The sequence below is a fragment of the Wyeomyia smithii genome, chromosome 3, assembly GCF_029784165.1.
Source record: "Wyeomyia smithii strain HCP4-BCI-WySm-NY-G18 chromosome 3, ASM2978416v1, whole genome shotgun sequence".
Classification (NCBI taxonomy): domain Eukaryota; kingdom Metazoa; phylum Arthropoda; class Insecta; order Diptera; family Culicidae; genus Wyeomyia; species Wyeomyia smithii.
The window spans coordinates 99,984,578-100,100,976 of record NC_073696.1 but is presented as its reverse complement, the minus strand read 5'-3'; the positions used below and the strand labels follow the sequence as shown (position 1 = coordinate 100,100,976).

At 39.1% G+C, this 116,399-nt stretch overlaps 1 protein-coding gene and 1 long non-coding RNA gene across 2 annotated transcripts; both read left to right on the top strand.

Moving 5' to 3' along the window:
* The first annotated feature begins 1,817 nt into the window (after positions 1-1,817).
* Positions 1,818-85,509, top strand: LOC129727077 (cyclin-dependent kinase 5 activator 1). The gene is made up of 4 exons (XM_055684494.1): positions 1,818-3,817; positions 58,907-59,044; positions 80,293-80,498; positions 80,732-85,509. Exons 1-4 carry the CDS (start codon positions 2,870-2,872, stop codon positions 80,883-80,885), a joined length of 1,446 nt encoding a protein of 481 aa, XP_055540469.1. The 5' UTR covers positions 1,818-2,869; the 3' UTR covers positions 80,886-85,509.
* A 10,180-nt stretch (positions 85,510-95,689) lies between these two features.
* Positions 95,690-114,187, top strand: LOC129732614 (uncharacterized). The gene is made up of 3 exons (XR_008729298.1): positions 95,690-96,274; positions 113,172-113,391; positions 113,901-114,187. It is a non-coding gene; the product is annotated as an uncharacterized LOC129732614 (long non-coding RNA).
* Positions 114,188-116,399: the final 2,212 nt, after the last annotated feature.

The following is a 116,399-nucleotide window of genomic DNA, read 5'->3' as shown; positions in this document are numbered from 1 at the left end:
GCAATCTTCGTTAGGGTGGCCAGTTGAACTAAAGGGCAAAGTTTTCGACTTCAGTGTAGACCCCGCACTCGTTGGATGTGCGCTGTCGATGAGGATGCCCGCGAAATAGGCGTTAGAGGCAACTGGAGAATTACAGCACAAGACCGAGTGTTCGGGGATGAAATGACGATCGGAGTCATACGAGCGGCTTGTAATATTCTTCAAAAAGCGTTTGCGGGCTGCAATCAAATCCAAAGGCGAATGATTTGAACTGAACTAATTCTGTTGTAACTTTACTACTTTACCATGCTAATAAAAAGAATCAAAGAAGAAATATTCATCTTACTTTTATGGCATAAATGAAGTGTATCACTTTCACGGGGACACCCTGTATACCGCCACGGACATGTTTGAGAGCGCATGGTAGATTGCACCAACTCCAACGACTTCGCGATTCTATAACCTGATCACGCCAGATTTCCGAAATGAATTTCCAAAATAATTTTCTCACCAAACTTTTCAGTAATGCAAGAGGACACTTTCCAAAACAAATTTCTGTCAAAACACTCCAAATCCAGTAGCAGCCCTGCAGGAACATGAACAGAGTTTTTTCAGATAAGAAATTAATCGTATCTTCTCGCCTGCTAATAATCTCATTCATTTCAACAAAAAGATGAGGATTCACGTCTATGGACGCTCTTTTTAATTCACGTTTCTTAACAAAAATTAGCGACCCTGCTCTTTAACCTTCCTAGAATTTTTTTCTGCTTGACTTTTACTTCAAACAAGACCAACGAATCCAACAAATCAGTGTTACTGTTACGCTCAAAGTCAGACATGCAAGAAACTGTTACGGTCTAAGTTTGACATGCAAAAAACAGAAAGACCGATAAACGAAACTTTTCCTTTCGTCAATTTTTATCATAGAAAACGGAAAGAATAGTTAACGAAATCATCCAAATGCCAGTTATCTATATACAGCACAAAACCTTTTCTAATAGTGCCCCCATTAAGTAGACTTGCAAAAGCTTTAATTATTACTTCGTTTTATTCAATAAATTGGTCGTTTGATTATCGGCACGGAACTGGGACTGTGAAAACTTTCAACAAAAATACTCCTAGTACAAGTTTATAATAACAATCATCCAGTTGATAAGAACCGATAGATTTAACTGTGCTTAGTTAAAAAAAATTAAATCCTACAAGAATGTTCAAATTCCTCCCGATCGCTAACCGAATCCGAAAGCAACGCAACCCAAAGAAGGGAAGAACCATTCGAGCAAATAGCGTTACTCGAACTCACTGCCGATGTCACGTTTCTCTGCGTCTTCGTAGCAAACAGAGCAGGCGGGTGAAATCGAACCACCCATCGAGTTGCAAGGGTGTGACGAACGCCACCCCCTGCACAGTGGGCTAATGTATAGCGTCAGCAGCGCCAGTACGCTGGTGGGTGGTTCTTTTTGGCTAGGGAGCCGCATCGCGCGTTCGCATCGGTGCGATTGTTTTCGTCTACGGGATCCTTTCTCTCCAGAACAAGTGCACACGTTCGGTTCCGTGTGTTTGTGTTTTACTGATGACGGTCCTGGCAAGTGGCGCTTGTGCGCCGTCGCACAGGGAATCGATTTGATGTGCTTCGTTCGGAAGGCTGTGGTTGGTAAGGAAAACAGGCTCTCGTTGTCGGGAAAACGCTTGCTTTTCTTTCAGGCTTTGCCAAATGACGATAACGTTGATGATGATGGTAAGGTGAAACGGTCCCGTTGTATGTGTGCTTTTCCTTGTGAGCACGCGTGTGTGTACGTGTGCTCTGCGGTTCGTTCACACAGGACAGGTTGTGCTGAGTCGAAGTTCGTTTTGCCAACAGAATCGTCATTTATATCAGAACCAGTGTGCGAGAGACTCGGTCCTCCATATTCGCGTTTTGATATAATATCAAAAAAAAAGTAAATTGGTGCAGAGATTCCTGAACTTTTCTTAGTGTAGTTTGATATGCGAGGAGCATTTCGGATTTACCTGTTCTTCGAATCAGTGAATCTTGTTTTGCATCTGGAAAGGACAGTGTGAAAGAATCTTTTCGATACTTGAAAAGTGTAGTAAGAGTGAAATGAAAATTCCGCCCCATAAAGGAGTATGACGTGACCCCGATCCTTGCCGCACACGATGATTCATATCGGGAAAGTTACGGCTATCGATTGGAAGATTTGATTGTTGTATTTTATTTAAGTCGGACCAAGAAAAAGAAAATCTTCCTAGGAAGCTTCTTTTATGCCATTTTCCATGGGCATACTTTGAGGCGTGAAAAGAAAATCAGGTAGTGCGTGATTGAAAACTGCCTATGTGTCCGCGTGTGTGTGCGTTTCATTGTTAGTGCGGATCCAAACTGGGAAGAACAACCTAGCTCTGTATGTGTGGAGAGATTGGCTTGAAAAAATTTATGTTCAGCAATTTGCGTCCCACGGCAGCCAATCGTCCTTTTTTTATCGCGTGTGTTTGCCACACCGAAAGTTTACTCGCTCCGGGATTAGTACTCCTTTGAGTGGTCAGCATAAGTGTGACACTAACTCGATTGTCGGTAGGATAACTTCCGCTGCTAGTAAAGAAGAAGAAAGTGTAGTGAATTTTCAATTAGAGGAAAATTGCCTGCAGGAATGGTGTTGTGACACAATTGAAAAGCGGGGGTGATATGAAGGAGTACTAACACAAATATACAAAGAATATGCGTTTGGAGTAAGAAAAATAGATTTTCGTTGTTACATAAAACCCACTGTACGAAAAGTGGACCGGGCTTGAGTTGCGTTACAAAACTTACTTCGCTTGTTGTTGGGTTGATCTTTTGCTGAAAATTTCTTCAACTTTAACGCTGGTATCGACAGAAGAGCTACAATTCGTCACAATGGGTACGGTGTTGAGTTTCAGTCCCCGGGAGCGTCGGCCCATTTATTCCACGCATCATCACAGCGCTGGGACTTTGTCGTCGTCTAATTCAGCTGATTTTCCGCTGAACAACTACTCGTACGAGCAGCTGAATAATGTGAAGAATCGTGAAAACACGAAACCGCCGAATCTGATCCAAACGGTGCCTAACAACAATGCCATTAACAATAATAACTTGAATCTTAGTGGTAAGGACGATGGGAAGAACAATAATTCGAACAATGCTGGAACATTGATGCTGCTGCAGCAAACACATCAGAGCAGCATCACCGGAAATAGTAACATCAACAGCATCAACAACAACATCAACAGCAACAACAATAGCAACAGCATACAGGAGCGCAACAATAATAACAATAACACAGACAGCTCTCGAATCCTCTCAGAGAAGAATGCTCTGGAGAAAAATCTCAAGAAGCATTCGCTGTTCATCAATGCACTTTCATGGAAGCGACTGGCTGCATCCCATGGCAAGAAGAAGCTTGACAACCAGAAGAACAAGTCAGCGAACCTGGCGACGGCCACATTCCGCACTCCACTGACGGACACGGTCCACCCGATGGTGGACAAGAACAAGAACCTCCAGCAGTCGCAATCGTTCACGCAGCCCATCAATGGTGCGCACCAGCAACTGCAGCCGATTCAGGTGTCCGGACAGCAGGGTCAACAGCATCAAACGGTCTACTTCACCCCCGGCGGACCGAAGGCACTGCTAGCGTTGGACCTGGTGCGGGCCAACAATACCAATCCACTGTCGCAACCGGATAAGCTAGCACCGAAACTGCCGCTGCAGTTACCACTGCCGTTGCAACCGATCCTTAGCCAGCAGCAGGCTCATCAGCAGCAGTCACAGCTTCCACAGCAGTTGCAGCACCACGGACATGGGCCGCGGAAAACCGTCATTCAGGTAAGTGCTGGTGCCTTGTTTCCTCAGTGTAATTTGCATGACAGGTGCAGTATTCAAGTGTCAAAGCAGATGAAACATTCAGAGGAGTTGCTTCCGACGAACTGTCGATAACAATACGTCCTAATTGGGAATCCTGTCTCCGGTGCAATTACACGCTCGCTTCGCATAAATATGCGGAAATTATGTAAAATTCGTGAGGAGTTTCATTTTTCCCCCTAATAATTTGATACTTGAACAATGGGTCGTTAGTAACGTAGAGCTACGAAACTCACTGTCCGAGATGAGAAAGTCGTCGAGAATTTTGTGCAGAGTTTCGAACATAAAACTTTGTTTCATTTGTTTGAGGTTTTTAATAACCTTTTGTGTTAAGTTCATCCTCTGAATGCCTTGTTGAATTAAAAAAATGGTTTCCTGGACCCCTAAAGCACAGTTTTCAACTGTGAAAATGATTACCATAAATTAAAAAATCACATATATTAGCGATGGTATCGAACAGTGTTAGTTTATCTGTACTAAATTAACGTGATGTTCATTTAATTCCTGGCACAAACGGTTTCGAATACATGAAAACACTCAACACTTAATAGAAGCATAATTTCAATTCAGTTAATCTTCATTACTGTCATTGTATTGTATCTCCACTTGAAAGTCAAAATAGGGAGATGAATTTTTCCATCTCATGAATTTATTATTTTCGGTGACAATTCCCTTCAGCAATATAATATTAAGTGCCGGATGTTCGCTTTTTAGTCTGGTTTTCCACTTTTCTAGTTTAAGCTCATAACGGAGCAATCATATTTCGTATCGCTATGAGGATTAGAGGAAACGGAGATATTTTGGAACGTTTAATGAGAATATTGAACGCTGATATTTCATTTTGATTTGTTTGAGCAAACAAAATATTGTTAGCTTTAGTTATGGACAAAATTGAGTGAGTAACATTTTGCGATAACGGTAAATATTTTATATCATCCATATAACTACCTCCTCTATTCCTCATCGTTTTGCAATAGATCATTGCACACAAAAGAAAACAAAAGAAAGGGTTTGTTCACAAGATGTAAGATTTTTCTCCTTTAACCGTTCGTAATAGGAGTGAAAATAAATGATAAGAGTATGAAAAAGATCGGACAACTCTCCACCTATGCGAATTCGTTACCACCAGGCAGTTAGAAGCGCCAAGCTGAAAAAAACGGTCTACCGGGTACGTAAACCCGTATGAAGAACACCTCAATTTGGACGACAGCCTGTCTTCGGTGACGGCAGGCCATATCATGGACTATTTTTTTTTTCACATATAACGTGGACTATTTGGTCAGTCAAGTCTTCATAGAAACTGGTGAAGCACTCACTGGATTTAAAATGTAGAGAACAAAAATATTTACACCACCAACGAAAGTTTTCCTCCAGCTGGAGGACATTGAACCAAAGTTTTCTTCGTTTAGCACTTAGATTGTTTAGGTACCGGTTGTGGAAATTGAGTGGAAAGTTAAAGTAACTGTAATCTTTTGGTTTATTATTGGAAACGCCATTTTTACAACACACTTCCGCATTTTCACTCGAGTCGAAAATTTTACATGTAAACAAACCCGCGACAACTGTCAAATCTCTTTCGTCTTTTTTGTCACCGTGCAATGATCTATAATGTCGAATCCGTTTTTACGGCAGGACTATACCGTCCCGGACTACACTTCGCAGCTGAAAAAAAACACTTTCCGAGCAGTTGCAATGGTGTGCGTAATAGAGATGGTCGGGTACGGGTATTTTTACCCGATACCCGTACCCGACGAGTTCGGGTCGGGTTTCGGGTAACGCAAAAAAATATTTTTCGGGTTCGGGTCGGGTACGGGTAATTTGAAAAATTCTCAACTGGTCGGGTTCGGGTCGGGTACGGGTAATTCGATTTTCGTGCATTGTGAGAATTTAATTATTAACTTTTCAAGCCTAGGTGTTTTAGCATAGTGTTGGTCTGGGAGGGAGAAACGGATACGAGGCTATGGGAAAGTCAAATGAATCAGAATGAGTTGTCAATTTAAACCAGGAGAAAAAAGCATCTTTCAGTAGCAGGTATTGTAATAACTTGAAGGTATCGCCTTACTTGATAAAATATTCAACGCAAGCATTTTTTTGTATTCAGTGTGATTACCCAAAATATTTTGGTTTATTTCTACGTAAAATAATAAATTTCATAAACTTTCAGTAATAATCCTGTCAGCGTATTTCGATTATTAAACTTGCGCTTTCTGGATTTACGGTGCAAGCAGGCTTTCTTTTGAAATTTGAGGAATTGCTTAACCAACTTCTGTTTTATGTAGCGACAATTTTGTAGTTGCACCGGCAACGTCATCACTGTGAAAAGATGATTGCATTTTACTTGACCGTGGACTTATTCGAAAAATACTAATCATGATAACATCCATACACGCAATAAAATTATTAATATTATATGGAACATAATATTTCTGTCCTTTGGTAAGCTACGAGTTTTGAAAGTTTGCCGATTTTTAAGGCATTTTTGTGGTTAAAACGTGTAACATGTGGAACACCTGCTCCGTAATTATTACTCGGGTATCAAAAAAATTGTCGTCTGGTAACCATTTCGAACTATACACTTCATCACGGTTGAATGTTGATTTTCGTTTCACAAAATAGTGAGGTATAAAATTGTAAAATTATTGCAACTCTGCGCAAGTCTGCGAAATCGTGTCAAATAAATGTGTGAACAAAAAAAAAGTCTGCGTAAATATATAACTTAAGTTTGAATGGAGTTTAGGAGTGTTTTTAAAAGTTAAAACTAGAACTGAACTGTTTGAAGGTCTAACTGAGAATGATTTTATTGTCAATTCCGAATAACTTGCCCTGGCTTTGTCCCTAAAACTGCTGATCTCGCACTTACTATCGATGAGCCGTTGGTGACGTTGTCCGCGCCGATTCCGATGATCGATGTTGCCGTGCGTCCGTTGCTACCTGGCACCGGTATTGCTGACTTCGATGTTTCCGTGCAAGTGCCTATGCGTTGAACTGGGACGGGCCTGTTGTCGACTGTTAGAGTTTCGGTGGTGTCGAACTTAACTTATATAAACTAAAAAATCTGAAGAAACTGACTAGAAAAATCTGTGTTTTACAGACAAATTTGCACATTTAGTATTCCTGATCTGCCGCTCATAGCAAGTCCGTCCCATTTGCGTTTTGCTGGTGACGAGAAAACAGCAATTGAAAATCGTAACGCTTTAGGTGAAATTTTGCACTCAAATGCTTTTTCAATCAAGACCATCAACAGGATTTAGTACTGCGATGACAATCTAACACTTTTGCATCACAAAACTTGCATAAAAACCGAAATTTGATTAAGGTGAAACCTTATTGAATCCAAAAATGGCCATTTTTGAATTCAATGAGATTTCATCTTGATATTTGTTGAAAATCATAAGCTGGGACTCACATGCGATTACTTTTACGGTACGTAGCCAGAATGATAGCAAGTCAGTCCCATAGCCAGCTACGACCGGTGATGAAAAACAAACTACTGCAAATCGATGGCGGTGCTATAGCTTGCGTATGGAATGAAACTATTGCTAGTCAATTCATAAATGACCTTCTCTCGTGCTTCATTAAACAATGATTTTGTGAGAAGCATAACACAATGTACCAACTGCGCCGCTCAAAATAAAATTTGATTTTGTTTTTACATTTGATACTACTGATAAATTCAAAATCAGTTAGGTGTAGGAACTTGTTCTAAATTTTCCTGAGAGCGGTCACACGTTCGTGACAGCGGACAGCTTTCACGTAGCAGTGGAAGCAAATATGGAAGAACACCTATAGCTTAGGAAAATGTTTGCTCCGTTAAAAAACAGCTAAGTAGCGTACTGAGTTATTTGATATGACTGACAAATTCTTCAAAACGAAATTCACGACAATAACTGGACAATTCTCAACAATGTATTCACATGAAATGCGGAGAAAATACGAAAAGTAATACTTACTAAAGAATGCTTTAACTAACAATACAGTGACACACCTAAAGCGTTCACTGTCAACAAACAACAGCTGAAAGAAGCTACTGGGGGAAACTTCGTCTTGAAGAAAACATTGTACTACCAGCTAGAGCCACACGATGTAGAACGCGTAAAATTCAATCAAACCTTCTATCGAGTATCACTTGGTACATCCAATTCTGAACCTGAAGACCATAAGTTGTGGTAAATACACATTTTTCATAATCATTATTGGCTGTGGGGTTAAATTGCGAAGATTTTTTCAATGGGACCGACTTGCGATCACTTTTGCTATGGGACAAACCGACTTGCTATTTTTTCATAGTTTCTCAGAACGAAGTATTCAAAAATATTTGTTTTATCGAATGTAGATATAAAAAGGAATTGATTCCATAAATAAACTCAAAATTGATAAAAAGGCAATTGGGACGAACTTGCCATGAGCGGCAGTGATGTTAGGTACTAAAAACGTAGTTCGAGTCATGCTCGGGTTACAGCAGGAAGATAGTTACACGCTATCAAAAAACGACAAATGTCCGTTTCATCTGTTTCGACCGATTTTTAGTGTAATATTCGTTTCTTCCTCCCAGGTCTTGGTTTGCACTATGATCAGGGATGCAGCATGTACAGAAATATCTGTGTTATACCGAATTTTAGATTCCAGGTTGCTACGATGTGCACATAAAACTCGTTGTTTATTTTAAACTCTACCAGACATGCATTTCTCATCATTCTTCGTGTTGTTCTAGTAGGGTAAATTAACATATAGTGGATCCCTTCCTTATAGTGGACCACCCGTCAGATTAATTCATTGTATGTGAAAACTCGAGTGATTTTCAGAAAACTTCCATCTGGAAACATCTTGTCCAGCCAGTCTGCATCACAAACACAAATTAATAAAATAAAGGGGCCCATATAGGTTAATTTATCCTGATCTTCTAGTTGTTTCGATCTGGTTCATTATAAAGTTATCATGAATCTTTCAAAAAAATCTTTTGAATTTTTATTGATCTCTCGAAAACAAAATAAAAAATTCCAGTATTTTATATGAATCATACGTATACATACAAAATTAATAATTTAAATCCTTGATCAATTTTATTATGAGGTAACTAACACGAAAAATGGAACCAAAATTCTCCGTACACAGTTATGAATAGATATTTTGCTGCGTGACAATATTTATGGTCAAATTTTTCAACATCAGACGAGCGGACGTTCTCAGTGACAGGTGCTACGCTGGATTCAAGGAGAACCAATATGTCGCCTGGAACTCTGGGCTCATTAACATTCGTTCACATAAACTATCGGTTTTAGCCTAACTCCGGCCATCATCTCGAGAAACCACATATGACAATCAGTGCATAAAATGTGCGAGGTAACCAGGTATTTTGAAAAAAAAAGATAAAAAAAATCCAGGACGGGTCGGGTACCGGCAATTTCGGGGTATTTTTCTTTCGGGTACGGGTCGGGTACGGGTAGTTTTTTTTTTTTTTATTCTCGCTTATTTTCCGTCGGTCTAGTTCCGCCACTGTTGTGGCCAATCACCGACGCCCAGGGAGGCGACTCCACACCCAGGACCCTAACTCACGACCCGTTTACTAACGGACCGGCGCCAACGGCTTTACTTCCTCATGCGATGGAAGGCGTGATTCCAGAGATTTTTCGCCTCAGAAAATCTCCCGGTGTCGGCTAGGATTGAATCTAGACCTGTTGGGTTGGTTGTGAGTGAATCACGCCACCTCACAACCATCGACACCTATGTCGGCGGTGGGATTCGAACCCAGGCGTCGAGCGTGGTTGGCGGAGACGTTACGGTACGGGTAGTTGGAAAAAAAAATTTTTCGGGTTCGGGTCGGGTACGGGTATTTCAAACAAACCCGACTTCGGGTTCGGGTCGGGTACGGGTTTGAAAATTCTCGATAAGTCGGGTACGGGTCGGGTACGGGTAACAAATTTCCCATACCCGATCATCTCTAGTGCGTAATACCAGAGGTAGTTGTCAGTTTGTTTTGTTTTGGTCATTATCGCCATTGTCTTTTTGTCGCGTATGTGCTACTGTACGGATTCGGATGACGATGATTCCAAAAGCTTAAAAATTTCCTCCATTTCGCAAATGTTTTGACACAATAAAATCCAACCTGATGTTTGACACGCGAAGAACGATAATCAAAGCATACCAATTTTGACCTATTTTTTTTTATTTTGACACGTGTGAATGTGTTGGTGTCTTCAAAACTGCACTCTGTTTCTTTTGCGGACTGTCCGGGACAGAAAAATGGTAGTCCGGGATAGTCCGGAAAATGAATAAAAACAGTGATAGGACAAAGTGTAGTCCACGGGGTAGCTACACCTCTAAAACGAAAATGAAATAAGGTAGTTCACCACTTCTCCCCTTTTTAAGAGTTGGGGGAATACCATACACATGAAATATGAATTTAAATAACTCGAGAGCTAATCAAGCAAATAGAGCCAAATTTGGTATGGATTTGTAGGTACGATAAATGTTTCTATGATGGTTTGACACCTTTTCCTCCTCTGGAAGGAGGGAGGAGGTTCCATACAATTTCAACCAATTTCTTCAGGAATCAGCTTAAAACCACTGCACAAAAGTCCAGATCATCGATTTAGCGGTATTTAATTTTTTGTGCAAAGACAGCTGTTGTAAGGTTTGTAATGTATTTGCAAAATATTTTGTGTTTGGAAAGGCGCTTCTTTTTAGAAAATAAAAATTAGGGCGGCTCCATTTTTAGCAAAAATAGAAAAACTAACTTTTTTGCTGATAAAGATACGGTTCTTTTTAGTTCAGAGGAGTTGTAGAACCACTTATTCTAAACAACTTTGCCGAAGAAAGCTAGTCTCTATCTTACATACTTTTCGCGGTATGATAAATTTAATATAGCAAGTTAGGGTGGCACTGAAAAAGTGAAAAATCTAGTTTTTTCGATGTAACTTTTTTATTTTTGATTCTATCAAAACTTGGTCTTCAAACAATTTTTAGGTCTTTTTGAGGTTCATATTTTCTCTGAATACTTGAAAGCGCTATCTCATTCACAAGAAAATTTATAAGGTTTTTCCCTTTCAGAATACGCCCTTTTCAAATGTTTGTATCTAGTTAAAGAGCAAACACAAACTAAAACTATTGATTGTGTTTGAAAGGTCGTACTTTTCTGTATATAATATCTAAAATCTGAAGGGTGGATATTTTTCTATCTCAAATAAATCCAACTTGAACTTTGCGTTTTTAGTTGGATTTCGCGATACATGTCACATGCATGCTACTATTTTTTTTAGTTTTTTTTAGTTTTTTTTGTATTTGATCGGTATATATCACTAAACCCAAACGTAAGATCATAAAAAATAAGGTTTTTTCAAACAGTTTGATGATTCATGGAAGCCTTTTCATAAAAAAAAAAACATTTATATTCTACATGTGTTTTAGCATGGAGTGCATTGCTTCAGCACTAAAAGTATTGCATTATATGCAAGCTTTAACTCTGCTACGTTTACCAAAAAAGGTTTTTTACACACGAAACGTCCAAATGACAACCCAGGAAATTAGCAAAATCATCTCGGAAAATAAAAAACTTCACCCTACTTTTATCGACAGCATTTAAGTTACATCGAAAATGGCTTCCTACATAAAGGAGACAAAAGTGGGGAACTATTTCACTAAAATAAATTCACAAGCTTTTTATACACGTCATCTTTAAGGAAGACCATTGAGAAGCGATCGTGACGTTGACGATCCTGAAAAATACAAATTTAGGATGTCACCCTCGTACACCTACATTCGCTGCATGCATCTCTTGGCGAAAGTAAGCTATCGTTTAACTATGGCTAAACCATTGTGTTGAGTACCGACAACCCGGTTTCTAAAGCACGAGAAATCGCCATTCGGAATGCGTTGAAAGCGAATCAGTGAGCTTCTATATGATGGTGAGAAAAACAGAATTTAACTCGCAGATTTGTCAATATATATGAATTAGTATCAGAGATCACAAGCCTCAATGAACAAATATTTAAGAGTTTCTACGTAATCCTAACGTTAATCAACAATAAAATGGGAGTATGAAATATATACTGAGGAAATCGAACATACGCTATGATGATGATCATATTTTTTTCTAAACCTCTGTGAAACTGATAGATCTCGTTCTTTTTCACATTCTCGTAAAATTACATAGGTACGCTTCTATCAATTGGACAGTGCAACGACGAGGCACAGGAAGCACGAAACAAATTCAAATTCAAACCGTTTACGCCAGAAGAAATCAGAAAACACATTGCATTTAGTGCTGAAGCAATGCACGCCATGCTGAAAACACAACACAAACAGAACATAAAAATATACTGTTGAGTGTTGCAAACTTCTATGAAAACGGCTCTCATGAGTCATAAAACTAAATAAATTACTTATTTATTATGATCTTACGTTTGGGTTTAGTGATATATACCGATCAAATACAAAAAAACTAAAATATCTAAAAAAAATAGTAGCATGCATGCATGAAATCCAACCAAAAACGCAAAGTTCAAGTTGGATTTATTTGAGATAGAAAAATATCCACCCTCTAGATTTTAGCTATTATATACAGAAAAGTACGACCCTTCAAACGCAATCAATAGTTTTAGTTTGTGTTTGCTCTTTAACTAGATACAAACATTTGGAAAAAGCGTATTTTGAAAGGGAAAAACCTTATAACTTTTCATGTGAATGAGATAGCGCTTTCAAGTATTCAGAGAAAATATGAACCTTAAAAAGACCTAAAAATTGTTTGAAGACCAAGTTTTGATAGAATCAAAAATAAGAAAATTACATCGAAAAAACTAGATTTTTCAGTGACACCCTAACTTGCTATATTAAATTCATCATACCACGAAAAGTATGGAAATTAGAGACAAGCTTTCTTTGTCAAAGTTGTTTATAATGAATGGATCTACAACTCCTCTGAACTAAAAAGAACCGTAATTTTATCAGAAAAAAAGTTAGTTTTGCTATTTCTGCTAAAATCGGAGCCACCCTAATTTTTATTTTCTAAAAAGAAGCGCCTTTTTAAACACAAAGTATCTTTCAGATATACTGTTAACCTAACAACAGCTGTTTTTGCACAAAAAATTAAATACCGCTAAATCGACGATCTGGACCACTGTGCATTGGGCTGATGCACAAAAACCAAAAATCGACCCCAGATGCCATTTTCTACCCCCAAGGTCAATTTTTTTATTTCAAAAAGAACCGTTTTTAAAAAGCAGTTAAATCCCTGCGAATAAACCCAGTGGCGTAAACAAGGGGGGAGGTTAGGGTTCACCCCCTCCCCCAACCATAGCATTTGAACTCTACGCGTAAAACACTCTACTGCAACGCAACCCGGATTGAAGATGAGTGATGTGAGTGCGCCACTACTATTTTTCCAACGCGTTTTGTACCTTGATAGTAATTGATTTAGGTTACTCTATGTCTCTTAACCTACCTCTTTCTTCAATGCCCTCGGAATTAACATTTTTTTATCAAAATGGGTGTTTTCGGAAGCAGAATGGTGCCAAGAGGTCGACTTTAGGCAAAACACTAAATGGTGACTTTCGGTTCTGGAAAACAGTCTAAAACGACCAATGTATAACGAGTAACTTAAATATTTTAAGGCAAATTCAAGCGCAAGGATATTTTAATTCCGATAAAACCAATTTATTTATTTATTTATTTATTCGTACAAATACATTCATCTGACAAAGATAAGTCTTAATGAATAATAAAAAAAAAACAGCAAAAACTTCACAATCTTCTATGAGCACCAAGTAGCCGTTGACGGAACGTATTCATTGGTAAGTCGAAGTCAAAAAACTCGAAAACATTATTAAAACGGTGGCAAATAACACGAATTGGATCATGGCAACCATATAGGCGATTCCGTGGTTCCATATATAAGAAACTCCTTTGGCGCAGCGGTCTTTCAGGGGTGTATATGTTTAGTTGAGCCAATATAGCTGGACAGTCGATGTAGCCAGTCAGTAGTTTAGCAGCGAACACAGCTTGGGCTATTTGACGGCGAACCTCAAGTGGTTGAATACCAAGAAGACGACAACGGTCCTGTGGTAACAAGCGAGAAGCGTCGTTTATAAAGATAGCGAAGAGTAGCGGGCCCAAGTTACTACCTTGAGGAACTCCTGAGACGTTTGAAAAACACCTCGAAATAGCTGAACCTAATTTCACCATACACTTCGACTAGTCAAGTAAGATTTGAACCAGCGTACGGATTCTAATTGGACACCGAGTCGTTCAAGTTTACTAAGCAGTATCTCGTGGTCTACCCGATCAAACGCTGCTTTCAGATCCAGGTAAATTGCATCGGTTTGTAAGCTAGATTCCATGCTTAGCAAACAGCGAGAAACAAACTACATAAGATGAGTGGCTACAGATCGTCGAGGGAAAAACCCGTGCTGGTCGGCGTCAATATAGTGTTTAGAGCTGGCAAACAAAGCGACATTTATAATAATCTCAAACAACTTTGAGCAAGCATACAGAGATGTGATCCCTCGGTAATTGGAAATGTCACGTTTGTTTCCTTTTTTGTAGACGGGAAAAAGATATGAAAATTTCCATCGGTCAGGGAATGTACACTGCTGCACGGACAAATTCAGGAGCATCGCGATCGGAGTACTAAGGACTTCTCCACATCGTTTCAAAACCGCCGAAGGGTTATCATCCGGACCAACAGCGTATGAACTTTTTAGCTTATTCAAGGCAGCGACTACATCATCTGGACTGATGTGGGTGATCTGAATGATAATACATCGCGTGGTACTACATTACTGGCTTCACGAACTTGTTCGGGGGACGCCACCGATTCGTTAAAAATTTGCTGAAATTGCTCGGCAAACAGGTTGCATTTTTCATTTTCATTGTTAGCTACATTGTTGCCCAGGAACATAGAAGTAGGCAAACCCCTTTCCTTGCGTTTTGTATTCACAAATGACCAGAATTGTTTCGGGTGTACGCGAAGATTGCTTTGTATGCGCCTTACATACCTATTATACAAATAGTGGTTGTAGTTTCGATATTGACAGCTGGCAGTGGTGAACTGATTTCTGTTATAAGCAGAGCGGTAACAACAATATTTCCGCAGCGCAGCTGACCGCAATTGCTTAAGCGTGCGTAGTCGTGGATTCGACCATGGTGGCTTTCGTGGCGGTTCAAAGAATGGCACTGTTTGGGCGAACACACTTTCCAGCGTACTACTGAAAGAATTAACTGCATTGTCGATACTAATGGATGGTTCCAATACAGCATTACAATTTATCTCCGCAAGAGCTGCAGTAAGTGTGGCGTAGTCAGCACGTCGAAAATTCAAAGCCCTAAGTTCCGAAGGCTCGTCGTACACTATTGTCGAGGAGAGGTTTAACGAAAGAACGATAGCAGGATGAACAGCTTCAAGCTCGACCAGCGGCTCGTGTGCAGCAGATACAGAACAAATTGGCAAAGTTTCATCATTTACCCATACAAGATCCAGCAAACGTTTGTTATCAATCAAAATATTGTTAACTTGTGTCAGACCATGCCAGCAGAGTCCATCGAGAAGAGAACAGCAATAAGCGGGCATATTAGAATGCAGCGTGTCCACTGAAGGGTGACAATTGTCCGAGATAAACCAACGCAAACCAGATTGGTTGTAGTCTCCAAAAAGTAAAGCAGGAGTTTTAAGTTTCAAGCGGGATAGTACCATGCCTATCGAGTCAATGTGCTGTTGAATCACCTGAGAATCGGACTTTCGATCAGGGGGTATGTATACGACACCAATACTAACGTCACTATTTGCCGTTTCCACTATCACCCACAACTGCTCGACAGTGTTGAAAATAGGTGCAGGATCGATGCGACAATTCAACTCCACTGAAACAGCTATTAAGACACCTCCGCCTCGCGTCTTTTGGCTGTTCAGATGAGATCGGTCGTTCCGGAAAACTGTGTAGCGATTCCCAAAAAGTTGCGCTGAGAAGATACGGTCATCGAGCCATGTTTCGGTAAGCACAATTAAATCATAATCTCCTTCAGAAACTGCTAGGAAAAATGAGTCGATTTTAGTGCGCAGCCCACGCACATTGTGGTAATAGATCCGCATACCAGCTACACGAGGAACAGATTCATGGACCAACGTACTGGAACGTGAAAAAGCATGAGGAACCGGAAGCTCAGATGTACAGTTATACTTGCCTGGCGATGCAGGCTGGAAGACCCCGTCTCCGTCACCGAACACAGGACCGGGACAATGTCGAGGATGAAAATCAGTAGGCAGCGCGACTGTGTCGGTCAGATAAGGGGCTTCCATGATGCCTGTTAAAGGGCGTCCCAGGTCCAACAAGTTGATAGTAGCATTTGAAGTGGATGTCAGCAGGTTAGAAACGCAAAGGTTTCCATTGTACGAGTCGCTGGGCGGTTTACTCAAGAACAGGGTTGATATTTGTTGACACTCTTGAGTGAAAGTGAAAACAAGCATCCATAAACGTTATTTTTTTACAATCCTTTCAGAGTTCTCCTTTCCCGCTTTTTGCATGGAAGTGAACTGTCAAAACACCTCATTATATTTCATGCGATGGAAGCAAGACACCAAAATCAGTTTATGAGTTAACGAAGATTGTCAAGGCATCGGTCAGTGTCAGTGAAAAAGTGTTTCGGTGAGGTTTATTTTGGTTGAGTGGACTGTTTGTTTTTCTTTTTCGCTTTGAAGTGAAGATCATTTGGTTGGATTTGTCGTCAAATTTTATTCCGTAACCGTGAACGATGAGCGCGATCTATTTTATCTGAGTATAACAGCACGTTACTAGGACGAAAATCTAGTGTATCTGAAAGAGTGCTGCGATCATTGGAAGTGAAAATTGAAAATGATTGGCTGTAATTTTCGAAGAATTTTACTGGGGAAAATGACTTTTATCAGCACTGCTCAAGAATGAACTGAGCAGTGCTGATGCTGAGTGCGTGTATATTGCCGGTCACTTTCAGTCCGCGCTTCGAGTTTTTTTCAATAAACTCACGAAATAGTATGCCTTCTGGCCATGAGGAAGGCAATAAAGCTTGCTCTTTCAGGGCCGGGGGGAGACCGATTTTATATGATACGAATGTCATTGTTCCGATATCCTTTCCTTTTGGAACTAATCTGACAACATCCGATGGTTTTTCGTTGTCCAGGCAGCGAGCAACAATTTGACATACATCGTCATCAGTTATTAGTGGTTGAAATCCCGAAAGGTACAACCAGAATTTAGGTGGCGGTGCTTCAGGAACGATAAATGGCACTGACAGTCCGCTCAAATCTACTGAATTCGTCCCGCGATCAGCAACTGCAAGACGTACCGGCGTTCCGTTATTTCCTCGACGTCGCTTTACACCTAAGCTAGGCCATTTCGCAGTACTAAGTGGCCTCGGAGTAATATTCGGTTCCGGTTGAGCACGGTCTAATGACAAACAATCCACTTTCTGGCTCAAACGTTCAACGAATTTGTGCAGCTGATAAATTTGTGCTGATATGTCGCTTGTATTAGACGGGGGAGCACTGTTTTGTTTGGTTTTATCAGCCAAACATGAACGAATGCTTCTGCCTTGGAATTCGTCTCTGCACAACAAGCACAAGAACATTGCTTGCCCAGTTGCAAACAATTCCTTGTGAGCGCGATTATTAAATCCACTGCATTTTTGGCTGATGTGGAAATATGTATCACAAAATCCGCAGCGAACTGGTTCCAGATCATTAACAATCAGCTGGCAAGCTCCGCACAGTTTAGTATCCATTGCCGCTATTGTCTATTGTGTTAGCGAAATGAACAGTATACAGCCGGTGGCAGCACGGAAAGCGATATAAAAATTGCAGCAAAATCACTATCACACGTCTCAAAATGTACTAACTTCACTGTCTTTTAGAACGCGGCAGTCTAATGAATGCGTACTACCAAAATTTTGGATAAAACGGTTAAATTTACACTGTAAAACAATTATTTAAACAGAGATAATAACAAACTTCTTCTAGCGTCGATAACACATACATACATCATTACTAACAGTTATACTTTTGTGTTTCAACGTATCCAACATCCGATTCGCTATTTGCAATGACTATAAAAAAAGTTGCAAGTTCAATGCTTGGAAGTATGTGGAATCAATTCAGAATTCCCTGTCTTCAATGTTCAAAAATGGTGGAAAAAAGTTTGCTAGATCAGCTGGTACGATATAGAAATGAAATTGCAAGTAAATAAATCTCAAATTGCCAACATAAATTGCGTACGCCCGAATTGTCAGTTCCTCACATGATAAAATCCTATCCTCCGAATTAACAGTAATGCATCACTAAATCGACGAAAGTGGGTAAGTTTGCTTACTCCTACCATAACGCGCGTCACTTGTCATCACTATTTAACCTTAAAATATTACAAGGACTACAAAACTGTCCAACAACGTTCATAACTTTTTCATCTGTTGATTGCATTGTATATAGTTGCAAAAATAATTATAAACGATATCAGAAAGTAGTGCAGTTTCATTTTAAAGATTATTACAATTAAGCCCAATCTAAGTCGATTTTCGTACAACGACCTTAGTGCATTAAAAACTGAATGTTTTTTCAAGAATGTTACAAAAATTAGTGGAGAATCGTGAATGAAGTTTAGAAAATTCTGAAAAAATCCAGTCTTTCTCTTTTCCAAAATGGTTGAAATATAAAAAAATCAGTTTAAAAATGACCGAGTTAAAAAAAATTTAGCTAAGGTTCAAAGAAGGGGAAAAATTTAACAAATTAGAATTAGAGCTCAAATAGCAAAGCAAAAGCAAAGCCTTGGTGCTACATTCCGATTCGGAACTTGACTCAATCCTTCTGTTTATTTATACACAGACTTCGCAGCCGACTATTTAGTGTACAGGACAATTGCGGGGCTAGCGCTACGATCCTACTGACACTAACAGTCTCTCCCGAGACGAGCCTCGAACCAACGACGACTGGCTTGTTAGGCCAGCATCGTACCACGAGACCATCTGGGAGATGAGCTCAAATAATTCTGGTCAAATTAATACAAACCTGTATATGTTTTGAAAGCTACATCTTTTCTCTTTCGAAAACCGCAAAAAAATCAAATCTGTTGAGTAATGACTGAGTTGGAAAAATTGTATGCGATGAGGTTCAAAACGGTATTTAGCCATAACTTTAAATTTCAGAGGTGTTTGAAAAATTTCTAGTATAAGTGAAAGTTACACTCAACAAGACTACCAACACAGTAATAACAAATCAATCAACTTGGCGTAATCAATTGGCATTGACGGGTGGAAGGCAAGAGTAACTTTTTCGGTCTCCGGTTAACGTAGACATCCGCCTTCGTTAACCCTTTCACAATAAAAGGCCTGAAAACTTTGCGTTAGGGAAAAATATGTACTGAAATTGAATTAAATAATTGATTCATCCGTTCTGCACTATAACCTTTCAAGGTTGCAAAGGCTAAATACATTAACTAGAGTGTCAATGGTTTACCTCCGTGTGAGCACGTTCGTGATTTAAGCCAGATATGAAAAAAAAAAGAAACTGTATTTGAAGAAGATCTTTAACTTCAAAATCTAATGATTGAATCTCGTAATTGTGTACATGGGGATAGCTTTGACGGCCATAGCAAATGTCATTGAAGAGTTCAGAAAAAGTCTTATTTGACGCAAGAGATTTTTTTCCCGAGGGTTCACTTCATGTTGTGATTCTACAATTAGCAAGTTTCACAATCAGATGTCTCTGTGATCTATTTTTCATCAGGCCTTGTGGCGTGGAGATGCTTTATTTGAAGAAGGAAGAAAAACTAAATCTCCTAGCCGATATTTCAGCGATTGCTGCTGCATAAATGACTGTGTAAACGCAGACTGGCTTGTCGCTAGCTAAATGAAACCATTAAAAAAAATTAGGACGAAATGGCGACTGAGTTGTACTGAAAATGGCAAATAGCTCACGTGCTGTTTTAATTGAGTTTTATTCTAGTCATAGAAATTTGAACTTTCTTTCAATTTTGTTGTAGAACTTAAGTTAGAACTTCATTTGATCGATTAATTATTTCGTGCGAAATTACATTTCTCCCTTCATGCCTTACTCACTAAATCGTCACACAATTAACAAATCACCTCTCACTAGTTAAGGTTTATTTTCACACATAAAAAATCCACAATTCGAGGCGAGATGTGATTTATAAAGGCACATTACACAAGCCGTTCATCTGACTAATCCCATCAGCATACGGCACGAGAAACGAATACAGATTGAGTCAAAAACGTGCGGCACCATTCCGGAGTGTACTGGATCCGAACCGGACAAAGCGAACGTCAAGCGCACATGTGCCGCCCAGTGCGCCCTCTAATTAATATCCGGCCGGCTGTCACATGGCACCGAACTTGCGGATGCCATACGAGGCGCGGATTTTATCGATTCTATTTATGGCGCAGCACCTGACCGGCGGGTTTCATGATGTCAACTCGCCGAGAGGGCCTCTTGTATGCTGCTGATAATTGACGACCTTCGCATTGTTTTTTTTGCGAATTATGTATGACTGGGTTGAAATATGTAAAGCATTATTTCAAAAAGCTGTTCGATCTGTTCAGAAAGAAAAATCAAATCTTTCAATAGTCCAAACATCATCAGCGTCTGTTTGCGGTGGTTCACCGTCGAATATGTAAATTAAAATGCACCAGGGGTGAGCAGAAGTACTTGCGCAGTGTCGCCCATGAGATGTAATACATTCTTAACGTGACGGATCCACCGAGCCAAATGTGTTCGAGAATGGGAAACGTACCTACTGTAGAACCACTATCGTCGCGCCGGAAGTATGTCCTTCAGCTGACTGTGCGTCGCTCCGAGTGGAGAAATAATGGACCGTTCCCTGGCAATAATGGTGGAATGATGGAAACGATATACGTATTGGCCGTGACTTTGTTTTCCCATTCTCGGTATTGATGGACGTGAAGATAGTCTACGTTCGGAACATTGCATCGAGATGTATCTTGTGCAAATGTGTCGGATGTGGTTGGAGAATGGAAAACAATGACTTTATCCGAAGTGGAGCATGTCCACATGCTAGCGCTATAAAAGTAGTAAACGGTTCTATATGCCTTTCAATATAAAATGAAAGTTTAGCGATTAAAAACAAGGGGACCTTATTGATGATGATACGAAATAGTCTCGAGAAGACTTTTGTTGGAAGTTTTTATTTTTCTTTACAAGGTGCTGAATATATTTTTTATTGCTTCTTCAGTTTACTACCCTTCTTTAAATAGGTACTAGAAGTGCAAGAATGTTTTTACCAAAACATGAATGTTAAGTTTATAAATTCAATATTTATTCCGGACTTTCCTGAAAACATTCGATTGTATTTGTTTTAACCATTACAGACAAAATTATAGACAAAAAACTGATTTTAAGGAGGGGCGTTTCACAAAAAACTCTATTTGTCGTGTCCAACGTACAGATAGGACATCGCAGTATTCAGCAGTTGTTTTTATTTTAAAATTTTCCACTACTTTGCTGAAGGAAGCAATCTGGTATATTGAAAATTAGAAAAACTAATTTTTTTTTATCTATCTGTTAGGTGGATTGATCAAAAAACTAAATACGCCAGCAGTAAGGCCTTGTTTTATGAAACAATTTTGCTGAAGACATTGAGTACATAAAATCAGTTTTTCACAGTCAAATCTTGAACGATCACGATTTTTCGAGCTTAGACCACTGTGCACTGTGGGATTTTCAAATAAATCTTTCCACCAATTGCTAATGTCTTGAAATATAACCCATTGGAATGTGTTGAAACTAATGTGGAAGTTATTTCATAAAATGGTGGTTGAAAAATGTGCTTTACAATAAGTATTTCGTCGTTTTTATATCACTTTTTTGTACTTAACGACCTTCAAAAGGGCATTACTCAAAAATTTACCGTACGATGATTTTGAAATTTTGACCAGAGATTCTGGACGTCATAACAAATCGAATAAATATATTATAAATATATTATAATAACGGTCTGTGGGAGCACCGTGAACAATTTCCGCTTTAAATTAACTCCAAATGCTGAAACGTGTACCTATATGATTTTGTGATGACCATCACTATTCAACAACTTATCGAAAGCTAGAAACTTATTAGAAACTATAGAAACGTTTCAATTGTATCCCACTCTTTCAAGGTTATTTTGTGCATACAGCTTAAAAAAACTCTCATATAATCCACAATCGAACGACGATACGTCATTTGCCATAGCAAATTGAAAAAAGCTCCATCGCAACTCAATCGATTTTAGGAGTATTATTTTATTCCCCGGGCATTTCGGTTCCACACTTATGGTCGACAGTTTCAACTTTTTCCTTCATTGAGTGTATATTGTTATTCGAATGTACGTACTCATATGTAGTACAAGCACTACTTGTATACCGAGCCTGTACCCCATAACCCATGTAGCACGTACAGCGTATCCTGCTCCATCATCCCTGGGTAACATTCTGACGCTCGCTGTCACTCGCGCGTCGCCAGCAGTTACGGGTGGTTATTGCCAATGGCAGCGCTTCTCGAACGAGTATTTGCACTTATACATCTGCATGCATCAACATTTGCCACAATTTCAAGTGGTTCGATTCAGTACAGTACAGAAGCCGACTCGCCTGGTGGAACCGACCGACCGGTGCAATCGTCGACGACGTCAATAAACGTGAATCGGATCTCCTCCCACGGGACTACCACCTGCCGCACCTGCCTACATATACAACAACGAACGGTGCACGCGTGGTGTCCTTAGCAACCGGCAATGTTATTTGTAAATTCTTTCACACTTGTTCCTAGTCTTTGACTGGCCCAACAGGCAGCTAGCGATGACTCATGCTCCAGTGAATCAAAGTTTCGGACCGTATAGTTGGGAGCTGTTGGTCAAGGTCTTGGTTGTATTATCTAAAGGTAGTACTTTTAATGTGCCTTGTATATCAAAAATAAGTCAAATAAAAATGTTACAATCGGATAAATAGCTAACTATTGAGTCACACTGCGGGGAAGCAAATTAGCCTCACACCACGCTAGTCGCGTTTACTGCCCCAGCTACAATGGGGAAACAAAGCCATGTTATAAATAAAAATGATTGGCTCCAACCAGGTGAGGAAAATGAAAAGGAAACAAAACACCAATATGAAGAAACACCAGCAACTACGCCACTGTTCGTGGAAAATGCGATGACTATCACATTCCTAGACACGCTTTTCCCAGGTACAAAACCCAGCCAGCTATCATTATCGGAATGGAAGAATAATGACAGACAGACCGGAGAGACTCTCGAGCAAAAGCAACAGAGGGCAGCAAAGACATGCAACACAATATCCTTCGCTGTTGATTTGGCAATATTGCTAGCACTGCGGAGCATGAATCGTCTTGAGCTTTGCGTTTCCATGCGAGGTTGGAGCTGAAATGGTTGTTACGTCACTGCCGGCCGTTATAGTCGGTTCGAATTCGGTGGAGGCGCTTCGTATTGCAATCCTGAAACGTTCTAAGCGTCACCATCTTACAGGCAAAAATTGGAGAACTTCATTGGGAGATTATAAAAAAAACTTGATAGTTTACTTTGACGTAAAATATAATAATATATCAGAGCTCTAATAATTCATAAAACCGTCACATAAAATTGGTTTTGTTTAGATCTATAGCGAAACCATTGACTATAATAAATTTTGTGTTGATAAGCATGTCGAAACAAAGTTTGTTTCTATGTCATTATAATAATTGAATCCCTTCCAAACACGTTTCACATAAAAAAACGTAAGGTAAAAGTAAATTTTGATCAAAAAGAACTTTCTCTCCGAATACACTGAGTCAGTGCTTTCTCCAATTAGTTAAAAAAACATTTCGCCATGGTTGTCTGTATCTATACTATAGTGAATATAATCGAAAACTTTACCATCATAAACAGAGGCACACATAAGGACACACGTACAGCAAGACCGAAAAACACACACACACACACACATTGATTTTCAAACAACCAAGCTTTAGCCTAGGCTAGAGGAACAAAACGCAATCTTGTTTGTCCTTCGTTTTGGGAGAGCTAGAGAATTTTACTGTGACGACAAGTGTCTAATTAGATGATATAGAAAATCATCCACTGGCTGGCTGTCGGCAGTACGTAGCGAACGGAACTCCATTTCCTGTGTGGTCGATGGGTGGATTCAGGGAGAGAGCGCGCGGTTCGTTGTAGTATTGTGGAAAACTTTTTATCCCGATTTTAACTTGAGTCGTCGTTACGGAATGTTACACGAACCAAAGTGGTACGGATGAAATCCTGACAGCGCAGCCATGCTGACCTCGGTGAAAGGAAGCACAGCGGGAATGTTCAAAGATGGAGATACTTTTATGCTACGGCTGCTGCTACTCTAGTGAAACAAGCGCAATGTAATCTTTGTTGTAAGTATGTGTACCCTGTATATACGGGAAGGTTACAAACAAGTATACTATTATGCTTCCCAGGCATGATTTTGAGTCCATTGTTAGGAAATAGTCTGTATCGCGGTGGAATCCATTAAGGATCGGTCCTAAAGATGTCAGACAAAAGGAATGGGGTTTGTTGAGTTGCTTTAATAGCAGAAACTGTAAAGAATCAGTAAAAATTTTGATGTGTCGGTTAGCTGCTACTTCAGCTCCTAGTGTCATTAAATGTGTATATTCAATTGGTTAAATAAAAAACTTTTCAAAATGACACTTTAAATTTTTATTCATAAACTTGTGCTCGCGAAATGCTTCCGTTTTATGAATTAACTGGGGTTGAAATTGATTTTTTGTTTGAACTACATAAACACTCCTGGTTTATCTGATCCGTACCATCTTGTGTCTTGTGTGAGTGCCGAAATAATAATGGAAATAACAATAAAATCGGCTGCCTCGGGCTATTAGGAGGGTAAGCGAGCTCGCTTTGCATAACAACAAGCTTGCCGGAAAGGGCAATGTAATGTCATTGGCCAAGACGAGGTCAATTAGATTGTTCCATTGTCAGATAATTTTTGGGGTAATGCTTGAGATCAACTTGAGTCAAAATCTCATTCATAGCAGGGACAGTAGGATTGCTTTGACCCAACACTAAACTTTTTAGAATGCCATTAACTTATGCTTAGAATATTTATGGAAAATTAAATGTTTCACATATGCGTGAACAATTTATGTTTTGACTAGTTGAGTTCTGTTTAAGCATTCCTTTCCTAAAAATTTAATTCTCAATCATAAGTCAGCCTTTTGAGGCTTTTACCTAGCCTAATTTGAGACTATCCCAGGTCTCAACACGCCCCAGGTGTAATGAAGTAGATTCTCGCTTGCTACTACCGGAATGTAGGGTATCGATTTTCTCCTGAATTTGATTAATGACCCACGAATAATAAGATACAGCACAGAAAAGCATTATGTCATTTTACTTTAACTGGAAAATCGGCTTTTTCATCAAATCGGCCGATTATCCGGCTATGCAGGCCAAAAATGTAAAATAGTTCGAATTTTCTTCATGTAAACAATATACTGTTTATTACGACTTTTCCCAGTTTTCTTTAGCAGCTGAAAACTGATACAGGGTTAGAGCAGACTTGAAGTAAAATAATAGTAACTTGAGCGACATTTTTCATTCAAATAGTTACCAAAAAGCGAAGTACATGGCTTGAAATTCATTTTGTTACCATATTTCATTCGAAAAATGAGTTTAGAACATAAGATTAGCAAAGACTGGATTTTGTAGAAATAAATCGGAAATCCAGACAGGAAAATCTATACACTTATTTCATTTTGAAAAAGTTGTATTTAAGTAATTGGACCATCCCGCAATAGTTGCCTCAGTTACCGACCAAAACAGCCCTGTGGAAATGTTGAATTCATTACCACTTCTCAAAAGCTAGAAGAAAATCGCGGCCTAGCTTATAGATTAAACTTTTATATTCTTGTGCAGCCTGTTTAGACTGTCATAATATTCAGTAAATGATTAGCCCTCTTTCCAACATATTTTAAAACTACAATAGTTATATCGCTAATTTGAAGCAGAATTAGTGATTTTGTAAGTATTACAACTCAACTTACAACTCAACATAATGTACAGAAAATATGAAAGAGATTTTGGTCCAAAACCACAAAAATTGAAGATGAAACAGTTCTTGCATACAAGCTTCTGTTATAGATGTTGGTTTATGTAACAATGTAACACACACCGTGTTATAAGAAGTATTAATCAACACCATACGAACAGATTGCTGCTGATGCTGATGTTGGAATGATATTGAAATATTAACTACACCTTTTAACCACAAGGCGCAAGATTGAGCTTCACCGCCCTCCGCTTTTTAAATAGAGATGGGTACATGCAACGTTAAATGATTTGTTTACGTTATTAAAGATCAAAACAAAAATTCAAGGATAGGGTATTTTATAGGCATATATATTACATTTGATTTGATAAGAAAATATCAAAAGAAATACATATTACACTGACTTTTTTAAATTTAAACAACAGAACTATTGAAAAAATCGATTTCAAAACTTAACAACCGTAAGTGATTTTAAGATAACCATGCCATCGAGAAATCATGAAACAGGGATGCCAGGTCATGTTTCCAAATGTCTTCACACTCCAAGAAAAAAATGTCTTTGCACATAGGAAATTTGTAAACATAACTCCATTGAAATTTTTGACAGTTGAAAACATTGGATAGGGTTCCACAGCTTCACACGAGCTCCAATGTCTCCGAAATTAAGACATGTTCTCACATCTGGCATCTCTGTCATGACTGGTGAACCAGGGTTATATTCCACACAGGCCAATCAGCTGTCATTCTGCAGAAATGTCCCTTTGTTATACTTCAATGTATTAGAGTAATTCTACAGAAAATGTTCCAGTTTTAATAGTTTTTAACGCTGTCATTTTAGATTTGGGTGACTTTTTGCAAGAATGGCATGGGAAAAGATGCCATGCTATTTTTGACGTTGGACTAACGTCTATATCGAAGTTAAGCTCCTGAATTTGAAAAGCTAGTAACTCAACCAGGGAAAAGTGGTCAGGTTTTGTGCGCCAATATCACCTTTTCAGAATATTGAAGTTTTGGCATCAACCGATCAGAAATTCTTTTACGATTAAAATTCATGTAACAAAAACAACCTAAATCATACCGAGCAACCAATCAATACCTCTCTTCCCAGGCACAGCCGACACTAACGGATACAATTTATCTAACTTTGTAAACGATTTGTTGTTGTTGTTGTTATTGTTGTTGCTTTATTCAAAGTCACTTCCTTTCCTTACCATTCCCTTTTCTTCTAAACTCCTCCCGCTTTCAAAATAACTGACGAAACCTTGATATATAAGGTACCATTCGAACATTTCAGCCCATCATTCACATTCCAAAACTCTACCGGTATCATACGCACGCCATCGAGTTGAATTTCTCGTTCGTGTGTTGACCGGCAAAGCTGTTCTTTCTGGAGCAGGTGAAAGCGGGTGGTGGCAAATATTAGTTGCTTTTAAAAGCACACGCTATCGAATTAAATTTCTCATTCGTTCGTATGGATTACTATTGCACCTGTGTGGGTAGCTATAGCAGGTGTTTTAGTATTTTCTCGTTTATTCATTGACATTCATTAAAAACAGTAAAACGCCTGAACGAACACGGTTGTAAAATCGACTTTACAGCAGCGATTTAAACTTCTTCAGCCAGTCTTTATTCATCGAGGAAAAATTACTGCCGATGAATGCTTAACACTCATTTGCTAGAAACTTCATTTAGGTAAAAATTATCGGTAAAAGGAGTACCATAAAATATCGGTAAAATTTTCCCAATTTTTTTTATTTTCGTTTTTGTTTCTCGGTGCGCGCTTTTGTTTTTGTTTCTCGCACACAGAGAAAAAAAAACTAGTTTCTATCGTGAAAATAACAAAACATTTAGGAATGCTCTAAATCATAATTAAAGAAGTTGATATATTTTCCAGTCACTCGCCAAAACCTTGATAACAACTAAGCAAAAAGCGAGTGATGGAGTTCTTGCTTTTTTAAGTTGTTGAAATTTATGTAATTTCTATGCTGGGCTGTAACTAAGGTTTTTGTGAAGTGACAACACTAATATAAATAATCCATTCATTTAGTATATATAATTATTATTTATAACGCTATAACGTCTCCGCATTTAGAAATGCTCTGTCAGATAAACTTACAGAAAATACTAAAGTTACAATTCCGTCTACTATTTGTTTTAATGGAACATAAAAATACCGTAGTCCAACGACTTGCGGTCGTGTCTTGGATACCACCCTCCTACTTTTTTTTCAAATGTTTGAGAAGTTTACATAGCAATTGCTGGCTGTCCAATCATGGAGAACTACTAGTTCAATGGATATATCCATCCTGTAATAAATTTATTCCAATCTTTTCCACTTGCGCAAATCAACTGAAACACAAATGACTGACTCGAATGAAATGCTGCTTGTTTCAATCTACAGGAAACTGAAATGTTGCTAAGATTGTACGATGTCTCGAAAGAATGTGTGGTCACTCAAATGATTGAATAAAAAAAGATATGTTTCTGCGTCATGAATGAATTAGGGTATAACTGTCTTTAATGGACCACTTAGTAGCGTAGCTGCAAATTTTGCAAGAAAAAGTGTAAATATCTAAGCTGAATTAAGTATTTCATTATGTATAAACATGAAGTAACATATTTATCATCATTTCTGCATGAAAAACAACTAGATAATACCTCTATTTTCTCATAATAAAAGAAATAAATCATCGCTTCAGTTCCCTTAAATGGGCCACCGTTTCCTTATTTGGACCACAACAATTTCCTAATTTGGGCCAGGTCCAAATAATACATCTCTTCAACCGTAGCTGCCGCTGATGAAACTAACTCTGGCTGACGCACTGAGAGTTCTGGATCTGGATCAACTGTAGACTGCACCCGTTCTTTCATAATAGGGAATCCTTTACGTGCCATCCGAGTTATCCAGCGAACAAATGATTTCTCTTTAGCGGCAGTCAATGCAGTTTGTTTACCTTTTCGTGGTTTTCCTGACCACTTGCTGCTTGCACGGAACATTACGGTGGTTGTTGGAACATTGGAGCGCCTGCGAGCTTCTCTAGTCGAAACTCCACTTTTTATTGCTTGATGACACTCAGTAACAGCTGCTTCAGTATATTTTTTACCAATTTCTGGCTTTTTTCCCATTCTAGCAGCAATTTTATACAATAACTCAATCATAACAAATTTATGGTAACTATGGTAACTATGATTCGCGGCGTTATTTCGATGATAGCTCTTGTTCGAAATGAAGCATGCCGGAATAAGGAAAACAGTATTATTTCCACCCTTAATTGGGCTACTATTTTTTTCAATACTTTATGTGTTTTTCTAGTAAAATTTATTGCTTATCTTTTAAAGACACCCTTATCCTACCAGTTCATCGAAAATCTGATTATTTTCGCTCGGAAAGTGTGATGTCAATACAGTTTTTGGTAAAGGCATTTGCTATGAAAACGTTAACAAACCATGGCAAACCAGGTAGCTGTTATTAAAAGACATTTTTTGCAACTTTAATGAAGAATATTATAGTAAACGTCTGTTGCAACATTTCTAATGAAGAACATTATTAAAGTTGTCAAAGCATAAATCAAAATAAGTATATTTATAATGTGTAATTCGGTGTAAGAAGTTCAGGTGGTCCACTAAAGGAAGTGGTCTATATTAAGCAGATCTACCCAAATTTAGCCTGTCAAATTAGGTTTTCTATAAGTAAACATCATGGTTGCTAGGATTTACCGATTCGCATATATTTATCATTTCCAAATGAGTGCCTCGAAATTTTACAGCACTGACGATGATGCTATACAGGAGCCAAAAATGTCCGACTTCCACAATGCATCTCCTTAAGTTCTTCAACACAATTTCCTATGTTTATTATTTATATTGAACTGAAATTGCCACTCCATGAAGATGGGTCCGTATGAAGAAAAGTAGGCTGTTCCGTTCAAAATAAGTTCACGCAAACATGAATATAAAAAGTCTTCCAAGAGTTTCTTTAACCGGAAACTGAAATGAGACAGATTGATCAGAACTCCAACGGAAAACTTGCCAACGTATCCAAAAAGTTATTCAATCGTTCAGCAGCGTTACCTAAATCAATCGCGAAGGTGTTATAAATAAAACGCTGAGGAAATGTATTGATTTCAAGCACTACAGTAAAGTTTATTTCATTCCATTTTTACTTCTTCATTCAAATTGCTGCCCTCATACTGGCGGATCTAGACTAGTCAGACCGAACAAAAGAATTGCATGATATTGAGCAATTTACGTCAGGTGGTAAATACGTCTACTCGAGGCGCTCTTCAGCATTACATGAATAAATCACGATGGAAGTAGTTCGGTGAAAAACAAAAGCATGAGCTATTGTGGTTTAGCTGCTCATTTGCAAGTTATTGCTGCGAACCAGCGAATCTTCCTTCAACGGAGCAGCCCTGGTCTTGGTGTATAACAAAGCTCGCCAAACATGTGAAAAGGGCCCATGTGCCATTTGTAAACAAGCCAAATTTTCTCGTTTTTTGATTAATACTAGCGTAATCTACCCTAATAAATAAGATTTGTTGATTGAAGGAAATTTTTTCAATCAAACAATCTTATTTGTACGGGTAGATTAAGCCTGTATTCATTGAAAAATGTGAAATTGTGGCTTGTTTACATATGGCACATGGGCCCTTTTCACATGTTTGGCGAGATAAGGGATGAGCAACGCACACGCACAAATGTTTTTAGTAAAATCTTGAGCAATATCAGGCACATACAGTGCGCGCTTTAACATACAGGCGACTCAATGTGGCATTAGCTTTAAGAATCAAGTCTCCACTAGATTAAACCCAAAAAATAACATAAATTAGTCTACTCACAGTGGGCAGCTTGCTTGAACAGTATCTGTTGCCAATTATTCGATATTAATCTTGAGCAATGTACATATAAACATAGGGTGCTAGATCACATGATGGCTAACTGTCGCAAGCTGATATAAGCGTTTTTCAATACTAATCGCTACAAACAGCAAGCACATATTTACCTACCAGACGTTGTACACACATATGATTTCAGTACAAATAACCAGGCATAACTTAATCACGGCACCCTATCGGCTCCTGGACAGAATGTAATACCATTGCCCTCTTTGTTTCGTTCGGTTGTATTGCAGCCAGGCTTACAAGGCTGCACTGCTCTTTCAGTTCGTTGTTCTATCCGCACGTGTGGGCGCCCCGCACCGACCGTCCAGGAAGCAAGCAACAAGAGAGCATTGAGGCGCGACGAAAACCAGACACTATTGTTTTGCTGCTATTTGTCAACGCGTCTGCCTAAAAAGTGTGCAAGCTTGCAAGGCGATAATATGTTCCCCTAGGGGGTGGAAACAGTGGCAAGAGTGTAATATACTACTGCTAAACGTCACAAGGAACGCCATTAGTTTGTTAGCGTTGGAAGTCAATATGCTAAACAGACATTGCTCTGTGCATAAGGGTTGGCAGTATCCCTGAGGGAATCGGATTCAAATGTTAAAGAGTCTGTACTAGCAGCGACGAATGAAACCCATTGTGTTGGTTTTTAATATGTTCACTCCTTGCCTAACATTAGCTAAACGACCGCTTATTGCCTTAAAGTTTATCGATTTTAGAGATTGTTTCCATGATTGAGATTTTTCGCATGAACAGGCTTAAGCATCGTATCTCAAAACCAGCTCGAATGAGCGATAATTATTTATCAAGACGACGACTGTCATTAATTTAAAAAAAAATACAGAGACACTACAAATAACTTGAATTTAGAGTTAGCCGTAATGTATCAAAAATTAATGCAAGCACTCAATCCGCGGGATTGGATAATTAAAATGAAGGCACTAAGAATAACAAAAAATGCTTTGAAAAGCATTGGGTCTTCATAGATGGAAATTATCGGCTTCAAAAATTGAAATTGATGAATGAAAATCACATTTTGTTGTCATAAAATAAGGGTTCTGCGAATGTGTTAATAAAGTCCTAATCAAACCAGCAGTTGTAGAGCTTTGCAAATTCAATAGACAATTTTATTTTTCAAGCAACGTATTTCTTCAAGGATGAACAGCCAGAAATTATTTTCTAGGTAACAATCAAATGTATACCGTTAAAAATATTTTAGAACTGTAATTCGAGGACTTTTAAATATGACATAATCTCTCAAAGCGGAGACCCTCAAACTAAAAGCGTAGAACGAAAAAGTATATCTACAATATACTGTCATATACTATCGTGATTCATGTTACCGAGATTGAAAACTCAAATCCCACAGAAACAAACCCGCATCTATCTTGTCGTTCTCGCTATTCATTTTTTTGTGTAGGAAATAATTATACTTTACATTGTCCTTCCTCACCTAGGCAAAGGTATGCAAAAAGCGCCATTTTGATGCCGCCGTATCTAAAGAAACGAAGAACAAAACCCGGCTCGAACAAGAGGTTTGCGGTGGGTGGGCGATGGAAAAAAAAGACACGAAGACACATAAAATGGAGAAGATTTACGGTCTGCTAGTAATTATACTCTTGTTGGGGCAGTCATTCTTGCCCGGTGTTGTCGCCACTACTGCTATCTGCGCTGAAAAGGACTCGAGATTTTTCATCTCCAATGCGACAGATTCTCGCTTGCAGCTACCAAGTGCGATGCGGTAGAATCAGTGTCTAGTCAGAAAAATCCCCTCGGCCCTCTCGCGTTTTCCGTTCTGGTGGACCATCATCGTGTTCGTGTTGGAATTATGGACATGTTGTAATGGGAAGCAAATATACTTCAGTATTAGCAAACATAGATAACCGGACCCGCCGAAGGACTTTCTTCGGATGTCATACTTACTGGGTGGTTGATTGCTGTTGTTGTTGATGTTGTCGTCAAGGTCCAGTATGCTATTTGCATAAACCTACTTGAAAGGGTCAATTTAGGATGTTGTGTGAACGCTGCATACAAAAGTACAGAGAGGGTCCCACATCAAGGCTATTATAGTCAAGCAATTTCATTTCTTTGATATCCCCGGTTATTCGGCCATCAGGATCACTATGTCAGATGAAGTTCAATCAATTATTCAAAACATTTTAATGTCTATACATTCTAAGCCCTTAATACTGGACTTTTTTAATCACAATGTTCGAATTTTTTACTTACGTTACCAATTTGTACCACACGAATTATTTGCTTTTTTACCCGTTGATAACCTTTTCATATTATTTTCATATTATGCGTTTGTCAGACAAAAAACAGTTGTCACATACATTTCAGATTCCTTATTTGTTATAAGAAAACAAAGTAATAATATCGTTTGAATACATTTTGGACAAAACGATAGCTTAAGACAAGCTATTTTAATTTTTAAACCCCTAATTCTTTAATCAAAAAAATTCGGCGCAACACAATTCTTCCACAAGAACTCACTTATACCTGCTAGCACAAAACATGAACTGCACTCTTTTTTTTTTCTTTCTTTGGGACTTCATCTCAGGGATTAACGGTTTAGTATTCTGTATATAGTATTGTTCAATTTAAAGAGAAAATAGCTGAAAACTTTCCCGTAAGCCACAACTCGTGTTGTCGGCAGCGAAACTTCATCAGAACAGGATTAAAACTTGCATGCATGCATTGCTGCAACAGTCAGCATGTTCTCGGCAGATGACGGAGCTGACAACTATCGTATAAGTTCAGGCTGCCACTACTGTGCTGTACTCTTGCTACCGTTATCGGCACCGGGCATGTCATATGCCATATCGTTTCTAGGTTAACTTCAGAACTATTTTCTAATAGATATGTGCTAGAAATTTATACGAGTTGCGAGAGTAAACACTTCAGTACACGAAGTGACGGGACGTATAATTGAAATAAAACTTGATAGTTTTATTGAATACAAATATTAAAGTTGTACAAAGCGATATATAAATCTTAATTAGGAGGTAACGTGCATCATCCAAAAGATGAAAATAGTTTATATGGCTGATACTTTCATAAACTTTTGTTTTGAGTGTAATTGAATCACCATTAATTTGCATAATTATATATTGCATGCTAATATTTAATTATCATCAGATATACTTTGTCGAAACCCACAGCAATAACCCAGCGTAAAGCTGGTGTGGGGTAACGGGGGTATTTTGGCCAGCTTTGGGAAGTGTCCTAACAGTTCATTGAAAACAAACACATTTTTTCAACATAAATACCTACTCTATTATACCATTGTTAAAAGCTAAGTATCTATTTTAATATACACCGTTCAACAATGCAATATATTGAAAAATATCCTAGGAATATCAAACTTTCTACGATGTACTAAAAACACATTTTGGACCACCAAATTTTTACTTTGGCCCACCTTTATATCTACAGACGTGTATAGAAATAGTTCGGACTAATTATATTTAAGATCATCATCAGTATTTTTAGAGCAAAAAAAAAATGGGTTTGAGAACGATGACACCCCGTTAGGCATACAGACGCGAGGCATACGGACGCGAGGCATAGTACGCTAGGCATAATGGACGGCAGGCATACGGACACGAGGCATATGGACGCGAGGCCGAATGGACGCGAGGCCGAATGGACGCGAGGCCGAATGGACGCGAGGCCGAATGGACGCGAGGCCGAATGGACGCGAGGCCGAATGGACGCGAGGCCGAATGGACGCGAGGCCGAATGGACGCAAGGCCGAATGGATACAAGGCCGAAAGGACACAAGGCCAGGGGGAAGTGATGTGGAATATGTTTTTATCGTCATCATCTACACAGCATAACATGTATTTCGCTTCAAAGTGTCATTTAAAAAGCAATACACTCGCGGCATTCGGCCGACTCGCTGTTCGGGCGAATGCTGTCCTTACTCGCTACCGCTCGTTCGGACTTAACTAAGGGAAGAAAACTCTGTTTGAGTAGACCTAGCAAACCAGTAGATCAGTCGTTTGGGTGAAAGAGGCCGCCGCTTCCGACGGCGGCTCGGCGGCCGGCTCGGACTGCGGAAACCACGGCGGCTTAGTGCCGCCTCGTTTCCTTGCCCTCGATTATGCGTCATCGCCGCATGATTTCAAGGAAGGTATTATACCCAACTTAAACTCTTTAGGAATATAATAACACCTGAACTACATTATTGGATCTTATGCGATCGTACAACATCGTATTCGGCCTCGCGTCTATTCGGCCTTGCGTCCATTCGGCCTCGCGTCCATTCGGCCTCGCGTCCATTCGGCCTCGCGTCCATTCGGCCTCGCGTCCATTCGGCCTCGCGTCCATTCAGCCTCGCGTCCGTTATGCCTTTTGGCAGTATGCCTCGTATCCATTATGCCTCACATCCATTATGCCTCGCGTCTGTATGCCTAGCATACTATGCCTAACATCCATATGCCTAGCGTCCATATGCCTCGTGTCCCGTCCCCTTGAGAACATCCTTCTGCTGTGAATTTTTGTGAATTTTAGGCATCTAAAAATGAAATGATTTGGCTTATAACGGTTTGACAGGCATTCTCATCTAATTTCATATCATTAAATGTGATAAATTTAGAAGTAATAACCTGTAAATTGTCACAAGCTGCTTGTTTGTTCACGTGCAACGGCCGAACGGTAATCAAAGAAATGTCAAAACAGCTTCAGAAAGAGGCAAACATATTTCGGCCATGCGTTTAACCACTTTTTCAACTTTTTTCTACATGTTAGAGTATACAAACTGTTTCTATGACATTTAATTGATGTTACTACAACAACAAATTGTTTCAAAAGCATACATACTTGTTACAATAGCTTCCGGACGTTGACTTGTATATTACCACTTCCTCTTGACTTTGGGTTTACTCAGCCATGACTTTGAATATGTATGAACTAATTCCAAAATAACACTACGTAGAGCCAGTTTTTCGCCTAAAATTATAGTGTAGTATGATTCTTAGGTGTGTTATTCAATGTTGCATGCATAGTTTTCTAATATTCATTGAATTTATCAGATAAAACGCGTAAAATGTTACCGGGTGGGCCAAAATATGCATGTGGTCCAAAATACCCTATATGATGTGTAACATACGTAAGTACCGTTATCTTCCGCTGATGATAACGCTCGTAATAATGTCATTAAGAGCCAGTTCGCGAGAGGCGCAACCGCATGTTGTTTTGATGCTCTCCGATTGGGCTGAAATTTTCAGCGTTTGTTCGTCTATTCAAGGTAGGAAGTTTTGCAAAATTTCAATTTTTATTCATTGAGGTTAAGTGGGGTAAAACGGCCCTTGAAAATGATATGTCCAAAAACGTCCAAATTCTAAAAAGTGCAATAACTCCTGCTTGACTTGATGGATTTTTCTAAAAATTTGTGGTATTATTCTACACTAAGAGTACTTCAAATTGCATGGTCATAATATATGGCAAAGAGGTAAATTGACGAAAAAAACGCATTTTTCTTTTAAAAATTGTCAATTTTCATGGTCATCCTACTCTTTTCAACATCGCTAGAAAAAATATTTGAATATGGCGTTTTGTAGAGCAACTCAAGAGCTTTGATGTCATGTATAATCCAAGTGTGCCAAATGGGGTAAAACGGCCCTAGAAGGGTTTTTTCAAAAAACCGTCCAAATCACTGAAATCACTATGGTTCCTGCTAGACTTAATAGATGTTATTGAAAATTTGGATTATAACTGTACCATACCAGAACTACCTACTTTACCAGAAGATGCGCAATTCGGGGTAAAACGTTCCTTGAAGATTTTTTTTTTCGAAAAAAGCCGTCAAAATCACCAAAACTACAAGAACTTGGGTTAGATTTGATAGAATTACTGAAAAATTTAGATTATTACTCTAAGTTAATACGAGATCAAGGGCAAAATGACAAAAGTGACAAATAGATTTACATAACGAAAAAAAATTTTTTTTAAGAATACTTGGCGATTTTCGGGGTGCTTTTCTTCACAGAAAGTTAGCATTGTATAACTCGAAGTTAGCATTGTATAAAACAACTACAGAGCTTCAATTTGGCAGGATATCCAGATGCATCTATTGGAAACTTAACTTTTTTTTGACTTTTTACTAGGTTTCAAGAAAAGCATCAAACCTTGTAAAAGACAATATCGATGAGACGGTCGCTAAGAGACTGCAATATTTCGAGTTTTGTTCAAGCAAATAAAGTAAGTTATTGTTTGAGTTGCATGTTTTTCTTTTTGATTTGATTATTTTTAAATTTATTGTCATCGGTCTCATTCTTCGCCTTTTCTTCCAGAGTGTTGGCCAAAAAATCATGTTACTCTATTGCTGTTGTATCAATGAAAAGAACAATCATTCAAAAAAATCACGAACTCGAACACTAATGCTTTACAATTTATACTCATGATGTTCTTCAACGTTCATCAAAGCACCATTTTCCTTTACGCTAAGTTTTGCCTACATAAATATTGCAGGGAATCGTACAAATAACGATTTAATTTGCTCCACGGATAAGCAGGAGCTCGGTTGGAATTATTTATTTTCGCAACCGTCATATCGATAATATCTTTTACCTTGTTTGATGCTTTGACTGAAGTCAAGGAAAACTTTAGTCCTTTTTAGTCAGTTTCCAAAAGATGCATCTGGATATTATGCCAAATAGTTGTATGCCAAGTAGTTGTTTTATACTATGCTAACTTCGGGTTTTGGACCTTTTCTGTTGAGAAAATAGCACCCCAAAAATCGCCAAGTATTTTTCAAGAACATTTTTGTTTTCGTTATGTAAATCTATTTGTCACTTTTGTCATCTTGCCCTTAAGTTCATATTAACTTAGAGTAATTATCTAAATTTTCAGTAAATCTTTCAAGTCTAACCCAAGTTCTGCAGTTTTGGTGCTTTTGACGGCTTTTTTCGAAAAAAAATCTTCAAGGAACATTTTACCCCAAATTGCGCATCTTCTGGTAAAGTAGGTAGTTCTGGTAAGATACAGTGATAATCCAAATTTTCAATAACATCTATTAAGTCTAGCAGGAACCATAGTGATTTTAATGATTTTGACGGTTTTTTGAAAAAACCCTTCTAGGGCCGTTTTACCCCATTTGGCACACTTGGCTTATACATGACATCAAAGCTCTTGAGTTGCTCTACAAAACGCCATATTCAAATATTTTTTCTAGCGATGTTGAAAAGAGTAGGATGACCATGAAAATTGACAATTTTTAATAGAAAAATGCGTTTTTTTCGTCAATTTACCTCTTTGCCATATATTATGACCATGCAATTTGAAGTACTCTTAGTGTAGAATAATACAAAAATCCATCAAGTCAAGCAGGAGTTATTGGACTTTTTAGAATTTGGACGTTTTTGGACATATCATTTTCAAGGGCCGTTTTACCCCACTTAACCTCAATGAATAAAAATTGAAATTTTGCAAAACCTCCTACCTTGAATAGACGAACAAACGCTGAAAACTTCAGCCCAATCGGAGAGCATCGAAACAACATCCCTCAGAAAGGCGGTTGCGGCTCTCGCGAACTGGCTCTTAAAACAACAATACGTTGTGGCTGCTGACAACCCATATACACTCGCCTATATGCTTAAAGTAAGTTGCTAATTATAGTGAGTTTTTCAAACTACACTATTATGTTTTGTCTTGAGTGCCTTTCAGCGCATTGGAGCGAATACAGGAGTTGTGTCCCACTTTTTCCTGTTCATGGCTAACCAGTCTCTAGTGACACATTTCAAAGTTTTACTTAATTAGAATGTATGGGGGTATAATTAGCACGGTATTTATTTTATATGTGGTGTTCGACAGTTTTCTTGATAGTTAATCATACATGAACTTAGTACTGATATGACAGCTGAAATAAACCATCATGTGGTGGAATGAAGTTTAAGATTTAGGTCATAGATCATGGTCAACTACAGGTACGAAAAAAAATTTGAAAATTTCCACGTGAGTAATACGAACAAATAGTACTCCGCCATCTAAAACAACTTTTCTTAATTTAGAAAATTTGTAATCAAGTTTTCAAGGTAGTTTGCATCGTTGAATAATATTTTTTTTTGAATTTGCTTTCTGTTTGAAAAGAGTAATAGACCATCTCACCGAATCTCTTTAACCTCACTTTTCTGACAGTTAGTGGCAACAACAATGTTGACGGTTGAAATTTTGTCCTTTTTTTTTTGGTGGAGCAATCGTGCGCGTAGTGAAAATGCTGTTCAATTTTTAATTGTTCTTAATGTACTGGCACCTCACGCACAACATTTAAAGCTAATTGTAATCACAATTGAAATGATAGAATTGCATAATACTTTGGTTTTCTTGTGTTGAATAAAAACGTGTTATTTTGCAGCCTAGTTGCCTCAGTCTCAGGATTTAGCCACAATACAACACATTAAGAAATTGTTCCATTATACCTGTCAGCCCCTATATTCATTTCATGAAACATTGATCTCAAATCGAATATAAACTAGAAAAAACTCATATTTTCTTACAAAGTATGAACGCTAGAACTACGTAAGAACTAACTTGAAAGCTCTGAATTTGATTGAATTTTCGGGTGTTAACACTAGAGTTGTTACAGATATCCGAATCCGTAGAAAATAGACATTCGCACCCGCATCCGTCTGTTCACCAAGATGGTGCGGCTCAAAACAGCGTCTGATCTCCATGTTAGGAGCGGCTGATCAACGTCCTGGTGGCAGCGTGGGACTCTAAGCAGAGCTGACACGATGGTCCCTCGGCGAGATAGGGGGTTGGGGAAGGCCCAACAAGCCGCCCCGGAAAACAACATGTTACAAACAACGTAAGAGATAATACGGATCGGAACAATCGGCATAGACCTAGGCAACGAAATAAGGACTACGATTGGAAACTTGGGACATGGAACTGCAAATCGCTCTGCTTTCCAGGATGCGACAGAATAATCTATGACGAGCTACATCCACGCAACTTCGAAGTCGTAGCGCTGCAGGAACTTTGTTGGACAGGACAGAAGGTATGGAGAAGCGGGCACCGGGCGGCTACTTTCTACCAGAGCTGTGGCACAACCAGCGAGCTGGGAACCGGCTTCATAGTACTGGGTAAGATGCGCCAACGCGTGATGGGGTGGCAGCCGATCAACGCAAGGATGTACATGTTGAGGATAAAGGGCCGGTTCTTCAACTACATGACGATGAGAAGGAAGCGTTCTACGCGCAGCTGGAGCAGGTCTACGATAGCTGCCCGCGACGTGACGTGAAAATCGTTATTGGGGACATGAATGCTCAGGTAGGCCGGGAGGCAATGTACAGACCGGTAATCGGACCAGATAGCCTGCATGCCGTGTCTAATGATAACGGCCATCGGTGCGTAAACTTTGCGGCCTCCCGTGGTATGGTAGTCCGAAGTACCTTCTTCCCACGCAAAGATATCCACAAATCCACCTGGAGATCACCCGACCAACAGACAGAGAACCAAATCGACCACGTTCTAATCGACGGCAGGTTCTTCTCCGACATAATCAACGTTCGCACCTACCGCAGTGCGAATATAGATTCGGACCACTACCTAGTAGCTGTGTGCATGCGCTCAAAACTATCGACGGTGTATAACACCCGCCGAAGTCGAACGCCGCGACCAAATATTGAGCAACTGCGGGACGCCGAGGCTGCACAGGAGTACGCGCTGCAGCTGGAGGCAGTGCTACCCACGGAAGAGCAGCTTGGCGCAGCTACCCTTGAAGATGGCTGGAGGAGCATCCGATCCGCCATAGGTAGCACTGCTGTAGCGCTACTAGGTACAAGAAATGACTGGTTTGACGGCGAATGCAAACGGTTAGTCGAGGAGAAGAATGCAGCACGGGCGAGAATACTGCAACACCGCACGAGAGCGAACATGGAACGATACCGACAGGCACGGAACAGCCAAAACTCAGTCCTCGGAAGGAAAGAGCGCCAGCAAGAGGACCGAGATCGCGTAGCGATGGAAGAGCTGTACCAAGCTAATGACACTCGGAAGCTCTACGAGAAGCTGAACAGCTCCCGCTGAGGCTTCGTGCCACAAGCCGATATGTGCAGGAGCTTGGATGGCAACCTCCTTACTGACGAGTGTGAGGTGATCGAAAGGTGGAGGCAGCACTTCGACGAGCATCTAAACGTCGATGCAGTAGAGCGCGAGGACGGTATGGCAACTGATCTTGGTGCACGAGCAGAAGACATTAGAATTCCAGCCCCCGATCTTCTGGAGGTCGGGAGGAGATTGGTCGGCTGAAAAACAACAAAGCTACTGGAGTGGACCAACTTCCCAGCGAGCTATTGAAAAACGGTGGAGAAACACTGGCTAGAGCCGTGCACTGGGTCATTGTCAAGGTTTGGGAGGAAGAACGAGTACCAGAGGAGTGGATGGAGGGTATTGTGTGCCCCATCTACAAAAAGGGCGACAAACTGGAGTGCTGCAATTATCGAGCAATCACTCTGTTGAACGCCGCCTACAAGGTACTCTCCCAAATACTTTGCCGTCGACTATCGCCATTTGCGAAGCAGTTCGTGGGGCATTACCAGGCGGGATTTATGGGTGCCCGCGCCACCACGGATCAAATATTCGCGGTTCGGCAGGTTATGCAGAAATGCCGCGAATATAACGTGCCCACACTTCATTTGTTCATCGATCGCCGATCAAATCGGCGTACGACACAATCGATCGGGACAAGCTATGGCAAATTATGCACGACTACGGTTTTCCGGACAAACTGACGCGGTTGGTCAAAGCGACGATGGATCGAGTGATGTGTGTAGTTCGTGTTTCGGGGGCACTCTCGAGCCCCTTCAAAACCCGAAGAGGGCTGAGGCAAGGTGATGGTCTCTCGTGCCTACTGTTCAACATTGCCCTGGAAGGTGTCATTAGAAGAGCGGGGATTAACACGAGTGGCACGATTTTCCAAAAGTCGGTTCAACTGTTTGGTTTCGCCGACGATATCGACATTGTGGCTCGGACCTTTGTGAAGATGGCGGATACGTACATCGGATTAAAGGCTGAAGCCAAAAAGATTGGACTGGTCATCAATGCATCGAAGACGAAGTACATGAAAGGAAGGGGTTCACGTGAAGACAGTAACAGTATCAGTAACCTCCCACCTCGGGTTCAAATTGGTGGTGATGAAATCGAGGTGGTCGACGAGTTCGTGTACCTGGGCTCACTGGTAACTGCCGACAACGATACCAGCAGAGAAATTCAACGGCGCATTATGGCAGAAAATCGTGCATACTTTGGTCTCCGGCGGACGCTTCGATCGAGTAGAATTCGCCGCCGCACCAAGTTAACCATCTACAAGACGCTGATCAGACCGGTAGTCCGACAGCCCGGTAAATATGGTTCTTGAAACCAATCCGTCAGAGACGAGACGGAGAGGTGCACAGCGGGCAAGGTGGATCGATCAGGTGGAAGACGACCTGCGGACCCTACGCAGACTGCAGAGCTGCAGCCATGGACCGAGTCGAATGGACACGACTCTTACGTACAGCAAAGGCCACACCACGGCTTCGGACTGTTTGGTAAGGTAAGTAACCCACATCCGTATCCTCATGATGCATCACGAGATATCATGCGGATGTTAAAAAAAAATAGTTTCATAAAATTTTGTAATTTTCAATATTCAAAAGTTTTTGTAGTGGGGTGCGACATTACGTATGCATTGAAAAATGGAGTTTTTTTCTGATAAAAAAACTAAGACAAATAATTGAGTTTGATGCAATTCCCATGGAAGCTACATAATTATATTAGCTTACTGACAGCAAAATCTAGGACCTTCCGGTAGTTAACCGAAACAATTGCCTTGGCGGATGAAAACATGCGTGTAGACATGTTTTTGAGTTCTTTCTTTGTTTCATTTATTAATTCCTCCTCACTTTTCGTGACAAAATTGTTGGAGTAAATATTACGCGGCTGGGGGTCATTGAGCGGGTTTACCGACTTGGGTACCACTTCGATATTCAGCCGGTCCATCTTCTTCAACGATCGCTTCGAGTAATGGGCAGACATCGCGTCTTCGCCTTTATGGTGCTTCTTGATTAACGACACAACTTCCGGCAGGCTCTTTGTACTATAAATTTCCCTGTTCACTGCCAGTCCAGAGCGAAAGAAAAGCGGCTCTGACATCCCCTTCTCGCTGATTGTCACCCACAGCAGCACTTTCCTGGGGAACTCGGCGTCTGTGAAATGAACTTCACCAAGGAGCTCACTTCCTACATGGGGGAAGTAGAATACGAAGTGCCCTGCCAGTCGTTGCTATCCAGGGTGAGATAGGTCTCGTCGTCCATCATCTCCGCCACGTCGTGATTCACCGGAAAAATCGACTTGACCAAATTATTCATGCGCTGCCGCTGCGTCATTGCCTGCAGCTCAGAGACCAGTGGCCGCTTCCTGACATGTATGTTCATGTTCTCCAGGTACTTTTTCACTGTTTTACCGCATGCTCCAACCTTCCGGCCAAGTGCACGCAGCAATGTAGCCACTTTTCCCTCAGTCTTCCTCTTCAACATCCTTTGAAGCTTCTTGTCGCTCAGGGTCGTTGGCCGTCCGGGACCGGGCTTTCTTTCGATGCTCTGATCTTTGTCCAATAGTGTCAAGATGTTGTAGATGCCGGAACGGGTATACCCGGCGTCCACAAAGTGTCGCACGATGCCCGTCTTCGAACGCGCACACTTCTGAACGGAGTAGCTTCACTTTTTTTCGCCATCACAGTTAGAGTTTGATTGATAGAGCTGTCAATTTTTTTTGCTAACTCATGGGTTAGTATGATTGATGATGCATGAGTAGTTTCGTCAGTGCGATTAAAGGTAAACCCATGAAAAATCGGCAACTTTTGTCCATTTTTATCATCGCAAACGTTATGCAGACACGTTCCTTTACGAAAACCGTTAAAAGTTTGATGAATATTGAGGCATCGCGAGATGAATGATTGAGCAGTGATTTAAGTATTGAGATGAATATGAGAGCGTTGTGAAAAATGGTTTGTCTCACGAAATTTAGAATAAACTTCGCTAAGATTACTATACTTTTATTGCTGGGTGATTCTAAAAAAGCAGGCTAACGTATTTAATTTATTTTTTGCAATGATTCGGTGAAAATTTGGTGTTTAATCTGTACCTTCTCCGCGAATGTCGGTTTAGTGAGATGAATGATGGAACAAATACCCTTTAACATATATTTAGCTTTGATAATATTCCGGGTGGACATGTATATTTATTTACAATTGATTAATGAAAAGACGGACGATCAAAATATATTTCAAAACAAACTGAAATTGAGAGCTATTAGATCCATCCACAATTGGGAATTCCCCGCAACAAAATCATATCAAACTGCTCTTGTTTATGCATTGCTTTTTTTTGTACCCAAGGGTGAACCTCTACCAGATGAAATGTAACAGAGTGCTGAAAATGTAATAAAACCGCAGTTCAATTGTCACTGTGGGATGGTATGAATTTTTCAGCAAGATTCTCCCTCGCGCGAACCCGCACTACTGCTGAGGTTTGCTGTTCCGGTTTGCAACGGTCGTAAATATATATAATGCATGGTTGATGCTGATAGCCGGTCACCAGCGTAAACTTGCCAACAGAACTGTGGTAAATAAATGTCCATTAAATTTTAAAAAAATATCTACGGGTGTAAAATTGAACTTGGTAATCATCGATGTACTCTCCAGTTTATAGCTTGACGGTATACCAATTCAAGACGAAACAGAAGTGCAATCATATAAATCGTGGTCGTAAAAATGGATTGTTTACAATCAAATTAATCCTTATTTTTATCTGAAATTTGACATGAGAACATTTTAAAAATACCGGTTCAGTGACGCGGAATAATCTTCCCTAGGAAGAACTTGATTATTTGTAAAACTATAAAAAGCTTTGTGAAAAGAGATAACATAAATTTAGCATATTTTGCGATGTTCAGATCTTTGCCGTCTAACTAACTAACTCTAGGAAGGCATCAAATAACTACATTACTTTTGCCCAAAAACTTGAAATCCACATCCCGTCATAAACCTGTCGGAAAGTTTTCCCTTCGATGCTCAAGCAAACGCAAGTTTAGCATACATCGAGCGTATGCTAGCTTGTTCCATCCCGAGTGTTACTAGTGATAAGATCCGAATTTGCGGAAAGTAGTCAGAGGAACTGCAGCACTATTTATTGCAAAGGTCTGCCGAAATGAGAAGGGATGACAGAAGAAACTAATCCTTTTAGCTAAAAGATCAATCACCATTCGTTGAGTGAGAGTAGCATACGGAGCTTAGCGCATTTGCTAGCTCGTCGTATGACTACTGTAGGGAAAAAGATCTAACTTTCTTGATTGATTGGAAAAACAACTCAGTGGATATCATTGCCGGGTAGAATGTTCCCACTGCAGCTGAGTCTGGAAATGTTTGCCTAGGTAATTGGTTCCGACAGCTTTTAGCAGTTGTTTTCACTGTGAAGTTTATTGCTGCAGGGTAAACTTTACCTGTAGCTATCGTTATGATTAGTCTCGACTCTTAGGTGGATGTTGGCTTACTTTCGAAGTTAGGATCCGGATATACGCAGTTTTAGAAACAAGTTCTAAAGAACAGGAATCTCATCTCAAATACGGTTCTTTGCATAAGACTTAGAACCGTTAATATTAGGGAGATTATTAGAATTTCTGCCTCCCTTCTCGCCACAATAACTACTCCCAGTGGAGTTCAAATAACATGCAGGATTAAAAAACCAATGTTTTTCTCAGTAAAATGCTTCGATAACATTTGAACTTCGACACGCAAGTTGAATCCTCTCATGATTCACCCCGATTCGATCATGATACAAACTCAATGATCAAAAAACTGTATATTGAAATGCATTCAAGTCGAATAAAAAAAATCTTTCTTTAAAGTAGAGGGATAGATTGTTTCTAGATTGGTCCGTTTTTGATACAGCACTCTACTTCCAGGAGAAAAGCGACTCTTTATTCAATAATCTTACCCCACCAGCCTTCCCACATTTTCGATTAGAGTGTCTGAACGCCTGGATCTTCACCCTCTAAATGAAAGTTTAGAGTGTTGAAACAATCTTTGCTATGGCTGCTTTTTAGGAAAAAAGACAGGTTTTTATAGTATTTTTTTTTTAATATTTTTTGAATAGTTAAACAACATGCTTGAGACTTTGACTTGCCCAGAAAACAATCTGGCTTATAGTTTAAATCATAGGGAATCCGTTGACAATTTAAAACATAGAATTTAATTGAAATTCGAAGTGCCTAAAACTTTTAAATCTTGAAAAATCTGTCTTTTTTATAAATCGCATTCTAAACCGCATTTCCCAAAGTTACTGCCATAGTAAACGTTATTGTTAATACTTTAAGCTTTCATTTCAAAGTTGAGCCTCCAGGTTACCAGATATAATGCAATTCTGGATCACCCTATTATCGATTTATTTCCAATAAGCAATTTATTGCCCTTTAAATGCACAATTTATTGCTGCACAAAGCTATTTGCAATCGCCATCATGGCTTGACTTGCACAATTTAATGAATATACATATTTGTGGTGCGAAAGGCATGCCAGTATGTTGACATCACTCATTAAGAGATATTATTCCCATTGTTTGGAATTCGGTTTTGCGACTTGTGCAGAAAAGAAAGTAATGATCTCTCTAGAAAAAAGTTGTCATGCAAAGTACAATGCTATGATCGAGTGCAAAAGTAACCAATTACCAACATTTTATTTTGACAAACATACAGTGTTGATAATTGGATTTAATAAAATAAAGTTGAGCTTCGAAATTTCTCATTAGTGATACAAAACACTCTTGATCTTGGGTAAGTTACGCTATAAACATAATAAATTAACAGCAAGTGTACTATGTATATAATAAACTCATTTAAACCACGGAGTTTCGTGAATGCCGTAATCAGCACTGATTGAATATTTTCATTTCAATTTGCTTTGTGCAGTATAACTCTGGCTGAACAGCAATCCGCATGCCCTCCGGATATATTTTTTTTTTTTCGTTGAAAAATTTTCATTTCATCCATAATGAGCTTTCCTCAGCTCGGGTGTTACACGGGCGCACTGTACTGTGCTGCTGCTGCTGCTCACCGACGGCGACGAGGACGACGACGGTGTAACGTTAACGATGATGACAGAGAATACGTCAGTGCAGCGACGAAAATGCTCCTCTCGCTACGAATTTCCACATGAACGAAATCGAAATAAATTTTCTGCCAACGACGCAGTCAGTATTCGTCCGTACAGCTGCCGCCTGGCAAATGTTCATCGAAACGAAATCACTCGAGACTAGGGAAGTTAATTGCTCCACGTAACGAGTAATTTACGCCTTGCCTAACTTTCAGGCTTCTCCCGTTTCGTACTTTGATTTCCTTTCATATGTTCACTCGGTAGCTAGTACGGGTAATTAACATTCCGTGTCCGTTTTGTTCCCTGCAACGGCCGACTTCCGAGTCCTTGCGCAAGGATGCTCCTCGGCTTGTGATTTAATATGAAAATACACACACGTCAGAATGGCAGCTGAGCACTCAAAACCGCAATTTTAAACAAGTTTTACGAAAGCTGCAATTAATTCGATTGTAGGCTATAATTGCGATGTACGGTAAAATAAAATGACAAACAATATTTTTTAACCATTTTACAATCAATTGAGAAAAATCTTTATACTGAGTCCTTCTTTAGCATTAATTACTTAGAAACTTATTTGAGCCTTTCAGCGACAATAAATGACAACCGCGATCGCAAAAGACAATATTACTAAAAAAGTTCTAGCAGTGATTTAAAAATAAAAACAGCCGGTTTGATGATGAGTAAAACAGGTGGGTTCAAATTTGTAGCAATTCATTGTTTATTTTCAGATTTTTGTGAAAAAAATATTGGGGTACCTACCAAAAACCGTCAATATACCGTCACAATATGAACCACCACAATATAAACAAACCTAACATTATAGACAGGAGAAGACGTTATAAACGTGAAGTTTGATTGATAATCGGTAATTCCCATTTCTTCTTAGACTTGAACGGACAAAGACGAACTCAGAAACGTTAACGTTAACGAACAAGAAACAGTTTATTGAAAAATGATCGTAGATAATGATTGCACGTCTTGACTGCGAATGACTGAAAGTCTTCTCCATAGCCGCTTTTCAACGGCATGGCAGTGCCTACTTCGTCACCCACTTTTTGACTGTGGAGCCCAACTGTTTGCCGTAGATATTCGAATCATTCAAGGCCCAGCGCCATCGTGAAGATGTTCACCAACTGTCCTCATAGATCGTCACAGGTTGAATAATCTCAACTGAAGATCACACAGCAGTTCATAACAGAGAACCGACAGCCAGTGACCCTTTTCGTCTTTCCCCACGATTTCGTCATTTGGTATTAATGGATCTGTAGAACCAAAAGTTCCACCAGAAGAGGTCGCTCTAAACCCGGTTAGGAAAGTAAGTAACCTACTTGCACAGACTAACAGACATAACACGTCGAATAAATTTTCAATAAAATCATCGTTCGGACGATTCTAGTACTTTACGTTAGTAACACTAGCACCATCTGCTGTCGTGTTCGCGCTGCGTCGTGTATTTCGACATCAGCGCCAGCGTTAATGCATGTATCAAATGGGGAACTACAAAATATGTATGAGATTGCATGACAGCGCACCAGACGACGTTTTCGCGCGACGACTGTTATTCAATTGAAAATTTGAAATGAATGTTTTTTGTGGCGATGAAGCTAGGTTCCAGTGTTACGTCTGTTAGTCTGTGCTACTTCGGAGTCTGCTGCGCCTTGCGTTGACTACGAACAATATGCACATGTTTGTTGCGAAAAGAGCGTCCCAGGGATTGTTTCTCCCGAGATTGGGATTCTCGAGATGATCACTGCATCCGGAGTCTAGACAGTTCTTCGGCGAGTGGCCGACCTTACCACAGCGGTGGCACTTGCCGGTAAACCTGTTGCTTCTTACTGTCTCTGACGAACGCCATATTTCTCAAATCATCCTGGGGGTCTTTCTCTTCTAGATTCTCTGCCAACTGCTTCCTTAGCAAAGTTAGGCTTTTCTTGTTAATCCTTGCACATTTCAGTTGACATTTACTTCTGCTGAACAATTTCAAGGATTTCATCTGCTCCGAATCCAATGATAACTGACTTGGCCCTTTCTGTCGATTTGATTCCACTTCTTGAGAGCATCGCCCGCTACCGAAGCTGGTTCTGTCAGCATAAAAGAGCATATGTTTATCACAAATAAAAAATCTTTAATGCAGTTAGATACACTATTTAGTTGATATTGTACTGCTACTATTTTGTTTCGTAATAACTGTTACACAAAAACACCGTAATTAAAAAAAAAATCAAATCGCAAACTTTCGAGTCTGCCGGGCCAAAACGTCCCAGATGCAGTATAATAAGCCCCATGTAGAAACTACAAACGTCATATGCCCCTACTACAGCTCAGTACGCGAGCTTGAACAGCTCTTGAAATCTCAGAAGTAAACGCTAAAGCAATGAAACATATCAGCCTAACTAGAGGTGGGGCCTATCGCCCGGAGCAGTAGTGTAGTAGAAAGCATGAAACATTTAAGGGGCCATCCACATACCACGTGGACAAATTTTAAACGATTTTAACCCCCACGACCCCCCCCCCCCACCGTGGACAACTGCTCATATAAATTCTAAAAATTTTGTATTGACCGTGAACACTACACATAACCCCTCCCCCCCAAAGCTATCCACGTGATATGTGGATGGCCCCCAAGCAAAGTATTAACCCTGTAGTGCAGTGGTTCCCAACATTTATGGCTTCGCGGCTCCTTTTGCTAAATACAAGAGCTCCGCGGCCTCCTATGCGAAGCTAAAAGAGCTCCGCGGCCTCCCAGAAGAATTTCAGATACAAGTTTTGCTATACGAGGCTTCGTTTTTCAGTCTCATATCGATTGCAAGTCTAATTTGTTTCACGTTTTAGTCCTAGTACGCAAAAGAGTTGAAATTCCGCCTTCACAGAGGTATCCAGAAAGAAATTAAGTCTCGCGGACTCCTTGGCGGCCGCGGACCCCCGGTTGAGAACCACTGCTCTACTGCCCAAATTAATTTTAGACGGACTTCATAGTAACATAGTAAACATTTTTAAAGTATTGATTGAAGCGTTTAAGAGGTTTAACTGAAGATCGTCTAAAAGCAGCACTGGGCACTAGAGCGTTAAGTTCTGCTAGTGACAACTACCAAACTTGCACAGACGATATATCCCATGACTTACAAGGATCTTCCAACATTCTCATATCTTATTTTGACCTAGAATACGTTTTACTTTAATAGAGTGTCATTTTGAAATATTGTGAAACGGCAAAATGAATGATTTTAAATGCTTAAAGCTTTGTTACCATTGAATGGATTTTAGTCATTGATAGATAGAGAACAAATTTCTCTACCTTATGAAAACAAGTTTTGAAACATTTTTTCATAGTTGAGGGGTTTAAATTCATAGCCAATTGTTTATTTGATCGGCCACTAGCACATCGCGAGGCTATCGGTCCGGTAATTTATTTATAGTTCAAACCAATCGCGTGCCGCAATGATGCAATGATGTAAACGATTTGTTGTTGCTGCTGCTTCGTTCGCTCGAGTGCACAACGATAGTCACATATAAAAGCTAGCATGCAACAATTTAGTCTTCATTGTTCCTCCAGCCAAACTTATGATTTGTTGAAAACCGGATCGACCAGTAGCAAGCAGACTTGCCGCAGCGTAGCAGGCGCCGATTTTATGTTTGTATGTTGTTTGCTGCAACACACACTCATTTCATTGCAGCATTCCGTAGCGAACGGCGCCTTGTTTTTTAGCGCAGTTGTATCCGAGTTTAGTCCAAGTTGTGTAGTTGCATTATTCTAACGGTTTGATTTGTACCACACATTCTGAACAACTTAATAACAACAACAACAAAATTGAAACATTATTCAAACTGGCTCGATAGTTAAAATACGATAGTTAGAATATGATCGCCAAAATTTTCGGCGAGACTTTTTATTCGCTTGAAATAAATGCATACATCATATTTCATAATTTGCACGGTAAAAAAATCCAGTATTGCTTCATGAACATGTTTGTGGCCTCGATAAAGGCCAATTGTAATTTGTACTTGGCAGAAGCTACGAAACAATTCACTTTGAGCTAGTGTATTTCGTAATACCTTTGGCTTCGGACCGGCGTACTTCACTAGCTTTCCAGGTAACAGCGAGAGCACGGGAGACTGCACTTGGCTGCTCTGCCGTTTGTCCGTAGCTCGCTGGTGTCCTCGATGTCATCTTGATGACAAGTTTGTTGACGGTTGAACAATTGACGGAAAACTAATGCATTTCGCGCGCAACGTTCGTCCTCAAATCTAAAAAACAACTTTTTTTACTTTCTTTCATAATACCGTGTGCGTGGCCCCGCCCACTTGTCGCGTTAGTCCTCCCCGTAGGTGTTTAAAATAGTCGCACGGGTTTATTTCATCACATCATCATTCATTAGTGCATTGATTCTCGCGCGGAGTGTATATTTAAAAATCGGTTCCAGCTTGCATTTATTCCACGTATTTATCGTAATTACGTCCCTTCTTACCTTCGGAGAAAACAGGAAAAAGGCATTATTCGATTGATTGCCAACTTTGTAGAAAATAAACTCAATCGTCCTTTTAGGAAAGATCACTTGCTTGGAAAAAAGGAAAAAAAAGTTCAAACCGTTTTATTATTATTATTGGTTTTTCGACAGCGTATATGCTAAACTTATTACCAAACAAGTCCAGTGACAGCGAGTGTATTGTCGAAAGGCAAGCAAAATGATTAAGGGAACATCCATAAATGACGTAGCATTCGAGGAGGTAGGGGAGTGGGTCAAGCCAAGCTACGGTAGCAAATATGAAAATTAAAAAAAGGGGGGGGGGGGTTGTTATATAGCTACGTAATTTTCCAGAGGGGTGCCTGACTTTGTGACGAAATGCTACGATGGGGAGGGGCGGTCGAAAAAAAACCTAAAAAAGCTTCGTCATATTCTTTGGAGGAAATGGTATCCTGCTCGGATTCTGATTCTTGCGAACTTTTTGCGAAGTTTTTCACTTCTGTATTCGCCTCCGATTGTGCCTCGAATGACGATGCTGCGCGCGCCGCTGCGAATGTGCTAGCAGATCTTGTTCATTTTGACATCTTCGAAGTTACACATGATATGGTTACTGCCGCCGCTAAGAAACTCAAATGTTCGTACACTGTTGGTCCCGATGGAATACCGGCCGTGCTGTTGTGTCGTTGCATTGATATTCTAGCCGCTCCACTTTGCACCATATTCAACAAGTCTTTGGTACAAGGGAAGTTCCCCGAGGTCTGGAGGCACTCCTATATGTTCCCGGTCTTCAAAAGTGGTGATCGTTGTAATGTCAAAAATTATCGTGGAATAACCAATTTGTCTGCCGCGTCTGAACTTTTCGAGATAATTGTAAGCTCTGTTGTATTGAGTGGCGCACGCAACTACATTTCTTCGGACCAACATGGTTTACTCCCCGGGCAATCTGTGACAACGAATCTAATGCATTTCACGTCGCATTGCATTTCAGAACTCGAACGTAAAGTACAAGTCGATATCATTTACACAGACCTCAAAACTGTTTTTGACCAAATCGACCATAAAACATTGTTAAACAAAATCTCCCGACTTGGTGCTTCATGTCGGTTCGTTAAGTGGCTTGAACCGTTCCTGCGCGATAGAATTTTACAAGTCAAGCTGGGCGTTCACGAATAAGTCTGGTGTACCACAAGGTAGTAACCTTGGGCCGCTTCTCTTCATTATTTTCTTCAACGATGTCGCTGATGCTCTTGGGACCGGTTGCAGATTAGTTTACGCCGAAGATTTGTAAATATATTCGACGATTCGCAACATCGAGGATTGTTATCGTTTACAATCACTTTTAAATACATTTGTGACGTGGTGTAAACTAAACTCTAAACTTTCATCGCACTCAAACGCCAATCATTTTCAACTATACTGTCGATGGAAAAGTGCTGCGTAGAGTCGATTGCGTAACTGATCTTGGAGTTATTCTTGACCGGAAGCTTACTTTTGATAAACATCGCGCTGCAGTTATTTCGAAAGCAGGTAGGCGATTGGGATTCATCGCTAAAGTTGTGCGTGACTTCAAGGACCCTCACAGTATAAAGCAATGTATTGTTCGCTAGTGCGCATCTTACTTGAAAACGTTAGTGTGGTGTGGACTCCACACCAGCTGTCGTGGAACCTGCGCCTTGAACGTGTACAAAGACGATTCATTCGACTGGCCCTGAGAGATTTACCTTGGCGTGATTCTACCAACCTATTGCCCTATCCGAACCGCTGTCATCTACTTGGACTTGACACTACAGAACGCCGCCGTTACAGCAGGCTGTATTTATCGCCAAGATTTCAAATGCTGAACTGGATTTCCCGAAGCTGCTGTCCATGATGAATTTTCGTGCATCTCAACGCATGCTGAGGCCCTCTTCTATGCTTGTAAACCAATACCATCGTACAAACTTTGGTTATTATAGACCGTTCCGATAATTATAAATACACTTACGATCAACCGTCATTTCAAATAACGTGCAGTATTCAACCAAACGTTGGCTGCGTCCTGTTGTTTACATCCAAAAGAAACAGATGCTGTCATTTTTCTAACATTTAGTGCGAAATTAGAAAATGCATGGCCTTTCTCCCGAGCAAAGAAAGCGAATTGGGCACCGTGAGTGGTCTTTCTATTAGAAAAATAGCCAGAGAAGAAGGTATAAGTGTCGGAGCAGTTCAAACCGCATTGCGGAAGTATTGTGCACTCTTCAGAATACTTCCGCAATGCGGTTTGAACTGCTCCGACACTTATACCTTCTTCTCCGGCTATTTTTCTAATAGAAAGACCACTCACGGTGCCCAATTCGCTTTCTTTGCTCGGGAGAAAGGCCATGCATTTTCAAAATTTCGCACTAAATGTTAGAAAAATGACAGCCTCTGTTATCATTTACTGATGCCCCAAGACGTGGTAGAAAACCCGGGCCTGTTGATCCCACAATGGGCAAAAAGGTTAAGGAATACTACAAGCGGCATCCTTCAGTATCAGTACGAGATGTGGCGAGAAACCTTGGAACCTCGGCGAGTAATGTTATGCGTGCCAAGGGAAGAATGGGTCTGCAGACCCGTCGGAAGCAGAAGCAGCCAAAACGAAATCCAAAACAAGCTGAATCTGTGAAACCGAGAGCTCGGAAGCTTTATGACAAACTTCTGACCAAAAAAATGGGGTGCGTTATCATGGATGACGAAACCTACATAAAACTGGACTATAAGACTCTGCCAGGACCGCAATTTCATACATCACCGAAGAGAAAGGATGTCTCTGGACCAGAGAAAGCCATTTACACCGAAAAATTTGGCAAGAAGGTAATGGTTTGGCAGGCCTTATTTCAATGTAGGAAAATATCTCGTCCATTCATTACGAATGACACAATGAATGGTAAAATTTACGTGAAAGAGTGTTTGCAGAAAAGGTTGTTACCCATGGTTAAGCAGCATAACAATACTCCAATCTTTTGGCCCGATCTTGCTTCCTGCCATTATTCTAAGGATGCACTAGGGTGGTATAAAACAAATAATGTCACATGTGTCCCAAAACAGATGAATCCTCCGAACTGCCCTGAAATTCGCCCTATTGAAACTTTTTGGGCTTTGACCAAGGCAAAGCTGAGGAAATATGTCAAACCAGCGGACAATGTTGAAAAATTTGAAAAAGATTGGCTTAAAGTGGTAAAAATGGTCGGAGAACACACTGTGCAAAAGCTTATGAGTAGTGTTAAGATAAAAGTTAGAGAACTCGCGTATTCTACGAAAAATAATCCCAACTTGAATTGAAACTGGAAAGAAAACACTTATTATCTATATTTCAGAATAAAATGACCCGATAAATCCTGTATTTTTTGTTTTATTCAAGAAAGAAGATGTATTTATAATTTTCGGATCAGTCTATATGAACCTGCTGCGTTTAGTGTAAGAACTTTCACGAGTGTAGAGCATTTATTTGAGTATGATGAGCCAAGTCGTATTTTTAAGCATAGAATAACTAATAGTAGAAACTTTTAATGGCTCTTTTAACATTCATTAAGACTTTACGTCAGATGATATAAATAAATAAATAAATAAATAAATAAATAAATAAATAAATAATAACAATAATAAAGGCACAGACAAACAGACGTGCCACTCGAAGACGATCTCATCGACCAGAAAAATAACGATTGTTTTGAAATTTTGCTTAGTGGGCAATAATGCTGCTAGTGTCGCTATAAGCAAGCGTACACATTCATTATCAAAGACAAAAACTGTAATGCCGCTGGTGTTGATATAAGCAAGTCATTAGCAAAAACAAAAACCATTTTACGAAAGCAAATTAGTATGCAATAAGCTCACATGGTGGCGCATGAGTGTAAAGTTTCGGATAAGGACGAAGATTTCTGAGGATTTTTCTTCGAAGTGGCATGTCTGTTTGTCTGTGATAAAGGGTTATTTTTCAACTTTTTTAATGCAAGTCACAAACGACGTAACTTGTATACAAACTTTTATCAAAGACATTTTTTGTTCGTCTTGATGTTGTTTATTTTTCGCCCTCCCCTTGGCTTACTTTGATAACCTTGGACATAAAAAGAGTTCGAAATTTGTATCAGCCTTAATGAGTTTTCCACATTTATTAGCCACACTTGAAAAAGTCAACTGAAAGTATCTTAAATATTTCCCTATAAGGCGGAGTAATAAATTTGCAGCCTGCGATCAATTTATTGAATGAGTTTATCTACTTCTTGTGTGAACGTGTCGGGATGCAAATGGGATAAAACTATTTTTTTAGATTGATTGTTTGTCGAGGGGTGCGCGTATTCTACGTCAGTTATACGATCGTGTCTTGGATAGAACCCTCTGACTATTTTTTAGTTTGCGAATATATGGACTTTTATACATGCTTACCCTAAATAAATATGGAGAATTAACAGTGTAAAATGATATATTTAAGTTAAACTAATGAGTTGACACGTTAACATTTAAATCGAACAGATTCAGAAGATAATACGGAAATATTATACAATTGATATATTTACGGAAATAGGCATTTCATTCTTATCTGCTTCTGTCGACAAGTTGATCACTTTTTAATTTTGAAGAATTCAGTTCTAATTTTGATAACCAATTAACACACTAGCTTTATCGAATTACAACCCCGCTTAGTCCAGCAGCGGGTAAAAATACACCTCAGGTACTGCGTTAGAAACGTCTTTGCTAGTCTTCTGCCTAAAGCATTGACGAACAACCTGATCGGCCAGCTGACAGCTATCCGAGTATCGTTCTCGATTCACTTCGACACAGTCCTTCGTCCGTTGAATATACTCAGATTCCACCTTGCCCTGTCCGAATTGTGTATAAATTCTGTCCAACAGAGGGCCCACTTCCGGACACCAGAGACCAGCTCGTATGACGACGCACTGCGTCAGACATGGCAGGTCACGAATTCGATGCGGCCTTGCGGACGGAACTTTCAGTAAATCTTCACACTCATACTTAATCTGACGCAGCTCCCACTGGGACCACGGAATGAATTGCTTCGTATAGACGAGATTGCCATACTGATGGTAGTAGCATCGGAATGATTCGAACGCCATTGATAACGAGTCCCCAGCCGGAACCTTCATGGGCAACTTCTCTAGGCACTGTTCGGTGCGATTCACATTTAAAACATCATAACAATCCGGTCGAAAGAAGCTTCGGATCACTGTTGACTGTAGCCCACTGTAATCGTCCCAAAAGCGCAACAGCATTCCAACACAACGTATGAAACGTTTCGTTTCCAGATCCGTCGGGAAGTCATCTACATCGACGTACTCCGACCACCGGCTGCTGGTGATGTTGAGATACTGAAAGCACTCGCGCTGCACTTGGAAGAAATCGCGCTCCAAGCAGAACGATGGAGTCACTTTTGTCAGCAACAACACTAGAACGATTACTATAACCGTGGTCGAGATCATCGCTTACTGGCGGTGTGCAATGAGACAGCAATTGATTCTTTCTCGGTAGATATCCACTGATGCATTGCCGCTGCTGCGGCGCTGTTTTATTATCTCACAGTGGGCAGCTCGAACGTGACGATTACGTGATTGCTGGTCAAGTACGACTAAATCTAAACATGATACCAAAACATGATTGGTCTGTCTGATGTGTGCCCGATATTGTTTGGCCAAAACGTGGTAGTGAAATATTTCATCTCCTACGGTAAGTGTTGGCTTGTGAAATGTTTTATACACGCAATGGGTTTTATTACAACATGTAGGACAACAAACCACGTTGTTGTAGACATATTTTTTCCACGATTACTAGATTAAACGAGTGTCTGAGCACATCTTACAAATCTACAGAAATGACATTATTAGTGTTCAACTTTTTGAAACTCTTTTTTTTTGTGAACATTAATAAGATTAAAAAGTGACAAATATGTCAAAGATTGCTAACATACTCAACATAAAATTTAATTAGCCCGTGTGCAAGGTTTGGCATGCCGTCATGGCAATTATTCACGAAACAAAAACCGTGCTGGCAGAAGACAAGCCAAACTACTACGGACCATTGTGAAATTAAAACATTAGAATGATTAATGGTGCTTTTCCCCGATTTCCCTTCTTGATGAATACTATCCTAGGCATTGGTTATCGCATGGTTTCTGCTATAATCAGCATTACGTTAATTCCCCGTCCACCACGGAACGACGTTTGATTGATTACCTATCGATTCCGGTATATGATGCGATTTTGTATCGAAGCATTTGTCTTCGATATGTCCGCCCAATCAGAAGCCCCGGATGGTTTACCTAACATGCTGAGCTCTCTGGCAGGATGTATTGTTGCTATCGATGTTGTATAACAAACAAACGAGAGCACCTGGAATTTTCTTCGATTTATATGCAGTGCGATTTTCTGCTCGCATTGCACAAAAAAATGATTGCATTTCTAGCTTTTGGATTATCTGAGAAATCTCTCTTTTTTTTATTTTTTCCTTTGCTTGCAACGATTCCTTTTTGTAAATCATCGAGCTTCATAACTGTTTCGTTATCGCGGGTGTAATCCTTGTGAACTACGAAACGAAGCATTCAAGGCCACATCAATATTCGTACTGTGCAGTTGGAGTGTTTCTCCGTTCGTAGTTATCTGCAAATTCAGAGCGTTCCAGGTTACTTGCCAGATTAAACCAATTCAGAGCTACTGATGTAATTCGATAAGCCCATTTGTTGAACATTCCGTAGGGTGGCTGTCTGCGAGAGCACCGAAAATAACATTACAGTTTCCATGAACAGGTAGAGACTATTTTTAGATTGCTGAATGCGAAAACATCACCCCCGATGGAGATAGAACGAATGCCGGGTTGAAGCTCTCACTGCGAGATTACAAGAGCAGTTGAACCAGGGCAACTGGTTTCATCTTTACAACGCGCGGTGGGCCACATGAAAATCTGAGGTTAGTTAGTTAAGTTATTTTTCATCGCCCTCTCTCTTAATGTTATCTACCACTCTGACTGCGAAGAGCTCGATGGAAACACATTTCTGACTATGTGAACGAGAGATTACAGAAACAATATTGTGTGGTGAAAACAGAAATTCCGCAAAACCCAAATAATTCTGTTGTTACTTCAAGTAACATTGACCACCACATCCGGTGAAACCAACTCAAATTGGATGATATCATCATAAAGTATTGCTTTACTAGCCACTTATAGCAGCAGGGAAGAGTAATTTGAATCTTGCATGTCGGTCAGTAACGTGTTGCTTAATAACAAGCATTATAGAAATATTACTCCTCTATAGCTATACCTGCAGGATACCTAGGAGCTGGTCATTATCCCTATGTAAGAGACATGTACCAAGAACAACGAAACCGTCACTCGCAATCATACTTGCCGTTCGACTGAAGAGGGTGTGTAATTGCTTTGGTATATTAATTTGTTTCAGTTTTGCCACGCAACTTCACCCATTTTAAGCTGTGTACCATTGAAAAATTGTTGATAACATTTCACTAACAAACGTATTTTCTTTTCACCCACCACACAGGCCTCAACTTCGGAACTGCTGAAATGTTTGGGTATGTTCCTCCATGACCGGTGCCGAAAGTTGCGAGATTTTCAAGCAGGTGACGCCGTGATGTGGCTGCGGGCAGTCGATCGGAGTCTACTGCTTCAAGGTTGGCAGGTAAGTGTACACTGATTACCCTGGGGATCGTCAATGAAAGCATTCAACCTCCAGCGACAAATAGAAACTAGAAATATAATATAGTTTGTACTTGACCTGTGAGGGTTGTCCTTCACGTACAGCCAATATTCAACCGAAATAGCGATAGCGAAAGGTGGAAAAAGTAAAAGGGAAAAGCTCCCACGTGGGCTATTTTGATGCTAATGATTCGAACAGCAGGGATGTGTCCTTTCTCGGAACGATAACTAATGCAGATGAGATATTTATTTTCCAGAGGTGTTCACGTTCTTCAATCATTCTCCTTGTAGTCCTTGTACAATACATCTACAAAGAACGTGATAACTGTACAATACAATAGACAATGCATATTCTATTTTTGTCATATTTGCAAGCCTACATTACGATTCTTATTTGTTCGCTCTGATTGCGATGAAAAGTTGCGTGACATGAAAATGGCTGTCGTGTTACGTACAGCATAAAAGCTGTGAATTACATAGCAGATATTAAGCTCATTAAGTTTGTGGTAGATAATTTTGACAACTAATTTACCTGTTGGAAAGTACCAATTTATTCCTAATCTTTCACTAATGCCGTTATTCTGATAGCGACGAGCTACCGAACGCTTTCCTTGGTAATTGCCAAAGTTTGAGAACAAAAATGACTGGATCGATACTTTTTGATTCAAAGTTACAAGTTTATGGCCGTTGTTATGAGGAAATTAAAAATAAATTAAAAATCTACTGCTGATTTCAATGGAGCATTTTATGTGTTTTTATACTTAATATTGCCTACTTGACAATATTGTGATGGATCTTAGTTTCCATGCACTTTTTCGTACAAATTACAGATTGGTGTGTTAAAAAGTACAAATAGGTAGGGATTCTTGTCCGATATAACAACAATAAAACAGAAATTCGGAATTGATGCAATTCAAAAATTTATCATTTATTTAACTATTTTTAATTTATAATGTATTTATATATTTAATCTGCTGCGTTATTTACGTCAAATTCATGTGACAGATTCTTTAGATTGAAAACCGGTATGTTCTATACGTTATAGTGTTTACGTCGTTCAATGTTGTCAAAATTCCCTTACGTCAAGTAAAATTAGAAATTATTGTCAAAATGTTGTGAATAAATGTGGACATTTCATCTACTTCGTAAACAGAAACAGTGTATCACGCTGCTATTAAAATTCTATTAAAAGTACACCTAATAAAATCGACCAACCTGGTTTCTCTATCACCAAAAATTGTACCTATCAACATACCATAAATTTAAGCTTGTAACGGATTACTATTGGTAAATGCCGATGAACTTTATTGCGGGTTTATATACAATTTTTAATTTATTTATGGGAAATCTGCACAGATTTTCACCACCAGAAATATAATACCAACTTACCCTACCAATCAGACGAGAACCGGTGGCTTGTGCTGTATCAAGAAGTCTTCGCCATGTTGGTTGGTTTCGGGCTGTGTTTCGACAGTTCCTCGGGCGTCTCATCGACCGCAAGTCGTCTTCGATCTGGTCGAGCCATCGTGCACGCTGCGCCCCTTCATTTCTGGTCCCGGCAGGGTTGCTTAAGTAAAGTGATTTCACAGGGTTGTCGATCGGCATTCATACGACGTGACTGTCTATTGACTTTCGCCAGGTGTGCAATGGGGTTCTCTCCAAGCAGCGCCTGCAGCTCATGGTTCATACGCCGTCGTCATTCTTCGTCGTCCGTCTGATGTACTCCACCGTAGATAGTTCGCCGTCCTTCCGAAAACTTCAAGAGCGTTTAGGTCCTCCGCGAGAAGCGTTGTTGTCTCGATTCCGTAGAGGACTACCGGTCTTATCTTATTGTGCCCCTCGTGTCGATGCCCGCCCTCCGGATCACACCCTCAAGGGCGATGTTAAACAGTAGTCAGGAAAGTCCACCACCTTGTCGTAACTCTCTGCGCGATTCAAAAAGGTTCGAGAGTATCCCTGAAATACGCACGAAGCATATCACTTGTGCCATGGTGGTCTTGATCAATCGAGTCAGTTTATCCGGAAATCCATTATCGTGCATGATCTGCCATAGCTGTTCTCGATCGACTATATCATAGGCCGCTGTGAAGTCGATGAAGTTGTGATATGTGGGCACGTTGTACTCGCGATATTTTTGTAAGCTCTGTCGTATTGAGTAGATCTGATTCGTGGTGGCACGGGCTCCCATGAAGACCGCTTCTGAATTAAGGTGATGGACAACGAAACAGCATCTGTGAGAATATTTTGTAGACGGCATTGATAAGCAAGATACCGCGGTAGTTGCAGCACTCTAGCTTGTCGCCCTTCTTTTAGATGGGGCATACGACTCCCTCCATCCAATCTTCCCCCTCCTAAATCCTGGAAATGACCCATTGTCGCGCTCTAGCCAGCGCCTTTCTTCTATGTTTGAAAAGCTCGCTCGGCAGTCCGTCTTTGCTTGCGGCTCTGTAGTTCTTCAGCTTGCCAATCTCACATCGGGGGCTGGTGGTGCAGTTCCTGCTCTTCTCTGTTTATTGTATCGCAATTCAGTTGCCCATCACAGTACTCCTTCCACCTGTCGACCACCTCGCTGGCATCCGTGACAAGGTTCCCATCCGCCTCGTTGAACATGTCGACTTGCGGCACATAGCCTCTGCGAGACTGGTACACCTCCTCTCCGAACCTCCGCGTATCACTGGCACGGAACAGCTGCTCCAGCTCCTCAGGTTCACGATCCTCTTACTGGAACTTCTTTCGTCTGAGAATCGTGCTTATGTCGTTCTGTGCCCGTTTGTAATTGACCTTGTTCTCTTGTGCTGACCTGCCCAGGTTTAGCGCCCATATCCGGTTCTTCTCATTCATCGCTGCCTCGCACTTTCCGTCACACCAATCGTTTCTGCGGTCTCCTCGATAGCTGTGCGAATGTTGAACCAGCTGTCCTTGAGAGGCGATGCTCCAAGCCACTCCGCCGTGGGTAGTACCGCTTTGAGCTGTTGCGCAGCCTGGAAGTCCCGGATTTGCTTGATGATGAGCCGAGGGGCTCGGTGATGTCAGACTGCCAGTCCTCATATCATAGAGATTCTCCAGCTGTGCGCAGAACGCTTCTTGCTCTGCATCGGGTCTTCCTTCGTGATGACAGTGCACATTGATGATAGTGTAGTTGTAGAACCGGCCTGTTATTCTCGTTTGCCATTTGATCACACAACTCTGCATCCTGCCCAGCACTATAAAGCCGGTACCAGCTCATCGGCTGTACCGCCGCTCTGGTAGGACACAGTACTACGGCCACAAACCCTCCGTACCTTCTCCCCAGAATCCTGTCGCCACCCGGGGTGTTCAGCGATCTACAGTTTCATGTACCGAGCTTCCAATCGCCGTCCTTATTTCGTCGCCTAGGTCGTTGCCGATTGTTCCGGTTTGTATTCAATTGTTGATTGTTCGCATTATTTTTGTTTTTTCGCCATGTTACCTTACTAGGGCTGTGGATGCCTAGTCTCGCGACGGGGCTGCCGACTTGGGTGTAGCTCACGAGATACAGCATTTCATAATTCAGCCGTCCGCTGTTTAAGCCACCCATAACATAAAGAATAGACACTTAGGCAAGCTTCCCTCCTACGAGAACAGCTCACCATTTCCTGTCAGCATACGGCATAGTCCTCACCAGTTCACCGATCTTCCCTTGGTTGCTCGTATCCCAGTCGGTGCCAGGTGGAAACAGGAATAGGAGTTGCGAGGACTTTGGACCACACCGGGGTCTATTTTATGCCAACTAGTACGGGTGTACTGCTGGTACGCACTGCCCAGCCGTTTACTAACCAAAATACAGGGTGTTCAATAAGTTCGAATACAACATTTCATCGTTGTGCATACTGTGTATTGGTGTTGGTGTCAGCTTTAGCCTCATATGCATCGGAAATCGACCGTGTATTGATATCGGGGTTTTTTTTTCTTCGGCTCAGCAGTCTTGCCTCATATATAGGCTATACGACTTGCTGTCATTTGTTATTTGTTTACCGCGCACGATGAAGGTGTACTGCGATGTCGTAGAAAAGTTTTTTGCGAGACGTGCCGTTAAGCCTGTATCAGACTAACCGTTGTAGCGGTTGACCGCTACCGTTCCGTTCTTTTTCGACCAATCAGAGCACAGCGGTCGACCGTCGCTTGTTGTTGTTGTAAAAAATAGAATTATTTCTATTTTGGCCGCCAACCGTTCCCAACGGTTGGCGACTGCTGTCATTGACATGGCGAAGGCAAACGTGCCTCTTCACACCTACAGAAAGTCACATATAGAGACTTATCGAATAAAAATGTGTGCTTCTCTTTTTGGCATACACGACAGCCAGTCAAAACATTAATTGCACCGGCAACGCTGCTTGGCAATGTCAAATTTCGACCAACGGGAACGGGAAGGAAAAAAAAAGAAGTTTTGTTTTGATCGTGCGCTAGGAACTTGTTTTTATAAATCTGTGTTTCGTTTGTTAGAAATAGTTCCAGTGCAAGTGAAAAAAACTTGAGCGATCGTGCCTCTCCGGAGGAATATAGTCAAACGGTCAGACTCAGCTTTTTTGCTGCTGCGTTTGCGGGTTTTTGTCGTGTTCGCGTAGTGTTTGTTTTGTGATGCTGATTCACTTGCACGTAGGAAATCCAGCGATCAAATTGGACACAAAATCCAGTCGTCCTCTGGAAGGTATCGACGATGTTCGAGGATGAATCCGGGATCGGAGCACGGCATCGGCACTGGTATCGGCTGCATGGTCATGTCCTTCGCTATTGGACCTATCCTGATGATGAAAAATGTAAGCCTCCGATCGGGAGCATGAATTTGCAGAAGTGCACCCAGACTGGTATGCTCTCGATTGAACAAATTATTATTACAATTTCGACGTCCAGCACCGCCGGATGATGTTGAATCGCGGGTGCTAGCAAAGCAAGGCAATACTGCTATTCAGCGGTAGGTTTTCGTAAATATATGGCTTTCACCGGATACTAATACGTCGACCTATATTTTTACAGGTACAGTAACTATTCGCTAACTGGGCACACTTTAACTGGGCTTCTTTTTAACTGGGCGCTCGCTAACTGGGAGGATTCCCAGTTAAAAAGACAACAAACGTCAAATATCTAAACGAACAGGGGGCATGTGGATTGGGAGCGAAAACTGAAAAATTAAAGTTTCTCTTATCGAGCATATTTAAAATACAAAAACAATAATTTAGCTGATAAATGTTTAAAAGCTTTATTCGAGAGATAAGTTTGCAGTTGTGGCTTCTCTATTTGGTGAACAATTTGAGAACGAAAGCCTTTTATGAAGTTGTCGCGAAGCAGCGTTATCTATCGAACTCCCCCTCGGCGTTGAGATGATATCCCAGTTAGCGAGCTGATTTCAATAACTGGGAAGTGCTCGTCGCCCAGTTAGCGAACAGTTGCTGTATTTGCTGTCAGCTGATTGTTGCGACGAGTGGTGTGCTAATTTTAATATAACACTTGCTTTGCTTGAAGCCTGGGGACATACCGATAGCAGAAGCACGAGTTGCTGAATACGTTCAATCTGCTTAATATCGGTTTTCTGTACAGTTGCCATTGTTAGTTGTATTATTAGTTAGTTAGTGAGTTAGTAGTAGTAGTATTAGTTAGTTATTTATTAAAATTATGTATTCGAACGTCCCAAGCAGATGAAGATTAGTGTCTTATTTTTCAAATAGGATTTTATGTGATGAATTAATTATTTACTAGGTAATATTAATTTAGAATTTATATTGTGTGTTCTGCCATAAACGGAGACATCAACACTATCACATACATTTAACACTTTATTATATTAATAGTTTGTAGTTGCTTTTAAACAAAAAATGAATTGAAATAAAACTCAAACCTATTCTTACATTTATCTTTTACTTGGTATAATTGAGAATTGCAACGATTTTTTCGGAACTAATTCGACATATTTTGTAATGTTTACAAACTAGTAAGCATATGTACAGGGGTCAAAATAAGTAGGATAGGCAAGTGCCGGTAGGCATGACAAACCTGCTAATTTTGGGATGGATTTGATAATTGGTTACCTGATAAAAATGCTTATTTGCATCATTGGCATAGATGAAAAAAAAAATTCTAAAGTGAATGTTTCATCAAGATCAGGAATCGGCAAAGGGCTCATCGAGAAATGGCTATTTCTCATCTGGAAATCCCCAGAGGAACCTGTCTCAGGGAACATTTACGTTTCTGCATAAAAATACAGCGTGTGACACCTATATCTCCAGGATTTTTCATCTGGAATCTTTCAAGAGGCATATTTTTAAATTTAGGCGTCATTGGCCACTTCCGGAACAAACTGGATGTCCCGAAGGAACTCGTAGTGCGAGAATTTACATTTCTACAACAAAATATAGCATGCGACACCTCTATCTTCAGGATTTTTTATCAGGAATCATCCAAAAGACATATTTCTGAACACAGACTGCATTGGCCACTACCGGAACAATCTAAAAATGCCCCGGAGAAACCCGGAATAGAGACATTTCCATTTCTGCATCAAATATAGCGTGCGACACCTCTCTCTTCAGAATTATTAGGCACCTTCCAAAACATATATTTCTGATTAGGGGCCATCCACATACCACGTGGACAGCTTGGGGGGGGGGGGTTGTGGAATGTCCACGGTCCTTACAAAAAAAAAAGAATTAATATGGGCATTTGTCCACGGGGGAGGGGGGGGGGGGTAATAATCGTTAAAAATCTGTCCACGTGGTATGTGGATGGCCCCTTATTGGTTGTTTTGGTCACTTTTGAAACAATCCTCGTCGTGTTCTTTATACTGTAGAGATTAAAAATGAAGAAGGGAAAAGAAAAGTGCTTGACTCTTAGGAAGGGGTTTAAAGGAAGAAATGAAGCAGGGTAGACAGTTGGGAATATATACGGTTGTGAAGCGGACGCATATGCTGGTTGGTCGATTATCCGAAAGCATTGAGGGAAGATTCAACACACCAAAATTTTATGAAGCATTGTCATCCTGAAAAAAAGAAAACCTTCACCATTCGGGAATAATGTTTGCCTCATTGAAAAAAACAGATGATAAGAAAAATTTCACAATACAGTTCAAGAATCAAAAATTGTTTCAAAAGTGACCAACATTACCAATAATCAAAAATATATGTTTTGGAAGATGCCTAATAATTCGAAGAGAGAGGTGTCGCACGCTATATTTGATGCAGAAATGGAAATGTCTCTATTCCGGGTTTCTCCGGGGCATTTTTAGATTGTCCCGGTAGTGGCCAATGCAGTCTGTGTTTAGAAATATGTCTTTCGGATGATTCCTGTTGCAGAAATGTAATTTCTCGCACTACAAGTTCCTTCGGGACATCCAGTTTGTTCCGGAAGTGGCCAATGACGCCTAAATTTAAAAATATGTCTTTTGAATGATTTCAGATGAAAAATCCTGGAGATATAGGTGCCACACGCTATATTTTTATGCAGAAACGTAAATGTTCCCTGAGACAGGTTCCTCTGGGATTTCCAGATGAGAAATAGCCATTTCTCGATGAGCCCTTTGCCGATTCCTGATCTTGATGAAACATTCACTTTAGAAATGTTTTTTTTTTCATCTATGCCAATGATGCAAATAAGCATTTGTATCAGGTAACCAATTATCAAATCCATCCAAAAATTAGCAGGTTTGTCATGCCTACCGGCACTTGCCTATCCTACTTATTTTGACCCCTGTACATATGCTTACTAGTTTGTAAACATTACAAAATATGTCGAATAAGTTCCGAAAAAATCGTTGCAATTCTCAATTATAGCCAGTAAAAGATAAATGTAAGATTAGGTTTGAGTTTTATTTCAATTCATTTTTTGTTTAAAAGCAACTACAAACTATTAATATAATAAAGTGTTAAATGTATGTGATAGTGTTGATGTCTCCGTTTATGGCAGAACACACAATATAAATTCTAAATTAATATTACCTAGTAAATAATTAATTCATCACATAAAATCCTATTTGAAAAATAAGACACTAATCTTCATCTGCTTAGGACGTTCGAATTCATAATTTTAATAAATAACTAACTAATACTACTACTACTAACTCACTAACTAACTAATAATACAACTAACAATGGCAACTGTACAGAAAACCGATATTAAGCAGATTGAACGTATTCAGCAACTCGTGCTTCTGCTATCGGTATGTCCCCAGGCTTCAAGCAAAGCAAGTGTTATATTAAAATTAGCACACCACTCGTCGCAACAATCAGCTGACAGCAAATACAGCAACTGTTCGCTAACTGGGCGACGAGCACTTCCCAGTTATTGAAATCAGCTCGCTAACTGGGATATCATCTCAACGCCGAGGGGGAGTTCGATAGATAACGCTGCTTCGCGACAACTTCATAAAAGGCTTTCGTTCTCAAATTGTTCACCAAATAGAGAAGCCACAACTGCAAACTTATCTCTCGAATAAAGCTTTTAAACATTTATCAGCTAAATTATTGTTTTTGTATTTTAAATATGCTCGATTAGAGAAACTTTAATTTTTCAGTTTTCGCTCCCAATCCACATGCCCCCCGTTCGTTTAGATATTTGACGTTTGTTGTCTTTTTAACTGGGAATCCTCCCAGTTAGCGAGCGCCCAGTTAAAAAGAAGCCCAGTTAAAGTGTGCCCAGTTAGCGAATAGTTACTGTACCTGTAAAAATATAGGTCGACGTATTAGTATCCGGTGAAAGCCATATATTCACGAAAACCTACCGCTGAATACAGTGATCACCCGATTATATCTCACCCTGATGATTTTTGGCGTGATAAAATAGGGAAAGTGATAAAATCGGGAAATTTTTAAAATTTTATTTTTTTTATTGAAGATGTTAAATCAGTAACTAAATACGTAAAATCAGCGATTTTATTTTTTTTTTTGGAAAATTTATCTGTACAAACATATGAAAAAAGCTGCAGTTGTTTTTTCATAAATCGATATATCTGAATAATGACAAAAAATGGAGAAAAGTTGTCAAGGGATGAACTTGAGAAAACTGTCTGAGCTTTTATAAAAAATATTTAAAAAATTCAATTTGAGATCCGATACTGAAAAAAAAATTTCAAAAACAAAAAGTGACTAAAAAAATCGATCATCACTATTTTTTTAAAACATTTTTTTAGATAGATAATTCAGTTGCCTAAAACTTTTCTGAACAAACCTAAAAAAATAAAAAAACCTAAAAAATCGATGTAAAGTTGCAAATAAAATACAATTAAGTTTTTTATTCGTTCATGTTTTTGTTTGAATTGGTAAAATGAATTACTTGCTTTTTTTGTAGCGCAGTACCATAAGCAAAATATTAGATGTTCTCACAACACTAAACTTTGCCGATATCTCTCACATATTGCAACCTGAAAAATCTTAAAATGTAAATAACGTTTTTTAATGCCTTCTCATAGAAAACTTTATGTTGTTTGCAATATGTAAGAGATAGAAACATGATGTTTTCTGTGAAGTTTCTTGTTTTGAGATCAACTAATACTTTGCCTAAGGCACCAAGCGTCTATCTTTATCTAATGAAAAAGTAAATATTCTATCTCACTTTTAGGAGGATTGATCATCCAGCTTTCTACATCAAAAGATGCGTTGTCAAATATTTTGAAACTTCTCTGAACATATTATACCGTTATAATAAACATTTGTATCACTATTCAATTATTCGCACGATAACAGCAAAATGTAACATTGTGCATCGGTTGAATTTTTAATATAAACTGCATCCAGAATGATACACAGAATTATGAAAAATATCTTGAATATTGAAGCGTAATAGAAAATAAGTTCACTCTGACATTTTTTTAATGAAATGTTTTATGATGATAAAATCGGGTGAAAAATGTGATAAAATCGGGGGCAGATAAAATCGGGGGCAGATAAAATCGGGGGCAGATAAAATCGGGGGCAGATAAAATCGAGTACAGATATAATCGGGTGATTACTGTAGCAGTATTGCCTTGCTTTGCTAGCACCAGCGATTCAACATCATCCGGCGGTGCTGGACGTCGAAATTGTAATAATAATTTGTTCAATCGAGAGCATACCAGTCTGGGTGCAGCACTTCTGCAGCCGATACCAGTGCCGATGCCGTGCTCCGATCCCGGATTCATCCTCGAACATCGTCGATACCTTCCAGAGGACGACTGGATTTTGTGTCCAATTTGATCGCTGGATTTCCTACGTGCAAGTGAATCAGCATCACAAAACAAACACTACGCGAACACGACAAAAACCCGCAAACGCAGCAGCAAAAAAGCTGAGTCTGACCGTTTGACTATATTCTTCCGGAGAGGCACGAACGGTCAAGTTTTTTTCACTTGCACTGGAACTATTTCTAACAAACGAAACACAGATTTAATAAAAACAAGTTCCTAGCGCAAGATCAAAACAAAACTTCTTTTTTTTTTCCTTCCCGTTCCCGTTGGTCGAAATTTGACATCGCCAAGCAGCGTTGCCGGTGCAATTAATGTTTTGACTGGCTGTCGTGTGTGCCAAAAAGAGAAGCCCACATTTTTATTCGATAAGTCTCTATATGTGACTTTCTGTAGGTGTGAAGAGGCACGTTTGCCTTCGCCATGTCAATGACAGCCAACCGTTGGGAACGGTTGGCGGCCAAAATAGAAATAATTCTATTTTTTACAACAACAACAAGCGACGGTCGACCGCTGTGCTCTGATTGGTCGAAAAAGAACGGAACGGTAGCGGTCAACCGCTACAACGGTTATTCTGATACAGGCTTTAGACAGTCTTATCCATGGACCGCGCGAGATCCGGCCGCGTTTGGTGAGGGCGCCAGCAACCATTAAGGTGGTGAGAGAGTAGGTTCGTCGAAAACTGAACCGCTTGATCGAGAAAACCGCTCCTTACATGGATGCGTCAATTGTGACAGCCCACACTATCATGACGAAGGACCTTGGATATAAGCCGTACAAGAAACACAAGATTCACGAGGTTATGTAGGCTGAAACGAAAAAGAGGCTGATACTTGCGTGGCACGTAGGTCAAGAGTTCGTGTTTTAGGTCACCGTCCCACTTGAGCATCTCGCAGTTCCAGATCACAGCGTCGATGATGGCCGTCTCCAGGCGTGGGAAGCTCTCACTAGTGTTTATCGATAAACACGAAAGGTTCTGGAGAAGGTTGTGGCCTTTGGGACCACTACGTGAAGGATCATTACCTCCTTCAACAGGACGACGTACCGGCCCGCACAGCAAATACCTTTCAATCGTGTTGTAGGGAGAATTTGACTGACTTTCTACATAAGACTTTGTGGCTCTGGATCAGAATCCCCTATACTTTTATGTATCGTCGTACATGCTGGCCAAGCAGTGCGAACATAAAATGAGCACTATGGACCAATTTAAGGTGCTCATTTCCAAGATCTGGGGATAAGATGCCAATAAACCAAGTGCGTGCCGCGTGCGACTCTTTTGAGAAACGTCTCAAGCTCGTCATACTGCACAATGAGGGGTTCTCCCAGTTAATATGTCATAAAGGTTCTCAATAAACATCGGCTTGATAAAAATTTACTCAGAAAACAATATCGTGTGTTTTCAAAAAAATTAATTTATTCATTTAATTTTTTAACACACGTGTTTTCGAAATTATTGAACACCCTGTCCATGACAAATTTTTTGACGTAGGACTACGTCTTACTTTAGTAGCATATACCGTAAAAAGTGTAACGAAAATGAGCTCGCACAAAATACATATGATGTTACTACCATTGAACGGATTTTAAACGTCAATATCTCGATCGAAAGGTGAAGGTTGCCACATACTTGTGATAGAATAGTTGACATATCTCTTCAATAGTGAACAGTTGAATTGAAAATCAATCATTTTTGGTTAAGTTCCGCAGCAAACAATTAACTCGCTCCTATAGCTGAGAACAGGATGGTATAGAAAAGTAGTGCATTGTTACATACACTAAACAGATCTTGAACACTAATGTCGATGTCGGAGTCGATAGTCGAAATTTTTCCAAACTTTTAGTATGGTATCTTTTCAAATTCATAACGTTTATTATCTCTGTCATGAATTATATCTATCTTTTTATACTTAGTTAATTCATTTCTAACATATTCAAAGCTAATGTTTTCTTAAAATGATATAGAAATTTGACAACAGACAATTTGTAAAAGTTTTACAAAGTTTCCACTGTTTAATGAGAGGCCAAACTAGACACCTACAGAATAATCGATAAACCATCATCGATACTTGATAATATCCTATTTTTTCTTCATAACAAGAACGATTTAACATATTTCTTACTGTCATCATAATTTAATTTTTTCCTTATTGTACGCTATTACAGCAGCTTTGATGAATTATGCTGGAAACACGATTTCACACATGGTTGGTTGGTTTCTGTCCCCCATCAACATCAAAGCTTAACCCAAATTAAAAGTCAACATGTACTTTCAATGTTAAACAGACTCTACCCTTGGAAGTACAAAATAGGAACAGCTGTATTCAGTTTAAAAACGAGAATAATCTATATTTAGCCATTATCGTAAATCTCTCTTGAGGCATTTTCAAGTTGTGGATTTGACGCAACTCATATCCTTTCGGGATTAAATTACACTACCGAGCTAAAAGTGTAGCTTTGCGATACTCACATTTGTTAACCACTCAACAACTGCAATTTGTTTCATTCATTAATTCTCACAGCTGAATAGATAAAACTTCATTATTGTATCTTGAGGCTTGTATTTGTTGTTACTGTAGCTAGCCAACGTTGACCAATCTTTCTCCCCATAACAGTCAAACTCAGTCTGCTTGGTTTGTTACCACTGGTATGTAGGTGGGTATGTACCATCCAGACTCACGCCAACGAATGACAGCAGCTACTGAATCAGCTTAACCTATAAACTGAACCGCACGAAAATGGGCAAACACTGGCGCCATGTGTGCCTTGCCTTGCCTGTGCAACATCCCGTGCGAGAGGATTATAGCAGGGAGCATGATGCTGATGTTATTGTCGCTAACTCGCTACATAGCGTGCATTAGCATTTAGAATGGAACGCGCGATTAACCTACGGCTATGGCTGCGGTGAGTCGCCTGCCAGACTTGCCACTTGCAATAGCTAAAGCAGAACGACCAACTCCGCTAAAGTGAATGGCGAATTCATTCCAAACATTTCGCACAGGGCTAACCTAAAATGAAAAGGAATATAATCCATGAACCCACGAAGTGTTTTGGGTATGTCATTAGTTCTAGGTTTTTCTTGCCAATGGAGACAAATTCTGCGCCTGCTGAATTGTACGAACTGTGAAGTACCATGTGTCTCCATCGGAATGAAACAACTAAATCAATGAATAAACTGAATAAATGATCGTGCCGGTTTGAAAAACACGCACCAGCTCGTGTCACACGGTTATGTATGGGAAAGGACTTTGTTCGTACTGTGACTATCCACAAATTGAAACAAAGTGGTCTCCGTTCTAGTTGACGACAATATAGTCACTACCTGTACCTACAGGTTCGTGCTTATTGAAAGGACAATCGACTATTTTGGGCTCATACATGTTGAATATGGGATAGTTAGCTGCGGCTACGACCACGGCTAATTGGAAGGCACACAATGATTAAAGATTCATTGACCATCCCATCGAAGAAGGCGAGTTTCGTGCGGATAGATACTTACCATGACTTGGCTAATTATATCAATCATGTGCGAAAACAGTAACAAAGTTTGAATAAGGTTGACACTGCTGATTACGGTATGCGTGACTTGAACTATTAGTAAGTATCGCACAATAGGAGGGAAGAAGGGTCTCAAAATAATAGGATTTAATTACTTTCACAAAGTACAATCTAGTATAGTATAAAGCAAGTATAGAGTAAATACAACTTACTTTCAAGATATATATTTTAGTTAAAGATGCAAGGTTTTAGTTTTAATCCAAGTGCCTAGGTACAGTCATCCCTGTATTATGAGCCAACCAGTATTATGGGCCAATGGACTTTGTATTGGTTTCTAGCGTATACCAATAACATGTAATAGTCAAATTTAAGTTTGGTAAACGTTGTTTACGTTCACTCAACTTAAATTTGACTATTGAAAGTTATTGAAATATGTTAGAAACCAATACAAAGTGTAGACTTACCCATAATACTGGTTGGCCCTTAATACTGGGATGACTGTATATTCAGTAGAAAAAAGTGAGACATAAATAAAGCCTGAAAAATTATATTTCACAAGCTTGCAAGTCTGTTCTCTGTGCTCAATCCTATCTCTCTAGAACAACACTATGTCGAATGCCACGCCATCAAGGCATTCCAAATTCGAACCACACGTAGAATGCAAGCCAAACTGTTAAACATGTTGAAACAATGCCTTTTTACACTTTGAAGTGAATTATGTCTCATAACGATGACGCCGTTATAGGGTATTTCATTATGTCTAAGCACGATTTCAAATAATTGGTATAAACACAATTTGAGAGCAAACGAAATTTTTATTTTATTTTTAATTTCTCTAAGGTCTTCTATTACAGTGCATTGATTCAAAATTTAGTTCTATTCCAGCGGTTCTCAACCTGGGGTACGCGAAAGAAAAATCAGTAATGGCGAACAAAGCAATGTTTTTTTTTTTAAATACTTCAATTATTGGTTGAACTTGCTCTCAAAACATGCAATAAAACAAAGTATAGTCCAATTTGAAACCTGAATTAGACTGCCACAACGTGATCTACCACTACTTTCTCCCGCTCAGCGAGGACATTAGAAGCCAGGGGTTACAATTAATTTGGAAAATATTGCCAGGGGTACGCAGACAAAAAAGGTTGAGAACCGCTGTTCTAATCAATCGTAGGCCAATGCAAAATGGTCCAGAAACCAAATGCAGGGGGAATTTTGGGTCCAGAACTCTATAGCAATATTTGAGAGAAAAACTTTCTTCTACAAAGTCGTTACATATGATGAAGCGCTTATTGAAAAATTATCAAAAATTAGAATGACCCAAATTTTCAATTAAATCAAGTATGTTAATTTTTTGTCTTTGTAGATAGAAGAAAAAGTTATTCTACAATGTTATAGTTTCATTTACAGTACTTTTTAAAAACAAGTGTTTTCTATCTTTGAAAACAACCGATTTATATTGAAAAAAACACATTTTTCACTTAAGCTTTTTTATATCAATTTTCATCTTAAAGCTGTCTTTTAACGTCTGTTAGGGTTTTAAAAAAAATAATATGCAATGCTGACATCATGAGTATCTCAAGTGTACTCAAAATTATTAATGTTTTTCATAAAAAGTATGCGTTTTCCATTTGTTTGTTGATCGGGTTTTCAAACAAAGGCTGCCCATCAGCTGCAGCACAGAATGATTAGCGATGATCTTGGCCACTTTTATCCAGTCTCTTGCGAAATTTTTTATGGCCAGCAGGGCTCTATATAAATGACTTGGTAAGAGCCCAAAAAGTCTTAATTAATCTTGCCTGGGGACAATTTGCCGGATTCATCTCCTTTGGCACGAAATTACTCCGTTGGATTGGTAACAGGCCACCGTACCGTGATGCCAGATCTGGCTAGAACAGTACTGGGATTGTGACACTCACGGACAAAACCAGGGGTATTCATTGAGTCTGTTGTTACGAATGGCTCGGATAGCATGCCACCACAGAACAGATATGCAATAGAGATGGTCGGGTTTGGCATTCTTTAAACCCGTACCCGACCCGCACCCGAATTTTTTTTTCGGTTGAGCCCCGAACCCGAAAAATTTTTTTTAGATCAAACCCGAACCCGACCCGAACCCGAAAATTTTATTTTTGTGAAACCCGAACCCGGCCCGAACCCGACCCGAACCCGACCCGAACCCGAGATTTTTTTTGAGGGGTAGATTTTTTGTACCAATTTGAGGCTGCCCTGAAGTTTTGGGCCTCGAATGGTATTGAAATGTTAGTGTTTTTGCAGTTGCATGAAATTAGACATCATCGTCTTACAAAAATGCTTATTTGATATAGTTGGGTTTCGGGTTTTCAGACCTAAACCCGACCTTTTTTAAACCCGAACCCGACCCGAACCCGAAAATTGTTTTCCCACCAAACCCGAACCCGGCCCGTACCCGACACCTTCAAAAATTTTCAAACCCTAACCCGACCCGAACCCGACACTTTCAAAAATTTACAAACCCGAACCCGACGGGTACGGGTCGGGTTTGAAAACCCGAAACCCGACCATCTCTAATATGCAACTTAAGAGCCAGAAACGAGACCAAATTTCTTTATTTTAAGAATCGACACGTATCGAAGCACCAGGCTATTTGAAAAAGCTTAACAGTCAAACCAATGAGCAACATTCAAGAAAATATTTATGACGGCCGCTATTAGGCTAGGTCGTTTACCCTATATGTCTATAAAGGTCTATAAACCTAATCTTACCTTGGCCTGACAGACGGTACTGAGAGATGACTCTATTTTTTCGGCCTCATCCCGAACTGAGGTCTTACTGGTGTAAGCACGCAAGACTTTCCGGTCCAAAGTTCCGTTTACCGGACCTGGTTTCCGCCCAGGTTTTGGCTTGTCTTGAAAGCTGCATCCATTGCTTGCACCACAGACTAACAGACATAACACTCCGAACAAATTTTCAAAAAAATCCTCGTTCGGATGATTTCAGTACTTTACGCTGGTAACACTAGCACCATCTGCTGCCGTGTTTGCGCTGCGTCTTGTATTTCGATATCAGCGCTAGCGTTACTGCATGTGTCAAGTGGGGAACCGGTAAATAAGTATGAGATTGCATGACAGCACCCCAGACGGTGTAGTCGCGCGATGACTGTTATTCGATTAGAAATTTGAAACGTAAATCATGTTGAGACATAATTAAACACTCTACACGCTCATTTAATTTAACTCTAAACTGAGTTAAATATCACTCTGTTTCGTTAAAAGCGGACGTACTCTAAATAGAGTATTTGTGCTATTACTCACTTTTGGGTAACATATCTATCTGTCAGAAACTGAGCAAATTTTACTCTGTTGCTATTAATCACAAATCAACGAAACTGAGTGAAAGTTACCCACTTTTGTAATTTAAATATTTTCCAAGGAATTATTCAGATATCAATTGAAATGAAAAACCACCAAATCAACGCAAATCATCAATTGTTTATTCATGAATGACAAAAAGTAGTCCAATGAACATAGTTCAAACAACTTCAACATCTTCTGCCTTGGCGGCTTCTTTTAAAATAGCAGCGATACGGTCAACAGTTGCTCGGGAATTGTTGTTTGATTTTTTATATAAGGTACTTGACATGAAGTCCGTAATCATGTGCAAATCTGTTGGAATTTTGATTCCAAACATTGATTTGAATCTGGTACATTTAAGGAAATCTACCTGATAACGACAACGAACATTCGACCTGTTTCGAAAGGCCTTTCTACTACAAGCAATGTGAGGTTGCTCTTTCTCGAAAGATGCCAGGTACATTTTAAAATCTTCAACGCCGTTAGTGGTTCGGGCTCGAACCAATTTACAACTTTGAGTAACACTTTAGAAATAACTGAAAAAAGGTCGAATATAAGTATCGGAATATATACTGCTTTTAGTGCTTGAAAAGATTTTACATTCGCACATATTACGCAAAAATGAGTAAATACGGCTATGGAGAGAATCTGAGTAAATATTACTCAGTTCAAACAATCAGTGTTACTCAGGTTTTGAGTTTAGCATAGAAATGTAAAACAGAGTAGATGTTACTCAGTTTAGGGTAAAATTGAAGGAGCGTGTATAGAACGATTCACGGAGTCTTCCACAGACCATCTCACTGAATCTCTATAACCTCACTTTTCTGACAGTTAGTGATAACTTTGGTTGGGTTTTGGACATTGTGCTTTTCTCTGATGGAGCAATCGGGTACGTAGTAAAAATGCTACTCAATTTATAGTTGTTCTTAGTATACTGGCACCACACGCACAACATTTAAAGGGCATTTTGGTGACAATTGAAATTATCTGCTGTAATTAAGAACTAAATTACATCGCCTGGAGGTAAACATAGTTACCAATATCAGTCAAACTCAGATGCGTGACGTCACCGTTCGATGGTTTATAACATTTTTCTTTTTTTATTGTATAGGGGAACTGCTCCATTATTCATCTTAGCCCATATATTCATCTCATACAACATGAAAACACAATTGAAAACAGGAAAAAACGCATATGTTTCTCTTAAACCAATCTGCTAATCCATGGAATGGATTCTTCTTAGTTCACTTTAAATTCCTCATAAAGTATAATTCTTTCTCACTTAAAAGCACTAAATTTGATATTATAGTCGGGCATCTGCAATCGAAAACTCATTTAATTCAATCACCTACCTCAGAAAACAAAATTTGCGCATCGTTCTATACAGCTACAACGGGACTCGTTCAGCAGCCAACCAAAGTTTTATTCATCACCAGCGGACCACTTTTCATTTTAATCACTAAACAAAATCACTTACTAAACTAACAATATTTTAATCTTTGAAATGTTCACCTCAAATTTCCTTAAACAAGCTTGAATTAGCAGAAATATATGAGATGAATTTCTACAATTCCTATATTTCAACTGTATGTATTTTCATCTGTTTTCACTGCGTTGAAGAAAATCAAAAGTTGCCAAATCAGTTTCTGTTAATACGAAAAAATCATACTGAAAATGTTGAATTATTCCGACATAATTGACATAAATCTACATCACTGTAGTGGTTACCTAGGTTACCAATTTTGCACGTAAACAACTACAGCGGATATCTAGGTAACCTACTACGGCTGCGGCTACGTTCATTCATGATAATGTGATTCATTAATGATTAACAGTGTGAAGAATATGGGGGCGATAATGTGATGCATTAATGATTGACAGTGTGATGAATATGGGGGCGTCGTGCGATGAATAATAGGACACCTGAAAAAATGTCCAATAGCAAGAGATGGCGCTTTTTCAGTGGTAGTAAAATCAAAATTTCTCCGAGTATTTTGCTCATTGACTGAGAATACAGCTATCAAATGTCTTCTATACATTTTATTCTAACTTTCTGGTACTTACTTTCACTGAACGCAATCTATTTTTATCAAAACACATGTTTTTCCTATATAACTCCATTGCGTCTTACTACCATTCGTCCATGAGCCCGTGGTATTGATTTTGTCAACGACTCAAAATTAGGGCGAGAGCCGTGTGGTTAAAAGCGGATGCGCACAATACTCATTAAGGTGGTTCAAGGTTGCAAAAAGCAAGTTATCTCTTTGAAATCTTCATACAAATTTAAAATGCAATACGATAAGCGGAGTCACCAGTAATTGACTTCCGATAAGTTTAGGATTTTTGAGGGCTCAAATGGAAGCAATAAAATTTTGTTCTGGCTCTTTGCTATCAAGTTTTAACATTAATTATTTAATAATTTAATACTTTTAGCCAAGCAACGACATCTAGTTCTGGTGTGAATGAAAAAATCGATAGTTTCAGCAATTTTTTAATAGATGGCAATACACAAACAGTTGCGCTCACTGGTGTGATTTATTAGCAAAAATAAGCGGCGGTGTCCCATTGAGCAGTGATTCGAGTTTTGAGATGGACATGGAAGCGTTGTGAAAAATGATTTGTTTTACAAAATTCAGGATAAATCTAGCTAATTTTACAAAATATACAATGCTGAAGGATTCCATAAGAGCACGTAAGCATACCTCCTTAGTTTATTTCTTCAATGATTTCGTGAAAATTTGGTGTTTAATCCGTGCATTCTTCGAGAATATCGGCTTAATGAGATAAATAATGGAGCAGTTCCCCTATTTCAGCACTAACTAGACCCCGTCAAAAAGTCGAAAACACTAACAAAAAGTTTACTTTGAACCATTTTGGTTTCTACTAAGAAAAGTGCGCAAATTAAACATCCAATAAGTGCGCCGTAGACACTAAAATGACTCAATGTAAAAGTGGCATTTCATGGGCAACTACCCACTTTTTGTTCTGAAAGTCCACCTAAAAGTGCGATCTGCAATTAAATTAACAATAAATGATTCAGCAGCTTTTACAAGAGTATCATTTTAGTATCAACAGCGCCAGCGCATGCGTATGTGCCAAGTTAAGAAACTGCAGAAAATGTATGAAAAGGTTTGACAACGCCACAAAAAGTGTTGTCCCATGACGACTGAATGGAATTTTAAAATGATCGTTTTTTTATGGCGAGCTAAGCTTAATTATTATTGATTGTGTACAAAGCCAGTTGTATGGTTGTATCACAGAACAGATATGAACTTTAAGAACCAGAAACGAGACCATATCTCTTCTTTTAAGTATCGACATCCAGCGGTTAAAAAGACGCATTTTACACGCAAAATTTCATTACACTTGTAACTGCTTTTGGTGAAGAATTATGTCGGTCTTTTATGTCATCATACAAAACCGAAAAGCAAACAGGCTGTGCGAGCTCTCTCCGCTCTTCCTTCGAGCGATTTTTCTGTCTCTCTGTATCTCGATTAATGAGAGTGACGTTTCATAATAATCGTACAGTACCACCCGCATACGTGCAAGATTTTTATGAGCTTACATAATTTTTCTAATGAATGTTCTTTGATTGTTTAAGAGATTGTTTGATTTTTTTATTGATGTAGATTGTGAATTATGGCTCAAATCCCCAGTTAAAAGATTCCCCTGAATGCTGTCCTGTCTAAACTTGGTTTTGATGAATTTAAGATCACCTTTTTAACTGGTCATTGAAGCATAAAAAATAGGTTTTTGTTGCATGTCCAAACTATTGAGAGCACACAACTCAACAACTTAGAATAGAACGGCGAAAAAGGAATGCGAAAGCGGTCTACTAAAGCTGTTCAAAGCATATCTGTTCTGTGGTTGTATGCTTTAGAAAATTCATCATCCCATCCTTTTAAAATAAGACATAGTACCAAACTCAAACTCTTTGTAGAAATGTCAAAAACCATACCAAAACAATATATTATCATTTTTGCAAACGATTCACAAAATCGAATATTTTACCTGTCTATCACATGAAAATCAATCCATTTTTGTTGTTCAAAAATATCCTTAGGGAATCTATAATTTTTTATCGGTTATCACATTTATTTTAGAATAACATTCAAACCATACTTGTAAATCGAAAATTCAGTTTTATCTTCTCTTCTTCTCCAGATTCGTTTTTTTTTCGTTCTACCCATATGTTCTATTCAATATGTTTATTAATGAAAATATCCGGTTCTGTTTCTCCCGCAGGATGTTGCTTTCATCAACCCAGCGAATGTGGTGTTCGTTTATATGCTAGTTCGGGAACTAGTCGATGGTGAGGAGACCAAGGAAGCGGAACTGCAGGCAGCGGTGCTGACTTGTCTCTATCTGTCCTATTCGTACATGGGCAACGAGATTAGCTATCCCCTGAAACCATTTCTGGTGGAGGATTCAAAGGATAAATTCTGGGATAGGTGGGTTTGATACTGATGAATCATTACGAACATTGAAAGCTAGTGTAGGGTTTGATTTTACAACAATAAAAGAGAACAATTTTATAAAGTTGTTGTTGTTGAAAGGTCGTATGTGCAAATATTTGGACATATTTGTCGAGAAAAGTGTTGCCACAAAGTTTATGAGAAACATTAAAACATTTCATTAGTTATTGTCTAAACATGCTGTCATGAGTATTTATTCATCTCCACAGATGCCTACTAATCGTAAACCGGCTGTCATCCAACATGCTGAGAATCAATGCCGAGCCTGGTTTCTTCACTGAAATTTTCACCGAGCTGAAGGCCTGCGGCATGAACTCAACCAGCTCGAACCCGAACGGAAACCTGCCGTGTGGTGCGGCTTGACGCAGCACAAGCAGCAGCCGACATCCCCGTGAAGTCGTTGTCCGGTTGTCGATTGCCGGCCAGCAGCAAAAATACCAGCACCAGACTACCCTCCAGGAGCTGACAAGCGTGGTTTAAATGACAGCGCTACCATCAACCTTTGCCAGAACAGAGCAGTACCGACGTTGATCGAACGACGAACACAGCCAACGAGCGTCAAGCCTACTCGACATCAGCCTAGTAATCGTACATCCCAACACTATCATCCTCACGCGTCAACAGCCACCCACCCTTTGGCAAATTCATGTTTGCTACTTTGAAAGGTTGTTCTGAACTGCTCTCTAGTAGATTCATGTCGTCGTTGTAGTTCCGGTAGTAGCCACAATGTTAGTTGAAGCTATACAACGATGTAGTGCAATTCACATTTCTGCAAACAAGGTTGAGGTAGCACCCACAGGTTATTTTTCATTTCTGTGCATCCTTCCTGTCCTGCTTTTCTCTGATTTGACGGTCAGGCAGGTGACAGAGCGTATCGGTTAGATCACCAGAGGATGTTACTCGTATACTACTTAGCTTGGTTATTTAGGCCAACCAAAATGTTTGATTTACGAGAGATGTCTAGTATTTAACGTTGTAGTTGTACAAAGCGGGAAAATCCAACGAACCACAAATTTTGTCAGAAATCGGAAATAAGGCAAAAAAGATTTACTTATTACTTATTATTTTTTACAGAAGTAAGACAAGCGAAAAATATTGTGATTTGAAACGAGCATTATGATAAAATTGAACTCGGTTTATTATATAACAAAGCAACACAGTAAAATTCTATGAAATTGATATCTCGAATCGAACGAAAATCATAATAACAATAGGTTGGTAATTGGCTAAAAGACGTTGGTTAGAGTAATACGCACGGTGAAATGCAGATGTCGCAAAGGTTTCCATAAAGTGAGAGTTTCAAATAGGTACTCACAATACAAGACATTCAATGCAAGCTGACATGCTTGTGAACTAAGTAAAATCAACAAAGCAACCCTGTTAATAGGAAACATTTTTGTAGTCGATGTTTGACAGTAGCGTTGATTGTATGCACATGGAGGTCCTTGAAAAAATTTCTAAACGGACGACGTTTTACACAAGTTTTCGATCTATAACAAGGACCAGCCCAAATAAATATAGATTTTTGTTTGTTTACTCACTCAATTCGTTCACGGAATAGAAGGTGAGGTTATGTTATCAGGCAACAAGATCAGTTCGTCATTAATTACAGTAACTGCTCGCTAACTGGGCTTCTTTATAACTGGGCGCTCGCTAGCTGGGACGATTCTCAACTGAAAAACAACAAACGTCAATGATCAAAATGATCAAACGAAAGGCACGTAAATAGGGAACATTAAAGAATGATGCTGCTGCTTGTTGATTTCGCAGTTAACTTTCTAGTTTGACCTTCTAGCTTGGGATCCCATAGCCATAGCAACATAAGCAGTAACAACACGAATAGAACTTTCTTTCTAGCGATCAACTTGAAAATTTAAATCTTTTTGAAAATTGTCGCAAAGCAGCATTAGCCTACTGTTCATCGAAATCCCCCTCGATGTTTATTTACGTTTGAAATGACATCCCAGTTAGCGAACCGATTTCGATAACTGGGAAGTGCTCTTCGCCAGTTAGCGAACAGTTACTGTAATCAGTGTCAGCAGTTTGTGCATTATTTTAAAAATATAAAGTTTTTGCGTCAATGTTTCCTTTAAAGTGAAAACGTTGAAGCACTTTTTGAAATATCAATTTCACGGAATGAATATTTGTTTAATCATCAAGACTATTCTGATGAATAAAATCAGAAGCCCTGAAATTGTTGATTTTGCTCGCTTTGTACGAAAAAAAGCTAAAACTCACTTTTTTATCATGCGATGCCGAAGACGAAGATAGGTGAAGGAAAATATTTATTTCAAACATGGTGATATAACTTTATTGAACGCAAAATCCAAGCAAAACAAAGCACTACTTTTGCACAGGAAACAGATTCGGAATGTGGCCGTCTCCGAAACAGGGGTTTGTCTAGTCAGTAAGTGAATGTTTATGATCGGTAATAAATACATAAATGAAAGAAATGAGAATAATAAACCAGACGAGAGAAGAGGAAGAAAAGTATTTTGTACGCTGGTTGAAAATCGGGTAGTTCAATTAGATCTGTTGTCAAAAAAAAGGAATTTTTTTCAAGTTCGTTCCATTATTACTTATTGCTTATTCGTCATTTAAAAACCATAATGCTTAAAAACTAAGTTGCATTCCAATAGATAATTTTGACACATATCAGGAATGTGCATAACAAAATACGTAAAAAAAACCTTTCAACCCAAAGCAAAGTTCGCATGTTTTTTTTTTGTATTGTTCATCGATTTATTGTTTACCTTTGGTTCATAAACCGAAAATATGTTTATGTTTATGTTGCAATTTTGTTTGTTCGCATTTGACTTTATCATTTAAGCTGATTCTGAATCTGAAATGTGTAAATAGTACTGTTTTAAATCCACCAGTTGAACTGTCGACAAGTACTCTTTATATTTTGACATGCTTAGAATAGAGGTTAAAGAAAAAACGCAAGTCCATCCAAAGATTTAGTCGCAATTTTTAAATCAAGATACGCTCACTTTCTTGACTAGTTTTAAATAATTACATGTTTTCTTGTACTTTCCATACCCCCATATGAGTCACGTATGTGAACAGACTTGATACGTATGGGACAAGTATGCGTACACGGAAAGCTATCTACGAGAAATCTCATTTGATATTAGCAAATTCCCTCAACTTTTGAAATTGTATGATATTATACAAAAACACACGTTTTTCGTACCAAAGTGTTGCTGTTGTTTTTTCTTAGTTATGTATTTTGAAGTAGTTCTAATATTGGTACTTGCACACTCAAGGCTCTAGTTTGGTATATATTTTGAGTATTGCCGTAGCTGGATTTCATTTTTCTTAAATTTTTATAAAAGATGTCCTACAAAAGTTGAGTGGAATTAGTGCCCAAACCCATTATCGAAAATACTCTGTAAATATCACCTCAAGTGTTTCCATCTAACTACATCCATACTTTATTCACTGTGACATTTGTTTACAAAAAAAAACTCATCTCAATATACTTAAGAAAACTCGAAATGAAAGTGATAACTTGCTGGCATTTTCAAAGGATTCAAAAAGCTGGCCGGAATACGTGCAATAACCCCAGAATATCTAATACAAAGTTCAACTCGTTCGTAAATACACCGATAAATGACAGAGGAGAGTTTGGAAACTTCTTGAATTAAGTAAAAAAAATGACCGAGAATGACAGTTTTGTGCAATAAATACCATTAGGATTCGAAGAGAAAAAACGCAGAGTTAAAAAAGCTATTCGAATTGAGAAAAAACTTTCGAAATCTTCCGAGAATACTTCATCACACCTAAAAATAACTTTAAGTTACAAATTGTCAGCATTTCTCGATCCAAGTTTTAAGCGCTATCATCATTTTTCCAAGTTAAAAATTATTCCGTTGTTCACCAACTGTTCACTTCCTCACCCATAGAGAGAGCTATACTCTATTTAATAAATTCATCAGTATCTTAGTTTGGCTAGATTATCTTGTGGACAGCGAGAACATTAGTATATACTAGTTGAGAGAATAGTTCATAAGCTCGTCACAAATCCAATGAGAACTAATTAAACAAACAAAGCGGATACGGAGTAATGTCAAATAATACACAAACACTCACACACACAAATAAACCAAATGGAATACTGTTGAATGTTAATTACTAAACCAAAAACTAACAGCAAAATTCAAAATAAATGCAAGTTATTAACAAATTGGGTCGAGATGTACGCGAATGGCGAAATGTGATTCAGTCAAACAGAAGCTGAACAAAAAACTTGCAGCGAAAAGCGTTTCAACACTGCAAAAATACCTAGACAAAAGTGTGACATTAAAACAAGTTCTACACAAAAGTAAAGGTTGAATAGAAAAGACTAAAGACCAATAAAATTATTAAATTAGAATTGAAATGTTGTTGATACAAATCCTTGAAAACCTATAACAGTTGCAAAAAGGGACAGCCAGCAGAATCAAACTAGTTGCTCTGTTTGTGAGAGCAATTATTGGTTAATGATATGAAAAAAAAAAACAAAGTGTTTACGCGTAGATGTTGTAGCTAACATAGGATCAACCGTATTTGGAAGTCACAAGTGGACACATTTACACATTCACATTTAGACCAACAAATAATGAATGCCAAACAACAACAAAAGAAAAATAGCTACCGCAAAGACGAAGAAAAAACTTACATAACAAATCCATCATCATTAACAAAAAAACCGACAGTTAAACAACGTTGAATAGCAAGAACAGTCAAAACAAACTTTCAATTCCGAATATATTCTTAACTCCAGCAAGTATGGTTCAAGGAACGAAAAGCAGCGATGAAGCGGATTACACTTCGAACAAATGATGGCGAGATAAATGATCTTTTGCAACCCTAATAATCCCAGTTTGATGAAATACTTGGTGAGAAAATAAGAATTATAAAAAATATATGATAAAATAATACTACTGAATAAAACAAATTATAATTTTTAAGTAGAAAAATAAAAACGAAAATAAAAAATGTACATTCAATCAATTTTTAGAGCGAAAGAACAAAACATACTGCTGATATGTGAATAATTACACTGGTCAACAAAAGCGAAAAAAGTGTTGCCCCAAAGCTCAAAATAGTTGCCTTAAAAAGATTAAAACTTTTTATCGCTTTTGGTGCCCCTAGCGTATGTGCGTCAAAGTGCGGCAGAGTAATTACTCGCCAGGTTCATCACTTCTAGGTTGGCTCATAGACTAACAGACATAACACTTCAAACAAATTTTCAATAAAATCATCGTTTGGATGATTCCAATACTCTACGTTCGTAATACTAGCACCACAGACTAACAGATATAACACGTCGAACAAATTTTCAATAAAATCATCGTTTGGATGATTTCAGTACTTTACGTTAAACACCACAGACTAACAGACGTAACACTGGAACCTAGCTCCATCGCCACAAAAAACGATCATTTCAAATTTCCAATCGAATAACAATCATCACGCGATAACGCCGTCTGGGGCGCTGTCATGCAGTCTCATACATATTTTGTGGTTCCCCATTTGACACATGCAGTAACGCTGGCGCTGATGTCGAAATACATGACGCAGCGCGAACATGACAGCAGATTGGTGCTAGTGTTACTAACGTAAAGTACTGGAATCATCCGAACGATGAATTTATTGAAAATTTGTTCGAAGTGTTATGTCTGTTAGTCTGTGGTAACACCTAAGACAAGACGCGAAACCTGGCTTCTTATTTTTCTTTTCGTAACGGTCGTCATCCCCGTCGAAGTTTTTTTGAACGTTCCATACCGTTGATGCCAGAATGATTATTTTTAACAACTTCTGCAGGTCAATAAAAATAAAACAAATTAGAATTGCAATATATAGGCGAATAATACTCAATTATTATCTTAAGTTTCTTGGACTTCAACCGAAATAGTAATAAACGATTTATCAATGCATTTTTGAAGTTATAACAGTGAAATACATTACTCGGTAATATCATGTACCTTGCATACTTTTGCATCATTATTTATGAACAATTATAATAGCTAAATTATGACTCTCCAGCTCACTGCTTTACAGTGAAAAGTAACCTCGTTGTATTTTCTACGTGACGATTGCGTTATCGAATTCAGCCAATCAGCAGCCGGTTCAAATTGGTTGAATGTAACGGTGACCAGCTGTCACGTCTTGTCTTAGAGTAACACTAGCACCAACTGCTGCCATGTTCGCGCTGCGTCATGTATTTCGACATCAGCGCCAGGGTTACTGCATGTGTCAAATGGGGAACTAAAAAATATGTACGAGTTTGCATGACAGCGCCTCAGACGGCGTTGTCACGCGATGACTGTTATTCGATTGAAAATTTCCAGGTTCCAGTGTTGCGTCTGTTAGTCTGTGTGCCAACCATAAACAAGGGGACGACGTGGTTCGAAGACCAAAAGCCATTGGATGTGAACGATCTGGTGTTCATCGTCGACAGGAAAAAGTGCTTTACCAGAGGCATCGTCGAACAGGTGTTTCAAGAAATAGACGGACGGATCAAGCAAATTAACGTCAAAACGGCCGGAGGAGTGTTTCGTCGTACTATAGCCAACATGGCGGTGCTTTAAGTAGGTGACGGTAAATCCGGGACTTCCGAAGAACCTGCCTAACATCCGCTGGGGCCTGTTGGCACCATCGTGCAGCTCTGCGGTGACACGCATTGAACTCTTCCAACTGGCAACTGCTTGACAGCGTAAAATAGAGACGAATGAAAAAAAAACAACAATAGTACAATTAATAACAATTCACTTAAATATAGATTGAAAATAACAATAAAAGAAAGGTTTATAGTCAAAATATTCGGTGAGTTTAAAAACTAAATCGTATCGTGTGGAAGAACCACCACTCTTCCTAGATCAATTTGAAGTGTCTCATAAGGAAACCTGCCTCAACCGCAAAACCTATAGCACAGACTAACAGACATAATACTGGAATCTAGCTCCATCGCAACAAAAAACGATCATTTGAAACTTTCAAGTAAATAACAGTCATCGTGCGACAACACCGTCTGGGACGATGTCATGCAATCACATACAAATTTTGTGGTTACCCATTTGACACATGCAGTGACGCTATCTGTCAGTCTGTGACAATTCGCTTAAATTAAGTCAAATACATGTAATTTTAGTTTGAGCTGCTGCGAAAATATATTTTCAACCTTCTTATCGGAACACAAACCATTCTCAGTACCTATTCAAATTCCATTGAGTACGCCATAAAAACCCGACACGTAACTGCGAAGTGGATTCTACTTACATCTGCGCAGGGATACCAGATGTACAGATTTGTCTGCAGAACGCAGATTTTTAGAGTTTGTGTGCAGATTTTTATTGATTTGCAGATATTTGAGCAAAATCATTTCAAATCGCCTGGAAATACGCGAAAATTTAATCGACCATTTTTGATTTGAATGAAACTTTGCACACGTATTTGGCTTAGCAAACTGAGCATTTTTCACAGGTGGAGAGATTTTTTACACCCATGAGTTACATTCTAAAAGGGCATATGCCTTTTGGCATAGGTTTTATTCGAAGCATTGTAGCCCAGAAACCGTTGGTTGTATGGAAAATCTGTCTGAGAATGAGTTGTAGCGAATCGAAAATGCATCATAAAAAAAATATCCACTGTACAAAAAAAATTTGTTTGACCAAAAAAAATTAAAAATAAACATTAAATTTCAATTTAAAAATAAAGAGTTGAATTTTTTTTTATTTTTTTTTTTAACTTGACATTAATACTCAACTTCTAAATAAAGTCCAGGATGGAGAATTGAAAAATATTTTTTTTTTATGGTAGATTAATTTTTTTATGAAAATTCTTATTCAAACATTTTTCAAAATATTTGTATTCTGATGATTTTAAAAGATGCAGAGAGTCATTTTGAATCAAAAAGCTTTTGGTAGTAAACATTCTAAAGGCATCGGTTTTCGAGTTATTTCTAATTTAAGCTCGAAAAATTAAAATTATTTAGGAAATTACACGTTTTTCTTAATTTGTCCATGGTTCTCCAGCGAAAACCATACGTTCATTGGAATGCTTGATCAAAAATATACAATTCATTCTTTGACAACAAAACGATTGGGCGAACGGTTCTCAAGAAAAGAGTTAAATGTTCTAAGTGATATAAATATATATAAGAATCAAATATTTATTTTCGAGTTTTATTATCTTAGGAACATATTTTTTATGACATAGATACTTTAAAGAACTAGTTTCACCTTATATTTTATGTACATCATAAGTTAATTATTCGTCATCTTTTGAAAACAGCTTCAATTGCATTTTATTTTCTGAAATCGGAACAAAAGAGTAATACTTTTGTGTGGCAGCTATTATTATAGATTTTTTTAAAATATTGCTCCATTCTGTTACTCCTTGTTCATATTCTTCATATGATACCCAACTTAACAGTGATGCCACATATACAGATTTATCTGTATTTATACAGATTTTTGACGTATATTTCATGCAGATATCTGTATATACAGATTACAGAAATTCTGGAAATAATACAGGTTCATACAGATTTTTTGATTTTCATGAGCTCGCTAATAAAACTTTTTGATATAGTTGAAAAATAAAATGAACTCAGACGCTGTTGAGCGTGTCGGGGGTTTTATTTTATTTATATGCTACGCGTAAGCGTGTGCATGAATGAATCACGGGATATATGTTAAACAATCTATATTGTATTTTTTTTTTCTCGAGAAGGATATGTCCAGTACATATGCAGATTTTTTGAAATCTTACCAGGGTGACAAGATTTTTTGCGCTTCAAAATTCAGATGTAAATGTGGCATCACTGCAACTAAATGACATTTTTGATGAATTTTTATTACTTTTCTGATTAGACCAATCATACAATTCTTTTGCGCTTGTAATGGGATGTTCATGTTCTTTAGCTAAACTTGCATTTCCTGCCATTCGTTTTAATATGCCACCAATTGCATCGCATGGGCCTTTACCTTAAGAAGTCGCAAAAAAAAATGCCACTCTGCATCTATATTTTGTTGCAAAGCTTTTTCTATTTTTATATTGTGAGGCAGCTCCATCAGACATTAAAATCGCTTCATTCATTTCTATTGTTGTTTTCAAAAAACTCATTAATTTGGCAATGAACACCTGAACCGCAACAGTATCATGATGGAGTACTTCCGATATTATGACGAAGCTGATATTCTTAAGTGTTTCAGATTCTGAATAGTTAACAACGAATGGATGAATGGTGGTTTGACTATTATTCCAATAACTACACGAATCACAAATTGATAAAGACGTATTAAAATGACCTTGACTGTTCAATATTTTGAATTTTGCAATAACCTTCTCGTTTAATTTGCGTAAGCTTGATGAGCACCGATGATCAGAAAGGGTTTACAGCATTTGGGCTTGGTGTATTCTATTTTCACTTCATTCATCTTCACAAAATGCAAACTGTTACTAACACATCTGGAGTAGTGCAATCGTTTTTATATACGAAAACAGATATTATAGGTAACCCAGTAGTTTTTGGTTGCGTACTTTACAAACAGTTATTATTAGTAAACAAGTAGGTAGTGTTTCACGACAAACATATTTTTTTATAAAACATTCGGCAAGGGGGAACGTGTAGGTAGGCTAAGGCTTAGCGCTTGAGTTATTTATCCAATCGTTTTGTTTTTAAAGAATGAATTGTATATTTTTGATCAAGCATTCTAATGAACGTATGGTTTTTGCTGGAGAACCATGGACAAATTAAGAAAAACGTGTATTTTCCGAAATATTAATAATTTTTCGAGCTTAAATTAGAAATAACTCGAAAACCGATGCCTTTAGAATGTTTACTACCAAGAGCTTTTTGATTCAAAATGACTCTCTGCATCTTTTAAAATCATCAAAATACAAATATTTTGAAAAATGTTTAAATTATAATTTTTATAAAAAAATTAATCTACCATAAAAAAAATTATTTTTCATTTCTCCATCCTGGACTTTTTTTTAAAAGTTGCTTATTAATGTGGTCCCCATGGTTCTGTGGTTAGCGATGTCGGTCGGCTAGCTCTCCCACACGGTTGTGATATCGGTTTCGATTCCCGATCAGGTCGAGGATCTTTTCGAGCTGGAAACTTTCTCGACTCAGCACTGGGGCACGGTGTATCGTTGTACTTATCCTACACATGCAAAATGTGCCAAAAACAATATCGATAACGAATTCTCTCAACTATTCTAGTTGATCGAGACCGCATAAGCCCCCCAGGCTTGCGTGCGATATTGTTGTTTGTTGTTGTATTAATGTCAAGTTTCTTTAAAAAAAAAAATTTTTTTGTACAGTGTATATTTTTTTATGGTGCATTTTTAATTCCCTACAACTCATTCTCAGACAGTTTTTCTATGCAACCAACGGTTTTCGGGCTACAATGCTTCGAAAAAAACCTATGTCAAAAGGCATACGCCCTTTTAGAATGTAACTCATGGGTGTAAAAAATCTCTCCACCTGTGAAAAATGCTCAGTTTGCTAAGCCAAATACGTGTGCAAAGTTTCATTCAAATAAAAAATTGGTCGATATTCGACCATAGGTCATTTCGGGCGATTTTGCTCATTTGCAGACTTTGTTTTTGGAGATTTTTGTCAGAGTCTTCTTATATTTGCGATGATTTTCTCAAAATTTGTGCAGTTTTGACGTAGAATACGTCTTACGGCAACAATTACAGGGACCCAATTTGAATACGGGGATCCAAATTAAAAACCGAAAACATCGAGAGCGTCACAAAAATTGTTCAATTTCAAACGTTTTAAACCCAGTCAGTTTCCAACCGATTTCGGTCATTTTTGCAGCAATCGATTGGAAAATGATTTAAGCACCCGTCCAAATGCAGAAAATTGTAATCTGATTGTTCAAACTATTGTGATATTGAAAATTGTTGAACATTTTCGAAACGCAAATGTCGACTTTTGATTGGTCGCTTGCTGCCTTTCCCTAAAAAGGACGACAGAATGGAGTACCTAGTTAGTCGGGAATGCACCCTTGGGGCTTTATAAAAGACTGTTTCTCCTCAAGCAAATCAGTTTACTAGCAGCAGGCAGCAGCAGCGGACATCAACACCGATGGCAGTAGGCGAAGTGGATCAGCAGCGGGCAACAGCGGCGGTGGTAGTGGTTAGCTGCAGTTCTTACCTCTTTCAGCTCGGCTTCCCTTCGATCTGAGTTGGACTCCACCAGCGGTAATCCGATTCAGATATCGCTGGGTGAATACAACTCGAAACTGAAAGATACTCGCACCGCCAGATGATTTGAGAAGCCACCATCAGGGTCGCCACATTTATATCTGTATTTTTCTTTGAAAATATCTGTATATCTGTATTTTGGGCCAAAAAATGTATTAAAAATCTGTATCGAGCAAACTCAGTATGTTGGATGGAAACATTTTTACTTGCAGAATATATTTAAACAAATTCATTTTTCTCTACGTGATGTTTATACAGGTTTTGTTAAATTTATTTTTTAAAGTTTTCGTTTATTTAATATTAGTATCTCCTCCTTGGTCTGCAACGTAGCCTTCAGCTTTTGAAATTGAGATCATTAGCTTAGAGGCCAAGCAATTTCTGGTTTCAAGGTTCAACTATATATTAAAAGTATGCGTTCTAAATAAGCAGAAGGGTGTAGATTTATTAAAAAAAGTCTCACAAATGATCTGTAACGGAAACTTGAAATTACCATCCCACCAAAGTTAAATAATTTGTTTCAATGAATCTTTCGGTCAAAAAGTTTTTTTCGAGCGTGCAAAAATTCGTTCGATAGTCTTTGTCAGTCAGTTACTGCTCCAATTTGGAAAATTGACGCGTCAAATCGTAGCGTATGTCCCTAATATATAAGGTGTGTGGCTAGCGTGAGTGGCTTGCTATATAGCGTGTGTGTATGTTTATGGCGTGTATGCATGTCTGTAGCGCGTGTTTAAAAATATATTCAGGCTTATATGTATATTTGCTTTTATTAAATTGTTGAGGCTTTGGATGCATGAAACATTGCCAATTTTCATATTTATTAGGCGTATTAGGCGTACATTGTTAAGAGATAATCGACGTAAACGCCGAGTTCCTGCGCGTATGTGTCGGCCGGGGGGATTAAAGCGGTTGTTCGTAACGCTTCGGTGTAAACGCGTATTCAGCCCGGGCGAGTTTTGCTGATATATGGACTTCCGGCGTGTGGTGATTTCGCGAAGTGAACCCAGATATTTCATCATATCTTTCTCATCTTCATAAACGTTGAGTCGGAGACTGCTCGCGCGTTGCATCTAAATTATTACATCGGAAATCGAAGTAGATTTCGTTCAGTCGATAAATATTATTTTAACCCCCGCGTCGGTACCTTCCAGGTCGGTCGTATTATCTACAGATGGATCAACAACGTGCAATAGTTTTAGGTATAAAGAGCATCACCTTACGAGGAGATATACGGTAATTTGAGGTTGTCTCGGTTTAGTCAAAAATCCTGTATCCTCGCGTACGTTTTATTGTTGCGGTGTTACATTGTCAAACTAAGTAAGTTCGAATCTCATTATGAATATCGTGGCGGATGTAATAAACTTGTAGACGCGGCACTTGTTCTGAAGAACCCGACATTAGCGCATCGTTTACCAAAACGAACCCTGCTGTATACCTTCCCCTTTATCCAACATCCCAGTGATTTCTCGTGGAAGTGCAGAGGTGTTCTCGGCTTCCAATAAAGCGAGTATCACGTCAACATATTCCTATACAAACACCTTCTTTGACCTGCATTCGGATGCGGCCGGCGCTGGTATTGCCTAATATAAAGATTTAGGTCACCTGTTTTTACACATTGAGGATGCATGTTGGTCCCAAACATCATCTGTTGGTTCTTTGTGTAATTACAGCTGATCTGGCAATAACGGAGTAGCAACCGCGGGCGGTCAATCATGCTCATGCTCATGTATGCATGTCTGTAGCGCGTGTGTGCATGCTTATAGCGCGTGTGGCTTGCTATATAGCGTGTGCATATCTAGCGTGTCTGTGCATGTCTATAGCTTGTGTGGCTTGCTATTTAGCGTGCGTGGCTTGCTATGTAGCGTGTGTGGCTTTCTATAGAGCGTGTGGCTAGAGTGCGTGGCTTGCTATATAGCGTGCGTGGCTAGCTGTATAGCGTGTGTGTATGTTTACAGCGTGTATGTGCATGTCAATAGCTTGTGTGGCTTGCTATATAGCGTAGGTGGCTTGCTATATAACGTGCGGCTAGCGTGCGTGGCTTGCTATATATGCTATATAGTTTATAGCATGTGTGGCTTGCTATATAGCGTGTCTGGTTAGCAGTATAACGATTGAAATTTTCATATATACATAATTGCTAATAAATCACCTCATGTAGAATTCAATTATCACTGTAAATCATCCAAAACTAAATAAAAAATTTGCCATCTAGAAAAAATATTCAATTGTCAATAAATGGCATTGACAAACACAATTAACCTCAAAGTTTATCTGAGGAATTTCTGAGCTAGTGAGCCTGAATCACATATTTTTTCGCGCAAGTCTTACTAGTTGGAGCAATCAGTTGTAAAATCGCTATCGTAAAATGCAGAAAAGTGTATTCCCAAACCTATTCCAAGAAAGGCATTGACATAAGACAGGCTGTCGTATTCTACGTTACCTCTGCGGTCGTGTCTTATAAACAACCTCTTCAACTTTTTACCAGCGCGAGTGAGATTTTTTAGAATCACGGATCGATTTTTTTCAGATTTCAAGCAGATTTTTCCGGTTTTTCGAGCAGTTGCAGCCATTTTTCAAATCTGACATCTCTGTATCTGCGTGCTAACAGATGAAGCGGTTCAATTCACAGCACAAAATCAAGTGTGTTAGGCCGTGATTATACTGAGGCGATGCGGCGCGAACTGCGTCGAAACAGCTCGGTGAGGAATAATATCAACAATGAAAACTACCCTGGAAACAATTTTGTTGATGTATAGCTTGTTGAGCTGCTATTAGGCGGATTTCGGCTGAATTAATCTGTCATTATACAACCAAATTGTTTGTTGGGTAACGCACGTCAAAATATATCCCGAACTGTTTCGACGCAGCTCGCACCGCATCGCCCCAGTATAACAACGGTCTTACACTTCAGTTTGCTGTGTCACGCATACCGGAATCAATCTCCACACACAGATTTCAATGCTAAAACACGTCAAATGCTAGAACACGTCAAAATATCGAGGATTTAAATTAAAATAGATATGGGTCGCCATGATAAAATAACAGACTAACAGACATAACACGTCGAACAAATTTTCGATAAAATCATCGTTTGGATGATTCCAGTACTTTACGTTAGTAACACTAGCACCATCTGCTGTCGTGTTCGCGCTGCGTTATGTATTTCGACATCAGCGCCAGCGTTACTGCATGTGTCAAATGGGGAACTACAAAATATGTATGAGATTGCATGACAGCGCCCCAGACGACGTTCTCGCGCGACGACTGTTATCTGATTGGGAATTTGAAATAATCGTTTTTCGTGGCCATTGAGCTAGGTTCCAGTGTTACGTCTGTTAGTCTGTGATAAAATGATTGGGTTCGTTTATTGGTATTCACATGTGAGGGAATTATTTCCAGTGTAATAGGCGCTATGCTGCAAATCTGACGCCTCCTGAGTTTGATGACAGAAAACTAAGAAAACATAATAGATGATAACGGGGATAACACCGTTACACACCGTTAAAGTGGTTCTGCAACTGACGGTTAGTTGTAAGTGTGCGTGTGAAGTGAATCGAACTTGTCAAAACAACGCAACTGTCACTGTTTTTTGCTATTATGTATTAAAAGGTGGAAACGGTAATATATATAATTGAATATTATACAACCGTAGAAATTTTTGAGTAAGTATTCAAAGTTGATGCTTCCGAAATTCGCCCCAATTTTGTTCAAGCATTGAAATTGTTTTTATTGATTTTATGCATGAAATTTTCGATAAGTAGAATAAGAAAAATGTTCACCTCCATCTAAAACATCGTGAAACCCTTCTATATGCCAAGCATGCAACTACTCACTCTTGTGTCGTTTTGCTTATCTGCTGTTGTAACGCATCGTGGCTGTAACTACAATACGGCTATTACCTTTGCGCTGCAAAAATACCTCAGCTCACAGTGCGTGCGAACGTGAAGCATGTGTAGGAGATTCGTCTAGCAGTTGACTTTGACTGTATGTGCACAGAATAAAAAAATATATCGCGTAAACTCGCAAGGCGAACCTTGTTCGCGTTCCGTTCAGTGGTGCTCTTCGCGTAGAGAAATTACCCAAATTTTGGTTTCAAAGTGAATATTGTTCTCGTTTTTGTTAGCACAGTTCGATTAAAATTGTGATAAAAAGTTTATCGAAGTAAAAGTAGTTGTTTTACGTGCTATTCTGCTGAAGAATACGGTGCCATTGTTTTTCTCGTTGGATTTCCCCGTTTCGCGAAAAGCTGCCTTTCAATTTTTTTTGCCAATATACCGATCGACTGAAAAGAAAACCCTGCCTCAAGAAAAGCAGGCAAAGTGAGACGAGATCAGTGTTTCTGTGGTGCTGTAAAATTTTGATCGTAGGCCCTCAGGGAAGAAGTATCTGTTTTTTCTTGTTCGCTATGAGTTTGGCCTCTGCTTCAAGCCATCAAAGAAAATCGACAAAATAGTGATTGAAGAAAAAAAATAGTGGCATACAGTTCAAGGATTATTATTGCTGTTGCTGTGAAGAAGCTCATCATCGTTGCACAATTGCAGGTAAATAGAAAGTACCTTCGGCTCTACCGTGGGCAGATACCATTTGTAGACTATTATGTCATCGTGTTCGCAGAATTTGAAAAAATTCTGCACCACTCGCACCGCTATTGAAGTACAAAGAATCGAAGATAGTTTAATGCGAAAACACAAACAGTGACAAATAGTGAAACATGACAACACACTGAATAGGCTTGTGAAGGTTACGCTGTTCCCCCGTGACAGTTTTGTCCATCAGTTGAATGTGTTGTTGCTTGAAAAAAAAATCTTGCAATCAGAAAATTATGAGTTTGATACTCTTCATTGATAATGACCTTGTAAACTGTTCTGATCTGATGGTTATTGCTCAAAACAGTAATCATAACCTTGAACTAGGGGCCTATAATCGCGGCCGCTCTTTGGTTAAATTCTGTTCATTTGTAGTCCATTAAACTATGGGTATTCGTGCGACTTCGCATTACAATACAAAGGCGGTTGTCTCTACGTGTTGACGTTTTCGCCAACATCGGCGAGCAGCTGTTGAAGTCAGTTATGGTGCTAATTTACAAAATTGTCTAGCACGTCCTATGTGTACAAGATGGTCTCATACCATTGGAAATACGGGATAGCTTGTATGCGCTTTCAACATAAAGTCATGCCAAAACGATTTTTAAGGCAATAGGCATACCGTTACCGTGCCTAATTCTGCGCAGTTCCTAATTCTGCGCAATTTTTGTTATACTTATGTTTTATTGTATTTTTTGTAACTATGAGCATAATATTTTATTTTTCTTAAATAGAATTATTGATTCTGTGTCAGTGGTCACAATAATATCAAGAATACATGCGAATAAAAGAAAAAAAAAACTGAATTGTCAATACGATGAACGTCGCAAACACATTTGTTCGTAGTAACGAAAAGACAACGGCAGGAAATAGTTTTATTCATTTCCTCTTAGAACGAGTGCAACGATTTAAACAAACATCGTAGCTGGTAATAAAAGTTAGTATTGGTCATGATTTAGGTAAAATGAAATATTAGCTTACGCTAAATAGCGCATAGTACTGAAAAAGTGCAAAAAAATAATGCGCAGATTTACGCACCAGAATATGGCACCTTCACGGTAATTTCAAACTCAGTATAAATTATTATATAACTGGCTATCGCTTGGTTGACCAGATTTGATCCTATCAACATTAGAGATTATGCCTTTTGTTTCAGATCAGATAAAAAGGAATAGCGCACCTTGAACAAACTGAACTGATCAACAACAAATACATTAACAACAAAAACAGGCTATTTTCGTTGTAAGTCGGCGTAACAAAATATGAGGTCAGTGACATAAGAACGTGGCCGAACTGTCCGCAAATGAACGAAGGCTCAAATGCGTAAACAAACTTTTCTTTAGTTGTGATCAAAAACATATTCTTTAAAATAATATGATTCCTATTGTCGGAAAACTGACCGGAGATATTATGCACTACCTACCAATTTTGACTATGTAACCTTAATGCATCATATGGAAAATTGAACCGTCTTCATAATTAGATCAAATTAAATTTTCGAATAGGTCATGAAACTATTGTGTTTTGTAGGATTTATGTTTTATTCCACGCAAATTGTTTTAAATTATCTGATTTAATTTCCTATCGAGCCTGTGAATTCGCCTAGTCGCAAAAATGCTTTCCTTATCACGGCAGATAAGTCGTTTGTAAATCTTGTATAATCCTTTCAAAGTAGATACGGTTCATCACATGCTTCAACCAATGATTAATGATACCGCAAATCGGCATCAGTGTCAAATGCGTACCGCGCGTTAATTTTTACTGCCAGTATCTTCTTGGGTTTTTCTTGAGAAACATCAACACGCTTGCTAACCGAGAATTTACTGACCTTTCCTAAGAAGCAGCATGAACCTGAATAAGTATCAGAGAATTTGATACTAAATATTTTATATTAATTATTATGATTCTCTGCATTAATATTTATGATAGGATCATTCGACAGTTGAATAAAATAATTGCATGTTTATTGATCTTTTTTAGACTTCCTAGCAACATTTGAAAAGTTACAGCAATTGAGAGTTTTGAGTTTGGAGGATGTGTTTTTGACGTAGGACTACGTCTTTGTTTTCTATACTAGATTACACTTTGTGAAAATGAAAATGAAACTGGCAAATGTTGCGTCAGATTTCAAACGGTTATAGCAAGCGAACGACTTAATACATCTTAGTCATTTATATGTCGGTGGATAGATAAAATGTGTAACAATTTATTGATATTATGTTCAACATTGTTGCTTTAGTGTTTAATGGTGGAAAAAGGTGAAAAGTTCCAAGGTCAAGCTTTCCCATACATTTCCCTCGTAATTGGCTTGCTTCCCAAGCACAGATAACAATAACATGGACGAAATAAATTCCACTGCCTACATATTTTGACTCAACAAAGTGTTTTGGTTTGTTTGTCTTTGTCTAAGCTGCGTGGCCACGCCTTAATGGTAAAAATCTACGCTGAACTCGATACAAAAGACTGCGTGCGGAAGCTTCAGTTTAGTTTGTTCCACAATAGCGAGTGCGGTGCAGCTGTTAAAGATTCGCGACATTGAGAAACGAGAGCTGCATACGAGTCAACTTCCAGGCACCGCGGAGCATGTTACCTTTATTCTGCACACGGCAGCAACACTTACCATTGTTCGCTGCAGGATATTTTGCTGGCACAGCGGCTAGAGAGCACAGCGGAGAGCAAATTTTATACGCGGCCAACAAAATAATCAATGCTACCGGTGGTGGTGTGATCATCAGCATTCTGTAGCTACATTTCGAGCTGAAGATTATGAAATCGGTTCTTTTCAGAACTATAAGATGATGAAGATAAGAGTTATGAGAAATTTCACAACTACTACTAGTGTGAAATGTTCATCTATTTCTAAATAATCATTTTTACAATAACGACCAGGACGCACCAAAGATAAACGGTAGTGTTACCTATGAATAGTATATCAGAACAGGATATAACCCTCATTTCATGAATTTACACTGCTAAATTGAGTGATTTTCCGGTTTAATTGTTTGTTTGTGTTCACTCGAACACATATTAGCAACGAAAATTAGTTTATCTAAGAACCAGAGTGATTTTCGCATCGGGAAAGCAAAAACTTTCTTTTGATGCTTATGAAAATCACTCAGTAGTATTGAAGGTGTTTTGGTTTGTTCCTCTTTCTCGAAGCTACGTAGCCACGCCTTAATTGCAAAAATCTGCTCTGAACTCGATACAAAAGACTGCGTGTAGAAAATTCAGCTTCAGTTTAGTTTGTTACACATAAGCGAGAGCAGTGCAGCTGTTAAAGGTACGCGACATTGAGAAACGAGAATGCAGCTCTCGTCAACTTCCAGGCACTGCGGAACATGTTACACCTTTATTTTGCATACGGCAGCAACAGTTACCATCGTTCGCTGCAGGATATTTTGCTGGCACAGCTACTGGAGGGCACAGCGGAGAGCAAATTTTATGCGCGGCTAACAAAATATTCATGGTGCGATTATCAGCGTTCTGTAGCACGAACTTCTAACTGAATATTATGGAAACGGTTCTTTTCAGAACTATAGATGCTTGAAGATAAGAGTTATGAGAATTTTCGCAACTACTACTAGTGTAAAATTTTCATGTATTCATGCATCGTTAGTTTTAAAATAACGACTATCAAAAATAAACGGTAGTGTTACCTATGAACAGTTTAGCGCAGCATATAATAATATTTAGTTTAGCATATATTATATATTTAGTCCTACGTCACCATTTCATACAACCCCTAGGGCTGTATACCTTGTAGTATTATTGATTATTATTTGGTAAGGCAATCGACCTTTTATAAACTCATTCGCTTCAGACCTCCTATAATTGAAAAGCTACAGAAATTAGAATATTTCATTTAGATCAATTTTGTGCTCTTCCGTCAGATTCAAAAACGAATCAGGAGTACAGTGTAACGTGTCCAAAATATTATTTCAAAATTTCATGCTGAATGTTTCGAATAAAATCAGTAAAAAAAAATATTAAAAACCTTTGAAACACATTATTTTTGTTCAATTTTCACAGTTTTTAAGTAAATTAGGAGTGTAATGAAGCTTCACCTCACATTGACATATTGACTTTAAGTAACCTTTTCTCTATCATTACATGTAGTATCTACTGGATTTGATTCTATTTAAAATGGAAAAACGTTAGTGAAAAATTGCTTTTTTTGCTCGGAAGTATCAGATTTTGCTTCTCAATCAAGTAATCATTTGAAGTAGAAATCATGACTAAATATATTGGATGAAGTTATGAAGACATAATGCGAGTTCTGTTTTGTTACAGTGGTGGAAGTCGAGAATCTTATTGTATTCGAAACATTTTACTTGGAATGTTTCAAATTTTGTAGGTAGAGCAGGGCTAGTTGGTCATTTTTGGTTAAAATTTTCTCTAACTTTTTGTAGGGAATATTATGGCAAAAACTCATTACATGAAAATGTTGCGTTCTAGAAAAAATATGAACGACTCAAAATAGTTTACGATTTTACGGATATTTTATGTTTTTTGAGTTGATGTCAAATTGTCCAACTAGCCCCTCAGGTGGGGTAAGTTGGTCAGGGTGTGGGGTAAATTGACCATTTTTATTTCGGAAGGACAATTCAGTTATCCTTCCTCACTGCATTTGAGGCAGCCTGTAGCGTTTCAGCGGAAGTCAAACCTCTTCCGGTTTTTTGTTTATACGTTCGCTTTCCGAAATCCCAAACCATGAGAAAAATAACTCATAATTGAATGAAAAAAATCGTATTACTCTTTCGACCAAACGTATATGATGAAATCTCTCTAATGGTTTGGTTGGACACAAAATCAAAGACAACACGGATTAAATTGAGAACCAGAGCCGAATTCTAGATTCACATCTGCAATCACAAGAACACTACCAAAGTCTCATTAGTTTTTTGTTGTTGAAAACTCGCATTCGATGAAATTTTCGTCGAGTAGGAGGCATATGTCGATGCATTAGTGTACGTTATAATTATTTCAGATCAGTGACTCGGTATTTATAGTGTCCACTAAAATATTCATAAAAATGACGACGAAATGAAGATAATTTTTACCAAATTGTTTATCGTTTAAAATAAATAAAATAAACGGTTTTGCTAAGCAGAGCACATGTTGTTTTCGTTTGGTTTCAGTATGCATCACGAAATGCGACGTTCTTGGAATTGCATAAACTTGGTTACTTGAACTCATTGATGATGTGCATAGGACCAACCAGCCCCGCTAGTATGTGACCAACGAGCCCCTCATGTATTAAAAATGAAAATTACTTAAAATACATGAAAATAAAATTTTGGCGAAAATTTGTTTTACACTACTTAAAACTAACAAAAAGTACTTTCATTATGCATTGAACTAGGTTTATTTTAACTTGGCTAGCTTTGTTTAGACAAAAAGTTTCAACTTGAAAACCGAGTAGAATTAATGGCCAATTTAACACCAACCTGTATTTATTATACGTCCTAATTAAAACTGCACTTTATTTTGTCATTTAGTTTCTCTGGTTATCTGCTACATATCGCCCATATTACACGATTTTTTTGATACGTAGGTTCGAAGATATTCTCATTGACCAACTTACCCCGTAACCAACTAGCCCCGCTCTACCCTATATAATTTAAGAATTCCCTGGCTTAGAATAAAAGAGGATGTTAGTGTGGTTCAACAAAACGTTACCATCATCAAAAATCAAAAAAGCAGGCAAATCATGTCCAGAATTTGTTTTAACACAAACACGGAATTGAAAAGTAGCAACTTTCCGTTATGAATGCATTTTAATAGAAATGCAGGTAAAAATCATCTGAAATCTTGCAAAGTTTTTTCAGGAAGTACAGTCAGGTTTTTTTTCGCAGGGGATACGTACCTTATAGAAAATCTTATAAAAAATCACCGTAATTCGAAAATCCGCGTTAAATTAAAAATCTCGACTTAGTCTTTTATTCAATGAACACTTTGATGTTTTTCCGCGTAAATATTTTTGAATTAGCGCGATATCGTAAAACAAACCAAAATCCAACAAATCAAAAATTCACGTGAAAAAACCTCGTCAAACACCGCGGAAAACTGACTGTATATATCTCATTTTCCAATGACAACCGTGACTTCTTTGCCTTGATTCCCGAAGTCTCTAAAAACATATTTGTCAATCCACTCTCTCAACATGAAGTCCTAAAAGCACTAAAAAGTTCAGATGCACCAAAAGGGTCGTGCACCTCACGGAATTACTTTCTTTGCACTGACTTCAATAAAGTGTTTGACCGAATCGATATACCATTATTACTCTTCAATCTGCAAAAGATAGGGATAAAAGTTCAACTTAGCCGTCGGCTCCAGCATATTGAATCAATTGCAAACAAAAAGTCCGCCTTTAAAATGTATAATCAAAATCCAACTCTAAAATTTCCCTGGCTTTTCATTTCAGTTCTTCCTCTTTGTTTCGTGAGTAAGGTACCTTCATACTTTCTAGGAAACCAGACAATACAAAAATTAGATTTTAGGGCTGATCATAGATATCAAGGTGATACTTGTAGAACAATACAGTTCTGTTATCAACAAAGCAAATAAGTATTCCGTCATAATGACATGGCCTGACTCACAAGTTTCTCCAATTCACTCGGCTATTGGCTGTCGCTCTCCAATTCCTGGGACACCATGTGCTCCTCGCCAGATCTCGCTCCGCTTGGTTTACCCATCTTGCCCACTGTGCCTCTGGTCGTCTTCTTTCATATTCCATATACCGTTCTCCTACACGCCGCCAAAAATCGTCCTCAGTGCCTGTCGATCGAAAACTCTGGGTACTCGCGGGTCTACCTCGAGCATTGTCCATTTATCTAATCAGCTTCTCCGGAAAGCCGTTGCCATCCATGACCTTCCATGGCTCATTTAGGTCGATAATGTCATACGCGGCTTCGAAGTCTATGAATAGATGGTGCGTGGGGGTTCAGTATTCACGGTACTTCTGGAGGATCTGCCGTATGGTAAAGATTTGGTCCGTTGTGGATCATCTTTCCACGAAGCCGGCCTCATAATTTCCCACAAAGCTGTTGGCTAGCGGTGAGAGTACGCGGAAAATTGTTTGGGAAAGCACTTTGTAGGCGGCATTCAGGACGGTGATCGCACGGTAGTTCCCACAGTCCAATTTGTCGTCTTACTTATAGATAGGTAGATAACCCCATCCTTCCACTTCTCCGGTAGCTGTTTCCTATAATTGGGGCTGGCACGTTTTCTACGTTTGTTGCACCGACGGGATCGCTTTTTCCGCCGCCATGGTCCTCTGCTTGGGCGCCATTGAAATGTTCGTCCAATTGCTGCGTCCACCTTTCAGTCACCTTACGATCGTCTCTCAGAATACTACCGGCATATTTCGGCTCGCAGCACAAAGCCTCTGCGGAATGCGTTGAGGTTCTGGTAGAACTTTTGCGTTTCCTGAGAATGTACTCGGCAGGGTACACGGGTACCCAACCCACCAAAATGAAATGCTTCTTACTTCCTCAATTCTTGACCGTTTTTCGATCTTGACCCGTCAAAAGATTGGAAAATTTGTCTATTTTTAGTATATGGGGCCGAAACAGCGATTGGTTCTTATATGGTTCTCGTAAGTCCGGATTTTCGGGACCATGTTCAAGGTCGGGAATCTGCTCCGAAATGGCCATTTCGGACAGCTTATCAAAAGGACTCAAAATGAATGAAAATCAACTCCTGAAGTGATTTCATGAATTTTGATACCAATTTTGTTCGGTTTTAGAGACAATTGTACTAATTTGTCTCACCGGAACACACTCCCGAAGATCCGGATTTACAGGAACCAGATGTGGTCACAGGTTCATGTCGATCCCGGATTCTAAAAGTAGACTGATTTTCCAATCTTTTGACTGGCCAGGATCAAATCGGTCAAGAAATGAAAAAGCAAGAAGCATTTCATTTTGTGGGTACCCGGGTACCCTGCCGAGTACTTACTTATGGGTCGAAATCGAAGCCTTCCTTATCTACCTCTCCTGCTACTATAAACAGTCTGGTGATAGGAAATGGTTTGTTTCCACTAGTTAGAAGCATTCCATTAGTTTCAGCTGGTTGAGTTGAGGTTATCCTTTTTTTTATAGCAATAAAGTCTGAAAAGGTACCCGGGTACCCTGCCGAGTACATAACGGTTAAAGACTTAAACACATTTCCAAAGAAAACATTCATGGAATACATTTTCGATGCTAGCGATATTTGATTATACTTTCTTTCTAATTGTTGTTGTCTAGTTGTCCACCTACAAATAATCCCAGATTTGGCGCATTAGAGGTAGCAAATCACGCATTCATTTGGAGACGTTCGGGTAATTAGAGCTACGGGATGAGAACTAGAGTAGAATTTAGCCTCAATGTTAGGCTCTCTTCGAAACAGTATATTGTTCTTGTTGTTGATGCCAGAGCAAAAAGGAGTTTATTTCATGACATGTTAATCCATTGTTTGATGTTTATAGAAATGCAAAAACTAATATTGCTATTTTTGTATTTCTACTCAAATCGATCCCGTTATAAATCAAATCAACTATTTGTCTATTTTTTTTGGTAATCAGATTTACAGGTCTAACATATTTCGCGGTAGATACGAAACAACTGTTCGTGCGCGAATTCATCTATTCCGTTTGTTCTCACATTGCAAACGATAACATGTATCAAACTCTCAACAATCATGTATACAAGCGCGCATCTTATACACCTACAGAAATGACATCACTGGAGTATGCGGAACGGATGACGTTAGGACCAGGCTAGTGAACGGTCAACACTTTCATTTGATTTTGCCTCCTTATTGTGCCTGTGCTCGTAAATGTAGAACATCTGTCGCCTCCCACACAAAGAACAGATGGTCAATTGACACTCGCACATCGGAGAGATGCACACTGTCATTCGTTTGGCGATGTTTTTTTGCCCTAGATATGTCTGCTTCGTTCTATTAATGTGGAGAAATATTATTACAAAATGACACAACAGCAACTTCTTTCTCTCAAGTTGAAACGGATGTTGAGTATCACCCGTGTCAATTCTCAATTAAAATCATGTCAGTGAAAAAAAAATAATATCGGCCAGGAAAAAGTTATATAAAAGTTGTAGTTCTATGTGCGGGAGCAGCAAAAAGAGGAGATCTTCTCAGTTGTCAGGGTAGAACGTAGAGAGGGATTTCCAGAAGCGATTGAGGGCAGTCGATGTTCCCGTCGAGAATGTCGAAGATAAACATTATCTGTAACCTTTCTCGTCTTGTTCCTAGTATTTCCAAGTTGATTAGTGGACATCGAGATGAAGATGAAGCGAGTCTCGCCATGGTAAATTGCGTGGTGCAAACCTTATGGACAGCCTCTGTATTCGTTTAATTTTGATTACGAGCGATGTATGAAACGGAGCCTAAATAGGAGTAGCGTCTTCAGAGCATAGATATCCGTGAAATGCCAAGCGTGTCGCCGGATGAATCCAAGAACAGCATATGCTTTTGATGAAATAAGTGCTATGTGGTTGTTGAATCTCAGTTTGGAATCTAGTGTCACTCCTAGATCGGTGATGGAGGAGACATGTTCCAACGGGGATGATTTTAGGGTGTACTGGTGATTGGCTGTGGTACAGTGACGAGTGAATGAAATTATTTTGCATTTCTTGCTATTGATGCTCATTCCATTCTCTTTACACCATCGAAGGAGAATGTCTATATCGCGTTGGAGAGCCAAACAATCGAGAATGAAAGTGATACTCCTGTACATCTTCGGGTCATCTGCAAACAGCTGCTTGAAAGATGATATACGAGAACACAAGTCGTTCACGAACAATACGAAAATCAGCGGCCCCAGGATGCTTCCTTGTGGAACCTGCTTGCTCGAAAAGGATTCGGAACAAGTTGATTGTATTTACGAAAGCGTATCGATTTGTTAAGTAAGAACGAATCCAATCGACCAGCCAATCAGGAAGACCTAACACTCTTAAATTGTCGCAGGATCGCTTTTGCAAAATCAATGTAGATGGAGTCAATTTGATTGCGTAGTTCAATCTCTCGGGACAACGTATTTGTGTAGCACATCAAGTTCGTGGTTGTAGAGCGACGCTGGACAAATCCGTGTTGGTACTCCGATATCAAGGGTCGAACAGCATCATACAGTGCTCCATGAACCAGCGTTTCGAAGGTCTTACTGATACAGCATAGAAGCGAAATCCCTCGATAATTCTCGACGTTATTACGAGTAGCGGACTTATGGATAGGTGTGATAGATGCAGTTTTCCAAAGGCTAGGAAAAGACTTCTCCAACAAAGAACGATTGAATATGCAGGAAATCGGAAGCGAAAGTGAGCACGCGTAGTGTTTCAAGAAGAGCGGGTATGCCATCTGGCTCTTAGTAGCATCGAGATTGGCTAATGCCTTTTGAACGTAGTCTGGGGTGAAGCTCAGCGGAGGAATGTTCCGCGTTACGGATTGGAAAAACTTAGCAAACAGATTTGGATCTTCGATGGAAGAGTTTGCCGTTGTACCATCTAGAGAAACCGTAGCAGGAATTCGGTTGCACGATCTCTGTGAACGCATGAATTTCCAGAACATCGAAAGGGTTTTGCTTGAGGTTGGACTGCCTTTAGATTGAACGAAGTGAGCTTCGACTGTCCTCGGATTTGGAGATGAAGTATTGTTTACGTGCCTTGCGGAGTTTATTGCGTAGAATACGAAGTTCAACGTTCCACCAAGGCTTCCACTCAGTGCCGTTGGAGGGAGATCGACGAAGAGGGACATGGTCACGAAAGATTTCATTGAGTTTCGCGTAGAATCTATCAGTAATGACATCCTCTGAATCACCGTTCATCAGCCGGTTCCAGTATACTCTGCTGAGAAGGTCGTTCAATAGAATAAAATCACAGTTCTTAAAGTCCAAAACTAAGAATCTATATCCTCAATTACATGAACATCGCTGAAATAACACAGCGCGTGCGAAATCGCAGTAATCAATGTTACCACTGTCAACTGATTGAAGCTGGAAGTAAATTCATTTTCAGCTCGTTCGTGATGAAATTGATATTCACAGCTTTCAATTTCAACTGATATTTTGTTGCTGACAGTGAAAGTTTGCATCTCTGATTACAAGATCAATGATATAAGTATTTTCCAAAATCATCTCACGCAACGTTCGTAACTCTCCTTCTGAGAAGAAAATTTCGAAATACGTTTGAGGAAAAAAACGTCGTGGTGGCGAGTACTCGTTCGACATGTTTGTTCAAGAATGGATATAGACAGCGAGTGATGCGACAGAAGAAAAAGAAAACGATTGTCGTACTAAAAAGTTGTTCTACCGTAACGCTTTACAAGCCTGGTTAAGACTCCACGTATATTTTGAACGGCAGTGTAATGGAGAACGTTCACTTTAAATGCATAGCAAAATAAGTAGATAAAACGAGTAAGGTTTCACAAACTTCATTTCTTTCTTTTCTACTGATAAAGAAAACCAAATATTGCCAGTTAGGCGTCGTACAAACCACGTGATGCATGAAAAGGTGGAGGGGGTTTGAGTTTGCGTTACTTATTGTTGCATTCGCGGGAGGGGAGATAGTTCAGACAGTTACGTAACTGTGATATTTTTTAAAAATCGAAAATTCTGGGGGGAAGCGGGTTGTTCAGCGTTATGTAATTTAAGAGGGGGGGGCATTCTCACACGTTCCCTATTGTTACATAGGGGAGAGGGGGTCTAACAACGCTTTCAAATTGTGGATAGCTACAAATTTTTTTCAGAGAAAATTTTTAGGACTAAATTAAAAAGCTTGATTTAACTGTGCTTGATGAAATTATGAGATTTATTGTAAGGAAGTATGATTTTTTTGTATGGAACACACCGCGACCAGCAGTTTTTTGATCTTTTGTCCGGACGTTTTTGCTGCTCGCACATTTTTCGACGTAGGACTACGTCTAACCGCACTATATTGAGATACATTCTGAGAAAACTAAAAACCAAGGTGTAACGCCGGAATGAAAGATTTCAAACGGTAATACTTGTGTAACCACATGATGGATTACAATGATCAATATGTCGTTGGATTGATAAAATGATGGACATTTTTGTGATACTTCAGTGATCATTATTACTTAATTGTTCAACAGTGAAAATTAGTGAAAACTTTCAAGATCGAATTTCCCCTACAATGAACCAATCACGTGCGCGCATGCCTGGCACAGACTTCATGAGTAGACACAAACCATGGCGCATGTAAACGTAAAATTGATTCTTGAAATGCCACGTCGTGATTGATTTTTTGTTACGCTTTCGGACATTTTAAACAACTATTCCATTTAAAATACAGCTTCGAAAAAGTATGAATATCCTTGGTTGGATGAAATTGAATTAACTATTCTTATACATTTTTCAAAAGTCTTGAAAAAGACTGTTTCTGAACTGCTTGATAAAGTTGTGTGCTGGGCTTCGGCAGATTCCTTCGCTGCAGCAAATTTGTTTACTACAAGTACTGCCCTTCCAAGCATAGTTGTCCCAGCGTGCATAAGTTTTGTGTAGAACATGGGACTACTATGATTGGAACGGCAGAGTAGCCTTTCGACAGCCCATCACTTTCATCACAACTATTTTTCTCCGTCTCCAGTGTTAGTGCTAGAATCAGTCAAATGATTAGAGTTCGTTGTCTAATCCGAACAGGAACATCCAGCGTTCCACTAGCTCCAAACAGAAATGCTGCGACCGCGACGCGCACAGGTCTAGCTCAAAATGCGAAATGACTGAACGCGCGGACGGTTCTTTTCCTTTTATACTCGCACACTGGCAACTGATAAGCTCCGCCCGGTTTAATTTTTCTTTCATTTCCTTAGCTGCATATGTTCCCGCAATCACACGCAATGAGAAATTATCTCAAGCAATCTGCGGCAGGACAAATGAATTCAATTTAAGTTTTGATTTACGACGGCTTGCCACTGCTCGTCAGAACCCCCAGAAACGATTTTAAAACACTAATAGCCATGAAATTCGATTTTGATCTTACATTACAACAGTATTGCTGCCGGTTGAAACAAGCTAGCGCACCGTTTCTGAAGCAAAACGAACCTGTTATTATTCACTGTCCATTCACTGGGCTCGAAATTCCCATCGTTGAGTAAAATTAAATTAACTTTCTTTATAAATTTAATAAAAGTCTTGAAATAAAATTGAATTAACTTTCTTTATAAATTTAATAAAAGTCTTGAAAAAGACTGTTTGTGAACTGCGTGTTAAAGTTGTGCAAACAGGAACATCGGGAGTCCGTTAACTGGAAACAGAAATGCTGCGACCGCCATGGAATTCGATTTTGGTCTTACATTACAACAGTAATGCTGCCCGTTAAAACAAGCTAGCGCACCGTTTCTGAAGCAAAACGAACCTGTTATTATTCACTGTCCATTCACTGGGCTCGAAATTCCCATCGTTGAGTAAAATTGAATTAACTTTCTTTATAAATTTAATAAAAGTCTTGAAAAAGACTGTTTGTAAACTGCGTGTTAAAGTTGTCCAAACAGGAACATCGGGAGTCCGCTAACTGCAAACAGAAATGCTGCGACCGCCATGGAATTCGATTTTGGTCTTACATTACAACAGTAATGCTGCCCGTTAAAACAAGCTGGCGCACCGTTTCTGAAGCAAAACGAACCTGTTATTGTTCACTGTCCATTCACTGGGCTCGAAAATCCCATCGTTGAGTAAAATTGAATTAACTTTCTTTATAAATTTAATAAAAGTCTTGAAAAAGACTGTTTGTAAACTGCGTGTTAAAGTTGTCCAAACAGGAACATCGGGAGTCCGCCAACTGCAAACAGAAATGCTGCGACCGCGACGCGCACAGGTCTAGCTCAAAATGCGAAATGACTGAACGCGCGGACGGTTCTTTTCCTTTTATACTCGCACACTGGCAACTGATAAGCTCCGCCCGGTTTAATTTTTCTTTCATTTCCTTAGCTGCATATGTTCCCGCAATCACACGCAATGAGAAATTATCTCAAGCAATCTGCGGCGGGACAAATGAATTCAATTTAAGTTTTGATTTACGACGGCTTGCCACTGCTCGTCAGAACCCCCAGAAACGATTTTAAAACACTAATTGCCATGGAATTCGATTTTGATCTTACATTACAACAGTATTGCTGCCGGTTGAAACAAGCTAGCGCACCGTTTCTGAAGCAAAACGAACCTGTTATTATTCACTGTCCATTCACTGGGCTCGAAATTCCCATCGTTGAGTAAAATTTAATTAACTTTCTTTATAAATTTAATAAAAGTCTTGAAAAAGACTGTTTGTGAACTGCGTGTTAAAGTTGTGCAAACAGGAACATCGGGAGTCCGCTAACTGCAAACAGAAATGCTGCGACCGCCTTGGAATTCGATTTTGGTCTAACATTACAACAGTATTGCTGCCGGTTGAAACAAGCTGGCGCACCGTTTCTGAAGCAAAACGAACCTGTTATTATTCACTGTCCATTCACTGGGCTCGAAATTCCCATCGTTGAGTAAAATTGAATTAACTTTCTTTATAAATTTAATAAAAGTCTTGAAAAAGACTGTTTGTGAACTGCGTGTTAAAGTTGTGCAAACAGGAACATCGGGAGTCCGCTAACTGCAAACAGAAATGCTGCGACCGCGACGCGCACAGGTCTAGCTCAAAATGCGAAATGACTGAACGCGCGGACGGTTCTTTTCCTTTTATACTCGCACACTGGCAACTGATAAGCTCCGCCCGGTTTAATTTTTCTTTCATTTCCTTAGCTGCATATGTTCCCGCAATCACACGCAATGAGAAATTATCTCAAGCAATCTGCGGCGGGACAAATGAATTCAATTTAAGTTTTGATTTATGACGGCTTGCCACTGCTCGTCAGAACCCCCAGAAACGATTTTAAAACACTAATAGCCATGAAATTCGATTTTGATCTTACATTACAACAGTATTGCTGCCGGTTGAAACAAGCTGGCGCACCGTTTCTGAAGCAAAACGAACCTGTTATTATTCACTGTCAAGACAAGAACGAGCCAGTATTGAAATTAAAATCAATGATTTGAGCATGTAAAAATCAAAGATGTGGTAATTCTAGTTTTCTTTCCTCTTGCTCACTGTGTTGTGTGTCAATGAACGATTACTCGGAGTAGTCCTACGTCAATAATGCGGTTGTGTGTCAGATATAACCTTCTACTTTTTTTTACCTTTTTGCAGTGTTACTTATCGAGAAGTAACCTGCTCTGTGTTATGGTGCTTTCGTCTTCTGCTTCAGACTTGGTAACCTACTTCCTCCCTTATCGGCTTTATCATATCCTGCAAGCTATCACTCTAACAGTGTATAACGTGCTTTTGTCTATGATGTTATCATAGTTATTAAGTCTGGAGGAAAGTTTTGTGAGAAAGAGCCTGAGAATAAACCCATACTTGAAAGTTCTTTTGCCAACGAATAGCTTGGTTCTACTTAGATTCGTTCCTATATTGTCGCAGCGGACTTTGTAACCTTGCTCTGCAAGAAAATTGGTAGATGTAATTCAAACACTTACTAGAAAATAAATGGCAATTTAAAACATAACAATTAATGAAGATTGCCGAGAATTGGTAGAATACCCTATATCAATTTTTGAAATGACATTTTTTAATATTTTATTATTTGTTTCTGAGAAAAAAACATGTACATATACTTATTATTGTATTTTTTACTAATTTATGCCTGTTCCATTTTCGTCGTGGGCAGTGTTGCCACAGGTACAGAATCTGGAAAGATGCAGATTTTTTCGTTTTTATCTGGTACATATCATGTACGGTACAGATAACAGATTTTTGTCGAAAAAAAAATAAAAAATAGGTACAGAATTTAAAAACGTCTATTAATCAAACTGAGGTTGTTTTCTCGGTTTATTTGTAATGATTTAAAATGCATCCCTTGAAAAACAAAAAACATTTTTGTAAAGCTCGATGCGAAGGGCCAACTGGTGTTTTCATGCAAACGTGGTTGTTGTCCTACTTTCCTTCTCGGAAATCTTGAAAACAAATTCCAAATTCATTAAAAATATGTGTAAGTATCATCAATTAAAAGAATAACTGGTAGTCATGTTTCCAAGGTTAACAAAAGTGGTCCTTTTATGCAACACAAATTTTACAAGTACAGATTTTGGTACAGATTTTCTGAAGCAAAAGTACAGGAAAAAGATTTTTACCCTTCTCGTACAGATGATAAAGAGGCAACACTGGTCGTGGGTGTAATCCTGGGTATTCAACAAAGCGTCTGTTGCTTTACGCGATACAGAAAAGTATTCTCCAGATTCTAACCTATTTGATTCATTTCGAACTCAGGGAAATGAAAGTAATAGCGAACTGTTGTAACCGAATGGAAGATGACGAGTACGAAGCATGAATAATAACGATTAACGTCGGTACGGATATAACACTCAAACAGATCGTTCATCATGATTTATTTTGGCGCTTGTATCCGTAACATTCACAAGTTGAACTTTTAAAAAAATAACAAACAGAGTTTCCTAATTAGTTTTGGTATTCATAAAGTTTCGTTAAAATTTGACAGGATGCTGCCAACCAGTGGGCGAGTTGGCGCGAAACCAGACTAAAAATCAAGTTCTACAAACTGGTAGCATTGTGTCACCATCTTATGTATGGTGTATATTTTAACGATTTTAACCAACTTAAAGGATGCCAAAAAGTCGCGGCCTATTGTAGCATTCAGCATATGCAGTCAGTTGCGGATAGTAACTACGGTCGGTTTACATGTTAGCCGTGAACAATATTTAATATCCTGTTTCTATTAAAGAAAACTTAATACTCATTTTCGCGTCTAATTCTTGTTCTTATTCTCATTCGATTATTGGCTACTCTTGCAGAATGTGGTTACCCAGCGACAACAATGTGACGTACAGGGTGTAAGTGTGCTCATACAAGCCCAAATGAGCGCAGCAACGTAGCCGCTTACATCGATTCATCTGAAAAAGTGGTGAAATCATCAGCACTCTTATTTGCGCACTGGTTTATCGCCGCACACTTCACACAACAACCCACGCATAGCGACAGAGTAGGGCGGCACGACAATTATTATCCAATCAGGTAAGTGACCTGCACAAAATGCCTAAATTAAAGCTGGGATTTGCTGGAGTTCATAATCAGCTCTGTTGATATTACTAATAGTTAGTCAGAGACACTCAGTGTGATTCCCTAGAACAGATGTGTCATCATCGTCTGACATGGTATCTGATAAGCAAATCGGCTCTATGAAACAGTTCTATTACTATTCTCCTTATCTACTGATAATGTAGTTTGCGTGAAAGTGGTCTAAAAATGGAATAGCCACAAGTTGTTGATTAGTTTAGCAGCAAATAACACGCACAACATTTTCAATCAAAACCAAAACCCAATTGATTGGGACAGAAGGCATGTTTCGTCGTTCTCAAGTCGTTTCATTGTGTATATATAGGGCAGAGAAATTTCGTAAAATCCTAGCACCAAAGATGTTGCATGCTCGTCTGTACGTTTTATTTTAGAGTCCACCGCAGTTGCACGTGACTGCTATCGATTCTGGCAAGGAATGCTACATTTAACGATTATATAACTTTCAGCAGAAAATTTCCACCATCGCCGACGGCGTAGTATGCAACTGCACTCAGAAACCACCTGGCGACTCAGCAGAAGGAGAAAAAAACTAGTTGCACGCGGCAACGCTTTCCCTATTAGAGTTTTCAATAGGACACCAATCTGCTCTTCCCAAAAATAGTACCACAACGCATACCTACACTGGACTGGCACCAAATCTACCGGCCGGCGAAGCAAGAAAACCGGCACTCGATCGTCGTCAGTGGTTGGGTGCATTTCTTCACGATAAACGTTTAAAACCAGTTTTGGCATAGTAAAATAAAAAGAGAAGATGCACACACAACATTTGATTGCCTCATGCATATGTGTTTTACAGTGTTTAATGTTTGCGCCAACTCGTCCATGGATCAACTTTCAAAAAGGTCTAAATTCATTTTGATTTTTTTTTTCATGAATAAACGCGTTTACGGCGCTTGATTCATACATATTTGCGTTGGTGGAAATGATTATCAAATTGAAGGCTATATTATAAAGTAGATAAGAAAAAAACGAGGCAATTGAAACTTGACTTTCTGTTTGTTAGAGCAACCAACTGTTAGGGTACAGGACAGTTGTGTGGCTAACGCTTCGGTTCTGCTGGGATCAAAAGTTTCTTGGCTTGTTAAATCAAATCGAATCTCGAGGCTTTTTCGATACTCTTAACAGATGAGATGGATTAGTTCGTTCGGTAGATAGTAACCCAGCAGTCGAAAACTGCGGTTTTTGTGCGCTTACATTGTGTGCTGGGATCCGCTAATCACAGCTAACTTGGACAAGATTGATTTGATCTCCCAATCGATGGTTGTAATATAAACCATACAAAATGATAATAACTCCTGCAACTGCGTCTATGCTGGAGGCTCGTTTCATGATTTCCAACTGTGATTGCATCATGATAATGCGCCAGTTTTTCGTCACCAATAGTACAACTTATCAGCTTATTCTATATTCGCTCCGATTCTCGTGGCATGCGCTTGAACTTGGTTTCCCGTGCGCGGTTTTGGTTATCAGCGGCGTTCATTCACACCTTATCAACAGCAGCTGCAATTCCCAGACCGCTGCCACACAAACCGGTTGCGTCCGTCAAGCGGGTGGTGTTTGTGGTGCGGCTTTTCCTTATCGCATGCCCACCCCTGGGGTGGGACCACGCGTGGGTTGGACAGACATGGAGACAGAGAAAAGTCCGTTTTTTGTAAAGGCCGTTTGAGTTTGTTGGCCCATCGTCACAATCAGCTCTAAAGTGGCAGACGCACAAAATTTGCTAGACAGCGCGGAAGAAATGACGAGGGTAATCGATAGACGAAACTGCAAAAGTGGCTGATGATGACTGGACAGATACTTGTCTAAGAGTAAAACTTAACCTTTTCAAACTTGAGTTTTGTGTAGTTTCCTCTGAGATTTATTTAAGTGGTCTAGTGTCTAATGCGACTGAGACCTGACAAACCAATTTGTTTTTGACAGCTTTCCGTTAGCGTGTTTACTGTCCGCCGTTTGAGCAGCAGCTTTTGTGGAATGTCAGACAGACAATTGTTAGGAGCTTTACATCGTCTGACGAGCTCAGACAGTGCAGTTTACATTTTAATCATACCGAAATCCACATTGATAAACGTTGCTAATATGGTAATGGTATGCTCATGCAAACAGAATCACATATTTCATACGTTCGAGCGGCTGTTTCTGTTGCTTTCTATGTAGGCTATATCTAACCCTTCCCGTTGATAACACCCAGTCGTTCCTTTGTTCTGCAGTTGTAACCGTACTTCATACTCAGTTTCGATTTCGGTCGAGTAATAAAGAGGTGTCACGTTCCAATCGTAGTCGATGAAATGTGTAAAATTTATACAATAATTGCTCAATTACAATCGCTCAAAATTAATTGCACTTAAGAACAATGGTTCTACAAATTTTCGTGAAAGGACTTGCGCTGGCTTGTCAGGTACGGTGGTTGGGTGGAACAATATGGAATATTTCATCATCATCTCACTTATCCAACGCAAAGCGTACTATGAGTACTGACTGACACTTGTTGTTTGTGAAATGCATTTGCGTTTTCAAGGTAGTTTCAAGTATGTATTTTCGCTACTCAGCATTTCTATTTTTATCACTATTATGCTAGTCCCTACAGCTTCGTAGTTAACGGTGACTAACTAGTCACACTACTTTTCGAGTTCGGGCTCAAATCCGATTCTGTGTATTGATATCTGACAACACTAGAACTTTGCTATCAAATCAGCCATATCTTGAATAAGCGAAAAAATTTCGTCACGATTACTAATGCAATTTCGAGTTTATTGGTATAAACAAACGGTATGTAGTCATAATTTCATTACATAGCATAACGTATGCGTTAAAAAATGGGCTTTTTTTCGGATAGTGGTAAAAAAATAACTAAGACAGATAATCAAGTTTGACAAATTTCCCATGGAAGGTAATTATGTTAGCTTATTCGCAAAAAATCTACGTTCTTGCGTGCGGCCTTCCGGCAG

What these genes read in the sequence shown, in the direction of transcription:
- LOC129727077 (XM_055684494.1), top strand. Translation starts at nt 2,870, where the DNA reads ATGGGTACGGTGTTGAGTTTCAGTCCCCGGGAGCGTCGGCCCATTTAT. An exon ending in CGCGGAAAACCGTCATTCAG is followed by an intron (nt 3,818 to 58,906) that starts GTAAGTGCTGGT and finishes CCCACCACACAG; the next exon opens with GCCTCAACTTCGGAACTGCT. An exon ending in AAGGATAAATTCTGGGATAG is followed by an intron (nt 80,499 to 80,731) that starts GTGGGTTTGATA and finishes TCATCTCCACAG; the next exon opens with ATGCCTACTAATCGTAAACC.